The 128,817-nt window shown below is 47.6% G+C and overlaps 2 protein-coding genes across 3 annotated transcripts; both read left to right on the plus strand.

The window, feature by feature from the left end:
* The first annotated feature begins 16,004 nt into the window (after nucleotides 1-16,004).
* On the plus strand, nucleotides 16,005-104,623 carry PPP1R16B (protein phosphatase 1 regulatory subunit 16B). Of its 2 annotated transcripts, none has more exons than XM_084887990.1 (11): nucleotides 16,005-16,136; nucleotides 44,386-44,718; nucleotides 86,077-86,147; nucleotides 90,230-90,375; nucleotides 91,510-91,613; nucleotides 93,969-94,093; nucleotides 95,532-95,657; nucleotides 96,400-96,475; nucleotides 97,157-97,286; nucleotides 97,378-97,546; nucleotides 100,398-104,623. In XM_084887990.1, the coding sequence occupies exons 2-11, from the start codon at nucleotides 44,469-44,471 to the stop codon at nucleotides 100,905-100,907; spliced, it is 1,707 nt and encodes a 568-aa protein (XP_084744116.1). In that variant the 5' UTR covers nucleotides 16,005-16,136; nucleotides 44,386-44,468; the 3' UTR covers nucleotides 100,908-104,623. The 2 variants fall into 2 exon arrangements, with proteins under 2 accessions (XP_084744116.1, XP_084744115.1); XM_084887989.1 differs by lacking the exon at nucleotides 16,005-16,136 and adding an exon at nucleotides 16,452-16,577.
* A 2,408-nt stretch (nucleotides 104,624-107,031) lies between these two features.
* FAM83D (family with sequence similarity 83 member D) lies at nucleotides 107,032-128,012 on the plus strand. The gene is made up of 4 exons (XM_084887998.1): nucleotides 107,032-107,548; nucleotides 119,789-119,956; nucleotides 124,111-124,235; nucleotides 126,558-128,012. Exons 1-4 carry the CDS (start codon nucleotides 107,069-107,071, stop codon nucleotides 127,528-127,530), a joined length of 1,746 nt encoding a protein of 581 aa, XP_084744124.1. The 5' UTR covers nucleotides 107,032-107,068; the 3' UTR covers nucleotides 127,531-128,012.
* The last annotated feature ends 805 nt before the right edge of the window (nucleotides 128,013-128,817 follow it).

Below are 128,817 nucleotides of genomic sequence, written 5' to 3' on the forward strand. Positions count from 1 at the left end.
CCACTCACCTTCGCTGGCCAAAGTAAATCATTTAGCCATGTGTAACTTCTCAGTATTCCATTTTACCCCCTCTAATTATGCCTCTGTGTTTCGGTGTTTGCCTTATAGATTACAATATGATTCCTTAACTTATTACCATCTGCCTGGGATAATTCTTACCCTTCAAACACAGTGTAAGCATGTTACCACAACTTCATTTCCCACTTTGGCAATTTGTTATCGGTGTCACATGGTTCACTATTACTTAGTTTATAAACCCCATACATAATACATTGTGGTGGGTTTGTTGTTGTTGTTTAATAAATATTTTTTTTTACTTTAGAGAGGAAGAGAGGGAGAGAGAGATAGAAATATCAATGATAAGAGAGAATCATTGCTTGGCTGCCACGTGCACACCCCCTATTGGGGATCAAGCCTGCAACCTGGGCATGTGCCCTTAATCGGTATTGAACCCAGGACCCTCAGTCCACAAACTGATGCTCTATCCACTGAGCCAAACCAGCTAGGGCCATAATGTATTGTTATCATTAGTCAGCCGTCTTCTGGAGAAATATAAAAATGTGATCTTTTGTATTTACCTGTACATTCACTTTCTGGCACAGGAAAGGGGGGGCAGGAGAACACTTCCTTGGCACTAGTCTCAGCTGGCACATTCTTAGAAATGCTTAATAGGATGGCTTCTCCTGGCCTGGGCCTAGCTAGATGGTCTCTTGGAAATGTTCCAGAAGAAATGAAGTGGGATTCTCTTGGCAGTCATTCCTTAACCTGGACAAGAATGGGGAGATGATTTCAGCTGCTCGGCACTTTCCTGTCACACTTGGTCTGCATGACATTTTGATAAAACACCTGGCTGGGAGTGGGCATATCTTATCCTGCCAGCCCTTAACTAGCCTGAGCAACCGTCTGGAGACTGCATGGGAGTTGGGTTAATGGTGTCAACTGAATGTAAATGAAATAAGAGGCTTTGCCAAAATTGAAAATGACGAAGTTTTATTCAAGGGTCTTAGGGTTTACAAATTGGAAATACTATCAGGTAAGCACTCAGAGTGTTAGAGAGAGACAGGAAAGAGAGAGAAGAGAAAGGTTGAGAGTTCTTATAGTAAAAATTACATCTTTGAAAAGAATTCGTATTGCATTCTGAGTCTCTGAGTCTCTGGATTGGTCTTAGATGGTCATCTTCCAGATGTCTGGTGGTTTGGACACATGAACATTCTTTCCTTAGTTCTTTATTTTTTTTTTTTTTAAAGATTTTTTTTTTTTATTTTTTATTTCAGAGAAAGAGAGGGGGAATGAGAGAGAATGATGAGGGAGAATCATTGATCAGCTGTCTCCTGTACACTCTACACTGGAGAGTCTGAAACCTGCGTATGTACCCTGACAAGGAATCAAACCATGACTTCCTGGTTCATAGTTTGACACTCAACCACTCAGCAACACGGGCCAGGCTAAATAACAAATATCAGTATGAGCACATGATGTATCTTCTCTCTGAAAGTATTATTTTCTTAGCTGAAATACAATCTAGAAATAACAGACAACTCTGTATCCCAGAAACATGCCTACTGTGGCTTCTCAAGTACCATTTCTTATCAAAAGGAACCAGGGCTCCTTGGAGAAATAACTGATTCCAGTTCTGAGGCAGGAGACATAGAAGATAAGCCTGGAATATCTTGTTGCCTTAAAAAGCAAGGGAAGTATGAAAGACTCATGAAGACTCTTGGGACTGCATCTCAGGAACCAACTTGTAGTGGCTCTCACTGGGCAGGGAATGGGACAATTTGAGTGTCAGAAAGAATAAAAATGAACCGATAAAACATCAACTCTTAAAATCCATGACTTCATCATCGGTTACCTCTGGAGAAACCAGGCCATACTTTTGAAAACTGATAAAGAGGAAGAAGCAGGCATTGATCCTGCTTTTCCTGAACCAAATGTGCCCCAGGGTAACCAAATAAATGATAAGGAAAGTTTTCTTTGTAGGGGATTTCCAGCTAATCCATGAAGAAGAAATGATAGAATCCCACCATTATCATCGAACTCCTGATAACAGCAAGGGACAAGGATCTTCCACAACATCTAAACACCATTTGGTGAAGAGTTGATGGGATCATTATAATGGATGGATAGCATGTTCCTTCTGGTGTGATAACAATATGACATATTGAACATCATCCATAAAGTATTTTTTTGCACTTATGTAAAGGAATGCATATGTATACTTGATTTCAGAGAGGAAGGGAGAAGGAGAGAGATAGAAACATCAATGATAAGAGATAATCATTGATTGCCTTCTGCATGCCCCACACTAGGGATTGAACCCGCAACCGGGCATGTATCCTGACCAGGAATCAAACCCCAACATATGTATACTTGATTTCAGAGAGGAAGGGAGAAGGAGAGAGATAGAAACATCAATGATAAGAGATAATCATTGATTGCCTTCTGCATGCCCCACACTAGGGATTGAACCCGCAACCGGGCATGTATCCTGACCAGGAATCAAACCCCAACCTCCTGGTTCATAGGACAACACTCAATCACTGAGCCATGCCCACGGGGCCATCCATGAAGTATTTTTACAAAATAATTTAACCTGAATCTGATCAAGCTCTGAAATTTAACTGCCAGTTCACTGGAACTGCTAGGATATAGAAACATTGTATGTTAGGGTTCTACCAGGAAACAGATGGTGGACTCAGATAAGCACCATTAGAAGAGGGGGTATTTACAAAGGGAAGGCAGAGTGTAGTGAATAGTGCAGGGTCCTGGGATGAGCAGCGGAGAAGCCTTTACCAGTAGGAGGGAGAGATTACCAGAACCTGGAAGGGGAGAAAGTTGTGTAGAGCAACTGTCTTGAGTGAAATTGTCCCCTTCAGTCACGAAGCACAGACAAAGCAGGGAGGGAGCCAGGGAGATAAACTGTGACCTCACTCTCCCTCCCTCCCATTCCTACCAGAGCTCCCTGTTGGCCAAGCCCAAGGGAAGCCAGAGAGCCTGGCTGATGTTGTCCCCACAGGTCAGTCTCCTGGGGGCAAAGACCAGAGTGGAGAAGGCTGGAAGGGGACCTGAATGGAGCAAATGAGTAAAATCTGTCACCAGCATGACAAATAATGCCATGAGGATGCAATCAGCAAAATCCAGAATGCAGAAAATTCTCCTGGACTAATAACCTTTTCTCCTTCCCTCCATCAAATAAATCGCCAAGAGGAAAGAAAGAGGCAGGGGAAGCTATAAATTAAACAATTTTTTTTTTCTTCCCTAACAAATAAATTGCAAAAGGAATAAAAAGCAGGGGATGGCTATAAATTATAAGACATTTCCAACAACACAAAGTATAGATCTTCTTTGGACCTGATTCTAATAAATCACTGTTTAAAAAAAACTTCTGAAAAAAACGGAAATTTGAGCACAGTTTGGATATTTGAGTATATGAAAGAATTATTGATGGGTTTTTATTTGTAGAAGTAATGTGCTATGGAGAGAAGAGAGAGAGGGAGGGGAAGAGAATGAATGAATGAATGAATGAATGAGAATACGTATAGAGATACATTCAAAAGTGTCTGGGATTTACTCCAAAATAATCAAGTGGGATACAAGGGAATCGGAGGGGGCATGTATGAAATAAGAATTGCTTGACTGACCGGTGTGGCTCAGGGGTTGAGCTCCGACCTATGAACCAAGAGGTCATGGTTAGATTCCTGGTCAGGGCACATTGCAGGCTCGATCTCCAGTAGGGGGTGTGCAGAGGGCAGCCAATCTATGATTCTCTCTCATCATTTACATTTCTATGTCTCTCTTCCTCTCTGAGATCAATAAAAAATTATTTTTTTTAAAAAAAGAAGAAACAAGAATGGCCATGAGTTCATTATCATGAATATGGGGATAGCTACGTAAGGTGCATTATCTTTTTCTCTCTACTTTTGTATGTGTTTGAAGTTTTCCATTAAAAATATCAAAAAGTATTAGTACTTATACTTTCCTTGTTTTGCTTGTCCTATAGCAATATGTTTTGGATATCATTTATTTATTTATTTATTTATTTAAATATATTTTATTGATTTTATACAGAGAGGAAGGGAGAGAGATAGAGAGTTAGAAACATCGATGAGAGAGAGTCATCGATCAGCTGCCTCTTGCACACCCCCTACTGGAGATATGCCCGCAACCAAGGTACATGCCTTTGACCGGAATCGAACCCGGGACCCTTCAGTCCCCAAGTCGACGTTCTATCCATTGAGCCAAACCGGTCCCGGCTGTTTTGGATATCATTTAAATACCACTGCATATGGAGTTGCTTCTTTGGAATCTTTCAAAAGTGTATGTGCTTGTATATCTGTCACAAACATTATAGACAACACCATGAGGATGCAGTCAGCATATGCATGCAATGTACTTTTTACACAAATACACCAGTGGTCACCAATCTTTGGACCTCATGGGCCACCGGTTGGTGACCAACTGCTCCAGACATTTGCACAGTACATAATATATCTTGGAGATCACATCACATTGATACAAAGACAGCTTTCACATTATTTTCCCTTTTTTAAAAATAATACGTTTTTACTGGTTTTGGAGGGAGAGGAAGAGAAAGGGAGAGAGAATCATTGATTGGCTGCCTCCTGCATCCCCCCTACTGGGGATCAAGCCTGCAACCTGGGCATGTGCCCTGACCAGGAATCGAACTGGGGACCTCTAGCTGCATGAGACAATACTCAGCCAACTGAGCCACACTGGCCAGGGCTGTTTTTTATATTATGTTTAATGAGTAATGCATGGGGGAGGGAGGTTGGGGGAATGGAGAGAATCCTATGTTTTCTTCCCATATATTTAGTTACTTTAAACCTTTTTATGTAAAATGTAACATAACATGGCATAAAATATAAAGGTATGACTTAATATTGTAGCTTGTAAAATGAGCACCTGCATAATCATAATGGTCAAGAGACAGAACATTGCTACCCCCACAAAAGCCCCCAGTATGGTCTTTCCTGATCAAAATCTGCTCCTTTCCCTTGTTGGAAACCACTCTGTGGACTTCTGTAGTATTCGTTTCTGTGCCTTTTATGGTTTTTGCCACCTAATTATGCATTCCTAAACACTGTCTTTAGTATTCATCCATGTTGCAGGTAGCCGGGATTCATTCTCAGTGCTCGGTATTGTATGTATGTGCCACGATTCGTTTATCCAGGTGGAATTTATCTTGCCTTAGGTTTGTGGGAGGCCTCCAGTTGATTTTCTTTTCAGACGACCAGCAAATCGCGCTAACAATATTTGCTGAGCAATCCATCTTTTATCCGCTGATTTAGATGCCACTTTTATTGTTTATTAAATAACCTTAAATATTTTGGTCTACTTCCAGACTCACTCATCTGCTCCATTCATCTCTGTCTATTCCTGAGTTCATAATGAATTACTAATCTGACTTTGTAATATACTTTAAGTAAGAGGTGGCAGAGTTTGTCTCCCTAGATTTCTCTCTCTTTTTTTCCCCCCTGGAACTTTTCTTGAAGTCAGTTTGTTAAGTTCCAAGATAACCTTGTTAGAATATTTATTTGCATCCCACCGAAAGTATAGATTAGGAGATGAAAGATGGCATCTTTCCTTTATTGAGTCATCTAGCCAAAAATGGGAATGTGCCTTTTTCCTTTACATAGGTCCTTATGCCACAGAATTGACTTCAAAAGTTTTATTCATGTCTCCTGCACATTTTTTTGGTGAAGCAACTCATTCATTTAAACATTTGAATAGTATTCCAATAGTTTCCTGCCATGATTTATTTAATTATTCCACTTTTGAATGGCATTTGAATAAATATGTTTCTAAATTTATCCTATGACAAATAGTGACTGGTCCACAAAGATCCTGACTTATCCCTGCTACAAATATGCACAGATTGCGTTTTCTTAAAGATGGCCATAGGAATATCTCCAATCCCACATGTTCTGATAATGTGACTATTATGGGCTGACTTGTTGCTGCCACCTGGTGGCCAATAGAAACAATGCAAGACCAGCTGTTCTCTCTTTTTTTAGAGAAGCTTATTCTCATTCATTCTTTCCACAAACATTCACAATCCCTGATGGTGGGGGGTCAAATGTACCTAAAAAAGAAAGCATATTCTAATGTTACAACTTTTGTATACTTTCATCTATGGTCATGGCACATCACTTAGAAGAGAACAATCTCCTATGCTTTCTTCCAAAAATCAAAATTCTATAAAAATGGAGAGATTTTTCATTAGTTTACAAAAGCTGACTCAGTAGCAAAACCTAATCTGAACGGACATAAGGTTATATATATAATACTTATTACTACATTTTTATTCCTATGTAATAGGTATTTATTCCACAGGGAAAATGTGAATGTTTGATTATTGGGTGCTATTATAGACCCCTCTAGGGATGTGATGTAATAGACAGTAATTCTCCCTGAGGCCGGTGTTGCTCAGTGGATAGAGCGTCAGCCTGTGGACTGAAAGGTCCCAGGTCCGATTCCGGTCAAGAGCATGTACCTTGGTTGCGGGCACATCCCCAATAGGGGGTGTGCAGGAGGCAGCTGATCGATGTTTCTCTCTCATTGATGTTTCTAGCTCTCTATTCCTTTCCCTTCCTCTCTGTAAAAAAAATCAATAAATAAAAAAAATCAATAAAATATATTTTTAAAAAGTAGTCATTCTCAAAGTGTGGTGCCTCAGACCAGCAGCTTCAGCACCACTCGGAAACTTGTTAGAAATGGAAATTCTCAGGCCCCACCCAAGACCTATTCAATAAAACAACTCTGGGGTGGGGTCCAGCCGTCTGAGCTTTAAGGAGCCCTCCTGGTGATTCTGAGTCCTGCTCAAGTGCGAGAATCACTAATACAGAGCATGGGCACCGCTTTACATTTATAAAATTCTAAAGCCCTGAATTCCAAAGCACACCCGCCCACTACCTCTTGCCCCCATCTCAGAGAAAGGATTTCTCCTAGGTCTCTCTTTTGAAATTTCAGGTAACATTAAATGCATCCATGAGATTTTTTATGTTAAAAAAGGGGGCAGAGGTTCCTTGTAGAAAGGGAGAAAGGGTGGAAGAAGAAAAAAGTTCCATCATTAAGATACCTCCTAATTCATCATATCCATCCCCCTCTTGGTAAGCACTTAGAACGCTGCTCATCTTCTGCTCTAGCGGATAAATGCCATGATGCATTTCCTTTCCTGCCTGTCTTCTCCTACACAGGGTGAGGCCTTCTCCAGACAGGTATGCCTCACGGCGGAGCTGCTGAGTCACAGGACACACACATCTAACTTTCCTAAATAACGCCAGTCCTCTCCTCAGACCGGCAGTACCAGGCCTTGGGCCCCCACCCGAGGGGTTCCTGGCCTTCCCAGTATGGACAGAGCTGTGGGGATTTCCTTTTGGTCTTGCCTATCTGATAGCTGTCTCTCCTGGCTTTTTTATTTGCATTTCCCTAAACATTCAGAAGCTGAGCCTCTCTTCAGCCAATCTGTTGTTTGGGAATAAACATTTTGCCTCTCAGCCTGCCTCTCGATCTTCCAAGCATAGCTTTCTAGAACTCCATGAGACCTCTCTGGTCGGAGGCAGTGACACAGGCAAAGTGCTTTGGCTCCCCAGTCATTGTTACTTGGACCGGGGATATTTTAGACTCTCTTTTGCAACTCAGACTGAGCAGCCACGTTGGTTTGTTCCAGGTGGCATCTGGGCACCCCTGGAGGCAAGGGGTGACAAGATGGGTGCAGGGCCGAGGGCCATGGCGCCAGCAGCAACAAAACACACGTCGCGGGGAAGAAAGCCTGCACCTCAGCATGTAATTTCTCAAATGTTATCTTGCTGCATTTTCAAGTGCTGTTTACTGGAGCCCGACTCTGTGCCAGGACTGTCGTGCGTTCTCCCACTTCATGCGTCCCACAGAGCTGCCAGTGTGCACACAGCTTCTGTGCCAGGCTCGGCCTGGCCCCGGGAATCCAGATGTAAACAGAGCAGATCTGGCCCCTGGTCAGTGTCGCTCTCTCTCTGTGTTAGGCGGGGCATCATAACAAGCTGGGTGGCTTAGACAATAGGAACCTGTTTTCTCACAATTCTGGAGGTTAGACGTCTGAGACCACGATGTCAGCAGGGTTGTTTCCTTCTTGGCTTGTAGATAGAAGGCTGTCTTCCCCCAGTATCTCCAGGCGGTCTCTCCTCTGTCTCCAATTTCCTCTTCTCACACAGACACCAGTCGTCCTGGATGAGAGCCCACCTCGCCTCTATGAACTCATTTGACCCTACTCACCTCTCTAATGCCCCTCTTCCAAATGGAGTGATATTCTGAGGCACCGGGGTTAGGATTGCAGCCTATGAGTTGGGATTGGGCCAGGGAAGAGGGGGGAGGTGGGGAGAGACCCAGCTCAGTCATAACACTGTGTAATGGGAGAAGACATGAATCCAAAAATCACAACTCTATGGAAATGGCAGCTGTGGTCCCGGGGCTGTGAGAGCCAGTGGGGGAGGGGGTATTGGCTGAGGGGCTTGTGGGAAGCCCTCCCTGAAGAAGTGGCATTCAGGCTGAGATCTGGAAAAGGGCGGGTGAAGCAGAGGAGGGGACAGCAGAGCAGGCTGAGGGACCAGGATGTGCGGAGAGATGATGGTACCTGGCGTCTGAGAAACCGAAAGGCAGACAGCAGGACAGGTTGCTGATGGGACCTCGAGATGTAAGCCTTGAACCAGAGGAAATCCACCTGGTATTTCTTTAAAAATACAGATCCTTTGCCCCGGCCGGGTGGCTCAGTTGGTTGGCGCATTGTCCCGTACACCGTAAGGTTGCAGGTTTGGTTCCTGGTCAGGGCACATACCCAGGGTGTGAGATTGATTCCCGGTCAGGATGCATGTGGGAGGCAACTGATCAATGTTTCTCTCTCTCTCTCCTTCTCCTATCCTCTCTATCTAAAATTAATTTTAAAAAAGAGAGAGAGAAAATAAAAATACAGATCCCGGGCCTCATTCTAGGTCCACTGAATCAGAATCTCCAAGAGGAAGCTGCATTTTTATTTTGGAAAAATATCAAATCTCTGGAAGAATTGAAAACGAAGTACAAAGAACGCTTGGCCTTTTGGCAATTTATGCTTTTCTTTCTCCTTTCATTGCCCTCCCTTCAGCATGCATTCCTAAGAATAAGATAAGGAACTTTTCCTTCATAACCACATTACTATCGTCATGTCTCAGAATATTTTTTAAAATATATATATTTTATTGATTTTTTACAGAGAGGAAGAGAGAGGGAGAGACAGTTAGAAACATCAATGAGAGAGAAACATCAATCAGCTGCCTCCTGCACACCCCCTACTGGGGATGTGCCCACAGCCAAAGTACATGCCCTTGACCAGAATTGAACCAGGGACCCTTGAGTCCGCAGGGCGACGCTCTATCCACTGAGCCACACCGGTTAGGGCATGTCTCAGAATATTAACATTAATTCAATAATGTCACCCAGCATCCAAGCAACATTTACTTTCCAACTCAGGATCCAATCAAGGAAATATGTCCCTTTACTCCTTCTAATCTAGAATAACTCCTGCCTTAGGCTAGTGGAGTGCCCCACATTCTAGATCTGTCTAAATTTTCCTCATGATTAAAATCAGGGTAAGTATTTTTGGCAAGAACATGACATAGGAGATGTTGAGTCCATCGTACTGTGTCACATAGAGGCCACAGCGTCAGCTGGCGCCAGTCTTGGGGATGTGGGTTGGATCACTCGATTCCGGTGGAGACGGCTGGGTCTCTATTGTAAAGGTGTCTTTCTCCCTTTTCAGTTAGCAAATAATTGGTGTTGTGATGTTTTGAACCATGTGACTATTTGTTACTCCAAACCTCTCCCTCAGTGGCTTCAGCATCTGTTGAGGACTGTTCCTTCCTCAATTGATTATTATATTGGTGATTGCAAAATGGAATCTGCATTTATCAATAAATGCCCCTGGTGACTCTTCTACTTAAGGAATATGGGAAGCTCTGTTTAAGTCAGACCAAGGTATTGCTCTCAGGGCAGCTGGAGGCATTAACTAAGACTCATTAGAACCAGTTAAAATGCATATCCCTAGGCCCCATACCACACCAAGGAATGAGAAAGGAGTACTAAGAATAGGCCCAAGAAGCAGCATTTTTTGCAAAGTTCCCAAAGTTTGAGAAACACAGACCTAGTTTGTGATCCTCGGCCTTGCTGCTCATTGCATTTTTAACTCACCATGCAAGTGTTTCGTTTTTCTTCTGGAAAGTGTTTTATTATTATTATTACTAGAAGCCTGTTGTACGAAATTCATGCAAGAGTAGGCCTTCCTCCCTCCTCCCGCTGCCAGCCCCGGCTTCGCTCTGGGACTTGGGACCCGGGCTTCCCTGTGGCCTCCAGCAGGCACCCAGGACCCGGGCTTTCCTCCAGCCCCAGCTTCGTCCAGAATGACATTCGGTCTAATTAGCTTATTACTCTTTTATTATTATAGACTAGAGGCCTGATGCACAAAATTTGTGCAAGGGGCTCGGCCCTCACAGCCCCTGCTTCGTCGGAAAGGACATCTGGAAGGTCGTTTGGCTGTCCAGTCTAATTAGCATGCTATGCTTTTATTATTATCGATTCTTATTATCTCTGTGTGTGAGCATGTGTGTTTAAAAGTACAAGCCCCATGTCCAGAATTTGATTCATATATGGTCTGGGGTAGAGCTTGGGCATCCGCGCTTTTGAAAGGTCCCTTTGTGATGCCAACATTGAGAGCCACAGGGCGAGGAGGGTTCTTTCTACACCAAACATAAAAATGAAATTTCATCTGCCCCCACCTGGTTCCCATTAAACTCACAGCATCACAGGCCGGAGCTCACCTGCCAGCCAGGAACATCTGGTGCTCTCTCCGCACCACTGAGGGGCCCCCACTGTGTGCAAACAGCCCAGCCTATGCTCTTCAGGGAGCTGACAAAAGAGGTTGAAAGAGGTCACTTCCCTACAAAGTGCGGGGACGTGGGAAAAATGCGCACAAAAACACATGCAAGCATTGTACAATCGGAGTTTTATAGTCCAGGAAGCGGACTCTCTGGAAGGGGAAATGACTGGCCAGCGGGTTCATGGCAGAGCCAGGACTCTTACCCAGGGTCCTTCTCCGACTTGGCTCACTTTTACGTGGGCCCTCCAGGCCCCCCTGCGCTTCCTGCACCGCTGTTGGTTGGGCCTGGCCTGGAGCCAACATCTTCACCAGCAGAACCAGCCACCTATCAGGGCTTAGCCTTAGCCAGGCCTTGGGCTATTAGTTGAATGAATGAGTGCAGCCAGTCCAGCACTTGCCCACTGGCTGGTATTGAAACCAGTGGAATAAATAAATCCCTGTGAGATGGATTCGCTCCTTTTTTTTTTTTTTTTTTTTAAATACTATATTTTTATTGAATTTTTTACAGAGAGAAAGGGAGAGAGATAGAGAGCTAGAAACGTCGATGAGAGAGAAACATCGACCAGCTGCCTCCTGCACACCTCCTATCCGGGATGTGCCCGCAACCAATGTACATGCCCCTGACCAGAATCGAACCTAGGATCTTTCGGTCCGCAGACTGATGCTCTACCACTGAGCCAAACTGGTTTCGGCTAGCTCCTTTTTTTATTTTACAAACTCAGGAGTCTCTAGACCTTCCTTATTCTAGAGGCCTTGCCTTGCAGCATAGAAACCATATAGGTGACCTCCGAAATGTATATACATACTGTACAGCTGATAGCTCAATTGATGTTCCTTCTTTTCAGATTTAACCAATTGGCATTAATAATTATTCAAAGAGTGCATTCATTTTTTGGGACACCCTGTGTAATTCACCCAAATTCTACCCTCCATATACTTTATATGTAATTATGAATTGCAGTTGATTGGTTGACCTAAAGTTATGTAGATATTTAATTCTATAATTATAAATATCCATGTTCCAGATTTTATTTTATTTTAAAAAATTTATTTTTATTGATTTCAGAGAGGAAGGGAGGAGAGAGAGAAACATCAATATAAGAGAAAATCATTGATTGGCTGCTTCCTGCACACCCCACATTGGGAATCAAGCTCAAAACCTGGGCACATGCCTTAACCAGGAATTGAACCGTGACCTACTGGTTCATAGATTGGTGTTCATAGATTGAGTCATGCCAACTGGGCCCAGATTTTATTTTATTTTTATAAAAAAAAACATATTTTATTGATTTTTTTACAGACAGGAAGGGAGAGGGATAGAGAGTTAGAAAGATCAATGAGAGAGAAACATTGATCAACTGCCTCCTGCACACCCCCTCTTGGGGATGTGCCAGCAACCAAGGTACATGCCTTGACCAGAATCAAACCTGGGACCCTTCAGTCTGCAGGCCAACGCTCTATCCACTGAGCCAAACTGGTCAGGACTGGGCCCAGATTTTATATGTTGGAGTGAATCCATTTATTTTCACGTCCTCAAATACATTCATTAGCTTTGGACTGCCCCTTAATGTCTAACAGGTCATAGATGACCTCAAAATAAAGAGATTTGCTTTTCATTGATGGCCTAGGGACAAAAGAGAGAGTTGGAGGACATGGTCAGTGTTATTTTCAAGGACCAGAGAATAGTTTAACTTTTGGAGGTAAAAACTTTTTAAAAATATCATTCACACTCTGTGTAATTGACCCATATAAACTATACAACTCAATAATTTTTGGTATACTCATAGTTGTACAGCCATTATCACAATCAATTTGAGAACATTTCATCACCCCCAAAAGAAACTGGTGCCCTTGATCTGTCACTCTCCACTTGACCTCAAAACCCAACTCTAGACAACCACCAATCTACTTTCTGTCTCTATAGATTTGCCTATATGAACATTTCATATCAGTGGGATCATACAATATGTGGTCTTGTGTCTAGCTTCTTTCACTTAGCACCTGTTTTATTTTCTTTCTTTTTTGGGGGGTTTTGTTTTGTTAATCCTCACCCAAGGAAATTTTTCCATTGATTTTTTAGAGAGAGTGGAAGGGGGGGGAGGAGAGAGAGAGAGAGAGAGAGAGAGAGAGAGAGAGAGAGAGAGAGAGAGAGAGAAGCCTCCTGCACGCACCCCACCAAGGGCCAGGGATAGAGCCTGTAACCTTGGTAAGTGCCCTTGATCGGCATTGAACCCACGACCCTTCAGGTCATTGCTCTATCCACTGAGCAAAACCAGCTAGGGCTTAGCTCATGTTTTCAATGTTCATCCATGTTATGGCATATATCAGAACTTTATTCCTTCTGATTGCCAAATAATATTGCATTGTATGGATATACCAGATTTTATTTACCCATTTATCATTTGATGGTCATTTGGGTTGTTTCCACTATTATCATTAATGCTGCCATGAACGTTTGTGTACAAATTCATGTGGATGTTTGCTTTTATTTCTCTTGGGTATTTACGTAGGAATGGAATTTCTGAGTGATCTGGTAATGCTATATTTAACATTTTAAGGAACTCTCAGACTGTTTTTGAAAGCAGTGACACATTTTACATTCCCACCAGCAGTGTATGAGGACTTGTTCTTACCTGCCTTCTTTAGGATAGCCATTCTAGTGAGTTTGAAAGTATATCTGAACAGTGGTCTTAATGTGCATTTTTTGATGGTCAATGACATTGAGTATTTTCTCATGCAGTTGTTGGGCATTTGTATATTTTCTTTGGAGAAATATCTATTCAGATTCTTTACCCATTTTAAAGTTATTTGGCTTTTTATTATTGCATTGTAAGAGTCCCTCATGTATTCTAGATACAAGTCCCTTATCAGATACACAATTTGCAAATATTTTCTCCCATTCTGTGGGTTATTGTATTTGTTTGTGAAGGCTGTCATAACAAAATACCACAACTGGGATGGCTTAAACAGCATACATTTATTTCTTACAGTTCTGGAGGCTAGAAGTCCAAGATCAAAGAGTTTTCAGATTTGGTTTCTCCCGAGGTCTCCCTCCTTTAACTTGTAGATGGCCATTCTCTCCTGGTGTCTTCACAAGATCTGTTCTCTATGCGTGCACACCTGATGTCTCTTCCTCCTTACAAGGACTCTGTTCATATTGGATTAGATCCCACCTTATGGGTCTCAGCTTAATTTAATCACTCTTTAAAGACCTTTAAATATAGTTACATTCTGAGGTACTGGTGTTAGGGACTTCAAGATGTGAATTTTGGGGGACACACAATTCAGCCCATAACAGTTATATTTTCGCTTTCTTTTTTTTTTTTTTTTAAATGATGTCCCTTAAAACACAAAGTTTTTTTTCTTTATTTTAATGAAACCCAACTTATCTATTTTTTTTTTCTGTTGCACAATTAGTTAACCCAACATCATAATGTTTGCCTATGTTTTCTTCTGAAAGTTTTGCAGTTTGGGTTCTTACATTTCAGTCTGATCCATTTTGAGTTCATTTTTGTATATGGTGTGAGGGAGGGGGTCCAGTTCACTCTTTGCTTTCTATCTTTCTTTCTATCCACCTGAGGATATTTTTCCACTGATCTTTTAGAGAGAACGGAAGAGCGAGGGAAAGACAGAGAGAAACATTGATGTGAAAGAAACACATTGATTGGTTGCCTCCTGCAAGTTCCCGGATCAGGACCTGGGCTGGGGAGGAGCCTATAACCAAAGTACATGCCCTTGACCGGAATTGAAACCCGGGACCTTTTGGTCTGTGCTCTATCCACTGAGCCAAACCGGCTAGGGCCAACTCCACTCTTTTGTATGTGGGAATCTGGTTGTCCCAGTACCATTTGTTGAAAAGAGTGTTCTTTTCCCACTACATTGACTTGTCATTCCTGTTGTAAATGTTTGAGTATATACCCGGACTCTCAGTTTTATCCCGGGGATCTATGTGATCTATGTGTCTGTCCTTATAAGCGCATCATACTCGTTTAAGTTTTGAAACCAGAAAGTGCGAGTCCTTCACCTTATTCTGAGAACGGCTGAGCTTCTGGTATCAGACACTGTCAGCGGTGTGAACCAGCAGCACAGCCCAGGGACTTGGGCCCATGGTCAAAGGTTCATTTCAGGGACACGGACTCTAGGTTCTGCCTGGAAGAGATGGTTCCCGCTGTCAGCCCACAGCTCTTTGAGACAAATCGATGGAAACATCCTGTGGAGAGCCAGGATCCCCTCGAGTGAACATCACTTTAAGTCCTCCCTCCCTGCCCTGCTTTCTAATTGCTCCTACTGAAATGGTGTCATTCACAACTGGATTATTATTGAACTGAGAGGGGTGGGGGATGGGGGGAAGTGGGGGGCACTTTCAGAGGACTTGGGGCCCCCAGAATAAGCCCAATACCGAGGTTTTTCACTCCCCCCCATGAAAGGTTACTGAGTTTCCTTAGCAAAGAGGACATCACTAACCTCAGGTCACACCGTTAGCCTCCGAAGAACATTGCTCGTCAGTGATGACCCCGGGGTTGTTCTTCACACAGACTGCTGGGGTCTGAATTCACTGGGTACCATCCCCAAACCCCAAACTCAAACCTTGTCTGCACCAGGCTGGCTGGCCCTAGGCCTCTAGTCTGGAGGCTGAGCGAGCTCAGGAAACAAGGCCCTTTGTGGAGAAGAGAACGCTATTGTGGGAAAGCCAGTGTCCAGGGAGTGTGGATTCCAGAGAATGTTTTGGGATGGATTTTCTCTCTTCTCTCTCCCCCCCACCCCCCCCCGCTTTGTTTAACTTTCCCCTTCCTGAGGGGGTGGGAGTGATAGGACCCTCTATACAGCAGCCTTAAGGGAGTTACATCCTTTGTCTTGCAAAGAAAAGATGGCGCTCGGAGCTCTGGGCCCAGGCCAGAGGCTTGGATTCGATGACAGAAGCCACCAGGTGTTTTCCTTTTCGTGTTTAGCAGTACACCTCGGAGAGGCAGCCCCTTTCCAGGCCGTGGCAGACGTCAGCGGAGGCACGACCACTTCCTTCCTCCTGCGCTTCACCTCCTTTCTTCCCAGAAAGGGGAAATGATGCGAGCCCACATCGCAGCCCCGGCCTGCCGCGCTCCCCGGTCTCGCTTCTGCTCTCCGCCCCCCGTTGGGGGACCAGCCCCCGCAGACCGGTCCCCACGGTCCCCACGACCAGGCCTGGCCGGTCCCCTCGACGTCCTAGGAAGCCTCCGACTCCGGCGGCGCAGCCCTCTAGGTAGGAACTCGAACCCCGGCTCTGAGCTGGTTCCGGGTGACCTGGGGCTCCTCCCGGGGCTCCCCGGTGCCCCCCATCAAATGGGCGCAGGGACCCAGCCCTGGGCTCCCCTTCCCAGAGGGGGTGGCGGCGGCGGGAAGGGGGCGACCCTAAGGAGGACTCCCCCGGGGCCTGGCTGCGCCCCAGCCCCGTGCATCCCCAGCTGCGGGGAGGGCCCCCACCTTAGGGCGCCCGGACCCGCGCTCCCGGGCGGCCCGGCGGGCGGAGCGCCCCCACCTCCCCGGAGCTCAGGCCCCGCCTCGGGGCGGAGCGCGGGCGGCGCGGGCGCGGGGAGCGGCGGCTCCGGGCTCCAGTCGCCTCCCGGGCGGCAGCCGCGGCTCGGGACCCACGGGCTCGGGGTCCGACGCCGGAGCCGGGAGCCGCCGCGCAGGGCTGAGAGCGGTGAGTCCCGGGCCTCCGCGGGCTGCGGGCGGGCGGCGGGCGAGGCTGGGCGGGCGGCGGTCCGGTCCGGCCCTGACAGCCCTGCCGGGGGCCGAGGGGCGCTCTGGCCGGGCCGGCGGCTAAGATAATCGGGGGCCGGGAGTGGGGGAGAGGAAGGCGGTGAAGGCGGGGACGGGAGCGCCGGGCCGGGGCGGCCGGGGAGGAGGCGCCAGGACGAGGCCGGGGCTGGGGGAGGCGCTGGCAGGGTGTCGGCGGGGGTCGCCGTGCCCGATGGCGGGGCGGGCAGGGGGGTTAGGCTGGCTCCGGACTCTGTCGCTGTCAGTCCGCCGGGGAGCTCCATCCCGGCCATCGGGAGCCACCGCCGGCACCGGACAGCCCGGAGCCCGGGCTCGGGCCGGGCATGGGGGCGCCGCCCCCTCGCGTGGCGGCGTTGGGTCCCCGGGGCAGCGGCCGGGCGCGGCGGGGAGCCCTCTGGCTCCGGCGGGAACGGTCCCCGGGGCCAGGCGACCCCGCGTGCCGCCCCACCCGCCGCGGGGTCCCGCCGACCCGGCCCGCCGGCCCGGGGAGCCCCCGCGTGGATCTGCCCCGGAGCGGCGCGCCCGGCGTCTCCAAAGGCCCCCGGGTCCCGGCTGCGGGATCCCGGCGCTTCCACTCTGGGGAGGAGCGCCCCCGAGCGCCCGGGAGGGGCGGACCCTGTGCCCCCGCCTGGGAGAGGTCGCAGGGGGTCTCCCCAAGGTCACCGGAGCAGCGCCCAGGCGGAGCTGCCGGGCATCCCCACGCGGGGAGCAGGGAGGAGGGGAGGCGCTCGCTGCCGCCTCCTTCCCCGATGCAGCCTCCTTCCTCCCGCTCCTCCTCCCCCGCCCGGCCCGGCCACCCCGGAGATGCTGAGGATGCAGCTCCCAGCCCGGGGCGGATAACCGGGGCCGATCGCCGAGCCCGGGAGCTCCGAGTCCGGCCTCCCGAGCCTGGGACCGGCGCTCGCCCCCGGGCACCCGGGCGCGGAGGGAGGGAGGGAGGGAGGGAGAGACGCGGCGGCATCGGCGCTGCTCGGAACCCAGAGCCGAGCGGCGGCGCGCCATGTGATGGAGCCACATAAAGGGCCCCTGTTCTCCCTCCAGAAAAGCCCGGCTCCCCGGCTCCCCGCGGCCCGGGCGCAGGTGCCGCCGCTGAATCGCCCTCTGTGGAGGCCCCGGGCCCAGCGGAGCCCGGCGCCCTCTCCCCCGGCGCTTTCCCTCTCGGAAAGGGCCCTGCCCTTAGCCGCCGGGCCCGCCGGGGGACTTCCCCGTGTGCCCTGCCGTTTCCTGCGGCCCGTGCAGCAGCGAGAAAGCCCCTCCGGCCCGGAGACTCCCTCCTGGGCTGGCAATGAAGCTTTTGAACTCCGCTGGTGACCAGCTGTCTGCCCCAGGGCGAGGCCCTTGGCCTCGTGGGAGCCGCAGTTGCCTCTAGGAAACGGGGGTGAGGACCAGCCTTTGGGGGGATGGCGGAGAGGCCCCCATGGAAGTGCTTGGTGCAGCCGGGCATGGCCGGAGTGCCCCTAAGTCAATGCTGGCGCCCTCCCTCCCGGTTTGGCGTGGGGCGTGTCCCTCCTCTGAGGCAGGAGCAGAAGTGGAGCCTGCAGGGGCCGGGAGTTCCCACATCGCCCTCCCCTGCTTTGTCATCAAGAGGCGGCTTGCAGGCAGCTGGTGGGCGCTCCTGCGTCTTCAGCAGGCAGCCTGCATGGGGGGGCCTTCCCACACAAATCCCCAGCCTCTTCCCAGGCCCCCCCTCCCCCACAGGATGTTGGCAGTCAGAGGTCAACCAGGCCACTCTGGATGTTCAACTTTGCACCTTGCTGTCCAATGGAGTCTACCCAGCAGTGTCCCCCAACCCCGGAGCCTTCCTGGCCCCTCTCTGGTCCTGGCTCTTCCCAGCCGCTGGGACATTCCTGCAGGGAGACCACTCGATCCTTCCAAGCCCTCTTTGCGTTCCCCCCTCTGAGACATTCCTGTGACTCCTGTGCTCTCTGAATCCTCCCTGGCATGGAAGGCCATGGCGGGCGCAGCCTCCACGTCCCGGGTAATTGATGCTGGAGTGGAGTTAAACACTAACCTAGTTAAGTCTGTTTGGGAGCCGGAGCCACAGGGCTCAGAGGTTGCTGACACAGGAAGGTGGGTTTTCCCCCAAGGCCAGACCTCCCTGCAGAGCCTCTGAGGACTCTTTGGAAACTAGGGCCTCGGGTTCCTCCTAAAACCTGCTCCATCATCTGGAGGGAGTGTTCTCTGACCCCCCCAGAGGCTGCAGCCAGCCTGGTTTTGTAGGTCGAAGAAGGCCCGTACCTGGATTCATGTGCTGTTCTTGGACCCTCAGGACCCCTACCTGACCTCACTGTCCACCCCCAGCCCAGCACAGAGGACGTGGTGGATAGTGGGTCCCCGCTGGCATTCTTCCAGCAGAGACCAGGCGACCTTCTGTACCCCGAGCACATCTTAGGGATTGGGCTCCAGGGAGGGCGTGGACGAGCCTGCTGCCCACAGAAAGCTACGACATATGAAGAGCACAAGGGACCCGTCTGGGGTGGGGTTGTTCTCCGGGTCTTGTGTGCCAATAGGCACAAATTGCAGTTCAGTGCTTAAAAGCTCTCTGTGACTTTGGTAAATTATTTCCTCTCTCTCAGGCCTGACTTTCTCGTCTGTTAAATGGGAGTCATCGTAATGCTGACTTCATGGGCTGTGAGGATTCTGTGAGACCATCACACCCAGAAAGTGCTTAGTGCAGCGCCTGGTGTGGGCAGGAACGCAGGAAGTGCTTCCTGTCACCTCACCTCCGCTTCCTGCCATGCATCGGGCTCCCACTGCCTGCGTTCTGGGGCGGTGTGGCCTCCTCTGCCTCCGGCTGTCAGGATGGCACGGCCTGTCCCCAGGAATCCATGACGGAGCCTTTCTCACCTGGCTGCCATTTTTTTCAGGATTCATTGATGTTTTCAACAGATGTTTACTTCCTTCTAGATCTTGTGCGTAGCAAGGGATTTCAAGATGAATAAGGCAGCCCTCAGAGTTCTTTCTCGCTGAGGGAGAGGCAGGCCTGGAAAGAGATGGCGAGGCCACTGCCCCCCACAGAGAGCCAGGGAAAACAGTTCCACCGGCAGGAAGAGGACTGAGAAACAGAGCGATGGGGGAACAGGTGGGCTCAGGCCAGCCCACAGGGTTCATTCCTGACTCTGCCATCTTGTAGCTTGGTGGCGATGGACAGATGCCTGACCTCTCAAAAGATCAGCTGCCTACCTCAGGGTGGTGATGTGAGGAGAAAAGGGAGACCACAGGGGTGAGAGATGTAGCTCAGGGCCTTCGAGATGTTAACCCACGATTGCAAATGTTAGCTGCTGTTATGATTAGTCTGTGATGACCAGTAACAGGTGGGCAAAGTGTGCTGTGGGAACCCACTGGAGCCCTTCAGAGACAGTGTTCCCGGTGGCGGGCAGCCTGGGCGGAGAGCACAGCTTGGGCAGAGGCACGGAGGCTTGTTGTCTTTGCGAGCAGTGGGGAGTTGCCACCGGAGCACATGGAGGCTGGGGCAGCCGGCAGAGCCAGGGCGCAAGGCAGAGGCTGTCCTGCCAGCGGGTCCCGAATGATTAAACACTCGCTGACCCGAAGCAGGTACCCTGCGGCCCGAGGGAGTCCAGGATTAACTTCTGCCTGAGAGGAAGGGCTGTGCTGTGCTCCTTTGCTAATATATTAACTGTCCCTCCCTCTTCCTTCTACCCCGGAAGCACAGAGGTCCCCTCCTTCTTCCTGAGATGCTTCCTGAGATGAGATACTCCTGTGCCGGTTCCTGTCTTCCTGGGACTCAGTGTCTTATTTGAAGGAAGGGGCTGCGGGGAGAGAAAGTTTCCTGGTCCATCTTCTTTATTGATCAGAATATTGTACCATGCTTTTCTGGGTGGTGGTCGTTGTCTGGAATCTTGGCTTGCATTGTCGCTGAATCCTCGCACCAGCTCATTGTAGTGGACCCATTTATCACCATTACACAGAGGGGAAACTGAGGCACAAAGGATGAGGTGATTTGCAGAAGGCATGCAGCTTATACGTGGTAGGAATTCATATCTGGGGGGTCTCCAAAGTTGTTATGTGCTATCCTGAGCCACCTCAACTTACACACCTTGTAGATACCTAAAGCTGATTGTATAGCATGTCTGGGTTTTTCCACCTGTATGCATCCTTGGAGTGGGCAGTAGGCACCTCAGAGATGGGTCTCTGTGGGGTGTGTTCTGGTTATCTGGGGACGGGGAACTGCCCTATTCTCTCCCGGTGCTGCCTTTTGCGAAGGTCCTGTCGCAGGCCCTTGGCAAGGGGGAGGGGTTCTTGGGTGTCTCAGAGTTCAGGCCGCATTCCTCGGCCCAATCATGTCCCACACACACGCCTTGATGCAGGCAGTTTGCAGCTTGATTAATGTAGCAGGTGGCTGAGCACCACGGTGACCCCGGAAAGGAATGAGCCTGTTAGATGGCTGGTCAGAGTATCATGTAGCCACAGGCCGTTCTCCTTTTCCATCAGAGGCAGAGATGAAGGCCAAGGTCCAAACCCTGACCCTGCCTTCCACTGGGGTTTTGGCCTTGGACCATTTCTCCATCCCCTTGAGCCTCGGTTTCTTCATCTGGAATACAGGTCCTATAGACCGTATGTTATATAGAGATCATTCAGAGTTACCCTAAGGATTTATAATTACACCACACACACACACACACACACACACACACACACACACACAAAATGCCTGACTTCCAAGTTGTAGAATCAGGGGTCTTCAAACTACGGCCTGCGGGCCACATGCAGCCCCCAGGGGAGTCTGATCCGGCCCGCCAGGTTTTTTGGGCAGTGAGCGCAGCCAAGGTGTTACAGTAGGAATTAGTAGTTCATATAGTCCGGCCCTCCAGCTCTCTGAGGGACCGTGATCTGGCCCCCACTTTAAAAAGTTTGAGGACCCCTGTATGTAGATAATATTGGTGTAGTACCTGCATTCTCCTCCATGGTACTTATCAAAAATTGTGATTAGGTGGTCATTGCTCTTCTAGTCTGTCTCCACCCCCAGGCCAGTGGTTCTCACCGAGGGGCAGTTTGGCTCCCCAGGGGGAATGTGACAATATCTGGAGACACGTTTGGTTGTCACCACTGGGGAGGGGTGCTATGGCATCTAGTGGGGTGCGGCCAGAAATGCTGCTAATGTCCTCCAGTGCCTACGATAGCCCCCGCAACAAAGAGTTATATGATCCCAGATGCCAATAGTGCCGAGGCCGAGAAAGCTTAGATGGGACTATAAACCCTAAAAGGTCAGCGACTGTGTCTAATTCATTCATCTCCGTGTCCCTGGCTGCCCAGCATGCTGCCCGGCACACAGGAGATAATCAATATGCATTAAAGAGATGAATGAGGTCTTGGAACACCTTATGTCCCCTGGAGTCCCAGAGGTTTGGCTCGCAGGACGTTGTGAATGGGAAGAGGAGGTTTAGATGGATCTGAATGATGAGCAGCCAATTGGTAATTCAGGCCAAAGAAATTCACGCTGTTTTCCTTCCCGAGCAGGTGCTTGGGGGCCTGAATGATCTGAATGGCAGTCACCGCTGCCTTTTGCTCATGCAGACACAGGACCCACCTTTATCTGGACAAGCAGGCCGGGGCGGGGGAACATAGGTGCTGACAAGGAACGCCCTGTCAGCTGGGCCCTTGGGATCTGCCAAGTTGGGGCACAGCTGCTGTCAGCTTCCTGTTTTTTCTCTTTCTGGTGGAATGAAGGAAACCCACTGAATGGCTATTTTCCACTGACATTTACAGCACCGAGATAGGCCTTGGATTAATGAGATCGAGCTCCAGCGTAAAATCTGCCCGATCACTTAAAGCTTGGCCAACCGGAAGACACGGCTTGTTTTCTTTGGGCCATCCGATGTCTTTGGATGGCTTTGGCCAGGGAAGCAGGAGTCACGGCTCTGTGCAAAAGAAGGGAGTGTCTTACACCCCGGCATTGTAAAGGCCGCAGTTGTTGTCTCCCTTTCAATGTATTGAGAAGGCGTATTTTAATTGGGCCTTTGAAATTAATAACTGATTAAAGCAAAGGTTCACCGTGAGCCCCAGGCTGGCTGCTGAGATTGGAGCTGGGCTGTTGAAAGGATCAGGCGGTGTCATTCGTGGGCTCTCCGGGAGTTTGAAGGAAAAGATTATCCCCCAACGGCATTTGGACGGGTCAGAGGTGCACCTTGGTCAGAGTTTATTCTGATGGGGGAAGGGATCTCAGGTAGATGTCTCAGACTTGCTCATGAATCGTCTCGGGGCTCCTGACTCAGTAGGTTTGGGGACTGAGGGCCTGCATTTCTAACAGGCTCCCAGGGGAAGTCCTTTGGCTGGTCTGTCCACTGCACTTGGAGTAGCAGGGTCTGAGGATCCCAAAGTGAGGGGTCCTTGGTGCAACCCGCTCAAGCGCAAAAGGAAACCCAGCCTGTCATGCCTGCGTGCACAGCCACCTGCTCTGCTGGCTGGCTTGCAGAGTCACGTATTGACTGCGCGCCTTGTCCAGGGCCCAGGCCTGGGACCGAGTGTGAAGGGATGGCTGCCGGCTCTCAAGGAGCAACTGACCCAGCCAGAGGGAAGGGTGAGGGGCTTCTTGTGCTTCCAGAAATGTGTGTCCGGAACCCACCCTTTCTGGGTCACCTGGTTTTTTTAAAATTTGTTTTAATTAAATTAATTAATTAGTTAATTAATTTAAATTTATTTTTTTGGGGGGTGCTTTAGGGCCCTAGCCCAATCCACCTGGATTAGAACCAGCCAGGATGGGCCCTGGGAACCCACATTTTTAAAAAGTGTGCCGGGCTGGGAGAGAGGTAGCCAGGAGGAAGAACTGGCAGTGCATGGGAGGTAATTGCTCAGCAGGACTAGTGTAAGGTTGTAGAGTCATATACTCCCTGATGGCTCCTGACTGAGGGAGAGGCTGAAACCTAGTCTGCTCCACCTGCCAAACTCTACACCCTGCAGACTTGCATCTGCCTGGAAGAAAGGGCATCTTTAAAAATATATGAATAATAGTTGTTAGCATTTGGTGCTTATTATGAGCTGATCACTGTCTTTTTAGCTCGTTAGTTCTCCTAGCAACTCTTAGGGGCGGCATTATTACTGATTGTGCTGCAGAGAAAAGTGAGGCACAGAGAGGTTCAATGACTTTCCACAGGCCACACAGCCTGTAAGTGGCAGAGCAAGGATTTGAACCCAGATTATCTGGCTTCAAAGATGATGCAGGTGATCATTATAGTGTCTGGCTTTTCTCTGTGGCTCTCTGTGTCTGTACGCTGAGGGAGTGCCCTTTTTCAGTTCTTCCCCAAATGAGGGAAGGCTGGTAGTGACCTTGGCTGGCTCTGGAGTCAGACCTGGGTTTGATTTCTGCCTCCACCACTTATTACAACTTTGAGCAAGTTACTTGCCTAAGCCTCAGTTTCCCGCTGTGTAACAGGAATAATAGAAAGCATGAGATGATATGATTGACCATTTAGACTCTACTTGGCACATAGGATGTACATCTCAACTATTATTATTACATTAGTATCAGCGAACTTGGTCCCTGGGAGTCACAGATGGCTCCAGAGTAGAGGGGGTAGGTGCACAGAGCCCTGAGCTGCTGATGTCCCCGTTGGCCGGAGCCATTGTTTTGTTCACCCACATCACCTGTGTCATTACATACCTAGGCATCCCGAGCCTTCGCTTCTTGGCACAGGGTAGAGGCCCTAGTGTTTGGGCCACCCTGAGGAGTTCTCAGAATTTCTTGGCTCCTAGGATGGTTCAGAGTCTCAGTCAGAACTGGCTTCATTTCCTGTGGTCCAAGCGCAAATAGAAGGCACACATTCTCAAACCTGCTCTCTTCAGGGCTCGTGGTCCTTCACGGTGACTTGTCGCCATCTCCACGGCCCTTCTGGAACTGGGACAGTTGCCTCTGGATTTTCATTAGCTTTTTTTTTAACATATAAAATTCAGCTTTTGTTTTCTTATTGCTGTATTTTATGCTTTTTAATTATAAAAGAATACAAATGCATTATTAAAATTTAAACAATATGAACACGTGGACAATGGACAGTGATATTTCCCCATCCATTACCACCAGCCACTCGTCCCCCAACCCCCGGAAGAAATTCCTGAATGTTTTATGTATCTTTCCATAAATTTCTGGTGCATAGACAGACCCATATCCATTTACATGTTTATCCTTTTTTTTCTTCTTTTTAACACATCTATAGATCACTCTTCTGAAACTTCCCTTTTTTTCCCCCCCATCTAATTTATCTTAGCATATGTCAGCGCACAGAGAGATGCCTCAGTCTTTAAGGCTACATGATATTCCAGCAATAAAACTTTACCATAATTTATTTCTGCTTCCTTGCTGACAGTTGAGGTTGTTTCCAGCTTTTTCCTGCTACCAATGTAGGATGCTACAATACCCTTGCTTGTACAGTGTCTATTTTTGTACACTGGCATGGTTTTCTCTATAAGGAAAACTTCCTGCAATTAGAGCTATGACAGACGTTGTCAAATTGTCTTCCCAAGAGGCCAAACCAATTTCTATTCCATCAACAGTATGTGGGAATACATCCCCTTTTCCAAAGCTGAGTATTAAATAACTTTAAGTTTTGCCAGTCTGAAAGAATAAAATGGAAAACATGTTTCTGAGTCGGGTTCCACAGTAATTCAAATTTTGACTCTTTAGATTGGGCCTACATAAAGATTGTTACATATTTAAGAGCTACATTTTACCTGGCTTTATTCTTGAAATGAAAGACATAAAATTATGTTAAAGCAGTTGCTTCCCTCACACTGATCCCTGCCTCCTGGAGTAATCAAAGACTTGGGCAAATAAAAATAAGAGAAGCCCTATCCGATTTGGCCCAGTGGATAGAGCATCGGCCCACAGGACGGAAGGGTTCCATCAAGGGCAAGTACCTCGGTTTCAGGCTCCATGCCCGGCCCTGGTCGTGGGGTCTGTAGGAGGCAACCAATCAATGTGTCTCTCTCAGATGGATGTGTCTCTCTGTCCCTCACCATCCCTTCCACTCTCTAAAAACCAATAGAAAGATATCTTCAGGTGAGGATTAACAACAACAACAAAAAAGAGAAAGACAGTGTGGTTCAAGTGTGCTAAAGAAGAGCATAAAGAAGCTAACTTTTTGTCTGGTAAACTCTATCTTCATGAATATCGCATACAAATTCTTAAAATACAATGTGCATTATGATGGGGGTGAGATGGGACTTGAAATCCTCAAAAGAAAATGACTTGATTAGAAGCCAAAAAATCACGCAGCTAACCTCTCGTGGGGGCAGCAGAAGAGGGGGCAGTTAGGAAAGGGCAACTGATTTTGAAATAGTCTCTTTGGTGGCTCCCCTGTTTCCCAGAGGGGTTTGTTGGAAGGAGGCTGTGCAGAAACCCCCTGAGTTCGCAGCTGGGAGTGCTTATACCGATGACTCATACCTGGGCAAATGCATGTTAGTCCAGTAAGAGTGAGAGCAGAGGAGCAGCGACTGGCTTTAAAAATGGACAGCCTTGGAGCTCATAGAGTTGGGATGTTGGTGGCACGTACAGGCTGTTATCCCAGTTCCAGGGCGGAGTGCTCTGAACAGCACCTGGTGTAGACCAGGTACACTGAAAGGGTGCTCAGTGCGATGAGTGAGCACCAAAGACAGCTCTTTTCTTGTGAAGGGGCCTCCAACTAAAAAAGAATAGACCTATTTAGAAAGGGGTATGACCAGCTAATCTACTCACCTTTGGGGAGCCACACCTTAGCTATTCATTTTCTCTGGGCCACCTGTCCTGGAGATCTTCATTCACGGGGGTGTCTTAAGAGCAGGACAAGGCAAGGAGCAGTTGAGAATTTCTTAAACAGTGCTGTGGACTGAGCCTAACCATTGTTTTGTTACACACCATCTAAGCAGGGATGTGTGGAGCCAATGGAAAGGCATTCAGAGGTGAAGATTGCCCGTGCAGCCAGGGCCAATCCCATCTCATCCTTTCATGGAAGGCAAGGTGGGAGCCAGGCGAGGCGTGTCCTGGGACTGGCCCTCAGTGTGACCTCTTCTCCCAGAAGCCTGGTCTATTTTGTCTGTTTGATGCTACAGCTCTGGTTCCAAACCCAAGGACCACTCCCTGCGATAGAACTGATGGAAAAAAAAATCTGTGAATTTTCAGTTTCCCACCTTCTGACAACTCTCTCAGTTTTGAAATGCCTACCATATGCTGGATGGCTCTCTAGCAGGATGTACAGGTGAATAACATATATGCCTTGTCAATCAAAGGCATCTAGTCCAATGGAAGAGGCAGATTGGAAACTAACAATGACTGAAGAGTGCTGAGCGTCACAATAGAGATGTGGTCACATGCCTTGGAACTAGAGAGGAGAAAGAAACCCATTTGGCACAGGGCAGATAAAGAACAATTCAGAGGGAATAAAAAGAGCATTGAGACAAGGCAAGTGGAGTGCTGAGCATGGTGCCTGGAAAGCACTTAAGAGATGATAGATAGGATTATTACAGCACTTGCACCAGCTCTCGAAGAACAGAGAAGAGACTGCCAGGTGGAGAGAAAGAAGGGTATTGCCACTCCATGGAATAGCATGAATGAAGGTGAGGAGGTGGGTGTGCTGTAGTGAAACCTGCATGGGCTTTGAGGAGAGAAATCTAAATCTTGGTTCTGTCACTTCTGAGTTATGACATTGGGCATGTCAAGATGAGCCCCCACTTTCTAATCTATCCATTGGGGATAATGAGACCTGTTTAACATGGCTCACTGTGGAGAGTAAAGTTATGTGTAGACCCTGACACATAGCAGGGTCTCAGCAAATGGTGGGGACCATTGCGGGGATATGAACCCATCAGACTGTTCAGTGTAGCTGGGAAATTGAGAGTTTAGTGACTTTGGGACATTAGGATGGCCAGACATAAAGTTAAAATGTCAAAGCCACACACTAGATGGCCTGAACCATTAGGCTGAGGAGTTTAGACTTGACCCTATAGGCAACAGAGAGATTAAATGCTTCCCTACAATGGAAATACAGAATCACACTTGGTTTCATAATGGAAAAAAAAAAGTGCCAGTGGTGTGGATGGTGGGTTGGAAGGTAAGGGGTGGAGACGAAGAAACCACTTTGGGGAATGCTGTATAACCCACCACTCACCTGAGCCCAGTAAAAGCTGGGTTCAGTCCTACAGCCAAGTACTGCCCAGAGAGGCAGATGAGGACAGTGGTAACGAGCACGGGCTTCAGTGTCAAGGCCCATGTGGATGTGAAAAATCTGTGAATTACTGCTGTTTATTGGCTGTATGACCTTGGCAATCATCCCACTGTGTTTTGGTTTACCCTTCTGTAAAATAGAGATTAATAGCACCTTTATCGTAGGCTCATTGTGAGGATTAAATGAGATCGTGTCGATAAAGCACTTGGCTCCAGAAACGCAGTTGATAATTAGAATTTTTTAAAAATTAAACATTTGATGATGGACTTCTTTTTCCATGAAACGCCTATTAACCTTCCCTGGAGCTACCCGTGTTCCACAAAAAAAACATCTGCTTTAGTCTTTCTAGAGAAACAGCGGCACTTGCTGCTCCAAGAAATAGGAGGGAGGGTTGCCAAGTTCTAACACACTGGTTCTTGGATGCACGGTAGGCCCACCAGGGGAGCTTTCAAACATTTGATGCCTGGCTGCACCTCAGATCAATTAAACCAGACTCTCTGGAGGTGGGACCCAGGCATCAATATTTCACATTTTTTTAATGAGTTAACGTAAGACAAATAAAGGATGGATTTCTCACAAACTGAGCATGACTCTTTAACCCATATCCTGCTAAACACACACACACACACACACACACACACACACACACACACACATAACCAGTATCCTAGAAGTACCCCTTATGTCATTTCCAATCACTCTCACCCCAAAATCACTATCCTGATTAATAACATAGGTCAGTTTTGCTTGCTACTGAGTTTTACATAAACGGAATCATATATTATGTGTATTTGTATGTGTGTGTATTTGGCTTATTTTGGTTAACCTTGTGAGAGTTCAATTGTCTATTGCTCGTTCTCATTTCTCATTCACAATGTTCCCCTGTGTGAACGCACCATCATTCTTTTCTAGACTCCTATTGGTGGGCATTTTGGACAGTTTATACCTTGGGACTGTTATAAACAGTGCTATTAAATTCTTGTAAATGCCGTTGGAAAGTGTATATAGAAATTTCTGTTGGACACATTCCTAGGAATGAAATTGCTGGGATATAAGGTGTGTGTACGCTCAGCTTCACACGATATGCTGAGAAGTTCTAAAAGTGACTGTATCGTTATATTCCCAGTGTAGGAGAATCTTGCCAACAGTTGCCATTTTCTGATGCAAAAACATTTTTGGGGCCATTTTGGTGGATATATAGTAGTCTTGCTCTGTGATCCTAATATATGTCCCCAGCATCTCCAGTGTTTCCAACATGTAGCCAAGTTTGAGAATCTCTTTCTTCCCAGATTTTGAAAAAGCTAAACACCTGCTGATGAAACTGGATGAAAGAGATGTTACAGTGGCCAGTGCCTCCCCATGGACTCCCTTTTATTTCTGTACCTAGAGGTTTTTACAGAATTGGTCTGTCTAACCATCTAGTGGAGGAAGGAGAATGTGGGGTGTATTAAACCTGACAGCCTGCCCCTCTCCCTCACTCCTCTGTGCTTTTTGCGGGGCAAATGGCTCCATTAGGAGTGATCTGAGAGCTGGAAAGAGGCCATGGCAGGTCTTCAGTTTCTTCTTCTGATTTAAGACCTGAAAGAGAAGGTAGGACACGAGAAGTGCCGTGTGTATGTGTGTGTGTGTGTGTGTGTGTGTGACCTATAACTAATAGAGAGATGCTGTCAGATAAAAAGATGTTTTTTTGTGTGACCAGAACTTAAGATTTTGTATTGTATATTAGCTTTCCAAAACTTGCCCAATACCTTGTACTTGGAAAGTACCCCCCCCCCCCCCAAAAAAAAGCCATTGAAGTCAATGTTAGCACTGTGTAATTGTCCCTAGTGAAAAGCACAACTCACAGTGCAAAGGAAGGTGTTGGTGGGGATTTAGCTGATCTGATTAATAGTTTTTGTTCTTTTTTAGTTTCTATGCAGTGGCTGATATTTCCTGTTTGTTCATTTATTACAAGCATATTTTCCTTTATACCCTTGAGCAAAATTATAATAGCAACTTTAAGATTCTCATATGTTAACATCTTGGGTCCTCTTGGGGTACATCTCAATAGGTTATCTTCCTTCTTGAGTTTGGGCCACATTTTTGTTTGTTTAAAACATTTTTTTCCCCTAGTAATTTTGTATTACATACGAGTATTGTGAATGAGACTTGAAGAGACTCTTGAATCGATATTTCTCAAAAACAGTAATTATTTATTTATTACCAAACTCAAATTCTAAACTCAATTTCTCTTGAGTGGGCATTAACTGAAATCTGTCTTTACTTCTGTTAGCTTTAGTTTGGGTGTTTGAAACCTGCCCTATACATGCATCATTCATGGGAATTTGGGCAGAATATATATTCAGAATATGGGGCTACTGTTCTGTGACTCTTTTCTGGGATGTCTCTCCTTACTTTCCAGCTGTAGTTACCTGAACTCCGGCCTCTAATTCCTCAAAAATTAAGAATGAAGATTTCTATCCAAATTGTAGTCCATGTGCAACATTGACTTGGGTCTGTCCTCGGGTCAAAAGCCATAAAAATAGGGACATCACCTATTGCCGTTTCTTCCTTTCAAGGGTTAACTCCCTCAAGTTTATGTATGTTTGTTACTGAACAAATCAAATGCCTTTCAGTAATCTCTCTCTCTCTCTTTCCTTCTCTCTCTGTCTCACTGTCTCTCTCTCCAGAATTTATATGTGAGAGGGGACGTCTTCTAAGAGCTACTTTGCCATTACTAGAAGCAGAACCTTTCTGGCAAATAATTTTGCTCATTAAGATATTCTCGGCAATGGGGGGAAAAGGAAATATATGTAATAATTTAAACAATAAAGAATTTAAATTAAAAATGAATATATACTTGTAACATAGAAACCCACACATGAAACCTATGTTCATGTTGACTAATGTCACCCCAATCAATTAAAAAAAAAGAATATATAACTAAAGAAAAAGAGATCCTTGGAACTGCCAACCCCATTTTATTGCTTAGCATATAGTAGATGGCAATAAGTATCTAATGACTAAATGAGTGTGGCTTAAAATTGAAAATTAAAGTGTATTAGGGGATACAATTTTCTGAAACTAGTTAATTGGTAACACCAGGTATCAATTAGAGAGGATTTTCCGTAATTTGCTGGAGAAAATGATGAGATGATTGAAATAATATTAGGACCCCAACTATCTGAATGTAGACCAAAGTGGCTAACAAACTGAACCAAAGATTTCAACATGAGGAGATAAATTCAATTGTGATGGTAGCAGCGCTTTCATGGGATTGACTCTGTGGCTTACAAAGAATGTATCATGTCCAATGGAAATACAGCTGGTCAAAGGGGAAGCAGAGGTATGCTTGGAGTTCTTACATCCAAGAGGATCCAAGAGGAGGGAATCAAAGTGAAGGAACTCTGGCTGGAGATCAAAGCAGGGAGGAACCGAAGCAATGTAAAGGCAGTCCACTGCAGCTTGCTTTTCTCTTTGTGGTGACCTGGCAGGTCACAAATCAGCACTCAGAGACTTCAAAGACTGCATGAGGGGTGGAAAATTCATACCAAAATGCAGAGCATCTGGGAACTTTCTGACTTGTCTACTGACAATTGCATCACCCAGAGAGTAGAGCACAGAGGACAGTTGCTGTTATGAGGATGGTTGCTCTTATGAATCTGGTTTGGGTGAAGTAGAAAATGAGAAAGTGTTCACCAAGAAAATGGTGATAGGGGGCTGAGCCCACAGGGCTTTGGAAGGCAGATTTTAGGAAATTTAGGATGAGGTACAGATATTTCCTGCTTACGCCTCCAAAGGGTGATGGCAGCTCTAATAGTAGGGGAAGTTATGGCTTCACTATCATCCTCACTCTGCATAGATTTCATTTTTTCTCCTTCAAGGATTCCTCTTGTTGCTCTCATTTGTGCTCCTGTGGGCTATCTTCCTTGTCTGGCTTTTTGTTTGTTTGTTTGTTTGTTTGTTTTTAAGCAGGGGAGCTATTCAAAATATTTATCCATCATGGCTCAGGCACAGACCAATCAGAAGAGAGGCTAGCCACCAACTGGACCCTCGGCCCAAGTTACAAATCCTTTAACCCCTCTGAGCATCAGCTTTCTCCTCTTTGAAATGGTGACAGTGCCTACAATGCAGAGTTGGGGCAATGATTCCAAGAGATGTTACATGTGAAGAGCTTGACACGGGGAAGCTGTGCTGTGCATAGACGCTGCCATTATTACCCTGCCTTCTTTATCTCTGGGTTCATTTCAGTTACGTGTTTTATAGATTCTGTGATGCTTATCTTTAGTTTCATTAAGCACATGTTTTATTCTATACTGACTTCAACAAGTATTTGTTCAATTACAAATTGATCTGTCTGGTTTCTTAGTCAACACGTCCTCTTAGCTAGCCTGGTGTGGCTCCGTGGTTGAGTGTTGACCTATGAACCAGGAGATCATGGTTCGATTCCCAGTCAGGACATATGCCCAGGTTATGGGTTCAATTCCCAGTGTGGGGTGTGCAGGAGGCAGTTGATCAATGATTCTTTTTCATCATTGATGTTTCTATTTCTTTCTCCCTCTCACTTCCTCTCTGAAATCAATTAAAACATTTTTTAAAATGTCCTCTTATCTCCCTGATCATGAATACTATAGATTTTCTGAAATCTCCTTGCATTTCATAGGGCAGGTCTTTTAAAGCACTGATGTGTTTTTTGTGTGTGCTTCTTTACTATCTCCTCCTCCTCCTCCTCCTCCTCCTCCTCCTCCTCCTCCTCCTCCTCCTTCTTCTTCTTCTTCTTCTTCTTCTTCTTCTTCTTCTTCTTCTTCTTCTATGTACATAGGCTTTGGGATTAAGCAGAACTGGGTTCAAATCCCAGCTCCACCACTTACTGGCTGTGCAGTGTATTGGTATCCATTCTCTGCGTTGTTCTAATTCTTCCCCTCCTCATCCTTTCTTCCTCTAGTGGAGGACTCTCTCCTTTGACTCCAATTCTGTGATTTCTATTGTCCTTGTTCCATTGGAATTAATCTCTAAACATCAGTGAACAAACAATATGAAAAGCTTTTTAAAATTCCCATCCCAGCTATTTCCTGATTGGCTAAGAACACCCCTGGCTAAAAGGGAAGAGCTAGCTTGCTAGGGGTACCTTTATGTTGGTAATGGTGTGGGTCTAAGATGCTTGGAAAGGACAAGACAGTGATCCATAGCTGGTTGTAGTGCCTTTGTCCCTCCCCCTTCAAGAATGGACCCCATCCAAAATGCTTATCTCCCTGCTCTCCGGGGACAGAGTCGGGAGAGGTGGCAGCCAGCTGCAGGGGCTGCCTTCCATTGCTTGAGTTGGCTCAAGTAAAGATGGCAGCTTCTTAGAACTTGGATCTAATTAACTCAGGGGGATGGACTACAGTTCTTCATTCAACCCCCTAGTGCAAGTTACTGGAGAAATTCCTATTAGAACCTAAGCTATTCTTGCATCTATGTCTATCATTGGGGCCATGTCGATTTTGAGTTGTTGTCTGGCTGCTATACTAGGATTTGAGGGGCGCTTCCACTCACTCTAATAACTTTTTAGATATTTGTGTTTAAGACGAGAGGATTTTGAACAATGGGGCAAAGGCAAGTGTTGAAATCCAAGTTTAGGCAAGCGTGATATATAACTGAGTTGCACACTCAGTGTACACACAACCACTTCCCACTCCTTTATCTGTGGCAGGCATTACCAATCAATCAAACACTCATTCCTCCTGCTATCATACATGGCCTCATAACCCCTGCCCTCACAGTGCTCCAGGTAGCCAAAACAAAGAGCTGGCAGAGCACACCAAAGTTGGGCCAAGGGTGTCATGCTCAGAGAGGGAGACAGAGGAGACAGGCCACTCCAGGCTTAGCCTATGGGAGTGACTGTCCCGTTTGCTAAATGTGTCACCCAGGCGGGAGTGTAGCCTCCTTTGGAAAAACGATCCCTCCAGCTGGAAAGGGAGTATTTGTCTCCCTGCGAAGGGAGGGAGTGGACCACAGTCCCCCACGCCGGAGAAACAGTATATGTAATTCGACTCTCATTTCCCTGTGCTTAGCTATTACATAAGCTTCTTTAGAAGGCTGGCTGTTTGGTTTAGCACTGTCACTGTGACTGACTAATGCATTCGTAGCTATCGTGTCAGCCTCGTGTGTGCCCCATCCTTGGCACCTTCGTTCTGTCCCCTGCAGCCTCCCACACACTGGCATTCTTACCCACAAGTGTGTGGGCCTCTCTGTGGGTTCAGGTTCTCGGGGAGAAGCTCAGCGTGGAAGACTGATATGTTCATGGGTTTTCCTCCACCTGTTCGAGCTGTGGCTTCCTTTGAAGTTTTCCTGGAGCTGAGCCTGAGAAAGCTGTATCACCTTCACAGGCAGAGCGGATCCAAAACACCATCAATCAGTATCTACTTGGAATGGTTCTAACAGGCTGCCTAGCCTGGTGGATATCAAGTGCTGGACTGCAAATACACATGATCGAGTGCTTGCTGCCAGTGCAGATGATCTGTCTGCCAGGCCAGGATTGGGGCTCACTGGGCAAGTCCCACCTACACCCCTACACAGACCTTCTCCCTCAGTGATCTCCTTAGTGGCCATGGGGTGCTTGAGGGTGGGGACCCCTGCATGGTGCCATGGCTGGATTTTGTTGAATTGTTAACATGAGATAATTTCTTCATGTCAGGCTGATCCTAGGTCTTCATTTTGCCTGTCCCTGATCCCAACTCTGTTCTCTAGAGACTTGGAACAAAGGTAATCCTTTCCCTCATGGCTTTTGTTAAGGTTTAGTCCCTGTAATCACAGTATGGCCATCCCGTTCAGAGAGAGGCCAGCTGGGTTTTTAACCCCATGCTGGGCATGATTCTTTCCCTGACAGAGCTCACAATACACCCGTTACTTGATCACTCTTTGTTCTTGGTGATTTTTGAGTCCTGTTGCCCTCAGATCTTGCCAGATTGGGCCTTCAGAGGACAGTGACAAGGTGACAAGTCAGGGCCAAGCCTAGGGCCCCCATGAAGAAGCTCAGTGGGGAGAGATGGGGTTAAAGAGCAGACCCTTGGCAACCCACATCCCACAACAGATTGAAAGCAGGAAGTGTGTCTAGGATGACTACACCTGAAGTCGATAAGTTTCATCTCAGAAGGGACAGGACAGTCAGTCCACAACATTCCCTGAGAATGGGGTTGAGGGAGACAATTTCTAATTCAGATATTTGGAGCACCCAGGGCCCCAGAAGTCTCTTTGCTCCTGAGTAAAGCATCTTTATACTGGGATTTGGGGGGGGGGGGGGGGGAAAGGAGGGGCGGGGAGGCTGTTATTCAGATAAGTGTGCTATGGGAGGGCGGGACAGTGCATTCTTTAGGAGAGAAAGTGGGTTCCAAGGACCAAGGACGAGGGGAAGCCTGGGCTGTGCTTTGTTTTCCTCTCCCCCTTGTGCTCAGTGCGACAGGAAGCGCAGGGAGAACGCACTCACTGCCTTCCTCCAGGCGGCTGCCAATATTGTGTGAAGAAGAATAGCTTAAGAACAAGGGGAAAAAAATCTTTGTTTTTATAATTAATGACTTTAATTTTCTTTACAGTCTTTGTGCATTCCAAATCTCAATAAGTACACCACTTTTATGACAAAACAGTTATTATTTTAAAAGTAACCAACAATCTTCACAATCTCCCTGAGTGCATCCAATCGCGAGTGCTAAGGTGAAGTGAGAAAAACACGTACGTAGGACAAGAACATGTAAGAAAATAAGGAACAAAGATGATGCAGAGCCACAATCTGCATTCGATCAATGCTTACAAATAAATGCCGAGTAGAAAAGAGTGTAGGCTTTCATCTCAAACAGATATGAATTTAATCCCAACGCTCCCATTTGCCAGCTAAGCAGTAATGAGTGAGTCATTCTAAAGTTGTTGTTTTTTCCTCACTTGCAAAAATAGGATTTTAATTTCCATCTCACTGAGCTGTTACAAGAGTCATAGGAAAGCATTTTGTGAAGAGGCTAGCCCAGGTTAAGTACGTGTTTTTCAATGTTTTCAACATATTAATACATTTGTATACACAATATATGGATTTGACAAATGGATAACATAACGAACACTTAAAGGCTGAGACCTGGTCAGGTGATGAAGAGTAATAATAGCATGAGCAGTGTGAGGGAAGACTGTCAGTTTTCTGATCCACGAAAGTGAAGGATATCAGTACTTACTGGAAAGAGGAGTTACGTGACTGGATTGAACTGGGATTCTACAAGTTTGTCAACTTTCAGAAAAAGTGAGAGAAGCCCAGATAGTGGGTTATCCATGCTATGTGCCTTAGGATACTCAGATTTCAAGTAGCCAAAATGTGACTAAAATTGCCTTATGCAAAAAGGGAAAGATAATCTTTGATAATGAGAAGTTTGGGATCAGGGAAATTACAAGCTTGATGATGCCAACAAAAACCATGTTTCTTATTCCTTCCTGCTGTTACTGTACTCTCCTCAGTTCCAATACAGCTGTGAGCATCAGAAAGGGACTATGCCTTTCCAAATACCTCTTTTTAGAAGTTACAAAATCATTCCCCAGGAATTTTCCCACCTTGGAAATGTTCCCTTCCTACCTCACATGGGACTGCTTCTCCTGAGCACATGGAAGGCACATACCAAACAGCTCAGTTAGAAACAACCAGAAGAGAAGCAGAGAAGTGGGGGCAGGTGGCTACTAGAAAAGCTACTAACAGGGCCGGCCATATCTATCTAGGCACAGGACACAAAGGGAGTTGAATAAAGGATGAAGTTGGAGTCTGAGTAGATATACTGGTGTACTACAAAGGGTCACGATGTAAGAAGTGAAAGAACAGGGCTAGGAAAGCGATGTCCCTGGACTAGGATACAGACTGGGGGCGGGGTGCAGGTGGAGTAGGGTGGGTTCTTGAGTAGGGAAAAAATAACCTCATTTCCCACCAGTCCGTAGTGGCAAGACCAAAGATGCTAATGGGCTAAACAAAAACAGCCAGAGACACGAGACAAAAGACAAGAAAAAGTGTGTAGGGGGCCGAAACCGGTTTGGTTCAATGGATAGAGCGTCGGCTTGGGAACTGAAAAGTCCCAGGTTCAATTCCGGTCAAGGGCATGTACCTTGGTTGGGGGCACATCCCCTGTAGGGGGTGTGCAAGAGGCAGCTGATCAATGACTCTCTCTCATTGATGTTTCTAACTCTCTCTCTCTCTCCCTTCCTCTCTGTAAAAATCAATAAAATATATTAAAAAAAAAAAAAAAGTGTGTAGGGGCCCTCCACCCCCAGCACTGTAGAATGAGATGCCCTTAGTCCCATGATCAGGAAAACTCCTACCCGGTGAAGAGCTGGCTCTGGCCTGGTGGGACTTGATGATGGACCTCTTCAAGGAAGTGGGTATGTGATGGAGCTTTAATGTGTTCTCATTCTCCTTCTTCTTTGTCTCCTCTCCTTTGCTCACCCTCTGAAGAAACAGCCTCTCTTCTTCAGCCAGGAAGTGGTGTAGCTCTGCAACCTCTGCACTGAGTCTCAGTGTGATTTTCCGTCTTGTTCTTCCACTAGTAGCACCTTCACTTCCGTGTCCTGTAAATGCCTGGCTTTCTTCATCTTGGCCGTTAGATGACACTAAGTTTCCCCCATAGCTCTCGATGGGCGCCATGGAGTGGGACAGGTGCTCCTGGGACTCGCTACACACCAAGCACCCGCCCCTGGTTTTCCTCACACAAGAGGAGCAGAGGCTCCTATGGCAGCTGCCCAGGCCTTGGTGGTGGGGGTGGGGATGGGGGCACTGCATCTTCTCCATGAGCCAGGCCAGGGACAGTTGGGCCGCAGCGTGGTGGGAGACGAAGGCGGCTGGCACTCAGGGTGCCCAGCTGTGGCACAGGCCGCCACGGCAGACATTGTGACTGCACTCGCTGGACACCGAGGCAACAGGCCTCAAAAGCCACACATCCAGACAGATGGGCAGGTCAGCTCCTTGGCGGTCCTCAGATTCCATGACGCCTCAGGGGAAAGCTCAGCTCACTTCTGGGGCAGGTGGCTCAGAAGGGGCAGGAACTGTTCTCGCTGGGGCCCTCTCCTGCAGGGGTGTGGCGGGGCAGCAGCACGTGAGCTCGGGAGCAAAGGATTTCCTTCTGGGTGGCTGCCCAGGCCTGGACACCGGATGTGATGGGATGTGGGCTGTTAAAAAAAAAAAAAAAAATCATAACGTTTTCTTTTAGCAGCGTGAACTCTGAGACACTGTCTGACTCATATCTTAGTGCCGCCTCCATTTGAATTCACCTTCCTTCACGTTATTTTTCTCAAGGCAACGAGTCCAAAGATGTGTCTACAAGCTGCTCCCCTGGGAGTGGGGAGTCACAAAGCCTGGGCCCTCCTGTCCCATCTCAGGGTTCAGGACCCTGGTGTTGGCCTCCCCACCCTTCTTCAAGGCTGGCCCTGGCTTTGGGTCTGAATGGCCCAAAGTGGCCACCGTAGGGGGAAGTGAGGGTACCTGGTAGTATGTCCCAGCGAGGACACTGTCTTGCTTCAGCCCACAGTTCCTTCTGGGGTCCCCATTCCTGCATCCCTAAAAACCAAGTTTCTCTGTTAGGGGGCTCTTGGTTACAAGTAACAAAACTCAGTCCAACTGGTTTGAGTCATGAAGGGGGTTTCATTGGCTCGGAAAGTTGAAGTCCAGAGGCCCCTGAGCTAAAGGACCCTCACCCACCTCCCAAGTGCTGCCTTCATCCAAAGGCCAGTGTCCTGCATGGCTGACAGCAAGATCACTTCCAGCAGCTAGGAGAGTGGGGTGGAGGGGGGTGTCCATACTTCAGGTTTGCAGGCAGTGGGAAGAAAGAACTTATGATTGGTCAATTTAGGTCATGTGCCTATCCCAGCCAATCACTGGGCCTGGACTTAGCCGGCCAACCAGGACCTAGCGGGGAGTGATAACTGGGAAACTGCAAGGACCATCACCAAACTGACTTCCTCTTCTTGTTTCCCCAGAGGCACATTCATTCCCCAAACAATACTCTTCTAATAGTCTTCATTTTGGGGGGGAGGAGGAATTCTGTAGTGCATCCTGCCCATCCCATTCCTCTCCCCTCTGCTCTCCGCGCCCTCCCCTCCCCCTCCAAAGCCCCAGCACCTTCCTCTCCCTTTCCCCTCAAGGCTCAGCTCTGTGGGGTGTAGTTCTTACTTCCCCGATGTACACTGACTCAGTTTCTCTCTTCGGAGGCAGTGAGGGTTAGTGGATGCAGCAAGAGGAGTCAGTTCAGGCTGTGCCAGACAGCAACAGATGTTGAATCAAGGCCTGTTCTTGCTCCCTGAGGGTCAAATGCCTTGGCCTCAGACTTCCTGCTGCCCACAGCCAGGCTATTTTGACTCATCTATCCGACTTCACACAGCACACACACACACACACACACACACACACCTGCCTTGCTTCTGATTTCTCTTCTCATATCACACATCTCCCTGCCCCCACCACTACCACACACCACACACATGACCGGCCCTGCAGACCCCTTCCACATCTGCCTGGCCAGCCTGGCCTCTCCATTGACTTGTGGTTCCACATGCCCAATTCTCCACAGGATGATCCATCTGGATGTTTCCTTTCTTTTTAAAATATATTTTATTGATTTTTTACAGAGAGGAAGGGAGAGGGATAGAGAGTTAGAAACATTGATGAGAGAGAAACATGGACCAGCTGCCTCCTGCACAGCTCCTACTGGTGATTTGCCCACAACCAAGGTACATGCCCTTGTCTTGAATCGAACCTGGGACCTTTCAGTCTGCAGGTTGAAGCTCTATCCACTGAGCCAAACCGGTTTTGGCTCCATCTGGATGTTTCCCCAACACACTGGCTCCATGTCTTCAAGGAGCTGGTTATCCTCCAACTGAGATCTTCGGGGACCCCCTTGAAGGGTGGATGGTGCTGCTGCTCTCCCAAGTTCTGGCGCTTTGGGCTGTGTCCCCATCACCATCCGGGACTGGCTCTGGATGTACAAGACAGATGTGCCCAGGTTCCAGGAGGGGGCCAGCCGTCAGCCCTTTGGAGCCAGCACCTCTGTGGGCTACCCCAGCACCCAGGCCAGCACCTTGTCTTGGGAGTCGCCCCATTGCTGGGTTAGCTGTAGGGTGGCAAAATCTTTAATTAGACCAAGCAGGGTTTTCTCGGCCATGAGTGGGAGGAGGCGTGTGGGTCTATGGGGGAAAACTAGGTCACCTGAAAACCAGTAGCCAAGAGGGAGCTGTCCTGGAGCCCCAGCTCCAGGGAACCCAGAGGGGCGAGGTGGGAGGGGCTGGCAGGGGGAGCAGAGTCAGAGAAAATATGCTCTGGCCCCTTTTACTGGCCCTTGGGAGGCATTGTCCTCACCTTTCTCCAGGGGGCTGGGCAACTGCCCTTAATTCCTTCACCCTGAGCAAACTGCCCGAGCCAGGGACTCGCTGCAGTGAGTGTCTTTTTGGTCTGCCTGAGGCTTGGACCCAGGGAGGGAGCACTGCACTGGGAGTCAGGGTTGGAGGTACTGGCTCAGCCTCTATCCATGGAGCATGCCACCCACTCCCTTGTGCCTCTGTTGTGTCATCCACCCAATGGGCAGGGACTGTGCCCATCTTTGACCCTGCTGTATCCTTAGCCCTTAGCACCGTCCTGGCATGTGACACATGCCTAATAACCATTTCTCAGATGAAATGATGAATGCATACAAATGCTTCTCTATAAGATTGTCATCATTGAGGATGAGTGGCCAGGTGGCTTTTTCAAATGTCAATCATGCACAATCTTTGTCAACACTAAGTGTTGTCATCCTTTAATTTTTCGTTGCTAGCACGTTGCTAGCTTTCCCCTGAAGTAGATTTATGAAAAAAAGGGAAATTTTATGTCACGACTATAAAGGAACAAATCCACAGAAAACACAACGATGTCATTACATTCTATCTTGAACACAACCACTTGCCTGGGGCCTGCTTTCTCTTTGTTTGCAAGGGAGATTGGCATGGTTAAAAATGATGTTAAAGGTCTGTTAGTACTGAACTGATACTCTCTCCTGGAGACAACCTGATAGATTAAAAAAGAAATGAAAAGGATATACTTGTTTTCTCTGAGCCCATGCTATACGAAACCTTGCCCTATACTTTTGAAAATTCCTTCAGAATGGATTATCTTTCCAAACTTAGGGTTACACTTGGCTGAGACGATGGCCGGGCGAGTTCTTGCAAAGAAATTAAGTGCTTTAACAGTGTGAGTGATGGGTCTGGTTATTCTTATCTTCAGCCTTCGCATGCTTTTGGTGTCTCCCACTTGGCAAGTGATCAGTAAATAGTGCATAATGAAGAAATGAGGAGCTGTCTGGGTAAAGACTCTTAGGGCTGAAAGAAATCTTACAGAGCACTCAGTTCGATGACATAGTGGAAATGTACTGTCCGGTGAGTGATGAAGAACTGGCTACCTCCGGAGACAGCCAGTGGCACTGCTTGCTGGACAGCTCCGGAGGCTGGTGTGTGTTCTGTGGGTGCACGCAGCGACTCCCCCGGACCTGGGTCCTGCTCTGCACTGGGGAGGCTCACAGACTATCTTCTCTTTCTTGTGAAGATTGGGCCTGTGGGTATTTGGAGACTTTTGTCTCATTTTGCCCAAGACAGGGCTTGCAAACGCAAATGACCATAGGAGTGAGCAAGTGTTGCCATGTAGTGAAGGAGGACGGGTGAGAGTAATGGGGAGTAGGGGGAACCATGATAAATTAGAGGGTATGTGCCTGTATGAAGGACAGCCCCACTCCACACCTGCTGACTGTTGCCCCGTGAGCCCAGCACGGCCAGGTCCTGAGATGTTTAAGAATAGCTGGAAATTTGATTTTGACGATGACGTCTCCACATTTCCTATGCAGGCCCTGAATTACGATATTGTAAAACACCGCACAGGCCATGCTGTGGGCCACAGGGGGCTTTCAGGCTAGGTCTGGTCTATAGCCACAAGTTGTTCACCACTGCCCCCCGAGACTTCTGTTCCCTTTGAGTGCCATCCTCTTCAAGCCACGTTTGTGTGTGTTGTTTTCTGAACTCCCTCCAAGATGGTCAGCCCCTCTTCCTGCCTTTGAACATTGCCAAGCTCCCTCTCAGCCCATGTCTCTACCTCTGACCTGGTGAACTCCTTCATATTCACCCTTTGAGGTTATCAGTCGCCCTTTACTCTGGAGAACGTTTCCTGATGACCCCAGGCAGGCTGGCTTGTTCATTTTCTAGCCGTGTGCTGTTGGGCAAATTACATAATCTCTTTGTGCCTCACTTTCCTTGCCTATGAAATGGAATGATCATAGCACCTACCTCATTCGCTTGCCAGGAGGATTAAATGAATTTATAGATAGATTGGCAGACAGACAGACTGGCTGACTGGGACTTACTACGAGGCAGAGCTGGCCCCTCATCCCTCTCTGAACCAGAACTTGCCACAGAGCAGGCGTTCCCGGAATGCTCTTTTTACCCCAGGAAGGGGGCAAAGTAGACATGTGGTCCACTAGCTCCCAGTGAGGTCTGACATCATGATGACATGGTGTGGCTGTGAACGCAACTCTTCTGAGCTCGTTTTAAAAAGGCAACCAACATATTTATCTAAATCAGTGGTTGCCAACAGGTGATCTGCAGGACCACTGGTGGTCCGTGAGGTCCAAAAGATTGACAACCGCTGATCTAAATGGCTAAAATAAAAGCCAGTGACAGTACCAAATGCTGGCAAAGAAACTGGATCACTCATGTTGCTGGTGGGAATGAAAAATGGTACAACCCCTTTTGAAAACAGTTTTACAGTTTCTTATAAAACTAGTCATGGTTGCAGGTTCGATTCCCGGCAAAGTTGGGCCGCATGCAGGAGGCAACCAATCTCTCTCTCTCTCTCTCTCTCTCTCTCTCTCTCTCTCTCTCTCTCTCTCTCCTTCTCTTCCTTCCTCCCTCTCCCTCTCCCTTCCTCCCTTCTATGACAACCTCCCTTTTCACTCTCTCTAAAAATCAATGGAAAAAATATCCTTGGGTGAGGATTAAAAAAAAAAGATTGATAAATTACATCAATGTCAAGTTCCTGGTTGTTATATTATACTGTAGTTATATTATACTGTATAACATTTTGCAAGATGTTACCACTGGGATAAATTAGATAAAGGGTACATGGCATCTTTCGGTGTTACTTGTTACAATTGCATGTGTATTTACAATGGTCTCAAAATAAAAGCTTAATTAATTAATTAATTTAAAAGCATTGTAAGGCATTCCAAAAAGAAAAGAAAACAAAAGGCCAGTTAGCTGTTTCCTGCTGGGCCTTGCCTTTGGCTTATGTTTACTCAGACCCGCTGGACCTTTGTCCTGGGCGTATTGCCAAGCCAGCCCTTGCCCCATGACGCCTGCCCGACCTCCAGTCTCAGAGCTGGGGAGCCCTGAGCGTTCTGAGCCGACCTGAGCACGCGAGGGTCCAGGCTGAGGCGGAGCCCTGGTCTTTAGCCTCTGGAAGGCAGGCAGGACCCCGCCCCCTGCCATGGGAATGGAGCAGGGAAACCAGGAGATCACAATTACTTCCTGAAGCACAGGGCCAGCCGATGCCCTTTGTGACAACAGACGTTTCCACACTGTGCGATCGCAGAGCTGTGCCAGGTTCCCTGTCACCGACTGACCCCGGTTCTCCACCAGCCTTGCCCGAGGGTTCCCGGATGCACTGCGTTTACATGCCCCTGCTTTCTTCCTCCAAGCTGCTTCCTCTTTGCTGCTATGCTAGGTGTGTGACATTTTGATCAACTCTTAAAAAAAAAAAAAATACACACACACACACACACACACACACACACACACACACATATATATATATATATATATATATATATATATATAGAGAGAGAGAGAGAGAGAGAGAGAGAGAAACATCAATCAGCTGCCTGCTGCACCCCACCACTGGGGATGTGCCCCTAACCGAGGTACCTGCCCTTGACCGGAATCCAACCTGGTGCCCTTCAGTCCGCAGGCCGACGCTCTATCCACTGAGCCAAACCGGTTTCGGCGTAGAGTCACCAGAACCGGTTTCGGCTGGTCAACTCTTTTTATTCCTTGAGCATCCTATAAATGCTGGGCGTCGGGCACATTTTATAGGTGGAAAACAGGACTAGAGAGGTTCCAGTCGTTCCAAGACCCTTTCCCTCGTTGTCTGAGAGAGAGCCCATGGGTCTGAAGACAGAAACCAGTGGGCTTCCGACTCTGGAATATGGTTAACCTCAGGGAATGTTCATGAAACGGATTCCTGGAATATTGTCCAGTAATCAAATTCATTAACTATCAATCCTGTGTTATAACAATGTTAACAACCGTGCCTGTTGTAACAATGCACCCACCATCAATGGTATGAGGCGATGGAAGTGTTCCCTGATATAACACTGCAATGGATACCCACAGCAGTGTATACGTGTATCAAATCAACACTTTAAATTTACACAATTCACAGGGCAATTCTATCTGAATAAAAAAACAACAAGAAAAATATCCCCAATAAAGTAGGGGGAGGGGGAAAGTGTTTTGAACAGGGACCGGGTGACATGATCGGATCGGAGTGCTGAGCCTGACCAGCCTGCCCACCTGTCTGTCTGTCTGTCTCCCCCGCAGGCCGCACCATGAGGCCCCGGCGCCGCCGGAGCCGCGCTCCCCGGGCCGCGGGCGCCCCGTGCTAGCCCCGCCGGGAGGGCGCCATGGCCAGCCACGTGGACCTGCTGACGGAGCTGCAGCTGCTGGAGAAGGTGCCCACGCTGGAGCGCCTGCGGGCCGCGCAGAAGCGCCGCGCGCAGCAGCTGAAGAAGTGGGCGCAGTACGAGCAGGACCTGCAGCACCGCAAGCGCAAGCAGGAGCGGAGGCGCAGCGCCGGCGGCCGCAGGAAGAAGGTGACCTTCGAGGCCAGCGTGGCCCTGCTGGAGGCCTCGCTGAGGAACGACGCCGAGGAAGGTGGGCGCTCCGATCCGTGCCCGCTGGCGGCCCGGGCCTTCGTGCCTCCGGGCAGGGTCTGCCCCCTGCCCCCCATTCTGTGCAGTAGAGGTGTGAGCTGGGGTGGGGTGGGGAGGGCGGAGGGTCTGACCCTCTCCCGGGTTTGGCAGCCTCACACATCTTGGGAAGGCTCCAGGTTTACTTAGACTCTTTTGGGGGAAACAAAAACCCAGCCTTTGGCTAACGAACATCATCATTTTCCTTTCTTGCCAGAAATATTTACTGACAACCTACGTCTTGTACATTATTCTGCTAGACATTTGGTGAACAGGTTGGGCCGGGTTTCTCCTCTCAGAGCTCAATGCTCATAGGATCTTGGCATTTCTCAGGCGCCTCCTCAGCGCCTGGCCACCAGCGGGGGCTCAGTGTGCAGTCCCTGTCCTTCAGCTTTGGGGCTCAGTGTGCAGTCCCTGTCCTTCAGCTTTGGGGCTCAGTGTGCAGTCCCTGTCCTTCAGCTTTGGGGCTCAGTGTGCAGGTGCCTTTTCTGTAGCTCTCGCTGCGGAGGTAGACGGTGTAGGGTGGTTAATCGCAGAGGCTCTGAGGTTAGGCTGCAGGGGTCTAACACTGACTGTGTCAAGCATTCCCTCTGTGACCCTAGCAGTTCTCTTCCTGTACGTCAGTTTCCATCTCTGTAAAATGGGGATAATAATGGCATCAACCTCAAGGGCTTGCTATGAACATTAAATGCCTGTGAATTTCTGGAACATTTCATTATATACATATATTTATATATTATATAATAAGATAAAATAGAGTAATAATGTAATAAAAATATAACAAAATAAAATAATAGAGTGGTTACATTATGTAAAGTAGTATATAATATAAACATTATGATATAATTATAAATATATGTTATAATATATGTGTATAAAAATAATCATAGCTATGTTCATAAAGTCTGGAAACAAAAGAATATAGACAATGTTGTCTAGGCCATTTTCACTTTACAAAGTGAATGAGTAAATACATATAAACACATATACACACTGGTAAAATATGTTTCCACATTTTATGGATACTCTGTACTTGTTATATTCTTATTTAATTATATATATGTCTTTAAATATATTTTATTGATTTTTTTACAGAGAGGAATGGAGAGGGATAGAGAGTTAGAAACATCTATGAGAGAGAAACATCGATCAGCTGCCTCCTGCACAACCCCCTACTAGGGAGGTACCCGCAACCAATGTACATGCCCTTGACCAGAATCGAACCTGGGACCTTTCAGTCCACAGACCGACGTTCTATTCACTGAGCCAAACCAGTTTCGGCAATTTAATTATATTATTATGTGTCCTATGACCCAGATATCACCATACCCAAGAGGCAGGTATAAAACACCCATTCTAGAGGGGAGCTATGGGGGGGGGGGGGGGAGAAGAGGAACACCTGTAATAATCTGAACAATAAAGATTTGTTATATATATATATTTTTAAAAAAGACCCATTTTACAGATAGGGAAACTGAGACCCAGAGAGGTTCAGAACCTTGACCAAGATGGCAGACCAGGATCAGAACCCCTAGGATTCAAGCTGTTGCCACTGGCCCCATGGCCTTGTAGGTTTGCTTCCTGCCATAAGGATGAACTGGGGATCCATGCTTTAGCCAATGTGCTCTTCTCTGAGCATGCTCTGAGGGGACACGCCTGCTCATTGTGCATCTGAGATCTGTGCTTGTGTCCCGTGTTCACCCTCAGCAGCCTCTGGTTCCTCTTTGGATACAAATCCTTTCTGGCTGTCTCGGAAGAGGCCCAGCCATGTTTCCTGGGTCCCTTTGGGCTCCTGCCTCTGCACACCCAGATGCTGGGTGCTCAAGCAGTCATTGAAAGAACAGAGACGTGGCAGCATTTACTACACAAGAAGGTGCTGGGGTTTGTGCCTGTGTGAAGCACAATGCCGCTTGTGCCCTGTGAGCGCTCTGGGGAGAAGCAGGGAGTCATTCCTGGGAGCACTGAGCCCACAGCCTGGGCTGTGCAGCCCCCTGAGGAGCACGAAATCCCAGGCTCAGGGGACACGACCCCTCGGGGCTCCTGCCCACGTGCCATTTGCTGGGTGACGTGGCAGGCCCAGCCCACGCAGTGGGAGGCACATCATGATGTCTAATTTTTGTCGTGGGCGATAGTTCATCAGCTCCTCTGCACCCTTCTTCCCTGGCAAAGCCCACTCCCCCTCCCTTTGCTGAGGCTCAGTGAGCTGGCTGTGCCACTTCAGAGCCCGCTGCCCACCCCCCAACCCCCACCCCCCGTGTTCTGGTTAGAAAGAGCTCCAGGGCCCCTCAGCCCTGGGGTGACCTGGACAGCTGGCTTCACCTCTCTGGGTCCAGTTTCTTACTCTGCCAAATGGGGGTTTGAGCCGGGCCCTCAACGGGGAGTGGCAAGAATTAGACAAGATCCTTGATTGGCAGCTCTTTGAAAAGGGACCCTGAACCCTGCACCAACACGGTGACCATCTCAAAACACTTTTTCCGTTTGTTAGTTTTTTTTTTGTTTTGTTTTTTTTACCAGACTAATGTTTTTTAAAGGACCCAAACACACACACACAATCTTCTTGTAAAGAAATGAAACACAGAAGTTGCAGACTGAAACGTCTCTCTCTCCCTTCCTTCTGAAATCAATGCTGCTGATTGTTTGATGTGTATCTGTGGGCGTGGAGAAGTAGGAGCTAGTTGGGATTCTTTTGTTTTTATTTTTGTGTAAGTGATAATATTGATGGATACATTATTCCACCGTTTCCTTTTCTTCACCCAACAATATATCTTGGAGGTGCTTTCAAGCCAGGAAAACTATAGCGCAATAATCTGTTATTCTTTTTAACTGCTGTTATTCCGTAGTGTGGACTCACCAGGGTTTTTAAGCTGGTTCCTTATTGATGGAAGCTTTTCGGGGGTTTTGCTTTTGCTGAAAGGAACGTTTTGTGCACGCGTGCAAACGTTTATCTAGGATCGGCGTGGGGAGATTGAGGAAGTGCATCCAAGGGTACATTGATGCATGTATTACATTTGAAAGAAAAGTGCCAGGCCCCACAGGCTGGTCTCTTGGCTCTGGGACAGCCAGGAAGGATGGGGGCCAGAGCACTGGGCCCTGAGGCAGGCCGTGGGCGTGGTGCGAGGCGCCCTGGGGGGCCACAGCTGGCTGGGTCTTGGAGGAGGGACATGGAGCCGCCATCCATCAGCAGGCAATCTCTCCCAGCCACGCTGTTTCCTGCCAGCGCACCAGAGCCCGCTGCTCCCAGCTGGCCAGGCGGCTTCTGTGTGCAGGAGGCGTGGGGGCTGGTGTTGGGGAGGCTGGCGGGCGTAAGCTCCCAGCGGGGTGGATGGCAGCTCCCCCGCTCCCCTGAGCTCACAGCTGTGGCTGAGTCAGCCTCCTCCACCTGCCAGGGCAGTGTGAGGCCTTCAGAGAAAGGCAGCGCTGGGGAAACTTACCAGTTTCCTTCTCAACTCTGCTTGCCCTCCGGCTAATATCCGGGCACCAGGGACCCTTCTTGGCCTCAGACCTGCCTAAGCACCACCCTCCTGTTCCTATTGCCCATTTAAAAAAACAAAACAGCTTTATGGGGTCTAATTTACATATCATGAAATGTGCCCACTCAAAGCAGATCATTCAATAATTTTCAATAAATTTAAGGAGTTGTACATCCATCACCACAACCCAGTCTTAGAACATTTCATCACCCCAAAGGAAACCTGTGCCCTTCTCTAGTCACTCCTGGTTCCCACCCCCACCCCCAGCCTTAGGCAACCACTGATCGATTCTCTGCTCCCATTTCCCTGCTTTTCTAGACATTTCATTGCATGGACTCATGTGACATGTGATCTTTCATGATGACTTCTTCATTTAGAATAATGTTTACAAGGTACACCCAGGGTGTGGTGTCTATCAGGATGTCATCCCTCTTTATTGTCTTACTAGAGGCCCGATGCACAAAATTTGTGCAAGAGTAGGCCTTCCTTCCCCCGGCAGCCGGCACTGGCTTCCCTCGAAGCCCAGCTTTGTCCAGAAGGTCGTTTGGAGGGGCATCTGATCTCATTAGCATATCACACTTTTATTATTATAGATAGTATCCCGGGGTATGGAGAGACCTCATTTTGCTTATCCACTCACCAGGTGAAAAATATGGAGATTATTTCCATTTGATGAATGATGCTGCTAAGTAAATTTATGTGCAAGTCTTTGTGGACATGTTTTCATGTCTCTTGGGGGGTTACCTAGGAATGGCTTTGCTGGTTCATATGGTAAATTTATATTTAACTTTTCAAAACACTTGCCAGACTGTTTTCCAGAATGGCTGCATCCTTTCTTAAAAAAATATATTTTTATTGATTTTAGAGAGGAAGGGAGAGGGAGAGAGAGATAGAAACATCAATGATGAGAGAGAATCAATGATTGGCTGCCTCCTGCAATCCCCCAACTGGGGATCAAGCCCACAACCTGGGCATGTGACCTTTACCGGAGTTGAACCCCGGACCCTTCAGTCCACAGGACGACTCTCCATCCACTGAGCCAAACCAGCCAGGGCAGGCTGCATCCTTTTACATTCTCAAACCCCATGTTACTGCTCCTCATCTGAGAGGCAATGGCACTTGCTGAGACCTCACAGGTGTCACACATGTCAGACCCAGGACTTGAAAGCAGATCCATTGTCTCTGAGGGTAGATCAGTGGCCCGTGCTTCTAACAACCAGGTGCTCGCGGCACCTCCCTCATTTGGTTTTCCCTAGAAAACAAGAGAACCGCTCACTTGTGGTTCTGATCTGTGCCTCTTTGGGCCTTATGAACCCTGGTGTTTCTGCTGACCTCGGGCCCTTTGCATTCGGGGTGCCTGGGCAGGCTCGTCAGCCCTCGCTGAAACCTCTTTCCGCAGCTGCATGAGCCCCGCCTGCCTTGAAAAGAGTGAACATTTGTTAACGTATCAAGGCTTCTGTTCTCTCAGAATTTGTAGGGTTTTCTTTATGGAAATCCTATTCAAACTCAAACGTTTGAGCGATTTTTCTATAGCCTAAATTTAGCCCTTCAACTGTTATTCTCATGGTAAAGGTTTTCAAACTTCTTCTCACGCAGCAGTGGAAACTTTCCTTCACATAAAGTATTATGCAGAAACCCAATATGCAAAGCAGGGGAAAGAGCTATTCTGGTTGAGAACCTCATCCACCCCCACTGCTGCCCCACCTTGCCCCTGCGAACCTCTCCCCCACCCCTGGGTGCATCGGTGGACACCTGGGCTGCGCAGGGCACCCTGAGACCTTTGGCTTGTCTGAAGGAAGCACAGCTCTGGCTTTCACTTTAGATGGCTTTGGGAAGGGGGGTTTCTCTTCTCCTCATTACAAAAATAATGAATTATTGTTGAGAAAACCTTAAAAGTGAAGATAAAACACATTAAGAAGAAAATAAAATAACACATACTTCATATGGTACAGCAACTATTACTGATAACATTTTGGTGTTGTTATATCAGTCAGGGTCCTGGTAGGAAACAAATGGTGCTTTCTCATGGGATAATTTGAGGAAAGTTTAATAAAGAGGAAATTTGCAGAATTCAGGGTAATAATCCTCAATTTTTTTTTGGTCTCAGGGTCCTTTTTGATCTTTTTTTTAAAGCATGTTTTAATGATTTGAAAGAGAGAGAAAGAGAGAGAGAGAGAGAAACTTCCATGAGAGAGAAACATCAATCAGCCGCCTCCTGTACACCCTCTACTTGGGATCAAGCCCATAACCAGGGCATGTGCCCTGATGGGGAATCAAACCTGCGACCTCTTGGTATCTTGGTATGTGGGACAGATGCTCAACCAATTGAGCCACATCACCTTGGGGCCTCCTTTATATTCTTGAAAGCAGAATTCATAAGAACCTTTGTTTAATTGGTTCCTATCTATTGATATTTACCTTATTAGAAATAAAAACTGAGGAAATAAAATAAATATGAAAACATAACATAAAATCCATTATCTGTTGTACTATTTATCTGTTGCTGCATAGCAGATGAGCTTAATATTAAGTGACTTAAAACAGCAAACATATCTCACACAATTTCTATAGGAGCGGCTTAGCCGGATGGATCTATCTCAGGATCTCTAATAGGTTGAGCTGAGACTGAAGAAGTGCTTCCAAGATGGCTCCCTCACATGGCTCTTGGCAGGATTCCTCAGCTGCCTGCCAGGCGAGCCTCTCTATGGGGCTGCTTGAGCACCCTCTCAACAAGGCAGCTGGCTTCCTTCAGCATGAGCCATCTCCACTCACAAACACCGAGGAAACCGCAGTTCCTTCTATGACCTGGCCTTGGAAGTCACGTACCATCATCTCTGCCATAGGTTATTCATTAGAAAGTCCAGCACAGGCTCAGGAGAAGGGAGTTAGTCTCCACTTCTTGAAGGGAGGAGAATGTGTGAACCTCTTCTAAAGCCACCACATGTTAACCTAAATAATGATTTTCTTTTTTAAATAGCAAGGGGAGTCGTCATGTGTTATATTTTTGCAAATCTTTTAAAGGTCTGGTTTAAAAGAAGACAGCTGGATTCGTTTATCTGCTTCTGCTTTCAGTATGTTGTGATATGTTAGTTTGGGTAAAGTAAATGCGGAAAATTTTATCTCATACAGATGGGTAGTTGGAAAAGAAAGGAAGTATTTTAATTGCCTTTCCAGATTATTGTGGATATTCTTTGACACCAAAATCAACTCAACAGGTGGTAGTTTCTTGAAGTTGAATGGCGATGTGGAACTTTACACCATCTCAATTTTTAACTTTTCTTACTTTATTGTTACACTAGAGGCCCAGTGCACGAATTCATGCATGGGTGGGATCCCTCTACTTAACTGACGATCAGGCTGATTGGGGCCTGCCAGCTGGGGGGAGTGACCACAGGATGATGGCTGGCTTCGGGAGGTTGGCTGTAGGAGTGCACTGACCACCAGGGTTGCTTAGGCTTTTATATATATAGATTAAAATTAATTGGTTTGTTTTGCATTTGAATGGCTCTTTTACACATGCTTACTTTTTTTTTTTTTAAACAACATAATGTTTTGATCTGTTAGAGAATATTGGTTCACTTTTTTTTGGATATGGTACCAAAAGTATGAGCAACAAAAGCAAAGGTAAACAAATCCATATATCAGATAAGGAGTTAATATCCACATTATATTCTTACAAATCCAATTAAAAATGGACAGCAGACTTGAATAGACATTTTCCCCCCAATAAAATATACAAATGGCTAACAGTACATGAAAAGATGCTTATCATCACTAATATCAGGGAAATTAAAATAAAAACTGTAGAGAGATATCACCTCACACTGTGAGAGTGGTTATCATTAAAAAAGATAAAGGATGATAAATATTGGAGGGGATGTGGAAAAAAGGGAACCTGTGCACTGTTGATGGGAGTATAAATTGGCACAGCCACTATGGAAAACAGTATGGAGGTTCCTTTAAAAATAAAAAAAATAAAAATAGAACTATCATATGACCCAGCAATATAGTATATACTTCTGGGTATGTATTTCAATGTTCATTGCAGTATTATTCAACCAAGATGCAGAAGCAGTCTAAATGTCGATCAATGGGTAAATGGATAAAAAATGTGACCTATATCTATACTTTTATCTATATCTATATCATCTATATGAATATTATTCAGCCATAAAAAAGAAGGAAACACTATGTCATTTGTGACAACATGGATGAACCTTGAGGGCATTATGCTAAGTGAAATAAGTCAGAGAAAAGAAAGTACGGTATGATTTCACTTATACATGGAATCTAAAAACCCCAAACTCACAGAAACAGAGTTGCTAGGTGCTGGTGGTGGGGTGAGGGAACAGGGAGATGTTAGTCAAAGGGTGCCCACTTCCATTATGAGTAAGTTCTTGGAACCTAATGCACAGCATGGCGACGGTTGTTAACAGTACTGCATTATATACTTGAAAGTTACCAGGAGAATAGATCTAAAGTGCTCTCACCACACATGTGCAGGTAATAGAAGTGTTAACTAATCTTTTTGTGGCAACCTTTTCACAATAAATGTGTATCAAACCATCACCTTGTGCACCTTAAACTTTCAGTGTTCTATGTCAATTAAATCTCAGTAAAGCTGGGTAGGGAGAAAGTATTAGTTCACAGACTTGTGCAGATTTTCTACAGGTTGACGTTGTTTCATTATACAATATTTTTAAAAATTATAATTTCAACACCAATCTCACCAGAAAAGTCTTCAAGTCCTGGGACGTGGTAAGCTCATGATGGTGATACAGGTTTTCCAAAATTCTAATTTTCCCCTGAAAACTCAAATTCTGTCATTGGCAGCAAACATATCAGCTGCGAGGAACTCTCTGTTCACTTTGGAGAAGACCGGCAACCTTTGTTTGCTAGTCACACTTTAATGGAAATGGTGTTCCGTGAGAGGAGGGCTGGCTTAGCTCGCAGCTTACTCGCTCAACCATTGCCGATGGAGAGAATGATCACGCTTCATCTGTACTTCTCACTTCGTCTCAGAGTATTTAAAAGACATGTCCTCAAGGGTTGGGACTTAATAAGATTAATATGTTTTATTGCTTCATCAAGGACATGTTAAAGTGGAACTGGTATTGATGTTTTTTTCTGGTTATTGTGTATGTATTTTATATTCTTATTAAGATTTTATTTTTTAGAGCAGTTTTAGGTTCACAGCAAAATTGAGAGGCATGTACAGGGATTTCCCATATACCTACCCCTTAACCCCACACATGCACAGCCTTCCCCATTATTTACATTTACAACCGGAGTAGTACATTTGTTACAATTGACAAACACAAATTTACACATCATAATCCCCAAAAGTCCATAGTTTAATTAGAATTCACTCTTGGTGTTGTAACATTCTATGGTTTTGGACAAATGTATAATGACTGGTACCCATCGTTACGGTATTATGCAGTGTATCAGCGTATTTTCACTGCCCTACAAATCCTCTGTGTTCTGCCTAGTCATTCCCCTCCTCTCCAACTCCTGGCAACCACTGATCTCTTTACTGTCTCCATAGTTTTGCCTTTTCCAGAATGTCATATATTTAGTCATACAGTATGTAACCTTTTCAAAATGGCCTCTTTCACTTAGTCATATGCACTTAAGGTTTTTCCATGTCTTTTCATGGCTTTATAGCTCATGTCTTTTTTTTTTTCTTCAAATATATTTTATTGATTATTTACAGAGAGGAAGGGAGAGGGATAGAGAGTTAGAAACATTGATCAGCTGCCTCCTGCAAACCTCCTACTGGGGATGTGCCTGAAGCAAGGTACATGCCCTTGACCAGAATAGAACCTGGAACCCTTGAGTCCACAGGCTGATACTCTATCCTCTGAGTCACACCAGCTAGGGCATAGCTCATGTCTTTTTAGTTCTAAACAACATTCCATTGTCTGAATGTATCGCCATTTATCCATTTGCTGAAGGATATCATGGTTGCTTCTAAGAGGCAAATTATTCATAATTTTGGCAATTTTGAATAAAGCTGCTCTAAGCATCCGGTTGCAGGTTTTTGTGTGGACATAAGTTTTCCATCACTTTTAGTAAATACCAAGGAATGTGATTGTTGGATCATATGGTGAAAGTATGTTTAGTTTCATAAGAAACCACCAAACTGTTTTCTAAAGTGGCTGCGCCGGTTTGCACTCCCACCAGCAATGGATGGGAGTTCCTGTTGCTCCACACCCTCACCAGCATTTGGTGCTGTTGGGTTCTGTGTTTTGGTTATTCTAATGGGTGTGTAGCTGTATCTCACTGTTGTTTTAATTTGCATTTCCTAATGACATGTAAAGCGGAGCATCTTTTCTTATGCTCATTTGCCGTCTGTATATCTTCTTTGGTTTGATTCCCGCCCCCCCCCCCCCCCCCCCCCGGGTCCCCCCCGTTGTGCATCTGAAGCAGGGAATAAGGTGATTACTAGTACAGTTTAGTATCACTAAACTACTTGGGCTAAAGTGATAGTGGTTTTCCCCACCATTGCTTTTGCACCATCAATACAAATATCAACAGAGTGAAAAAGGCAAATAACATCTTTGTGCTATTATGAAAATAGCTTTGACCTTCTGAATATCCTGAAAGAGTCTTGGGGGCCACTTTGAGAATGACTGATTTACCTGAACCAACATAGGATGATGCAGTACTCTGGGGCTAGTAAAAGTAAGTAGCTGTCATCACACCCCATTTTGAAGGGAACCCTAAGGAGGGTCTATAGAGAGAGGTCCGCCTCACAGGAGCAATGGCTTCTTCCGGCTGTCTCTAGTCTTCTTGTCATGCTCCTTGCCATGCTCTCTGTTACCAGACCCAACCAGAAAGCAGAATGCAAGGAAGCCTTTGACATAGCTCAAGGGGTTAGGCTTCCCCAGGCATGAAGAGTGGATTTAGAGGGACAGATAGGGTATACCCAACCCAGTTGTCTTCAATTCGTTGTATCTACACACAGACACAGAATGAGTGTGTGTATGTTTTAAAAAGAGCGTTTGTTCTAACATTCATTTATCAATTCGATAAAATTAGGAATCTATTCTGTGCTTTGAAGAACCAAAACAAAATAAAGGCATAAATAAGGACTGGGTTGGGAAGCAATGTGTAAGTTATGGATTCTGAGATTGTTTACAATTTTTGCTACTATGTATATATTGTGCCATGGTGATTATATATATATAAAAGAGTAATATCCAAATGGATCACATGGCGGAACGACCAGAACAACTACTCGACCATTGTGCACTGACCACCTCTTGGTCCTTCCCCCAGCTGGCAGGCTCTGATCACCCAAGGGTGAATGGGGAACCAGGTGTGGTTGGTGGTGGGGGTGGGGCCAGCTGCCAGCAGCTGGGGGAGATAGCCCTGATCACAGACCAGACCTAGGGACAGTACCCGGGCATGAATTTTGTGTACCGGGCCTCTAGTTACTGTATAAAAATATTTGGCCATTGCTTTGATGATTTACTTAGGGTAGATTCCTAGAGGTTCAATATATTTGAGGATATAAACATCTGCAAAGGTTCAATATAAGTGGAGAGCATCCCTGAGGAGATGAGTTAGGCTGAGCTCAACTGTGGAGGTAGAGGCAGCCACCTGGGAATCTGTAGGAAATGTATAATGGGCTTTTGATGGGAATGAGCTTGATGTGTTTGAGGATAAAAGAACATAGATAGGTGGAGAGGTAATTGAGGGGGTGTTGATCATTGAAGACTGTGGTAGAAAGTGTACCTTTAATCAGATTGAAATGAAAGCCAGTCGTGAAAAGGAAATCATATGATGAGATGTGGACTGTAATGCTTTCCTGGAGAGTAGACTCTCTGAATATTTTGTCATGGGGGCAGGAGCGGGAGCATGGAGGCCTTGTCAGAAACTATCACAGTAGCTGGGTGAAAACCTTCAGTGGTGGCAGGAACCTAGGTAAATTGGAAAAATGAGAAGGTAGACATGACATGGCTGAGTGACACTTGACGAAAGGAGGGACAGTGATGATTCCTTTTGGCTTGAGCACCTTGGTGTATTATGGTGCTATCTTTTGAGGCTGGAAAGATTGGGGTTGGAGGGAGGTGGGGATTTGGAGAGAAGCAAAAGTTCTGTAGGACTGTTCAAGGTGACATGCCCTTTAAACATCCAAGTGGAGATCTTTAGGAGGCAGGTGAACAGGTGAGTCTGGAGCTCAAGGAGATTTCAGGGATGGATATAAAAATTGGGGAGTTATGCCGAAACTGGTTTGGCTCAGCAGTAGAGCGTCGGTCTGCGGACTGAAAGGTCCCAGGTTCGGTTCCGGTCAAGGGCATGTACATTGGTTGTGGGCACATCCCTGGTAGGGGGTGTGCAAGAGGCAGCTGGTCAATGTTTCTCTCTCATCGATGTTTCTAGCTCTCTCTCTCTCTCCCTGTAAAAATAAAATAAAATAAAATAAAAAATTGGGTAGTCATGGCTTATAAATGCAGTCTTTTTAAAAATCTTTTTTGTTATCTTCACCCGAGGATACTTTTTTATTGACTTTAGAGACAGAAGAAGGGGGAGTGAGGGAGGGAGGGAGGGAGGGAGGGAGGGAGAGAGAGAGAGAGAGAGAGAGAGAGAGAGAGAGAGAGAGAGAGAGAGAGAAGGAGAGGATAGGATTGATCAGTTGCCTTCTATACTTGCCCCTACTGGGGATTAAGCCTGCAACCTAGGTATGTGTCCTGACCAGGAATCAAACCAGCTACCTTTTGGATATAGGGCAGTGCTCCAACTAATGGAGCCACCCAGTTAGGGCTTTTTTCTTTCTTTTTTTTTTTTCTTTTTTCTTTTTCCATTTTTAAGTCACTTTTTAAAGCTGGGAGGCTGTATGGGACCATCTAAGAAGCAAGGTAGGAAGACCAAAGAAGGAACCCCAAGAGAAAGCCCTGGGACACCTCAAGAGCTACATGTTGGGCTCAGAAGAATAAGAGAACGGAGAGACCAAGATGTCTGGGAAGTAGAAAGAACGCTAGGATGGTGTGGCATTTGAGAAGCCTAAGGAAGGAGATGTTTTTAGAAGGAAAGACTGTCAGCTTGCATCAAATGTTCCTTAGAGGTTGACTATTTTATCTTGTCCTTACATAGTCTTTGGAAAAGAGATTTTTTAATGATGACTTCATGGGGACTCATGCCTGGATTTATGTAACCACTCTCCTATTATTGGATTTTGAGGTTGTTTTCAATTTTTGCTACTATAAATTATGCCATGGTGATTATAATTGTATAAAAGTATTTGATCATCACCTTGATTATATATTTAGGGAAGATTCCTAGAGATTTAATAGATTTGAGGATATAAACATCTGCAAAGCTCATTTGGTCAGTTTGCAATCTCATCACCAGGCCTGCCTCACCACTGCCTTCCTCATCAATATGATGATGACCCTGAAAACACACCTTTGCTCATGTATTCACACCTTTGCATATAGTTGAGAAGTTGAAGGTTGAATACCCTTCTATTCGTGAGCTTACTGGTCATTATTTTATTTCTCTGAGTTGTCCGTTTTCACTAGTGTGTTTATTTTTCTTATTAATTTTAATGATTGTATATGTTTGTGTGTGAAAGATGAATGGGGGGAGAAGGAGAGAAAGGGAAGAATGAAAATGGAGAAGGAGATGTCAACCCTTCATTCTCATGTTTGGTGCAAATATTTTCTTCAGTGTCAATCATAACACATTGGGGTTAGTTGTTCAACTGAAATAAACTTATACTGTTATTTGTAGTTGGTAAGTGGGGACAATAGCAAGGGTCTACACTACTTTAAAAGATATAAAAACTCCTCTTCCTATAAAAACTTGGAAGAGTTCTGAGTATTAAGTTATAGCAGAGATTCATGCACAGACATTCACGGAACACTGCCTGGACATCTGGACAGTTCAGTAGTGAATGAGAGACTGGGCCAGGCCATGTTGGAGCTCACAGACTAGCAAAATCACTTTGAAGAGAGCACAGTATCAACATCCTTCACGGTGGATAATGTTATTATAAAGAGAGGCTTGTACAGAACAGATGCCTAGAAAATGGAGGCTAGGAGACCGTTTATGAGCAATATTATCTAAATACTGTCCAGGGGGTAGAGGATAATATGACTAACAACTTTGAAGATTACCATTCTGTTGCTAAGGACGATGTTATTATGGAAACATGTCTTGACATAATGTCATTAAACACAATGATCATGTACCTCCATGCAACCCTCTGGTTATAATGATGTTTGTGAATGACATTCCAGCCAGGTCTGCTTGCTGATACAGAATGAGGGACCATGCTTAAATGAATTTTTGGTATACCAGTCCATTCTCTTTCTCAGGTGAAACTGCATTGTGGTTTTATTTGTCAGCCTCCTATTGCTTGGAACCTATGAGACTGCTCTTGGGAGAAATCACTTGTGGTAGACTTGTAAACTATGGTCCATTACCCAGGTGATGCCATCCTGGGGGATTCAGCCAATTGAAACGCTCCTGGAACTTCCTCAAGCCCCAAACCCCATGGCACTCAAGCAGCATTTCCCCAGGGAGTGATAAGGAGATGCAGGAGTTGCTGTCAAATGCTCACTGGAGTCTGGACATTCACTGTCTTTGACATTTCTCAGCCTAGTGACCCTGTTGAAGAGACAGATGAAATATATCTAGCATGATTTATTCTTGCTTGGCTTCTAGTGACATTGCTTTCTTTCTAATGGAGTGAGAAAATGGTCATTTGTCAAAGAAACTCAGAGGCTCTTTCAATACATAAAACTTAAATCTTTCAACAGTCTCCAAACAACCATGTGGAGGAAAGCTGGGGTTGGACAAATAGAAAAATATTTCAGAATCTTCTCAGAGTATTATATTGTCCAGCACATTTACCCCATGTTTACGCCAATAAAACAGAACTGGCCTCATGGCCCCATCTTATGTGTACCATAGTTGATGGAGGAAATGTGTCCAGACCAGAAATGAAGACCAAGAAGGGAGAAATATGAAAACTGCTAAGTTGGGAAGAGGGAAATAGTACCTTTGTCACTTACACAGGAAAAGCTAAATGAAGCCCACATTTTGATAAAGGAGTCCAGGGTTTCTGGTCCTTCAAGAGAGAAATCCTCTGACACTGGCATTTGGGCTTAAAGACTCCAATCCCCTGGGCACCACAGCGGGAGTGATGACAATTCTCCAAGTGAGTCATGATCAAGAGCTGTGCTGTGTCCGTTGCCTATTGTTGTGTAACAAACCACCATGAAACCCTTAAAACAACAACTTATTTCTCTATAATTCTTTGGATTGACAGCAGTTCTGCTGGTCTTGCCTGGGCTCATTCATGAGGCTGCAGTTAGCTTCTGGGTCAGCCAGTGTCTGTTCTCATCTGGGATTCTCTCTCCATGTGTTCTTTCATCCTTGGCTTCATCCAGCATGGTGGTCTCAGGGTCCTAAGAAGGCAGGTTCTAATGCACAAGTATTTATTAAGTGCTTGCCTGCATAATGTTAGCTGGTGTCTCATTGGCCAAAGTAAGTCACATGGTCAAGCTAAGAGTTGGTGTGGGAGGAGCCTATATAAGCCCATGGGTACTGAGGGCATGATTGATTGGCAACCATTGTTATTACAATCCATCACACACACTACACTTTGCTTTGAGCTAGACCAGAATTCTAGCAACCCAGTGTGGTAACCTTGGGCATGTTCCATTGAGCAAATGCTGTGATTGGCTGTTGATATACCATGTGGATCCAACACTGTTACCAGAGTTCTCTATCTGGTAATCCTGGAGTCTGGGTTGAGCACGCCAGTATGTGGCTGGCATTGATGCTGAAACCATGGCAATCAGAATTCAGCACTAGGGAATGGTGCTTATGCTTATTTAATCTTATTGCCTAATAGCTGCATAACCATGACAGTGATTTATGTGATTTCATAATATTATGGTGAACCCTCAGTAATTGATGTTAAAGTCTGGATCAATGTTGAAACAGGAACAGAAAAATAATCAACTGCCAGATGGAACAAATTATTAGTTCATAAATGCAGTGTGCTCAATAGATAGAGCACCAATATATAGCACCGTTCTTTCAAAACGGATGGCATAGGGGAAATGGAATCGAAAGGGACCCTTGGTGGAAAGGTTGGGAAGCTTTGCAGAAAGATAGCAGACCTTGGAATCAGGAACGTGGAATCAGACAAAACTACATTTTAATGACTATTTTCTGACTTCAGGTGAGTTATTTAACCTCTTGGTGCTAATGAGAGGGCAGGCAGGGTGAGAGGGCTGGGTGGGGCGGGGCCAGCTCCCAGTAACTGGATGCTAGCCCTAACCCAACCAATCAGGTCAACCAACATGGTGGCACCATCCTCCCTATAAAACCCATTGATATGTTAAATTCTTTTTCTTTCTCGCCATGCCCTCGCTGGTGTAAGTGGGACTGAGCTCGGACTAGTCCGAAATAAATACAGGCTTTCTGCAATTGCATTGGATTCACTTGGGCATTACACTCAGATTTCTCATCAGTAAAGTGGAGCGAATGATGACTGTGAAAGTGGTGGCAGTGGAGATTCACAGAGATAAAGGCTGGACGTAAACATAGTCAAGTAACTATTATATGTCACTAGCTTGTGTTTCAGTGGGCCAGAGGCAGGGTTAATATCTCTTCCTTTTTCTTTCCAATCCTTCTGCTCACCCCCCATTGCCATAATTGCCCTTATTTTCTCTATCTTTGTTTACCTAGTGTCAGCCTCCTACCAGTCATTGCCATGAGTATTCTGATTGTAGTCATTTGCACTTCAGTATGAAACTGTTAAAACTATATATATTTTTAACAGCGGTTTTCATGGTAAGCCGGTGGGGAAGTGAAAGGCTTTGGCCATCCCGCCCCATGGAGCACTTAAAGCCTGTTTGCCATAGAGAGCCCCTTCAGAGTTCCTAAAATGAAAGAACTTGCTACTGAAGCACTGTGTCAGGCTATTACTGAGACCACACAACGCAAGGTTCCTGGGATTTCCTGGTTTCCTGTATCATTTTTTAAGGTAGTCACAAATATTCATTTTGCTTGGCTTGAGTTATTACAATGCTTTAAAACCCAGCTATTATTACAAAAGCTTTTTGGAGGGACCCTAGTTAGTTTCTATAAATAGCTTTCTCTTACCTTTCAGGGTTAAGATGACCTGTTCCTTTGTTATTTAAAAAAACAAACACACACACACACAAAAAAAACACTCTAGCTTATTTCACAAAACTTCTTCCAAGTTACTTGGCACCTAACATTTTGCCAAGGAGACATGGCGGCCAACCTTCCTCGGAATGGGCTGGGCTTCTGCATAGTCATTCCTTCCGCTCATGGCTTTCTTCTTCACTCGCTGCCCACGGATGCTGAAAATAACTTGTTTTCTGGCAAGCTTGGGATGAGATTCCTTACATTGAATCGGATCCACAAGGAAGCTCTCTCAGCTCTTAGGGGAGAGCATCCTGAACTGCGGGGATGGCTAGGAGCAGGGCCCTGGTGAGGGGAGGAGGCTCTTGTCTCCACATCACAGCTGGAGCAAGAGAGCTGCTGCAGGGCCGGGCTCACCACCCGCTCAGGTCCTGGCTGTGTGACTGAGACCTCTGGCTCTGCCTGGCAGTGTTCCCTGCCTAGTGTCATGTGGCCTCTGGCTTCCCACTCCCTGTCGCCTGGACCACAGGCCTCACAGGTAATGAGCAGGAAACATTCCATCTCTACATATCAGCTTCTTGGTTCAGGAAGTCATAATTTCAGTTGTGAGTACGTGAAACAATTTATTCTTGTATTGTTTATTAATTATTGTATTATTTTTCATATGAACAACTGGAAACTTACTTTTGCTCACCCCTGTATATGTGTATGTATGTGTATGTACATACATGTGTATATGCATACATACATATATATATATATACATATATATATATATATAAATATAAATACACACACACACACACACTTATATCAGGACATATTTTTTCCTACTAAAGCCAAGATTCATTTGATTGTTCCAAACTGGTGTTAAATTAGAAGATAATACCTCTGGATAGTATGAGGATGAGAGAGAAGCTGGGGAGTGCAGCATAGCTGGGTGATGAGTGATTATCTACCAGTAAATGGGTGATAAGGAGTTGGATAATGAAGGAGCTGCTAAGATAATGGGGGAGTAACTAGAGAAAGAGGGAGTAGCTGGAGAGAGGGTGAGTAGCCTGAGAGAGGGAGTAGCCCGAGAAAGGAAAAATGACGATAATGAAGGTAAAGCACAAAGTGGGAGTTACTAGGGTGGGACAGAAGAGCCCCAGACCTGTAGTAGGGGCTGTTCTGCCTTCTGATTGTGTCTATTTTGTTACTTTTTTAGGTCTTGCTGGTGTGAAACAAACTCAGTCTAAGTCTGAATTGGTTAGCTGGAATCTGGGCTGTTGTAAACAGTGGGAGGCACCAGCCACATTGCACCTACCCACTACAACCACTGCCTCAGCCTTAATCCTGTGGGATTAATCCTCCAGGATTAAGGCTGGGGCTGTGGTAGTAGTGGGTAGGTGCAATGTGGCTGGGTGAGTTTCTTCTTTTTAAGGATGGGCTCTCTCTTTTCTCAGTCCTTCAAAGGATGGGTGAAGTTGCCTGCCAGAGGTCCTAGCATAACCCACATCTGAGACCCCACTGCCCCATCATCACCTTCATCATTCTCTCTACCATTTTTCATTGACCCTAAGTGCCAGACACCATGCCAAAAGTCTTGTCTTGCATTATGTCATTGCATCCTTTTTATACCTCTGTGGAATAAGTACTATTGGTAGCCTTATTTTACAGATGGATAAACTAAGGCTGAGAAAGTTTTAGTAGCTTTCCTGGGTAAGAGACAGATCCCAGACTGTCTGACTTCAGAACCTGTACTCTAAGCCTTCTGCCACAGCCATGGATTACTGTGGAGCATTTACCTTTTCAAAAGCCCAATCCTGCCCAGGCAGTGTGGCTCAGTGGTTGAGCATCAACCTATGAACCAGGTGGTCATGGTTGGATTCCCAGGCATGGCACATGCCCAGGTTACACCAGATCCCCAGTGGGGGGTAGGGGGGTGGTGGTGGTGGTGCAGAAGTCAGCCAATTGGTAATTCTCATTATTGATGTTTCTATCTCTCTCCCTCTTCCGTCCTCTAGGAAACCAATAAAAAAGTACATTTAAAAAAAAATCCCAATCCTTCCATTCACAAGTTAACAGCATTTAGCAAGGTCTGGGCCAGAAGTGACAGCTCAGTAGGGTGTCCTACTTGCGGAAGGAGCCGCAGAAACAAGCCAAGTGCCCACGGCCCCCACCTGTGGGTGGGTGCAGCCACTGGCAGCCATGTTCCACACCCATTTTCAATGAGGTCTGTCAGATAAAGTCATAATTTAGAACCAGGTTTCCCAGCGTGCACCCACCACCAGCAATCAGACCTCATTTGCACTGAGACATTTATAGTCCACGGTGAATTTCCATCATCTGTACAGGATGAGACATGGCAAAAGCAATCTTTATCTTTGGGACGTTTTTCCTTCTCTCTTCTGTACTTTTTTGCATCCCTTAGACAGATGCCATGCCAAGGGTCATGACCTGCTTACATTATGATCAAAAGCATTTTCTGACATGAGTTGCTTGGAAAACATTATATAGCAATAATTTGGAGCTTTGGGATTTTTTTTTTAATTCAAAAAAGATTTACATTTGGGTCCTGTAGAGCTTGACTTCTCTTTATGTTATGACAGCAAGGCAATCACGTTGCCATAGGCCATGAGGTGCCTTGTTTCATAAGCTGCTGGATCCAAGAAAAGCCATTCATTCGGGGAGGATCATAGTTAGGGAAATTGTTTTTTTCACTGAAGGAAATGTAAGCTTAAACTCTAATTAATGAAGGGGGTTGGCAATTACACAGATCGATTGGTAGGTATGGGGAACTGCCAAATATGCCATCTTTATATCTGCAGTTGAAAATATATTCATAAAGCCCACACAACTCTAGATTTCTTATAACTCCATTTTTGGCAAGCATATTCTGGTCTTGGTGTGCTCTGACTATTAAATGGCTTCCACCTCATGACACTCAGTGACTGTCATTGCATTGACCCAGGTGTCAATCAGGGCATAGTTGATGGTGGCCAAAATCTCTCAAGTCATGTGAGACCAAATATATTTTCTGGTGGCCCTGGCTTAGGGGACCTCAGCCAGTCTACTAGGGCACATTCTTAGTTATGTTGGGTTACAAGAGCAAAATACTATGCGGTTTCAACAACAATAACTTATTTTCTTATAGTTCTAGAGTTAAAAGTCCAAGCAGGGTATAAGCATGGTCAGAACTCTCCTTTTGGCTGCCTTCTCTCTGGGTCTTTACATGAAATGGAGAAAAGGAAACAGAGAGAACCATTTCTCTGGTTTCTCTTCCTATAAGGGCAGTAATTCCATCTTGAAGGCCCTCCCTTCATGACTCATCTAAATCTAACTGTCTCCTAAAGGCACAATCTCTAAATACTGTCACATTGGGGGTTAGGGCTTCAACATAGGAAACTGAGGGGGACACAGTTCGGTCCATAGCAGGCACTTTTTGTTGTCAGGGCAGAGGGATGGCTTATTTCATGCCTCTGGGGTTCTCGGCAATGCTGGAGAAGCTGGTAAGGGCTCTTTAAGGGGGAATACAAAGGTTGCCTAAGACTAGAGGATTATTCCAGAGGGCTGGACACATTGAAGGAAAGTACACGATGACTGGAAGAACTTTGGAGAAAAGGCCTCCAGGTAGCCCACACTGTGTAGGGCCCCCCACTTCATTGCCTCCCACACCTGGCCTCTCGCCATCTCTGATGGAGAAGCCATGCTGGGCTGGTGCTGAGGCACCCACAGAAGTTGTGGGAAGGGGAAAGTGAATGTCAAGCAACCTGAGCCAAAGTCCCGATTCCTTGTGTTCATTGGAGACAGAGCAGTGTTAGCTTTTGGATGTTGAGCTGGCCTAGGAGCAGTGGAGATAGAACCTGGAAGGCGGAGCATGTACACCCATTTTACGGACGAGGAGCCTGAAGCTCAGAGCAGTTCCGAGACTTGCTCAGGTCTCCTAGCACCGAAGTGGTGAGCTGGATTTTGATTCCCGGTTAAAGGAATGCTGAAGTCGGAGTTCCTAGCTTCTGTACAGCCCCTACCACCTGAAAAATGAAAAGAGAGATACGGAAGCAACTATATGGTGACTGCAGCTGGTACCTAGAGGTAAAGTGAGGAGCCTCTGTGAGCCAGAAATAAAATCCTGCCTGACCCTTTGTCTTCCAGAAAACTCCCTAGTTAGTGTAATGGATGGGACGGGTTACCCTGAGAAGCCCCGAAGGACTGCCGGGTCAGGGCAGCGATAAGCAGCTGTTTGAGTAGTGATGATGGGTTTGATGGAGAAGGGAGCTCAGGAGGGTGGGACCGGCCACAAGGGCAGCTTTGGTCCACCCACAGCTGGCGAGGCAGAGCTCAGGGTCTGGGAGCTCTTGGCGTCTCCTCCCCACCCTCCCCTCCTCCAGATCCCATCAGACGTGGCCTTTGGAGCCTGTCTGAGTCTCTGCCGTGCTTCTTGGCTCGCCCAGCCCCCTGCCCGTCGCCAGCTCAGCCTCACAGGTGTCCCGATGTTCAAAAGCGGGGGTGCAGGTGGTGGCTGTGAGCGTCTGGTGGCTGGGAAGGAGCTGGCTTCAGTGTCAACAGATACAGTGTGCTGCCGTCAGCGCCCTGGGGCTTGGAAATGGCCGTGACTCTGGGCCATGAAGCAGCGAGCGTTTCTGGGTTCTCCTGGCTGAGGACTGAGCCTCCTAACCCCCAAAAGGCACGCTGCCGGCAAGGAGTCCGGTGGATGTGAGCTGCCTCGTCCTTACAGACCACAGCACTGAATACAAAAGGCGGGGAAATGCAGAAGTTCCCAGAGACAAGTTCCTGGTACTGAGATAACCCCGGTCTGACCGCAGAGACAGGTACACCTCTCACTTCCCCTCCTGTCTGTAAGGCACAGACGTGGCTGGTTTCATTCTGGCTGAGCCCAGAGGCCCTTGGACAGGTTGACCTCCCTGCAGGAGATGACCTCACCGCACTGGGCCAGGGTGAGGGACACAGGTTCCCCTCCCCCGGCCTCCGCCCACATCCCTTGTCCCTTTGACGCTAGCGGAGATGATGGAAAGGCTCGGGCCCTTTCCAGGTTCGTGTCCTGACTGCTCTGACAGTAGCTGTGTGGCCCCCGGGCAAGATGCTTTTCCTGTCGTCTCCTGGGTTCTTACCTCTCGCTCGCAGCGGTAACAAAAAGAGCCACCTCAGATGGACTCGTGAGAACGGAGAGGAGCTGCGTGTGTGAGCACACCTAGAACAGGATCGGCACAGAGGAAGCTGCTCCAGAAAAGTTCATGCCTCATCTTTTCTGCCGGGTGGTACCAGATGAGAGGAGGATGTTTTATTTAACAAAAACTTCCTTCGAGAAGCAGCCATTCACTCATAGGCATTCCCCCAAGAGAACTGAAGACATATGTCCACACACATACTGGCGCATGAATGTTCACAGCCGCATTGTTTATAACTCCCCTCGCCCCCCAGGGAAAACAACCCAGATGTCCATCGGCTGACAAGTGGGTAAACAAAACGTGGCGTGTGCCCGCGGTGGAATATTCTGTCGTGAGAAGGAATGAAGTCCCGGTCCATGCTACAATGTGGATGACCCCTGGAAATATGCTAAGTGGAAGATGCCGGACACAAAAATGTCATGTATTGTCTGATCCCATTTGTTCGAAGTGTCCGAAATTGGAAACTCTATAGAGATAGAAAGTAAATTGATGGTTGCGAGGGCAGTGGTAGGCAAACTAGGGTTTAAGAGCCACGTGTGGCTCTTTGGCCCCTTGAGTGTGGCTCTTCCACAAAATACCACGGCCTGGGCGAGTCTATTTTGAAGAAGTGGTGTTAGAAGAAGTTTAAGTTTAAAAAATTTGGCTCTCCAAAGAAATTTCAAGGCTCAGTCTGAGCCTTCTAGCTGGGATTCTTTAGCCCCCAAGATGCCACTTTCACCTTCTCTTTGGACTTTGTTTTCGGCTGGTTCCTTCCGTTCTCATTGGTTAAACTCAGTAGGTTCTGCTGGGCCCTGCCCCAGAGGCCTTGACCCAGACCCACTTGCCACCCCCACCAGGTGTGACTTTAAGCTCACCTGGACCCTGAGCCTGACACGTGGGGTAGCTGGGGGACCAGTGTCTCCGAAGAGGAGTGCAGTGCCTACCGGGGTGGGCTGGCAGTTGGAGAGAAAGACCTTGGTCAGTGGCCAGAACTCAGGCATCAGGTTGGGGCAGGTGTGGGGCCTGGATGGACCAGCAGAGAGCCTAGCTCTGAGATGAAGATAAGAAGTGGGTGTTTCCAGGTGACTCCGAGGGCCTCACAGTCGCTGACCTAGTTTGGGAGCTCCTGGCCCCTCTCAGAGTTGGAGCTGCGGAAATCAGTTTGCAGCCCGGTACATTCCATTTAATTAGCGTGGCCTCCTTCTGGCTGGGAAAACACCGTTAAATGGGTTGGGTTGGCCTGAAATCCTGATGGTGACCTCAGCCCCAGCCCCACGGGGCTTTCTGCCCCTTGGGCTCTGTCCTCTTAGCCATGCTAGAATTCAGAATGGCCCGAGTTTCTGATTTGGAGCATGAGACAAGCCCTACCCTTGTCTCCTCCCCAGGAAACACCTGGCTCGAGCATGGCAAGTGTGAGGCAGCCCTGGGGCCTGGGCTGTGAGGGGGCGGGTAGGAGGGGGTGGGCAGGAGGGGGAGCAGAGGGTTCTCTGCAGTGCAATCTGCATCTCTGAGCTCCTCAGCCTGACCCTGCCTGGCCCAGCTGGGAGCTCTGACACAGACCTTCCTCGCACCCTGCACACTGCTTCATGTTTTGCATGTGTCACCCTCTATCGGAGCCCTGCAGCATGGGCTCAGCTTCACAGATGAGGAGACCGAGGCCCAGGCAGACGGTCACTTTCTCACAGTTCACACAGCCAGCACACCGTGTCTGGATTCTCACCTCCGCCTCCTGGCTTCTGGTGCACCTCAGTCAGCCCCTGCAGGGCCTGGCTCTGTGTCGAAGGCAGGACTCATCATCTGTGTTTCAAAAGCTTGGGTGGGGGAGAGGGGAGGTTTGAGTCCTGCTCATGGTGTTGGAGGGACCGTGGTCCACAGGCTGTGGGCCCTGGGGAACAGAGGGACTCCCAGATCCTCTGTCCGCTGTGTGTGTGCAGCAGGAAGAGGCGCACCTGTGGGTTCTACCACTTCCTTACTAGAACTTGATCTCTCTCAGCCTCTGTCCCCGTCTGTAAACTGGGGGTTCAGCAGCACGCACCCCGGGGTTGGTGAAGATGAAACAGGATGACATGCAAAGCGCTTCGCACTTAGCAAGTGTCCCACGAGGGCTGGCAGTGTCTCAGCCGTACTTCTGTGCGGCTAGCTTCTCAGACAGGGCCTGGCACAGAGGGCCCCTTGCTTCCCCTCACTCTGTGGACATCTGGGGTGGGAGGCAAAGCATGTGTTTTTCCCAGAGAGGATATGCCAGGCCTGCAGGGGGCAGCCTGGGTGGAGGGTGGGCCTCCCAACATGGGCATTTCAGGAATCTGGGCATATGCTGTGGAGTCCTGCGGTCTGGAACCTTTGTTTTTTGTTTTGTTTTGTTTGTTTGTTTTTTAATTGAAATGAAATCCACCTAACATAAAATCAACTGTTTTAAAGCAAGTAATTTGGTGGCATTTAGTACATTCAGAATGTTGTGTAACTGTCACTTCTACCTAGTTCTGGCACATTTTCATCACCCCAAAAGGAATCTCAATCCCCATTAGCAGTCCCTCCCCAGTTTCTTCTGCCCCCATACTCCAGAAAATACATCTCTGTCTCTAAGGGATTGGCCTATTCTGGACTTTTCATGTAAATGGATCATATAATATTTGACCTTTTGCATTTGACAACATTTGCTTGCTATAAGATGTTCAAGTTCATCCATGTAGCACCAACACTTCATTTATTTTATGTTTAGACTAGTGACCCAGTGCACAAAATTTGTGCACATTAAAAGGGGATTAATTAGAGGAAATAATTTAATATTGTTATTTGCCCTTTCTCTATAATAGAAGTGTCAGAGATGAAAGAAAATTAGTAAAATATATATATATATATGAAAACCTTCCTCCTATCAGAGTTTAGGGAACACCACAGTACCCACCCATCCACATGCACCCACATGCACCCTGGCTGTCTCCCCCCTCCCCACCCCTCACTTAGACTAGATCCAGACCTGGCCAGTCCCCCCTTGTCAAGCCCTGCTGGGCAGGGGGCATGGCCTCAGGTCGTTTGACCAGGCACTGGGGCATGGGATGCAGTCTGAGGTCCCCTGTCAAGCCCACAGGGGCAGAGGAGGGCATAGCCTCAGGTCCCTGCTGATTGCTTGTTAAAGCTCCTTATGGGATGTTGGCCTCAGCTGTGGGTGCAGCCATCTTTGTGATGGAGTGATGGCCAATTAGCATATTCCCCCTTTATTAGATAGGATAATAATCATTGAATGGATTTACCACATTTTGTTTATCTGTTCGTCAGTTGATGGAGAAACTGCTGTTTTTAAGAGACTTGAAAGAGGATGAGGCTGGGCCCAGACACACACACACACACACACACACACACACACACACACAGGCTGCAGCCTACCCTCAGGCCCATCCCTGCAGTGATGGTCAGAGGGCACTGTGCTCACAGCTCCTTTGCCCTCGTCAGCACATGCACGCTCAAACTTCAACCAGGAGCGGATGGTGGCAGCAGGGGGAGTGGAGATGGTTAAAGATCCACCAGGCACAACTCTGTGGTCCAGCCCAGGTTCACCAGAGGGCATGGGTCAGACCCAAAGCTCTGGAGCGAGACATCTGGGCTCAGCTCTTGGCTTCACTGCTCCTGGGAGACCTTGGACAAATCACTCAACCTCTTTGGTGCCTCAGTTTGTCAAATAAAACACTGACTTAAAAGTGTTGTACAGAGCACTTAATGTGCACAGAGGAAGCTTCCAAAAATGTGTGCTCTCAGCTATCTTTATTCTTTCATTATATCAGTTGACATTCAGCCTAATGTTGCAGTTTTGGGGTTGTGTGAAGTCCCTGGCTGGGCCAGGTCCCTTGGGTGTGTCCTCATGGCAGGGTCCCGTCCATTTGAGTGGTTATCGAGGGCTGCTCAGGTTTGGCTCAGTCCAGTATATATGTATATATGTCTGGCACCTCCATATAAATGGCCACACATCCACACCCACACCTGCCTTTTTCTCAGGGATCCAAGGGCCTATCCCAGTGAGTGAAGCTCATGCCTTTATATTTTGACATAAATGCAGATTCACATGCAGATTTTATAGAGAGACCTCTTCTGCCTTTAGTCCAGTATACCCTGATGGTAAACTGTAATAAATGATCACAAACAGGAAATTGACATTGCTACGCTTCACCAACCTTTGTCAGACGTTGCCTCTTTTCGTGCATTTGTATATGTGTATTTAATTCTAAGCAATTTTTTAAAATCACAAAAGTGGGTTTATGTGATCACCATCACAGTCAAGATATATAATTTAAAAATATCAATGATGTATTGAAATGTTTTTTATATAGTGGATTAAATAAGATATGTTATTAAAATTTCACCTGTTTTGGACATCGTTAGCACTGTCGCAGAGATTTCCAGCTGAGCAGTGCTCCCCCTGTGGGAGATGCTCCCGAGTTGAGTGTCTGCCCCCTGGTGGTCAGTGCACATCATAGTGAGTGGTTGAGTGGCCTTAGCATATCATTAGCATATTGCACTTTAGTTGAATGGATGACCAGATGACCAGACACTTAGCATATTAGACTTTTATTATATAGGATTACACATATGGCCCAGATTATATTTTTCCTGCACAGCTCTGGTCTAGAACATTATCATCATTCCAGAAAGTTCCCTCATGCTCCTTTCCAGTCAACCCTCTACCACCGGGCAAGAACTGTTCTGATATGTGGTTTTTAACCACTATAGATTAGTGTGTTTTTTTTGTTTTTTTGGGTGTTTTTTTTTTGGTGAAATTCACATAACATAAAATTAACCATTTTAAAGTACATAAGCAGTGGCATTAAGTACAAGCACTCTATCTAGATTCAGAAGATTTTTATCACCCTGAAAGGAAACTTTTTACCCATTAGCAGTCACTCCTTCCTCCAGCCCCCGCAACCACCAATCTGCTTTCTGTCTCAATGGGCTTCCCTATTTGGGGCATTTTATAGAAATGGAGACATATAAAATATAATCTTTCCAGTCTGGCTTCTTTCACTTAGCATAATGTTTTCATGGTTCATCCCATATTGTAGCATGTTTCAGTACTTCATTTCTTTTTAAAAAAATATATTTTATTGATTTTTTACAGAGAGGAAGCGAGAGAGATAGAGAGCTAGAGACATTGATGAGATAGAAACATCAATCAGCTGCCTCCTGCAACCCCCCCACCCCACCCCCACTGGGGATGTGCCTGCAACCAAGGTACATGCCCTTGACCGGAATCAGACCTGGGATCCTTGAGTCCTCAGGCCGACACTCTATCCACTGAGCCAAATCGGTTTCGGCTTCATTTCTTGTTATGACCAAATGTATGTACATGCTTGTTTACGCCCTTTGGCTGTTTTTCAGCTGTTGTGCCCAGTGCTATTGTGAACCTGAGTGTACATACATTTGTTTGAGCTCCTGTTTCCAATTCTTTATAGGAGTAAAGGCAGAGAGTGGAATTGCTGGGTCATATTGTGATTCTATGTTTAATTTTGGGGGAATTGACAGACTGTTTTTCACAACAGCTGTACCATTTTCCAGTGTACAAAGGTTCTAATTTCTCTTTGTTATCCTCTGGATTTTTTATTCTAGCCACCCTAGAGGATGTGTGAAGTTTACAGTTAGTTTTGCTTGATCTAGAAAGTCCTACACAGCAGGGCTTCTTGTGTGAGGCTTCTTTTATTCGACCTATAAATGAGGACGTTTGAAGTGTGTGGTTTGAGGGGGTAAAAAGTAGTGTCATGGCCCACGAAGTATATGAAAGGGGAAGATAAGATTCCTTAAGGTGACCACTTGCCCCCGCATCCCTGTCCCCGAATCCCTTGCTACGAAGGAGCACAACAGGTCTGTGATGTGTGGAGGGAGGTCAGTCCGGGAGGTTCCCTATGAGGAGGTGGCCTCAGGAGACCTGAAGGGTGAGAAGGAGCCAGCCATGCAGACAGATAGAGGAGGTGGGGCTAGCGGAGAGCATTCTAGGCAGAAATGATAGCATAAGCAAGGGCCCTGGGGCAGGGAAAGCCTCCAGTAGTTTAGTGCTAAGCCTGGAAGGGTGAGAAACCAGTGGAAAGGGATGAAGCATGTTATTGTTGATGGACAGTGGTACAGGGGCCACAGTCTTGTGTCAGCTTTTAGTGGGCACGGGACAGGAGAGGCCACACACCATACCAACCTTCTTGCTGCTTCCCAGCTCCAAGGGGCAGCTCATCTGAGATACTGGGACTCATTCCAGTGTCCTGCAGCCTCTCACACTGAAGGGCTGGGGTGGGGAGAGATGCAGTCCGGCACAGCTGAGTCTGATATTCCAGGACACAGTCCTCTTACATCCGCAGTGACTCTTGTCCAGGCCCTGCAGGCTCGGAAGCCTGAGCCTCACCCACCTGCACCCTCACCCTCTCAGGCCCACGGGGGATGGGAAGAGGGCAGGGCATGGCTCAGCCCGGTGCCCTCCCCTCCCTGGAGAACTTGGCACTAACGCTCCAAGCCCAGATCCACGCTATGGTCGGCCTCCTGGAGCTTCGAGAACAAGCTGTCCTGCATACGGAGTTCTGGCCCCGGGATCTGTGTGCACCTGAGCCCCATGTGCAAGAGGAACACTGACCGCAGCCCTGCGTTACATAAGGACATCTCTGGCTCCTTTTGAAATGAAATGGGAAATGTACACCCACACAAACAGGTTCGGGAGATTAGATGGGAGGGAAACTTCCTCCGGTCACCTCTGGGTCAGTCTGCATCTGAGGGATGGTTTATTCATTCAGCAAACAGGATTGGCACCTACACTTTGCCAAGCCTCATGGAGGGGGGTTGGTACAAGAGCAGATATCCAATTAATGTTTATGGGAAAGAGAGAGGAGGGGGAAAAGATCTGGGAAGGAAGGAAGGAAGGAAGGAAGGAAGGAAGGAAGGAAGGAAGGAAGGAAAGAAGGAAGGAAGGAAGGAAGGAGGGAAGAAGATGGATTGAAATGCCCCCACAGAACTCACAGCTGTGCCCACTGTCACGTGACTAATATTTACAATCTAGCTCAGCGTTGGTCAATAGAAATATAACGCGAGCCACATATTTAATTGAAAATGTTGTAGTAGCCATAGTAAAGTAGAAAAGAAACAGGTGAAATTAATTTGTGTAATATATTTTCTTTAACCCAATAGATCCTTGCAACATGTCATCAAGTGCAAAAAAAAAAAAAAAAGAACCATGTTCAAATTTTTATTTATTTATTTATTTATTTTTTGGTGCTGTTTTCCAAGTATACTCACAGCACATCTCAAGCCAGATTGTGCCCATTTCGAGGGCTCTAGCGCCCCAGGTGGCTCAAGGGCACAGTGAGGGTGACAGGTGCTCTGGCTGAGGTGCTCACTGCCTGCTGAGGCCAACTTAATTCAGGGTCCAGGGAGACTTCACTGAGGTGGTGCTTTTAGTCACGTGGTCCTTTGCTCCTTGAATGTTCAACTCATAGCTATTGACTGACTCCTGCACTGGTGTGAAGGCTGGGCAGGGATTTGGCTTCTGGGATCAAAGGAAGAATATTCCAGACTGAGGGGAGGGCAGATTGCAGGCTCAAGGAGGGCAGAGCGGGCGTCTGTCTCATTCACTGCTGCGTGCCCTCACCTGGTAATGAACACTGGCGGAGGAGGGATAGGAGGGACAGAGGAGTTGGGTGTTTCCAGAGCCCTGGAGATGCAGGAAGGAATGGGGAGTTAGAGGCTGGAGCATCAGAATCACCGGGAAGCTTTGTTAAAGCCCAAATTGTGGGGCCTACCCCCTGATTCAACAGGTCCAGGGCGGAGCCACAGGACTTGCATTTCCAACAAGTTCTCAGTGTACTGCTGGGACCGCCCTCTGAGGACCCCTGGGTGAGCTCATGGACAGTGTGAAGGCAATGGGGAGCCAGAGAGGCTTCGGAGCAGGAGAGAAGCACAGCTAGGTTTGTGATTTAGGTGGCTGCTGAGGGGGGGTGGGGGAGCAGTCTTCTCCCCACCTCTCTCCAGCCAGGCCAGGCGGTACACTTAGCTCAGGAGGATGACTCAAGACGAGCCCCGTCCTCACCCAGAAGGGAAGCTTGGGTGGTGTCCCTAGAACAAGAAAGAGACCCAGATGATAACTGATGTGTATTCAGCACTGCGGGTGGAAATAGAAACCCTTACTCAGCTGTCGGAGTCCGTGAAGAATTTCCCTGGTTAATGGAAATTTGACTGACTGTGGTGGGGGAAGCTTCTTATACCCTCCCTCCTCAGATCGTCTTATGAGTTTGCAACTCCTCTTCAACAGATAAGGGAAACTGGGGCTCAGATAGAGGAGACAACATACCTGAGATCAAATTGCCAGGCAATGGTGGGGCCTGAATTCTTAGCCATCACACCTGCGTTTTCATGCTGGGGCAATATGTAGGCAGACCACCTCTCCTGTCAGAGGGACGTTTTGGTGGCCTCTCTCCGGGGTGAGAGAGTTTGTAGCCCAGGTCAGAGCAGCCCTTACATCCCGCTGGCTGAGAGCCTGGGCTGGGCGTGCTGGTGGCACAGGACCCGGGGAGTCTCCAGGCTGTGCATCCTCAGCTCGTACAGGTGGGCTCGGGTTTAGCTCCAAGACATGCATCGAAACCATCATGGCGGAGCAAGCATAGAGTTCAAGTGTGGGCTTCCTGGAGCCTCTTCCGAGCGTGGTTTGGGGCAAGTTCATTAAACTGGTCATGCCTCAGTCTCCCCATTTGTAAAATGAGAGGAATCAAAGAGGCTGCCTCCCTCCTGTGTGGGCCAGTTATGGGAATGAGACAGGTCCTGCATCCTGCTGGGCACACAGTATGTGCTCTCTGAATGTGAGCTTGTTAGACGTGGAGGCAGCTGCTCCTGTGCCCACATCGGGCTGTGAGTCCTGGGGACAGAGGGTGAGGACAGTCCATTTCCATCTATTGCTGAGAGCATCAGCAAAGGATGCCCAGACCCCAGCGCTGAGGACATTCCCAGCAAAGGACTCCCAAGTCCTGCACTGAATGAACTCTGTCCTCAGCCGTTGCCCCGGTCCCTCCCAGCCAGGCCTTGCTGGGAACAGCGGGTCCAGAGCTCTGCAACCTGCTCCCTCCCAGCTCAGCCAGCTTCTCTACCAGAGTGGTTTTTTCCATTCCCTGCAGTAGACATGCTCCGTTTCCTCTCTGCCCACCCGGCCTCCCCGGTTTCTGCTCCTGAGCAGGCAGGAAATGTGCATCTCCATGTCACAGGAGGTGGTGCAGTAGGAGGGGAGGGTGGGAGGAGGGCCCTGGGGCGGGTGGCTGGTGGCAGCAGCCTACCCTTTGAGGGGACAGTTATCTCTTCTGGTGCAACAAGGGAGCCGCACATGAATCAGAAATGACAAAGTGAAATACCAGTAAATAAAAGCCCCCAGCCAATAAACAGGAAGCAGGAGCTGAGATAAAAATACCCTCCTGTTTGCAGCTGCGGCCTCCACCGTACAGGTTGCAGAAGGTCACGCTCTTGGCAGGAAATGTGACCGCTTTTGGAAGGAAGAGGTGGCTAAGTTGGGGGGTTGTGGTGACACAATAGGGAGTAAGGTTAACGACAGAAGGCTCTTGGGGTGGGGGTTGTGCCCTCTTCAGCCTTGGCTGGTGAAGAAATTGAGCCGATCTGCTCGTGCCCCTCCTGGCCATGAGCTCAAGGTCCACCTGGGACACACATGTATCTCTTCCTCTGCTACCTGGGCCCATTCAACTCTTTTTTAAAAAAAATAAATATATTTTATTCATTTTTTACAGAGAGGAAGCAAGAGGGATAGAGAGCTAGAAACATCGATGAGAGAGAAACATTGATCAGCTGCCTCCTGCACACCCCCCACTGGGGATGTGCCCGCAACTAAGGTACATGCCCTTGACCGGAATCGAACCTGGGACCCTTGAGTCCTCAGGCTGACGCTCTATCCACCAAGCCAAACTGGTTTCGGCCCATTCAACTCTTAATGTAAGAGTGAAACGATGGTGGTTTTCAACATCCTTTGTTAGCCAAAACGTGCTGCAACCAGGGATCAGTAAGCTGTTTCTGTGAAGGCCAGGTAAGAAATACCGAAGGCCGTGGGACATGCATTCCCTGTGAGGAAGGAGAAAGCAACCACGGGCACATGTGAACAAATGTGTGTGTGTCCCAATTAAACTCCACTTATGGATGCTGATACTTGACTTTCAAATCATTTCCAGGTGTCATGAAATATTCTTCTTCTGTGATTCTCCCCCTCTTACTCCCAACCATTAAAAAAAAAAAAATATATATATATATATATATATATATATATATATATATATATATATACATACAATACACACACACACACACACACACACACACACACACCTTGGAAGCAGTTTAAAATCGCAAGATTCAGCCATTAGACTATATATTAGTAGTTTGCCAGCCCCTGCACAGTACAAACAAAGGGGTTGCTATTGTTGTCATTTAACTCCCTACCCAACACAGGAATCCCAGCCTCAGTGTTTCCTTCATGGTCTCAGCCAGCGTGAGAACTCATTTCCGCCCAAGAAACTCTTAGCAGAAACATGGTTCTTACCCCTGGGCTGTCATTCTGTGGGTTTTTTTGTTGTGTGTGTGTGTGTGTGTGTGTGTGTGTGTGTTTAAGTGAAAACAGAAAATTGTGATTATAAAAGCAATACATACATACTTTCAAATGTGTGGAAAATTCTAGCAACTAAACAAATTTAAAAAAATCACTGGTAACCACAGTTAATATCTTAACTTTTTTTTTTTTCCAATGAGAAGTGTGTGTATGTGTGGAATGTATAGTTCCTTTCCAGCGGACATTGCGTTGAAAGCCTAGTTTGATCTCTTGTTTTTCCATTCTATAATACATTATCTATCGAGCATTTCCCCACATCGTTTAAATTCTCTCCACAGCTCCATTATTCAGCTGTTCCACAATTTGCTTAATCAGTGCCCCGTTGTTTAGACACATGGGCTGCTTCTAGTGTTTCTTGATTATAAACAATGTACATAAACCATGCTGCTGTGAACATCTTTGTTCGTAAATCTTTGTCTCTCATCTGATCTTTTCTTTAGAGTGTATATGAGTTAAAGATTACTAGGGGAAAATGTGTTTTTGACTTATATGCTAATTTTTGTTTTTCCTGAATTTTCCTTTACTGGTGCTGCAATTCATAAGGTTTCCTAATTGATAGTGACTTCATTCTCCCCACCCCACCGCCAGGACCTCGCAACCACAGATTTGCTTTCTGTTTATGATTCCATTTTGTAGGATCTTTTTAAAAACAGCTAAAGTAACTTGCCTCCTCTTTTGTTCTGAATTCTATTCTGCATCATAGTAATAATGTTGCTACCTCTGGTAATTTATGTGTGCCTGTTTGCATTTGCTGTTTTCCATTTGAGCATTCTTCTATTTTTTATTTTATTTATTTATTGTTGACAGTATTACAGATGCCCCCATCCACCCCCCCCCCACCCCAAACCAGGCCTTCCCCACACTATTGTCTGTGTCCGTGAGTTATGCATACATGCATATATGTACTTTGGTTAACCTCTTTCCGTCCCCTCCATTCCACTCACCTCTGACATCTGTCATCTGTCCCAAGCATCTATGCCTCTGGATTTTGTTCATCAGTTTATTTTGTTCATTAGATTCCGCACACAAGTGAGATCAGGTGATATTTATCTTTCTATAACTGGCTTATTTTGATTACCATAACAGTCTCCAGGTCCCTCCATGAAAGGGTACAGCTGCATAGCATTCCATTGTATAAATGTATTGCAACTTTTTATCCACTCATCTACTGATGGGCTGTTTCCAGATTTTAGCTATCTGTAATAATTAAAGCGTAATATGGTAATTAGATTAACAGAAACTAAAAAAGAATAATAAAATTTTCAAATCTTGTTTGACTTGATTAGACAAGCAGAGCGCAGAGTGGGATTTGTCCTGTCTCAGGGAGCGCAGTGCCGTGGGACAGGAGCGGGGCACAGCATCTGTGGGCTGAAACGGAGAACTAGGCCGACAGGCAGGGGAGTGAGTGGAGGAAGCGGTTATGAAACAGCAGAACGGGACCAGGGAAACCAGGCAGAAGGTTCAAAGTGGGCAGGTGAGAGCAGGAGGAATCCCCGCCCCCCACCCCCTTATAGGCAACTTGTTTTTTTTCTGCCTAAATATCGATAGGAACGGATTTTATTCTTGGTTATATTGGAGTGAGAATCTCTTGTCACTATTTGTGTCTAAAACACATTATGCATGGAATCAACTAGACTACAACTGAGTCTCAAACACTTATTAGCTAAGGGAGCTGGAGTAAATTATGGAAGTTCTCTGTGGAATGAGTTCATAATAGCGGCTAAGTCATGAGGGTTGTTGTGGGCATTACCGGGGATGAGACATGCAACGTGTTAGGCAGAGTGCCTCATGCTTGGAAAATACTCAGTAAATGCTAGATGTTATGATGATGGCTGTGATGCCGATTTAGTGTTTATGTGTATGCAACTCCTGCCTGGCGGACTGGGAATATTTTTATCTATGACTTGCCTGAAGACATGAAATAATTGGGCTATTTTTAAAAATGGAGGCGAGAAATAAGGTGAGAGAGGAGGTTAGGGGAGCAACAGAAATGAAAGGAGTGCAGGGCATTTGGGGAGAGAGAGAGGAATTAGGATAAGTGCAGATATCTTGGAGAGTTCCCCGGGCGCTCAGGCTCTGTGGGTGGAAGGGAGATCAGGTTCCTGGGCCTGTGCAGAAGCTGCAGGGGAGGCTCTGGGAGAATTCTGGAAGCAGAATTCCTGAAGAACAGGGGCCTGGCACCATTGAAGTCCAATGTGTTCATAAACAGAATGGGGAAGGTCCAAGCTCATATTTATGGACCAGCAGCACCATTGCTTTGAGACCCGAGATAAAGTGCTGTAGGACAGAGGTGGGTGGCGGGGGGGAGGGGGGTGGTGGTGGTGGTGGTGGTGGTGGTGGTGGTGGTGGCAGCCTTTCAAAGGGGAAGGGGCACAGCCAAGGGGAAAGAGGGAGGGGGTGAGAGGGAAGGGGGAAGTGCACACAGACATAGTCTTTGCAGCTTTGGTGGAGAAACCATACAGACTCACCTGTTCTCCACATTCCAGGAGTTAAATGCAGTTCCCTCCCCTTTGAGAAAATCTAGTACCTGAATGTTTAATCCTCACGAGGAAGTGATTCCTCCCTCACCCCATGTTTTAGAAAGACCCCGCATTTCTCGAGAAGATTCACTGAAGCTTGCTTTGTACATAGGCTTCCCTGGTTTCTTTCTGTTGGTTTAGAACCGCTATAAGTTCACAACAAAAGTCAGGGAAGGTACAGAGATTTTTCTATACACCCCCTGGCCTCACATATGCACAGCCTCCCCCATTATCAACAAACCCCATTAGACTGTGGGTACCGTGATGAATGGGTCAGATTCTGTACTGATGTCACAGAACTCCTGGCTGCCAGAGTAAAGAAATACCAGCAAGATGCTTAAGGCTCCTGCCTCTTCTTTCAAAGTCAAGATATAATTCACACACCACAAAATTCTCCTTTTAAAGTGTAGAATTTGTGGTCTTTAGTGTATTCACAAGGTTGTATAACAATTACTAATAAGTCCAGAAAATTGTTATCACCCCCAAAGGAAACCTGTACCCATTAATAGTCTCTTCCATTCTCCTCCCCATTCCTCTCCTAGCAACCACTAATCTACTTTCTATCTTTATGGATTTGTCTATTCTGAACATTTCATATCAATGAAATCATACAATCTGTGACCTTTTGTGTGTGGCTTCTTTCACTTAGCATCTTTTCAAGGTTCATTTATGTTGTAGCATGTATTTCATTCCTTTTTGTGGCCCCATAATATTCCACTGTATGAAAAGAGCATATTCTATATATTCATTATTTATCGATGGATGTTTGGGTGGTTTCTACTTTGGGGCTATTATAAATAATGCTGCTATTAACATTTGTGTACAAGTTTTTGTGTGGACATATGCCTTCATTCTTCTTGCAAAAAGAACGGAATTGCCGGGGCATATGGTCACTCTGCATTTACTTTTTCCTGGAGGAACCACCAGACTGTTTTCCAACGCAGCTGCACCATTTTACAGTCCCACCAGCAGTGAATGATGGTTCCAATGTCCCCACATCTTCGCCAGCACTTGTTAGCGTCTGGCCCTTCTCCTTGAATGGGCCCTGGAGAGAGGCACCCTTGGGAAGGGCAAGGCCTGGATCCCTGACCTGGACATGTGACTTAGAGGGAAAAGGAGGTCTTCCTTGCCCACCCTCCACCATGGCTGAGTCATCCCCTGGGGTGAACTGCTTGGGCTGCACCAGCCACTGCAGAAGCCATCACTAGACTTGACTGAGTCCCCACCCCCGGCCCCAGGCAGCTAGGCTTCCCTGGAAGCAGCTATTTCTGGCTGTTTCTGCTCCAGGGAGGAGCAGTAGTGGGTGGAAAATTTGAAATTGCTCAGTGAGGTGATTTTGAAGTGCAGTGCATTAAGGACTCGGGACAACCTTGACTTGAGAGGAGAATAAAAGGGCTGCTTTTTGAGAGTGCTGGGGAGGGGGAAAGGGGACCGGTGGGCATGAGAGCTAGTTTGACCAGGCTACAGGTGCTAGACCCCACAAAATGCTGGGCAAAGCAGCCGTGGTGCATGAGGAAGGGGAAGAAGTGGGATGTATGTGGTCAGGATTTTCCGTGGAGGAGGTGCTGCCCAGTGGATGGATGTGGCAGCTGGAAGCAGGTCACCAGGGTCCTTGGAATCAGGGGAAGGACGAATGCAGGCTGCCTGGAACGGAGAAGCAGCAGGAAGAAACAGAGAAGTGCTGGAGCTCGGGCTCCACTGGAAGCCCCAGAGCTGCCACTCCTTTGCCACAGGACCTCAGACCAAGTGTTGACCTCAGCATCCCCTTCTGCAAAAGACGGACGAGGTGGTTGCAATGGTGTTAGCGATTATTATCTTTATTGTCATGTAATGGTCTAGAACAGTGGTCGCCAACCGGTGGTCTGTGAGATCTGAAAGGTTGGCGACCGCTGGTCTAGAACACTGAACTACAGGCAAAGATCTTGGCCTTTCCTTTAGCTTTTTGCCATGTCTGTGCCTCTCTTCGCACGGACATCTGCATCTCATTCTGCTCTTCTCATTGCTGCCCGTCCTTTGCTAAGATTCAGCCTTTGCAGGCAGCCAGGTCTGGGTTCAAATCCCAGCATCGCCATTCTCAGCCTCTTGCCCTTGGGCAAGTCATTCCCATGTTCAAACCTGAGCCTCAGTATTTCCTAAAATTGGAGCAGGAATAGCAGGCAGTTAGTTAATAATAGCAGGTGATGGATCCTCATACCTGGATTAGGAGGACTCCTGGGTTTGATGGCTGTAAAGCATGTAGCACCATGCCTGGCACACAGTGAGTGGCTGGTGGTAGAAAGAACAGCCGAGGGAACAGGGCAGGGAGAGTGAGGACTGGGACCTGGGCAAGAAGGAATGACAGGTGCCTGGGCCTGGGAGTGGGACGGAAGGGCTCCTCCGATCAGCTGCCGGGTCTGGCTGCATCGACAATGCAGGTGCAGGGAGGGGTGTTTGCTGCTCATTTGTGTACGAAATCCATTCTTGTTCCTTTTCCGTCTTTGAGGCTTCATGGCGGGCACTGGTCACACCGGTCAATGAGATGGACATGCCCCTGCCCTCATGGAGCCCCCAAAACTAAACAAATAGTTATGTAATTCTTATATCCTGATAATCACCCTGTTAGTACAAACCGTGAGAGGTACTGCTGTGGAGCAGAAATGCAGGTACCGTGGGAGAGACTAACTCGGGCAACCCAACCGAGATTGGGGTGGTCAGAGAAGGCCTCTGAGGAGGTGCCATTGTGGCTGGAATCTGAAGGGTGAAGAGCTGACTGCTGGCTTAAGGATGGAAGGGAGTGTGTGTGGAAAGGCCCTGAGGAGGTCAGTTTTGTTTCCAGAATTAAATTGTAACTGAATCAGTGAGGGACTGGGGAGAGAGATGGGAAGATGGGACGAGGTGGGGCTGGGGAGAGGCAGGGACCTGCAGCGTCTCGGAGGCCATTGCTGGGAGCCAGGAGCCTGGTGGGAGGGGAAGGGAGAAGGGCTTGGTGAGTGGGTACCCCATGAACATATGTGCAAGTCACATGGCCCGGAGGCAGCAGCTCCCCCCCAGGGCGCCCCCGGAAGGTGTAGATTGCCCAAGGTCCACCTCCAGGGGCGGGCATCTCTTTCTTGCTGTCCCCACTCCCCCAAGGCAGGAGCAGGAACTACACTTGTGGCTGCCCCGACCAGCTGGAGGTCAGGCTGTCTACTCTGTGGGGCAGAGTGGGTCTGGTTGCAAAGAAAACACAAGCTTGTCAGCAGTGATTTCTCCCAGCCGAGGCAGCCACCATCAGCTTCCTGCAGAGCTGGGCCTGCTCAGCCTCACTCTCTACAGCTGGAGATGGAGGGGAGCAGATGGCCCTGCTTGGCCCAGATTCCAGCCAGATTGCCAGGGAGGTGTGGGCAGAGTGACGGGTTGGCGCCGGGAGCTGGAATGCACAGGAGGAGAGCGGGAGCCGCCTCTTTGCCGTTGCCGTGGGGTCTTGCCTTTATGAGGGGGCGAGTGGAGACATTGACCATGGCTCACTGTGGTCCTTGAATCAGCAGCTGCTCAGAGTCCCCTGGAGAGAGGTGGCCTCTGTCATTTCCAACCACACGGAGAGCTCTTGGGAAATGCAAGGTGTCAGTGGTTATATTCCCAGCTCCCAACACAGGGTGGGGCCAGGCAGGAGCTCAGTGGATGTGTTTTGTGTTTATTTATAGAAGAAATGATAGTAATAGCTCTCAGGTGTTGTGTTACTTAATCCTCATAGCAACCCCACAAAGGAGGTGCTGTGTGACCCCCTTTTACAGATGAGGACACTGAGGCACAGAGAGGAGGAATAACTTGCCTGATGCCAAAACCAAACAAATGCATGAGAACATATTGGGTCACTCTGCCAAACTGATGGTCAAGCCCGGGAGCTGGGGCTCTGGGGGCAGGGAGCAGCCCTGAGGATGGACAGCGAGAAGACGTGGTAGATGATCCTGTCTGAGGGGCAGAGCATGCCCCCGCTTTGTGTTCCCTGAGCCTCAGTCCACACCTGAGACCCTGCCAAGCCAGCTCCTTCCACTGTGTAAGGTGCTCAGCGAGCAAGCCGTGAGCCTGGAGCGGTAGGGAGACAGGCTGGCTGGGCCGGGCTGAGCAGGCTGTACACTGCACAGCTCCAGAGCAGGCGGTCCACATGCAGATTGCATAATTCCCCTGGAGTTATGCAAGGTGGTGGCCCTGTGAGTGGGACCACACCATGCAGGACCCAGAAGCAAGCCTTGACCAGCGTCTGTAACGGCCAGAGAGCAAGCATTTCAGGCTGTGTGGGCCATAGGTCTCTGTGGCCACTCAGCTCTGCTGTTGTGGGAAGAAAACGGTCCTAGGCAATACGTAAATGAGTGCGTGCAGATGGGTTCCAATAAAACTTAATTTACAGGACCAGGCTGCTTGCCAGATTCGGTGCATGGGCCATAGTTTGATGACCCCAGTGAAGGCCAGAGAAGGATTCTGACTAAACTTCATCCTAAGAACCACTTGAAGCCACAAGAGGTTTTTGAGCAGAGAGTGAGAGGAAACAAATTTACAATTAATATGGCCCTGCAAGCCCAGGGCAATGTTTCTTTTATCCTCTTCTGGATCCCTGAGCCCTCCAGTCTACAAGGAGAGGGACCTGGGGACCCGAGGGCCTCGGAGGCTTAAGAAGGAGAGGCCATTGCTGTCCATTCTCCAGCCACCCTCCTCCCCACACCAGCTCTCAGCGCAGGTCTGGCCGCTCAGCGGGGCTCCAGCGATGCTGCTTCCCGTTCCCGGCCTCAGGGGCAGAGCGGGGCGGCCCTGTGCTCACCAGCCTGGGCTCTGAGATCAGAAGGTTGGATTTCCTCCTCTTGGCTGCGTTCGGCTGTGAGCTGCCCTTTCCTGACCCCCTGTCTCCTCCTCTTCTCCGTAAGGGGAACAGTGAGATGTGAATCCAGGAAAGAGAGGGTCTGCAGAGCCCTGGGCATCGGAAGGGCTCGAGAAGAAGACACTGTTGATAGAATAACCCTAGAGGCACCAGAGCCTGGGTGGTGGGGTCTTGGCTCCAGGAGCTGTGTCCAGAGCAGAAGTGGAACCATGGAGGGGACCTTGGTTCATGAGTAGTAAGGGCTCCTTAGAGATGGGTGAGTAGTCCCACCTCTTGGGCTGAAATTAACTGCCTGACGGAGTAATTGCATGTCTTGGGCTCCCACACAGCACGGAGAACACCCCGATAATTACCGCGTTGTCCACAGGCTACTTTTGGCAGCTGAACCTTAATTTCTGCCTCAAAGAGTGTCTCTTTGGGGCAGAAATTAAGGTTCTGGACAGGCAGCCTGGCCCACCCCCAACTCCATGGGGTGTGAATCCGTGCTTGGTGTGAACAGGACCTTCTTGGGCAGGGACATAGCAGCTACCTCTCCAAAGGGCATCGCCCGGCCCAGGCCACCCTCACTGGCGCATGGACAGGCTGGGCCTTAGTGATCAGTGGCTTTGCCATCATCTCCTCTCAGGACCCATAGGCTGGGACCAGCGACCAGGTCATCCATGACTTGCAGGAGGGCCTCACGGGCCGCTTATTACAGACACAAGCCACCTGGGGCCAGCACCAGAGGGTGGCCTGGTGCTCAGAGATAGAGTCCGTGTCCTTGGACTGAGCTAGGGGGCTGCTGATTAGGCCTGGGTCCTGGGAGGGCTGTTGAGGATTTCCTGTGTCAGGCCTGAGGGAAAGAGCAGTCAGTACTGTCGCCGCCCTGCCCTCTCGGGGCTTAGTGTCCTGTGGCAGACAGAGCCGAAGCCCATAATTAGTTATGTGATTGTCATTGTGATAAGGTTATACATGGGACACATAGGAGCGGTGGGTGTATATAATGGGGGAGTGCCCCCATCTGGGGAATTTGAACTGAGACCTAAAGGATGAGGAGTGTGTGCAGGTATGTATGTGTGTGTGCTTGTGTGTGTGTGTGTGTGTGTACACGCGCGCACATGTGCTAAAAATGGATGCATGGATGACGGTGGATGGATGGATGCTTGAGTCCTCCAGGCAGTGGAAACAGGCTGTGCAAAGGCTCAGAGGCCAGAGGAAGTACGGTGACTCTGTAGCTGACGAAAGACCGCTGTGGAAGGTGTTTGGAGCCTGGAGAGGCGAGGAGGTAGGAGCACTGTGTACAGCTGAGTGTGCTGAGTGCTGCCCTGCTCCAGGGGGCCAGTCTTGTAGACCAGGCTGTGAGGGGTGCCCGCTGGAACTTGTGCAAGAGGGAGGCTGCAGGCAGGGAAAAACCAACGTGAGGGCTTTTGACTTTGTTCCTAGAGCAATGGGGAGCTGTGGAAGGGCTTCAGCAGTTGGTGATGGGACTAAGGCCCACTTATCATGCCCCAAAGCAGTGTGAACAAACACGGCCCTTTGTGTCAGGGAGCGTGGGTCTTCCGCGGGCCCCGCTGCCTACTCCACACCCAGCGTGCGGCGGACGCTCACTCCTGTCCCCTCTGTTGCAGTGCGCTACTTCCTGAAGAACAAAGTCAGCCCGGATTTGTGCAACGAGGACGGACTCACAGCCCTGCACCAGGTAAGGCAGGGCTGGCAGGGGTCCCCAGCTCCCTGCTTCCCAACTGGACAGGCACCCTGTCTCCCTGCTTTTTCCTGCCCAGAACCCGCAGGAGGGAGGGAGGGAGGGAGTGCCACAGCTGCCCCGTTTGAAAGGCTTTTGTCTGCTTCCGAGACGTGTGTGTCTGTCACGGACATGCCCATAGAGCCCCCGTGCACGCTCACGCAGTGTACGCACGGACTCCGAGGACAGGGAGCCTTTGTGCACTGCGTCCTCACTTCCCAGCAAAGGGGTTGGCAAAACAAAGCCAATCTGTTTGGAGGGTGACGGTTTACGAAGCATGTTTGTGCACACCCACCGTGGCATGCACCCGTCCTGCTGACAGAGGTGGTTGGCAGAGGGCTTGTGTGATCTGCTTGAGAGCGATAGCCTTGGAGCATCTTTTCCAGGGCGGAGTGACGGGCTCAGTCCCTCTGGCTGGGGAAGGGCTGCCGGCGATCGGTCATCTCTTGCCTGGATGCCGCATCGGCCTCCTCACTGACCCCCAGCCTTTCGCTGGTCCTTCCATGATTCGTTTTCACAGCGGCCATGGGAATGCCGAAGCCAAACATCTCCTGGTGTTACTCAGAGCGCTCAGGGGTCTTCCTGCAAGGCCCCAGGAGGCCTGGCCCCAAATGGCCTTTTGGTTCTTTTGCAACACACAGTGCTGATCCGTCCACACTTTGCCACATGCGCTGGACACCCCCCAGTGGACACAGGAGCCTGAGAGCTGTGTTGCTCTGTACACATTCTTTTCTCCTGGGCACCCCTTTTATGTATCATTTTAGCCGTTAGTGTGATCATTTGATATTGGTCCCTCCCCACCCCCACCCAATCCAGGCTCTGAGCTGCACAAGGGCAGAGCCCATGGCACTTGCTCAGTGGCGTATCCCAGCATCTTTCCCCATGCTGGCATTCAGTAGGCGCTCAATATGTGCATGCCAACATAATGAGCGAACACACGGATGCCTTCCTGTGCCCTGGCCCACGTTTCTGAGCAGGGGGGAAGCCAGGCTGCTAGAAGCTGGGGTTGGTGAGAGCCTTCCTTCTCCCTATGAGGGCAGGAAGAAGTGGGCAGACACTGACCACTGCCCTGCCCATCAGCCCCAGGGGCAAGTCTCCACATTCATCCTTCAGCCCAGTGGCCTCCAGGCTGCTCCTCGTGTCCCTCCCGGGTGCCTCACTTTCCTCATCTGTAAAAGAGGAGTCACAAGTACCCATCTCATTGGGTTGTTATAAGGGTTACATAAAAACCCCATGGACATCACTTGGTACTGGATAAATATTAGATATTATTGTTATTATTAGAATTTGCCACTAATGTTCATTGGAATTTGCCACTCATGTTCATTTCTCTGTAAGGGCACTTCCCTTATGTGATGTGTGGGCTGATTCTCACAGTGAACTTCTGAAATATTATCCCATTTCACAGCTCAGGAAACTGAGGCTCAGGCACAGCACTGTGTCACAGAATTTCCCACGATGATGGGATCTTCTGCGTATCTTCCATGTTCAGTGTGGTGGCCAGCAGCAACCGTGGGTATTGAATCCTCAAAATGTTGCTCTGAGGATGAGACTAGGCAAGGCGTGGCCGGGGGTTAGCAGGGTGCATGGCCCCAGTACCTCCTCAGAAACATCAGCCCTTATGGATGCCTGTGGCCTGTGGTTCTTGCTGCTGTTTCCCGGGCTGTCGTTATTGTTGTCATTGTTATTGTCCCTGTTGCTCCGGTGCAGCAAAGGAGCACATTAGGGAAAGCTTCCGGGGCCTGCAGAGGAGTGCGCATTTGCTTCGCTTGGCAACCGGGAGCCTTCACTTGGCAACTGAGAGCAACCTGCCTGGATTGATGAGGAACCTCTCTCCCGGGGAGGCTGTATGGAAGGGGAGCGGCAGCTAGGCGAGGAGAGGTGGTGGGGCCTCGGGGGCCGGGACAATGGGATGGGGCATCAATGATGAGATGGTGTCCACACCCGGTGGAAGACTGGACATGGGCAGTGAGAGGGCAGAAGGTCATCTAGCTGCCAGGTGCCCTTTTCCACCATGGAGAATGCAGGAGGGGAGGCCTGCCGGCTCTTCTCTCCCCCCCTCCCGCCCCCCTCCGCCATTGCATCCCTGTGCCCAGCCCCCAACCCCAACCCCAACTTTAACCCAGCGCTAGCTCAGACTAGTCTCCCAGGTTCAGGCTGCTCTAGCACCTAGACTGCAATTCTGAGTGTACAATCTTCCTCTTCAACTTGAGGCTCCCTCCCCCCATCCTCATGTTGTCTGCAGTCCCTAAGGGTGGGATCTCTGGCTCTCCTATTCCCCAACCCCAGGGACCAGGCTGCTGCTCCTCTTAAGGTTGGGGAGGGCGCTCCCCTGATACATCATCCGGTGACAGCCTGGGGCTCCTTGCCCTCCCCACCACCACCACCTCACTCCGGGGCCTCTGGCGCCCTCTGCCGGCCGCACCGCACCACTGCATGCTTCTCACCACCTGAGGATCTCCCCGCCTCACGGGGCTCCCTGGGCCCCTCTGTTAGGACAGATGTCCCAGACCCCGCCAACCCCACACTGGCTGGCGCAAAAGGAGAACATGGGTCTCTAGCACCACCTGTTGCCAATGACTGTTCCTTTCCCACACGTTTTGGCGCTGAGCCTTGGTTCCGTGAGGTGTGTGTGTGTGGCGGCGCTGTGGAGCTGACCCATCTCCATCCCCTTTCCCACACCCACCTGGGGCCATGGCTCCCGCAAGTGCCCCTCTCATTCTGCTGGCATCCAGGCACTTTGCCCCGTGTGGGCCAGGCCACCACCCTCTCTTAACGGGGAGATTTCAACATACCTCCTAACATCCTTCCTCTCCCCAGAGAAGCTGCACTTGCATTCTGTTCTCCACGTGCAACCAGAGGAGGGATTTAAAAAGCAAGTCGGCTGTGCTTTACCTCCGAGTATACCCCTGCAGCGCTGCCCATTGCGCTGAAGGCCACGCCCTTACCTGGATGGGCATCACTGAGCACAGGCCTCCCCCCCCCCCCCAGACTTCTCCTGCAGCCTGTCTTCCTCCTCTGGCCTCGCCTCTCCTGCCAATCCCCTGGCTTGAGGCCTCTCTGTCCCCTTGGACACTCACTCTCTGCCTTTGGAGTTAGGGGCTCCAATGACTGCTGGACCCCTGAGTCTAGGTGAGGGGCTGCAGGGTCCTGCCCTTCCCTCTCTCGGATGCCGACCCACGTGAGAACAGGCAGGAGCACACACATGGCTGTCTCCTCGCCAGGACTACCTCAGGACCGCCCCCACCCTCCGGCCTTTGAGCTGAGCTGGGTTCTTTTAGGGAGAGGGTTGGTTATTGGGGGTTTCCCCACAAATGGAGCTCCTGAGTCAGAAATTCCTAAGTCAGAAGTTTCAAATTATGATGGATCCTTGGGAGGACACTGCTGGGAAGGGGAACCCCCAAACCCTCCAGCTTCCTCCCCTCTCCCTGTAGCCTGCTTGAATCTGTTGGTTACCTAAGTTAGTGTTCTCCATTCAATTTAGTTGAAAGAAAGGCTTCTGGAATTAAAAAGAAAAGTTTTTTTTTTAAATATATATATATATATATTTTATTGATTAATGGGGAGATTTATTGATTGGCTGAGAATCATTGATTGGCTGCCTCCTGCATGCCCCCTACTAACGATGGAGCCTGCAACCCAGGCATATGCCCTTGACCAGAATTGAACCTGGGACCCTTCGGTCTGCAAGCTGACACTCCATCTGAGCCAAACCAGCTAGGACTAAAAAGAAAAGGGTTTAAAGCCTCATTCAAAAATGTGTCTCATTCCACCAGCACTCTCAAAGTTTTTTATCGTTGACTTTATAAAAAATATTATCTTCATATTATTATCCTGTATGTTATTCACTTACAAAGAAGCGGGCTCAGAAAGGCTAAGTGGCTTGCCCAAGTCCACACAGCATATAACACTGAAGCTGGATTCACTCCTAGGCAGTTTGACTCCTCTGTCCTTCTCGTGGCCACTTGAGGGGAACTGGGGTGTCCCCACCAGGGCCTGGGGCCTCCCGGGAGCTGACCCCGCCTGTGTCCCCTTCACAGTGCTGCATCGACAACTTCGAGGAAATTGTCAAGCTGCTCCTTTCCCACGGTGCAAACGTGAACGCCAAGGACAACGAGCTGTGGACGCCCCTGCATGCCGCGGCCACGTGCGGCCACATCAACCTGGTGAAGATCCTCGTTCAGTAGTACGTGCCCCTCTCTTCCCCGAGAACAGCCTCCCCTCTGCCTTTGGTTTTTTCCAAGTTCTTTTTACCCCCATCTCTTTCCTTTTCCCTCGTTTTTTGTTGTTGTTGTTGTTGTTTCTCTCTCTCTCTCTCTCTCTCTCTCTCTCTCTCTCTCTCTCTCTCTCTCTCTCTGCCTCCGTCTCTCAGTGCCTGCCACTTTCTCTTTCTCCCTAATCCTGTTTTCATCTCTGTCTCTTCCTCTCTTTGTTTCTGCCTCTCTCCTCCTCTTCTCCCAATTCCCATTTTTCTCTCCATCTCTGTGTGCCTTTGTTTTTCCCTTCTCGATGCCCGTCTCTCCTTCACTCTTGGTCTCACTCTGTCTTTTCCATTCTGTCCCTCTTCGTTATCTCTCTCTCCCCCTTCATTCTCTCCCCACCCCTAGATTTTATTGCAGTAAAAATACACGTGACATAGAATTTATCATTGTAACTATTTTTAAAAAATATATTTTTATTGATTTTTCTTACAGAGAGGAAGGGAGAGAGATAGAGAGCTAGAAACGTCGATGAGAGAGAAACATCGACCAGCTGCCTCCTGCACACCCCCCACCCGGGATGTGCCCGCAACCAAGGTACATGCCCTTGACCAGAATCGAACCTGGGACCTTTCAGTCCGCAGACCGACACTCTACCACTGAGTCAAACTGGTTTCGGCTCATCGTAACTATTTTGAAGTGTACAGTTTAGTGGCACTAGGTACATTTGCGTTCTTGTGCAACCATCACCACCATCCATTTCTAGAACCCATTTTCCCAAACTGAATAGCTCATCTTCCCATGAACCATAGCAGTAACCACCATCTCACTTCCTGTTCCTATTGTTTTGACTACCCTATGTACCCCATCTAAGTGGAACTGTATAGTATTTGTCTGGCTTACCAGAGCAGGAAGCTGGGGGGGAGAGGGTCTGTTAGGACAACTCTCCTAGGGTTTTGGCCTCTTTGCATCTGGAGTTCCCAGGATGCCGAGTCCCTGTCCTTGCCAGGGTACACATTGGTGGGATGCACTGCGGGGTAGTGGATGTGAGGCCGGAGGGCAGAGGCAGACAGACCAACCTTCACACCCACCTGGCCCTCAGCCTGGCCCTCTCTTCGCAGTGGGGCTGACCTGCTCGCTGTCAACTCGGATGGGAACATGCCGTATGACCTCTGCGAGGACGAGCCCACTCTGGATGTCATCGAGACGTGCATGGCGTACCAGGGTAAGAGCGTGGCGCGTGCTATCAAGTGGGCTCAGGGTAGCGTTGCTGCGAGCATCTCTGACTTAAACCAACACAAGCGAACACGTTAGCAAGCTGTGTTCCTGCCTGCTCCTGCCCTGTGCTCAGGAAGTGGGATGGGCCCCCGTTATTATTATTATTACCATGTGATTAACGAGAGGAGGACACACGCTGTGCAGAAGGAGGCATTGTTCTCCTCTGTGTCACCCCCACACGCGGGCGGCCTCAGCTGGCCTCGTCTCCTCTTCGTCAGCTGTGATAATTCAATAAACATCGACAATAAAGATATATTCCCACTTGGGAAAATAATAAAAAGTCAGGAACATTCGCAGGTGCCTGCCAGGCACTGTGCTGGCTGCCAGGGGCCAGGTAAACAAGATGTGGGCTGTTCTCAGTCACAAACGACCTTCAGAGAGGAAACAAATGGAGCAACCGGAGAGACCTGCCCCTGTCCCCATACAGACTCGGAGCTCCTTCCCTGGAAGGAATCTCAAACCAGGCCCTGGGCTGCAGCCCCGGGGCCTGACCAGGCCCTGCCTGGTGTTTCTTCCCTGGTCCCAGCAATAACCGCTGATCTGCTGTGTCCATTCCCTGGCACCCAGGCTTTCACCATTCATCTTCCGCAGAGGCTCTCAACAGTTTTTGTGCCAATCTTGTGAATCTATGGATCCCTTCTCAGAATGATATCTTTATTTTTTTTAATGTATTTTATTTTATTTTATTTTATTTTTTACAGAGAGGAAGGGAGAGGGATAGAAAGTTAGAAATATCGATGAGATGGGAACATTGATCAGCTGCCTCCTGCACCCCCCTACTGGGGATGTGCCCACAACCCAGGTACATGCCCTTGACCAGAATCGAACCTGGGACCCTTCAGTCCATAAGCAGAAGCTCTATCTGCTGAGCCAAACCGGTTAGGGCAGAAGGATATCTTTACATTCAGTTATCAGAATCATCTATAATAATAAAAGCACAATATGCTAATTAGACTGGACATCCTTCTATCCTTCTGGACAAAACTGGGACCACGAGGGAAATCTGGGTCCCGGGTGCCTGCCAGCAGCTGGGGGAAGGAAGGCCTACTCTTGCACGGATTATAAAGGAAGCCTACTATATTAAAATAAAACAGACAACATATTTAAAAATATGTTATCAACAACTTTATTGGTTCATGAAACAATCAGATAACATGACACGCAAATACCTACTGTTTCTGTTGGTGAGAATGTCACAGGCACCGCTCATGCTACTGTGGGTTTTGCCTATGTCCTAATAAAAGGAAACATTCTATTTCATTTAAAGTTTAATAAAAATAATCATGTATATTTTTCTCCTTTCCAGTGTACAGATCTCCCCTGAATTCTATCCAAGAATGTTTGATCTAATGGACCTTTTTATAGAGCATGTCACTCTCTCACTAAATACCGTTCATAGCTGCCAGTAGCACTTGAGCATTTTAGCGTGAGGTTCAGGCTTTAAAATGTCTTTCCGGGTCCCTCCGCCTCAATTTATTTAATTCTCCATTTAAATGTTATATGTGGGTGGGCAACAGTAGGTTTACGGTTGTGAGTATGTGAAAAGCAGAGTTTATTCTTATGTTATTTGTTATTTTTAATAATATTTTAATAATAAATAACATAAGAATAAACTGTTTTTAAAGAAAGTATTATGAGAGAGAATTATTGATTAGCTGCCTTCTGCACACTTCCTACTGGGGATTGAATCCACAACCTGGATATGTGCCCTTGACCAGAATCGAACCAAAGACCCTTCAGTCCGCAGGCCAACACTCTATCCACTGAGCCAGGGCTTACTATACTGCTTTTCATACGAACAACTGTAAACTTATTTTTTCCCACCCTTGTGTCATTCCCATAATAAAAACTCATTGAGCCTTGTGCCAGGAGCTACAAACACAACTGTGCACGAGATGAAGAGAAACTAACAAACCCTGGTCAGACAGGGTGGTCAGCGGGGGGCTTCTGGGGGTGTGTGTGATCTGGGCTGGACCCACAGAATAAGACAGAGCCTGCCATTTAGTCAGTTGGAGGTGGGTATGTGGATGGTAGGGGTTTCCAGGAAGAAGGGCAGCATATAGATTAGTAACCGATATCATTACAGTACCTCCTGGGTGCCAGGCAAGAGCGGCCTTTGTTTTATGAGCCAGCACATGTTTGTGTTCATTGAGCCTGGAACACAATGATCTATGGACATGTCTGTTTACCTTCTTGACTGGCAGACCCTGGGGCGCAGACACTTTGCCCTTCCTTATCTGCCTCTCCTCCCCATTTTGAAGCCTAAGCCTGGGGTGCTGACCAAATCTCCCTCCCCCTGTAGGCATCACTCAAGAGAAAATCAACGAGATGCGGGCAGCTCCCGAGCAGCAGATGATTGCAGACATCCACTGTATGATCGCCGCGGGCCAGGACCTTGACTGGATTGATGCCCATGGCGCCACACTGGTGAGGACATGGGCCAAAGCCAAAACCAGCAAGGACAGAAAGTGGGCCAGCACGTGGTGGAACCCACGCCTCTACTGTTGGGGCCTCTGTTTCCTCCCAGCCAGTCTTTTTCTGGCTTCCTTTCACCCTAGTTGGCTGGGAAGTTCATTTCTCTCTGCCTCTTCTCCTTCCCTGTCCTTCATCCATCCCCATGGTGTGCTTTGTGATCACTCAGGGCTCCCTAAGAATATTACTCAGTTCCTGAGTGTTCATCATTGCTAAGTAGTTTATGTATTTTCTTGGAGATTGAACAAAAGGGTTAACTAAGGTGACGTCCACCATCGGAGGCCTTGAATGGTGCCGGGTAGAAGAGTTGGGGCCTTAGCATGAAGCTTTCCCTTATTGGATGTATTGGTTACTTTGGCTACATAACAAACTACCCCAAAATCAGCATCTTAAAACCACATGACATATGTATCATCTTACATAGTTTTGGGAACAGTTTGGATGTGTGGCTTTGGTTTGGGGTCTTTTATGAGGCTGCAGTGAAGATGTCATTCAGGGCTGCTGTCATCTGAAGGTTTGAATGGGGCTGGAAGATCCACTCCTAAGATGGCTGGCAAGTAGTGCTGGCTCCTGGCAGTAGGCCCCAGTTTCTCACCTCCTAGGGACTTCTCTTTAAGGCTACTTGAGTGACCTTACAACATGATGGCTGCCTCCTCTAGAGTGATTGATCCAAGAGAGTATAAGGTAGAAACAGTAACGTCTTCTATGACCTAGTCTCATATCACACACTGCCCCTTCAAAAGATCCTATTTGTTAGAAGCGAGTCACTCAATCTGTGACTCCACATTCAAGGGGAGAGAGAGAAATTAAGCTCCATCCTTTAGCAGGGTGGGGAATGTCCAGCCCATGGGACATATAAGGCCCACGAAATCATTTGGTCTGGGCCTGCCAATGCATGAGGGGTGAGTTAATTAAAATTAGCCTGCTGTTTGACCCAATACAGCAGGCTAATTTTAAGGCAATAATTTTGTGAGGCCCTTGAATGATATTATAGATATCCAAATGATCCTTGGTAGAAAAAAGGTTCCCCATCCCTGCTTTGGGAGATGTGTCAGAGGATTTATAAGCATATTTTAAAACCACCATATTGGACCCCTGAGACCTCTTCCACAGGGCTCAGCATGTAGTAGGGACTCAGTAAATGCTGTTGCCTTAACCACAGGAGCTCTGAGACCAACCACAGGGGAGGAGAGCTCACCTCTCTGCCTTACCTTCCAGGTCCATATTGCAGCTGTAATCATTCTCTGCAATGTGGCTGGTATTTCTACCTCATTCTGTTCCATTCTCCTGGCCCCAAGAATGATCTCAGGCTTGGGTTAGGGAGAAGGCTATTCCACCTCCAAATGTGGGACTGCCCCCCTTAGGGAATGCTCACTTCTTTCCTCTCCTTCAGCTGCACATAGCTGGCGCCAATGGATACCTACGAGCAGCTGAGCTCCTCCTGGACCATGGAGTGCGCGTGGATGTGAAGGACTGGGATGGCTGGGAGCCCCTGCATGCGGCTGCCTTCTGGGGACAGGTAGTTTACACCGGAGGGCTGTGAGCAAGGCCTGCACGGGATGAGCCTGCTGTTCTTGATCTAGCAGTTGGTTCAAAAGAATACACGTCCTGCTTAAGGTGTTGACTACAGCTAGTGTATGGGCTATGAAAAGACCTAGGGAGTTTGCAAAAACATTTGACAAGCTGTAGTCTAATCCTATATAATAAAGAGCTAACATGCTAATGATCATTACACTGTGAGGCATAACGACTGATCACCGGGAGAGCGGGGCAGCAAGCTATGAGCTGGGGAGAGATACAGGAGGGCGAGCGGAGAGCTACTAGCTGCAGTGGGTCTGCCGGCCAGCTGAGGCAAGGGGCAGCCAGCTACTTGCACAGACTCGTGTGCAGGGCTTCTAGTGGGATGATGGCTAAATTTGCCAAATTAGAAAACCCCAGCATTTCTGCTTTGAGTGGTTTCTCCATTTGTTTCCCAGATATAAAACCCTGATTGCAGTTTTTGCAGTCCCTCCCTAGGTACCTGGCATCTCTAGAGTTACAGCTACTCCGTTTTCTTCTGTTCCTTGGTCCAGGCACATTGGAGGTGGTGTCAGTCCATTGCACCCAGGATTCCTGGCCCCAGGGTTCAAAGCCTTCCCTGGGAGTCAACTTTGCCCCATCGTTCTTAGGGTCACATCCCAAGAAGTGTTGGGCACTTTTTCCACCTCCTAGGCATTTTGGGCCCTGGGCAGTGGGAACATGAGCTTCTTCCTGTGTTTCAGATGCAGATGGCAGAGCTATTGGTGTCACATGGGGCCAGTCTCAGTGCTAGGACATCCATGGATGAAATGCCAATAGGTAAGGCCAGCACAACACCTGGCACACATATAGGCTCTCATCAACTTTTTGATAGGATGAATATTTGGTTAGACAGATGCTGGATTGGTGTGTGGATGGAGAAATTAATAAAGCCATGAATGATAGATTAATGGATGAATGAACAGAGAGATGGATGGATGGATGGATAGATAGATGGATAAATGTATAGCAAAGTGATGAATGTATGGATGAAGTAGGAAATATAGATGGATGGATAAGAGGATGGATAGATAGAGGACAAACCTGTGGATGGATGACTGGGACACTGAAAAGGTAAATAGATGAGGGAAAGAATTAGGCAGTGGGGATATATGATTTCAGCTTCTTTGCATAACGTCTTCCTTGGGCTACATAGTACCTGCTTGTTTCTATTGATACTTCTTGTGTCAGTAGAGAGCTGATAAAGCCTAGTGGAAACTATCACAGGTGTATGACTCCGTCAGTCATAGCTGGGAACCTCAGGAGTTGTGACAGTGTATGGAACCTGGGTTTCCCATTCATAGTCTTCTCTTAAGGATTGGGTTGTAGCCAGGAAATAAGGGTGGCCTTGTTTTCTTTCCTCCCTGCATGCCCCAGAGGATGCTGGGAGTTTTCATTCGGTTGGGAGGGCTCCCAGGGGCCACAGGCTGCCTCCCATCACAGACGCCTCTGCTCTTTCAGACCTGTGTGAGGAAGAGGAGTTCAAGGTCCTGTTGCTGGAGCTAAAACACAAGCACGACGTGATCATGAAGTCACAGCTGAGGCACAAGTCGTCCTTGAGCCGGAGAACATCCAGCACCGGCAGCCGTGGGTGAGTCAGGGGCCAGGCAGCCAGGGGTCCCCATGCCTCTCCTGCCCGTGGTGCCTCGATGCAGCCTCCAACACCCCCTCTCTCCCTTCAGGAAGGTGGTGCGTCGAGCCAGCCTGTCGGACAGGACGAACCTGTACAGGAAGGAGTATGAGGGCGAGGCCATCCTGTGGCAGCAGCGGAGTGTGGCAGAGGATCAGCGTACCTCAACCTACAACGGGGACATCAGGGAGACCAGGACAGACCAGGAGAATAAGGACCCAGTGAGTGGCCTCATCCCCTGCCCCAGTGTCAGCCACTGCCTTGGGAGGAGCACCAGGCCCCTCCCTGGTCTGGCCTCTTCCTCTGAGCACCTTCAGGAGGAGGTTAGCTGGGCAGGCCCTTAGACCAGCTAGATCCAGTCTGATGGTGGTGGCTACTATGGTTCGTGAGGCAAGCCTACGGTGTGTTTGAGTCAGAGCTGGGAGCTTTGGCACCCATCAGGTTCTCATAATCCACAGGGAGTGAGTGTGACCCCCATGTACCTGCTCGTGCTCCGGCAGATCTAATCTGCGCTTCCCAGAAAAGAGGTTCAGTAGGGCAGCCACCCTCGGAGCTGAGGACACTGAAACTTCCGGGGTGGAGGGGATATAACAGGAAGTTGAGAACCGTGTTTACCAGAACACATCTGACCAGAAGACATTTTTTGAAAAGCGGAGTAGGGTACTGGTAGGACCTCTAAGCAGCCTGCCCCAGTGGTAGCCAACTGGGCTTGAGAGGTTGGCGTACTAGCAGCGGCTTTCCTGAGAAGATGCTCTGTGGGTGTCTAGGATTGCTGTGACAAACTGCTGCAAACCCGGAGCTTACAACAGCAGACCTTTCTTTCCTCACAGCGCTGGAGGCTAGAGGTCTAAATAGCAAGGTGTCCTCTCCATGTCCCTCTCCCAGCTTCTGGTGGCTCAGGCATTCCTTGGTTTTGCCAGCATGGCTCCAAACTCCGCCTCGGTCTTCACATGGCCTTCCTCATGTGTGTGTGTCTGTGTCTCTGTTTTCTCTTATTAGGAAGATACTAGTCATTGGATTGGGGCCCACCCTAATCCAGTGGGACCTCATCTTAATCTAACTGATTCCTTCTGCAAAGATCCTACTTTCAAATAAGGTCACATTCAGAGATGTAAAATTGGCATGAATTTGGGGGAACCCTTTTCAACTCAGTATTGATACACTCAGGTCCATGCCTGGCTGAGGCTGCCCAGTGGGGCCAAGGGTTGGGGCCAGAGCAGAATTGCTGGGGACAGGAAGGGAGAGGTTGGCGTACTAGAAGCGGTCTGCCTTTTTGGTTCCACCACCACACATGGAGCAACTGGAAGCATTTCTAGAGAGTAGTGCACACACTACGCAACTCAGTGGGACCCCGCTTCCCCAGTGAGCGGGGAGGTCCCCTGTGGGCTGGTCTCACCAGCAGGAGTGATGGCATCTGTGTAAGGGAATCCCCATCAAAGAGGGGGGCTGGGATGGAGAGGGCAGCACGGAGGCTTTGTTCCATCCAGTCCCCAAGCTTGTGGGTTGGGGAGAAAAGAGTTGTAGACAGAAATCAAATCACATTTCGGATGCCTTATTTTTATTTATACATTTCTTGGGAGATCCCTAGAATCCTAAGCCAGTACAGGGGGACTGCGTCCATTCTTAGCTGCAGAATATTCCAGAACAAGGACATGCCATAATTCTCCACCTGCCTAATGATGACTGTCAGGCTTTGCTCTCCTGGGGAGTGTATCTGCAAAACAAAGTCCTGGAAATGGGCTTCCTGCAAAGTATTCATTCTTCTTTAAAAACAAAATTTTTTTTTAGATGATGTGATTGACATTGACCTCCAAACAGACTGTGGCAGTTTACATGCCTAGCTATTTGCCCACACCCTTGCCAGCACTGAGTAAGAACAAGCTTTAAAGACACTTGTCAATGTGATTGGTAAAGCCTTTGTTGTTTTAATTTTATGTCATTAATTATTAGTGAGATTGCATATTTTTATTTTTTCCTGTATTTACAGGCTATATTTTGCTGTGAACTGTATATTAGTGTCCCTTGTTGATTTTTTTTCTTTTATGCAGTAGAACCTTTATAAGTAAACTTGAAGAGCTTTTTATTTATTTGGGAAATTAGTCCCTTTTTGGTCATATATGTTGCAAATATCATTTCACTTTTGTCATGCATCTTTTTTTAAGTTTTGCTTTCTTCTTTTTAAAATTTTTAAAATTGATTTCAGAGAGAGAAGGGAGAGGGAGAAAGAGACAGACACACCAATGATGAGAGAGAATCATTGATTGGCTGCCTCCTGCATAGCCCCTACCAGGATTACCTGGTCCATGGCTCAACACTCAACCACTGAGCAACACCAGCAGGGCTATTTATAATGATTTTTTGCTAGGCTTTACATTTTCATTATTGTCAAATATATCAACCTTTTCATTTATAGTTTCTAGGCAGCTGTAGTTATGCAGGGATTTCTGTGTGTAAAAGACCTCTGGGTAGGAATCTATGCTGTTTTGAGTGGAGATATGCTGGGAATACAGAAGAAGTATTGCAAGTGACCAAAAACCCAATAGAAGTCCACTCACACGAAAAGGAATTTACAGGCTCATGTAACTGGAAAGTCTCGGCCCAGCTGGATCCAGGGGCTAAAACACATCAGGATAAATGCTCGCTCTCTCTCTCTCTCTCCTTCAGTCTTCCTTCACATCAGCCCTTTGACATGGCGTCTCCCCAGCCCCCACCTTGTATCATTCTCACCACCCACAATTCCTGTAAAAACAGAACTTCTCTTTCCCCATCATTCTAGCAAAAGTCCCGGGGTTGAGTTTCATTAAATCAGTTTCAGTCAAGAACCCATCCCTGAACCAATGCCTGTAGTGAATGTGTTGACCATCCGGGCCTGGGGGTCAAGGATGGAGGTTAGTCAGCTCCCCTAAAACACAGTGACTGGCGAGTTCCCCAAAGCAAAAAGGACGTCCTGTTACCCAGGTAGGGAAAATGGACGGGGGACAGGTCCAGACAGTAATGCCCTCAGCAGAGGTGCAGGTGGGTTGTGGGTTCAGAGCCTCCTGCCAGCTGGTCACCTGTCCTTTCCCCCCTCAGAACCCCCGGCTGGAGAAGCCAGTGCTGCTCTCAGAGTTCTCCACCAAGATCCCACGAAGCGAAATGGACATGCCTGTTGAGAACGGCCTCCGGGCTCCTGTCAGCGCCTACCAGTATGCACTGTCCAACGGGGATGTCTGGAAAGTGCACGAGGTGCCCGACTATACCATGGTCTACAGCAGCCCCGGCATGGCTGATGCCACCCCACCCTGGAGTGGCTACAAGGAGCAGAGCCCCCAGACGCTTCTGGAGCTAAAGCGGCATCGGGCTGCAGCCAAGCTGCTCAGCCACCCCTTCCTGAGCACCCATCTGGGCAGCAGCATGGCCAGGACGGGCGAGAGCAGCAGTGAAGGCAAGGCCCCCTTGATTGGAGGCAGAACTTCACCATACAGCAGCAATGGGACCTCGGTGTATTACACGGTCACCAGCGGAGACCCCCCGCTCTTAAAGTTCAAAGCCCCCATTGAGGAGATGGAAGAGAAGGTCCATGGCTGCTGCCGCATCTCCTAGTCACCCTGTGACAGAGGAGAGAGATGCTTTGGGGAGGGGTCCCTGGAATCCGGGCCCGCCCGCCCTGGCTGGGAGGCTTCAGAGGGCAGCCGGGGGGAGATGGGCTCTGCTTTCCAGAGGAATGCTGACCCCACCTCCCAGCCAGCTGCCCATAGCATCGCCCCTTCCCACAGTCTGCTTCCTGCTGCATTGTCTGCCATCAGAAACAAGGCCCCTAGGGCCTTCCCGACTCACCCTGCTGTCTGATTTGGGGGAGGGAGGGCTGGGATTCCAGTTCTGTTATTGATAAAGGCTTCTTTGGACCAGTATTCGCATGTCACATATCAACACACACACACACAGACACACACACACACACACACACACACACACACACTTCATCAACGTGTATACAAATGACAGCTGGATTCATGGGAAGCAGGTGGAACAGAGCATTTGTGAGCTATTTCTGAGAGAATGATTGAGGTAAAGACTCAGAGTTTTATCACCACTGCCAATGTGGCTTTAGCAGGGGAGGGGGCCTGCTAAGCTGAGACCCATAGTCCTGCCCAGAGTCCTAATGGGGTCTGGGCCACCATCCACATCTGACAGGAGCAGAAAGTGCTCTCTGTGCCCAGAGGAAGCCATGAACCCACATGAGTAGATGAAATGGACGCAGATCTGCTCCCCACATCCTTGCTCATGCCAGGAACTAGTTGTGTGAACGCCCAAGGGCCAAGGTGGAAAGCCAGGCTAATCTATTCCCGGAATATTCCAGATCACATTTTGTTTTTGTATGAAAGCATCCAAAAATGGAGGAGGTAACAAAGGCAGTATTTCCAAAAGTGAGTTTCATAAAAGGAATATTTAAGGCTGAAAAACTCTAGGCAGGAGGCAACTGAATTTGGTTGCTTTAATGGAGAATGTTATGATCATTAGGTTGTCCTGGCTCATGTTGGAAAAATGAATTTAGGAGCTTCAGCTGGAAGGGCTTTTCCAAGGAGAGGGGTGCGTTCATGTTGGCATTTTCTCAGCCAGCCCCTTTCAGACTGAGCCATCAGAGTGAGCAGCGGGGGGCTGCTGCCTGCCTCCCCCTCCCCATTCCTAGAGTGAATGCTCAGGATCCCAGGCCCTGCTTTGCCAGGTGGCCATTGTGAGTTCCTGCCTGGCCTGTCACTGCTGGAGTGGTGACACCCCAGGGCTGCACACCCACGGTGCCCACGGCCAACACCCTGACCTGCATTCAGGAGAGTGTTAGTAGGGAGATTGGTCACAAGCCTGTTCCGTGCCAGGAGCCAGCTGTGTGACCACCAATTCAACTCCCTGGTGGGGCAGGCTGCCCATCACCTGCCCACTGCATTCTCTCATGAGCCCCTTTGAAGTTGTCGCCCGTGAGCTGGGCGCTATCCACTGGCTCAGCTAAAACCCATTGGTGTAACTAATGAGCAGGATTGTTCCCTGCTCTGGGCACCTTTTATTTGCCCTCAAACTACCTCCTTGGAGCTCTGAAGGTGCCCCCTAGGTCCAGATTCTGCAATTTGGGGGACAAATCTGGGTTCCCTTTAGCCCTCTTCTTTCTGAGCCTATGAAAACTCTCTGGGGCACCTGGGCCAGGGGACTGCGGCTGGAGAAGATCCCTTTGTGCCACAGCGTTAGCAATGGGTCTGCTCTTTGTAAGCGCCACTGTGGTCCCCACACACGCCCCTGACCCAGAGAGGGAGCTGGCTCCCAGGGGGCCTGGCTGACGCTTTTCCAGGAGCAGGGCAGCTGGGCAGGAGAGCACAGGGCTCAAGAGAGTCCTTATACCTCTGGTGGCTCTTGTATGCAGGGAGGGTTACAGCACCAGGCCCGCCCTGCCCCCTTCCCCCCCAACTCCAGGACAGTTCAGTCTTGGGTGGAGGGGCAGGTCAGGAGACTCCAGACGTGTATGTGATGCCTCCCATGTCCCTGGGGCCTGGAGTGGTCTCTCCATCATCTCAGCCAATGGCCAGAGCAGGGCAGGGATATACTTAAAACAGTGTTCAGATCAGACTAACACCGAAATTCCTTTTGAGCCAACTTAAGCTGTAAGCTGGGGAGTGCCAAGGGAAGCCACACACTCCTCCAGAGAGAGCCGGGCAGGTTTTTGGATATGTTTGCTCGGGACCCAGAGACTGGAGGCATTTATTGCCCACTCTAAGCCCTCTGGCCATCCCCTCCTCCCCTCTTGCTTCCCGCCTCCTGGGCTGTTCCTCTCTACCCAGAAGGCTGGCAATCCCACTGATTCCCCAACAGGAGACAACTCAAGACTCTTGAGCACAAGCTCATATTTTCAATCAGGGATAAACCAGTCCCTGTTGGGGCTTCAAGTACCTGGGGTACTTTTCCCATAGGTCTCTTGGGTGTTGAAGGACAAGCTGGGGCCAAGGTCATCCATTTATTCACTCATGTAGTTTATTGAGTAGTTGTGACATACCAGGCACTATGTTAGGTTCTGGGGATAAGGAAGGACACGGTAGTATGAGGAGACTGCTCTTATGGTTTTCATCCCTCGAGGACTATGGGACAGCCGCAGCCCATTCAATTAATCTGAGATAGGGTGACTGCATCCTGGTCCAATATCCCTAGGTCACATTTGCCACTAAATGCAGACTCTGGATCTTGGGTTCCAGGCCGACACCATCCCAAGTCTATATGGAGCTCTCAGGGTTCCTACCTGCCTTCAGGCCAACATCTTTGAGGCACTATATAATAGCAGTTTGAGGTCAGTGTCTAGAAGAATAAGGATTCTGGAATTTGCTGCCAAATGCATCTCAGGTTCTAAAACTCATGGTCTCTTACTCCTTTTTGCTATTTATTATGTAATCTTCCTGCTCCACGAATGGATAATGGGAAGAAAAAGAGCTTCTTTAACATCGAAGCCTTCCCTCATGAATTGCCTCGCTTTTGGGCAGGTGTGGGCCAAGGAGCTGGAAGAACTCTGGCAAGGTTGACCAGATGCCAAGCTCTTGCTGAGACCCAGGTCTGGTGGCAGCTCCTGGCCGATTGAAGGAAGCTACTTCCAAACAGGTGCCATGTGGCTCACTGTGAGCTCTGGCCCTTGCTCTCACTTGCCCTAAGCCCCAGACTATTGAAAATTGGTGAGTTTCTGGCCAGTAACTCAGGGAAGCTGAATGAACCCTAGACTCAAGTCTACTAAGGACTTGAGGATGTAGTTCTCCATCAGATATGCAGCATCAATGAAACTGCTCTGCACTGTTCGATCAACTTAAATGGGTTTAGAAAGTTAACAAGGCTATGCCCCCTGTTCTATCTCACCGCAGTGTGTTGGCTTTGTAGTAACTTAAGACTATTTGGATTCTTGGGGTCAGACACTTTTTGATCTTGAGCTCTCTCTTCCACCTGCTTTCCCAGAAGGCGCTCCCTATAAGATGCTCAGAAGGACTATATTTAACTCTTGCTATTGTAGCCTGGGGACAACCTCCCCACCCCCAGGGCACAGAAGAGCAAAGGATCCTGTGGTCAGTGGATAACTCCGTAGAAGTGATCCCTTTGCTAAGAGCTATAGCCCTCTCCTTGATAAGAGTCTCTCGCTGGCCAGTGGGCCAGAGTACCTGCTTCCCACGGGCATGCAAGTGCCATAGTGCGGGGCCTGGCTCTGCACACCCAGGAACTGTCTGCAGATCCCCAGCCCTCCGCAATAACTCACCAGACCAGAAGCCACCGATGTACAGAGAACAATTAAGAAAAATGTATTTTATGTGAAAAAAAAGTTAAAACTCTGTATACTGTATCAGCAGCTTTGTGTAAAAAATGGCAATCAAGAGAGTCTAATATATTTAAAACTTTTTTAAAAAAAATATCCTCAAGGATCTTTGATATTGTATTGAAGTAACTTTCAGGTAGCTTCTCACCACCCGGCAGTGGTGAGCCTCGTGTCCAAGACCGTGGCCCAACCACATCCCAGAGGGGCATGCCCCTGGAGTTGCTTCCAGCTGCCAAGGCCTGTGACGGAATTCGCTGTTGAGTTTTTAATTAAGATTATTAAAATTCCTTTTAATAACATCTGTCAGTGTGGCTGTGGTCATTGTTGTGAGCTCTCTTAAACTGCTGAGTTGAATTCACAAAGAGGTGATGCCTGGGATAGAGATTAAGGAATCCCTCTCCCCCCTCCCACCTCCCAGAGCACTCTGCCAGGAGGCCCCGAAAGCAGAGGGAGCTCTGAGGCCTTAGACATGGAGATGTCTTTCTAGACTGGGAGATGGTGAATTCTGGTGAATTCAAGAAAAGGTAGATGATTGGGAATTACCTTCACTCTGTCAATGCTCCCCTTGGAATGAGCATTGGTTACACTTTCAAAGGTTTGTCTGATGACATATTTATAGGTACCAGGGCTGCCCTCTGTTCTGTTCGGTTCTTGGAAATGCACTATCCTCTTCCCCACCTCCCACACCAATCCTTTCCCTCATATAGCTGGTAGTGAGGAGGTAAAATGCTATGTACTACCTCACATTACAACAACACAGCAGGTGAAACCCTGATTATTCTTACCTTTCCCTCAGGCGATAGAGGCATTGACAAGTTATGTGGTTGCTCAGTGCCAGGCCGTGGACCTTATCTTTGTCATTTGCAGACATTTGTTGGCATCTGAGAAGAAGATGGAAAGAGTACTTTCTTAGACCCTTCTGTACGTGGGGTGCTAGAGCAGGGACGCATGGAAGGCCCCACACCTGGGCTTGGAAAGCTTCAAAAAACGGGTTGGGATGTGGAGAGGATGGGCAGAACAGAAGTCTCTTTGCCACAATGGACATTCATCCAGTTTAAAGTTCATTGGTATCTAAATAATAATGGTAATCTGTGACACTTAGGAAGCACTTTGCAGTTGTACATATATGGTCTCTCATTTACACATGGAAAATGAGGCCTAAAAATTGACTATTGGATTTAGCACTGTGGAGTTCATGATGACCTAGACAAGACGTAAAGGAGGCATAAGCTTGATTGAACAGGGATCAAGAAAGAATGGCAGGAAAACTGGAGACAGTGAATATGCCCAATGCTTTTGAGGTTTTAATGTTATCAAAATGAGCAGAGGAATGGGGAGGAAGAAATGTCGTAGGGTTGAGAAAGGGTTGTTTTAAGATGAAAAATATTTCAGCATGTTTGAATGCTGATAGGAATGAACCAGTAAAGAAAGGAATGGGATGATTCCAGAGAGAGGAGAGAACTGCTGAAGAGATATAGGTGAGTAGTTGAGGGGCTGGCAACTAGAACCCAAATGGAGGAGACTGCTGATCAATAGCAGCAGAAGGCCCAGTATGTAGGCAGAGACGAGGATATGATTAGAGCATGTGGAAGTTCTATTTTCCCAGCGAAATAGGAAGCAAACTTTAAGAGTAAGAGAGAGGAAAAGGTAAAATGAATGAAGGGAATGTAGGCTAGCAGGCACGGGAGATAATAAAATTTAAAGCACAATTAGTCAACCTGCACAACTAGGTGCAGGTGGAAAGTAGGTGGTGCGTGGGTTGGAGTTTTGCCAGGCAAACGCACAATGAAGTGAGAGGGGAGAAAGCTACCTAAGGGTGAATGCATGATTCAATGCAGGAGACATGGCTGGTGACGCCCAAGCTCTGAGAATCCAGAGCACCACTGTGGTCATTGTACCTGGGGAGCAGGCGCCTGCCTCTCCAAGTGCCTAGGTCTGATCGCCGGCAGGGGGCGCGCTAGGATGGCAGGGGCTGGGCTCTCCGGCTTCAGTTCGGGCTCGGCTGCCTGGTCCACCAACCCGGGCCACGAGGCCATCAGGGCTGCCCCTGCTTTAGCTGACAGTGAAGAGATCCGTGCTCCGCGGGGCCCGCGCAGGAGCGACTACCCTGGAGCAGGACATAGTCGCCCACATTAAGTTCCATGAAGCAGCCCCAGAACCAGAGCAGAGCTGGACATCTGCAAGGAGCGGAGACTTGGACGGGGCGGGGCGAGGCCGGGAGGGGCGGGGCCGGGCCGCGGGGCAGCCAATGAACGTCCAGGGGCGGGCCGTAGCGGCGTGCCCTGCGTCCGCACTCCGCCGTTAGGAGCAAACAGCCAATGGGCAGGCCGGGGCGGGGCGGCGCGGCCAATGGCGCGGGCCGGTTTGATTCAAAGGGGCTATAAAAGCGCCTGACCCGTGCTCCGTCTCCCGAGCGCCGCAGGGTCCGAGCGCCGCCATGGCTCTGCTGCCCGAGGGACTGGACGAGCTGCCCGCCGCCTGCCTGTCGCCGTGCGGGCCGGCCAACCTGGCCGAGCTGTACAGCGAGGCGCAGCGCCTGGCGCTGGAGGAGCTGGTGGCGGGCGGCCCCGACGCCTTCGCGGCCTTCCTGCGGCGGGAGCGCCTGGGCCGCTTCCTCAACCCCGACGAGGTGCGGGGCATCCTGCGCTCGGCCGAGCGGCCCCGCGAGGAGGGCGCGGCGGCGGCCGAGGCCGAGGACTCGTTCGGCTCGTCGCACGACTGCTCGTCCGGCACCTACTTCCCCGAGCAGTCGGACCTGGAGCCGCCGCCGCTGGAGCTCGGCTGGCCGGCCTTCTACCAGGGCGCCTACCGCGGCGCCACGCGCGTCGAGGCGCACTTCCAGCCCCGCGGCGCGGCCGCCGGCGGCCCCCACGGCTGCAAGGACGCGCTGCGCCAGCAGCTCCGCTCGGCGCGGGAGGTGAGTGGCCCGGCCGGCGCCCCCCGGGGCGGACCGGACACCCTCCTCAGGAACGGACCGCCGAGGCCTCCTGGGAGCGCACGGCCCCACCCCGAGGATCACCCCTCCAATTCCCGATCTCCAGGTCCCTCCTGATGGCTGGGGAGAGTGGCAGGAGTCCCGGTCGCCGAGAACCGAATTGTGCCCGAGTTCCAGCTCCTGCTCGCCACATCTCCTGGGAAAGGGGACCATGCATACCCCCATTTTCAAATCTTTAGTTAAACCAAACCAGATGGCCCCCTTTCCTGGCCGCCAGCCAGCACTAGATCCCGCTTGCTTCCGGGGCTGCTCAGGAGTTGCTTCACCAAGGGAGAAGTTCCCGAAGGATCGCCCCCAGGGACAGCCGCGGGCCAGTAGGAATCTGTTGTTGCCGGGCACCTCCACCTGTCTCACTGCAGACAGCACACACAGGGGCGGCGGCACATGCAGAGTGGGGGAAAGTTCTCCCTCTGGGAATGGGTGGGGCAGGGAGTTGCCTTTTCCCAGGCCGGATGAAGCCCCAGTTTGCAGTGGCTTCCGAAAATGCAGCCCCTGCACCAGGCCGACTCCACTCACGGCGGTTTTGGTGCGGTTGTCGGGCTCTTAGTGTGTGACATGGTGCGGGGTGCAGGGGGAGGGAGGTCTGCTCTCACCGGCCAGGATGGGACTGCGGCAGGTGCCTGGTACCCGGCAGTCAGGGAGGAAGAAGGCAGCACGCAAGGTGGATAGTCTCAGCCAGGAGCATGGCAGTAAAGCACGAGGCCTTAGTAAGACTAGCCCGGGGGTGGCAGAGTGTGAGTGAGTTACCATATCTGTGCATGGAGTCTAGTTGAGGTAGCCAACTCCAGGAGCAAGCCCCAAGTCTCCCGATGTTCCTGACACTGGCTGCTTTTTTTTTTTTTTTTTTTTGCCTGATAATGGGGTTGTGGTGGGTAGGAGATACAAGAGGCCTTTGGGGGAGTAGATGGGAAAGGGGACCATCCAGCGAGGCCAGTACCAGCTCTGTAGTGCTTCCGGTGGGCTGAGGGTCCTTCTGATGCTGCAGACACGGGGTTCAATGAGAGATTAAGAAGATCGAAAGAGGCTCCATGGTGGGGTTGGTGTGCATTCCCAAAGCTCACCTCCAGGATGAGAACCTGGGTGGGCACTTGGAACTTGAGAAAATGAACGAACAGGTCTCCATACAAGAGAGAGATTGCCCTGGCCCCGTGGTTGGCAAACCACATGCGGCTCTTTGGCCCCTTTGAGGGTGGCTCTTCCACAAAATACCACGGCCTGGGCGAGTCTATTTTGAAGGAGTGGCGTTAGAAGAAGTTTAAGTTTAAAAAATGTGGCTCTCCAAAGAAATTTCAATCGTTGTCCTGTTGATGTTTGGCTCTGTTGACTAATGAGTTTGCCGACCACTGCCCTAGCCTATTGCCCAGCTTTAATTGTTAGTGGTAGTGAGCGAATGCCCGAGGGAAAACTGTCTATAGACTCTCAGGCTGGCGCTCAGGCGCTGCTGTGCCCGGGGCATTCTGTAATGCTGCCATTCCTGGCGAGAACCTCCTGTTCCATGCTGTGCCCCAACCCAGCCACACACTAACATCTTTACGAGTCTGTATTTGGAACCTGGGTGATTTTTAACTGATAACTGGTACATTGCCTTTAAGTTTGGTAAGTATTTTCAGTGTCTCTCCCATGTGCCCAGTACTTGCTTTTTCAGTGTCTGCGGTATGTCAGACACTGTCAGGGGCTGGGGCCACAGGTGGAGGGCATGATCCTTGCCTGTGCTTGAGAATTGACAGTCTGCTGGTGGGAAGCAGTGAGGTGGCAGCAGGGAGTTGGGGAGGGGCTGAAGAAAGAAAGCCTCGCAGGAGTGTGGTGACCTTGGAGCTGCCTCCCAGAGGATGGGTGGTGGGGCTTGCCAGGCCAGAGGGCGGGGGCTGGCCCAGAAGTGTGAAAGGACCTGTCTGTTTGGGAGGCAGCCAAGTTCCTTACGGCTGGAGCAGAAAGTGTGTGAGGGTTAGTGGGAGGAGAGGAGGCTGGAGGGCCTGGGCCAGGCAGTCGGGCTTTGCACATTACTTGAAGGGGCATTGGAGCCCTTGAAGGTTTAGAGGGAGGAGAGCAGCATGATCAGTTTGGTGTTCCTGCAGTAGGTGGGTGCGTTAGAGACTGGTATCCAGGGTGGCTGTAAGGAGGGGACCAGAGGGATCTGTGTGTTAGAAGAAGGTGTGTGCTAATGAGGCAGGGCTGGGGCAGGGAGGTGAATTTTAGGTAGAATTGATAGGATTTGGTCATTAGATGGCCGGGAAGGATGGTGAGGGAGAGGGGCAGTAGAGTAGGCAAAAATAAGAAGGTATAGGAAGAGTTGAGGATAGAGATTTTTTTTTCTTTAGCTTGATGCTACCAAATTAGAATACAGGAGAATAAGGCTGGAGGTATGGATGGGGAGATGAGTTGGATTTGAGACTTGCTAAATGTGATGTCTCAGAAACCATCTCTTTTATTTAAACACACACACACACACACACACACACACACACACAGACACACCAATGTTTTCTTGTAAGGCACTGTTCCATGTAATCCCATTTTGCAGGTAATTACTGAGATTTCACAACTGGTGAAGGACAGAGCCAGGACTCAGACTAAGGCACAGCATCTGTTAACCATTGTCAGCCACCTCACTCTGCCTGTGCCATGTGGAGATAAGGGGCCATTTTTGTCCTCAGGTGGACAGAGGCTTATGAGGGAGACAGGGGGATCAAACCTGTAACCCAGGCATATGCCCAGAAGGGGAATTGAATTGTGACCTCCTGGTTCATAGGTCTGTGTTCAGCCACTGAGCCACACTGGCTGGGCTGCTTCGGACTTTTGGAAAGCAGAGATGTTTGCTTCCTAAGGAATTTTCAGGGTGATTTTGAACTATATAGAATTATCCCCTTACACTAAGGTGACGAGATCGTCCTGCTTTTGGTGGGACAGTCCTGATTTTCAACAATTTTTCCCGCGTCCCACGGCGTTTTAAAAAAGTCCCGATTTTTGGAAAGAATCTTTCCAATCTTTCCAAAAATTGGGACTTTTTTTTTTAAAACGCCGTGGGACGCGGGAAAAATTGTTGAAAATTGAGACTGTCCCGCCAAAAGCGGGAAGATCTGGTTACCTTACCTTATACACCTACTTCGAAATCTATTCCTGTACTAGTGTATTTTTAATCAGCTTAACAATAACCCACAACCTTACTAGGACCAACTGTACTAGTGTATTTTTTAAATGTTTGTTGGTTGGTTATTTATTTCAGAGGGAGAGGGACAGAGAGATATGAGAGAGAAACATCAATCGGTTGCCTCCCATATGCACCCCGACTGGGGATCAAACCCTCAGCCTGGGTATGTGCCTTGACCAGGAATAGAATTTGCTGACCTTTTGGTGCATGGGATGGCACTCAACCAATTGAGCCACACTGGCCAGTGCTATTGTATGTTTCAAAATATCTATTTTTACTGACTTTTGAGGAGGAGGAGGAGAGAGAAACGTTGATTGGCTGCCTCCAGGGGCATGCCCTCATTTGGCCACGTGCTTCTGCCCTGGCTGTGGGGCTGGACCTGCTTTCTGCATGGGCAAAGCCCACCTTCCCAGGAGTCTCCTCACTCCTCAGAGCCATCGTTCTTAACAGCTGCCTATTCCTTTTTTGCTTTTGCTTCAAAGAGGCACTTTGCTGTGACTACACCCTTGGGTATCCTTCTGATAACCTGAGCATTAGTAGGTGCTGTCATTGTGTTGACCAAGAGTCCTGCCAGGACAAGTGGCAGCTGAGGAATCTGTCAGAGGCCCCTGGTGTGCACGAGGTTGTATCTGAATTAAGGCTTTCCTGATGTTGCTCAACTCTCCTCCGAGTTACAATAGAACCAGTTTCTGTTCCAGATGCTCAGATCAACATAGGGCAGGCTTTTTCAACTTTGCCACTGTGGATATTTTGGGCCAGATAATTCTGCGTGCCAAGGGGCTGGCCTGTTCATGGTAGAGTGCTGAGCAGCATTTCTTCTTAATTGTGGTCAAATATACATCACAAATTTTAAAAAAATATATATTTTATTGATTTTGTACAGAGAGGAAGGGAGAGAGATAGAGAGTTAGAAACATCGATGAGAGAGTCATCGATCAGCTGCCTCTTGCACACCCCCTACTGGGGATATGCCTGCAACCAAGGTACATGCCCATGCCCGGGACCCTTCAGTCCCCAAGCTGACACTCTATCCATTGAGCCAAACCGGTCCCGGCCTACATCACAAATTTACCATTTGTTTGGTTTTTTTTAATGTTTATTTTCCACCCAGAGAGGAACATAGAGTGAGAGATAGAAACATCAGTGAGAGAGAATCATTGATCAGCTGCCTTCTGCACAACCCCTACTGGGAATTGAGCTGTAACTCTGGCATGTGCCCTGACCAGGAATCGAACAGAGATGTCCTGGTTCAGATGTTGATGCTCAACCATTGAGCCACACTGACCAGGCAAACATCTCTTTTTAAGTGTACATTCAATAAATTACATTGCTGTGCAACCATTACCACCACATATCTCCAGAACATTTTCTCCTTACGAAATGGAAACTCCATATCCTATTGAAGTCCCTATTCTGTCCTCCCAGCCCCTGGCAACCACTATTTTATTTTCCGCTTGCCATTTCATTTCTTTATTTTTATTTTTCTCTTTAAACCCATCAGAGAAGCTGTGGATTATTTTGTGGGTAAAGAATAAGTTATCTAAAGAAAAAGAAGTAGTGTTATAAAGATTGATTTAAAAAAAAAAAAAGAAGAAGTAGTGTGTATGTGTTGGCTTTCTAAAACTTCTGATGCAAATGATAGAACCTCTGCACTGGAATTTTGTGGCAAAAATATGATTAAATATATGCAGTAGGTTATTTGTTGTAGCATTAACAACAAATAACCTACTGCATATATTTAATCTAGGACAATGTGTATCATACCTACAGCCTTTTATCTACAGAAGGATATGAACACATTCACACATGTATAAACATCATACTCATACTTGCTTATATTAAGTATGTTTAAGCATGCATACACATACACATTTTTATTTTAAAAAGTGGAAGAATAAACTGAAAACTAATTATTAAAACTAATAAACTGAAATTATTATCTTAATGGGGAGGGAGGAAAGGAAAGGAAACAGGAGGGAAGGAGTAAGGATGTAATTCAGGGTTTCTGAATGTACCTTGTTTTGTAGATTGGATTTTGGAACCAAGCAAATGTTTTCTGTAATTATAAAATAATAACTCAGAATGATTGACCGACAAGCCCTTCCCTCTCCCTACAGCCCTTCCCTCTGCAAAAACAAAAACAAAAACACAAAAAACCATTTCTTGATGCTATTCCTTCCCTTTCTAAAAACCCAGCCCACCTGTATCCTTCAGGCTGGAACAGGACAGAGGAAATGCGGCTGTGTGTGTGGTCAGTCCCTCCACAGTGACAACCTGGCTCCCTCCCCCTACCTTCCTGGAGAGGCACTGTGCCCCTCTCTGCAGGTGGAGGCTCTCCAACACTCCAATCTGACACTTGAATTGTTAATTTTATAACTACAGCCTATGAAATCTAGAGAGAAAATACACACAGGCAAAATTAGGTTTTGCTATGGAAATTTGTTTTCTTTTTATTAAACCCTGGAGATGATATCATGATAGTTTAAAAGAAATTTCAAGGAGAGAATTTCTGTTGTATTAAAAGCTGTAAGAAATTGAGGGAAAATATGTCTTTTGTGTATGTGTGTGTATATATGTGTATACATACATATATATATATATATATATATATATATATATATATATATATATATATAGTTAATCCTCGCCCGAGGACATTTTTACATTGATCTTTTTAGAGAGAGTGGAAGAGAGATGGAAAGACAAACATTGATGTGAGAGAAACACATCTATTGATTGCTCTCATGCAGGCACCCTGATCAGGGTAAAAGGCCTGGGAGAAGCCTGCAACCTAGGTACATGCCCTTGTTAGGAATCAGACCCTGGATCCTTTGGTCTGCAGGCCAACGCTGTATCTACTGAGCCAAACCGGCTAAGACTATCTTTTGTTTTTTTAGCAAGAGTATTTTCAGAAGATGTGGCTGGTGTCCTAGGCTAGGGAGTTGAAGGAAATTGACTTTGGGTGTCATGTGGTCAGGATGAGGAACTCATCGGCCAGGCTATGTTGACCACTGGATAGGTTGACGCATCTTTGTGCGCAGAATTTTGGTAGGATTCCAAGCATGTTGCACACGTGTCCTTGCTTTATGACTATGGGTGGGAAGGGAGGGAAACTGAGATGCAGTAGGAAGGGGTGATTGACACAAACATCCTGCTTCACGCAGAGGAAGAACTGGAATGAGAACTGGAATGACTGAGTGGCCCCTTGAGGCTGCTCGTGTGCTGGGTCAGTTCCCAGCCCAACCCATCGAGGGCGTATGAATCAGACTTTAGAGCTGGAAGGGGACGTGTTTGAGGAGGCAGCTCGCGTGTAATGACTTGGCCAGAAATAGTGGCAGAATTGGGACTAACTATTAGCTGCCATAGGAGGGCTTTCTTTATGCCAGTAACTGTCAAATGTTGACATGAATTCTCATTGACTGAACCCTCAAACACTATAACATATAGGCAGTATTATTTGCACCTTCAGTAACTTGCTAGAGGGTACATAGTACTTGAAAGTGGAAGATCCAGGATCCATGTCCAGGTCTAAATCTATAGCCTGTTCACATAATATCTTTGTTTCTCAAGACATCCTGATTTAGTCCATTTGGAATTAGCAGTAGCACCTTCAGAGAAAAGGTGCCCACTGTCTAGGGCAGTGGTTGGCAAACTCATTAGTCCACAGAGCCAAATATTAACAGTACAACGATTGAAATTTCTTTTGAGAGCCAAATTTTTTAAACTTAAACTTCTTCTAATGCCTTCTTCAAAATAGACTTGCCCAGGCCATCGTATTTTGTGGAAGAGCCACACTCAAGGGGCCAAAGAGCCGCATGTGGGAATTTCCAAGTTTCCTTAGTATTTGCTCTGATTTATTGCATGTTATTTGTAATCATCCTCTGTGGTGGGCTTGATTTCAGGTATTTTACTGATCCTTTCAGGATTTAGCCTGGGCTCTCAGTCATTTGCAGACTGAACATTACTAGACTTGTTTGGAGTAATCTTTAATTTAACACTTTACCACATAGCTCTGGAGTTACACAGACCTGAGCTGAAATTCAAGCTCCTGCATTTGCTTAAGTGTGTCACTTTGAACAAGTTACATAACTTCTCCAAGCTTTATTTTTCTCATTTGTAAATTGGGGATAACAATTAATGGAGTTTTGAAATACCTAGATATCTCTTTAGAGCTTTTGTGCAAGAAGACATGTAGAAAAGATTCCAGTTCTATGTGGAAAGTAGCATAAACAGGTTTTGTGCCCTTCCTAAAGACCAAGAATACCTGAGACTGTTACTCTAACTGCAAGGACCACCAAGTCCCTTGGTATAAATCAGCAAGGGATAGTTGATAGGGTGGAGTAAGGCTTGGGGCTTTGTCACTTGTGATGATGATGTGGGATTGACAGGTGTAGCTGCTCCAGATGTGGCTGACCAAGTGTAGAACAGCAGTATGGGGTACCAGGCATGACTAATTTGCACTGAGTTTCAGATGGGTGTTGACACTGGAATAGACTCTCAAAAGTCACCAGTTAACAGTTTCTAGTCCTAAGAAAGTGGGCAGGCTCTATGAAGCAGAGGCTGGGACAGGGCAGGGTCCACAGTGACCACACAGGCACTTGATGGCCGTGGGACACCCGCCTTCCTGATGTCTCTCCTTTGTCCATCCCCGATTCATTCCTTGGGGAGGGAGCCGTGACTGGCTCTATGCCTCTGTCAAGTCCAGATGTACTTCTGGGGCCCTGCAGCATGAACACCAGCACCTAGGAGAAGTGTCCGGCCTTGGAAAGCTGGCACTAGGCTGGCTCGTGAATGAGTCCAGGTCATTGATTTGCTCACTGAAGAGACTGTTCGCTCAGAGATTTGAGAAGACCCAGGTCTAGTTCTACTCTGCAGAGCTTGGTTGCATGGAGACTGGTGGGGCTGAGGAGGGATTGCCTACTGATTGCTTAAATGTAGCAGGCTGTTCCTTCTACAGAAGTCTTGAATCCTGCTCTAGCCCAGCTGGCATGGCTCAGTGGATTGAGCGTTGTCCCATGCACCATAGAGGTCTCTGGTTCGATTCTCTGTCAGGGCATATGCCCAGGTTGTGGGCTTGATCCACAGTAGAGCATGTGCAGGAGGCAGCTGATCTATGTTTCTATCTTTTCTCCCTCTTTCTATAAAAAATCAATTAAAACATACTTTAAAAAAGAGTTCTGGTATAGTAAGGGTACAGGGGAGCCAGGAAGAAATGCCTCTATCTATCCTCTAAATACCCTGTGGGTGCTGGGGACCAACATTCAAACCAGCTATTTTCAGTACACACAGGAAGGGTTGAGGCTTTAAAAGCAAACGGTGAAACATAACAAAGCTGTCGTTTGTACAATTGTTTTATGGAGTTGTGAATCTACGTTCTGTTTGGCAGGTGATTTATGCTAATGGCTGGCCCTGCTCCTGAGTCCCCGCCTCCAGCAGTTCTCATGGCCAGTGGGGCTGGCTTCCTTGGTGCCTGTGCATTGGCCCCATCACACTGTCTTCTCCCTGGCCCATCTCCTGTGCCCCTCAGTAGTAGGGTTTCTTGAGGACATTGATTGACCCTAGGTCCTCAAAGCCCAGCGCCATGCCAGGCTGATGGCCAGCTCACTGGATGTTTGAAGGAATAGTGGGATATAAGAGAAGCAAGCAGGATCTGTGTTCCTCTAGCTTTCTCTTGTGAACTTTACTCTCATTCTTACACCTGTATAGAATCCCCCCCACCCCCCATGAAGGTTTTACTGCTAGTTTTGAAGCTTCTCTCTCTAGCTTCTATCTTTTTCTGTTTGCTATTTATGTAAACCTGAATCTTCCTCTGCCTCTTCCTACCCTTCCCTCCCTCTTTTTTCCTCCTCCAGTCCATGCAGTCCATTGCTTGGCTCTCCCATGGCCCCTTTCCTCTTTAATCCTCATGGCTTCCATCATCGAAACCTCTGTCACATTTAAAAAATAAAGTGTTTCTAAATGCTTGCCGAACCTAAAAGTATCTGAGTGCCTGCTGTGTTTTGGGCACTTGGGTACATGGACCTGTGTTGGAGGAGGTGGGGCAGATCTCCAGCCTACCCCTTCCTTTCTTCCGGCATCAGCTTCTTCAGTCTGTTGTGGTCTTCACTTTAGACTCATTACTCTTCTTAAACCCTTTCGCTCCATTGCCTGTGTAATACTGATTGCTTGGTTGGCGTTCAAGGCCTTCTGTGATCTTGCTCTTAGATCTATCTCTCAGTCATGTCCTGTTGCTCCCTTTTGTGCATACTCCACGTGCCAGCCAAACGTACATACCCCAATATTTCCTACTTCTTCCTCTGTCATCACGTGGCTTCCTGCCAGAGTGTCCTCCCCTTCGTTTTTCCCCTGTTCAAACCTTGTCCTTGTTTGTGATTCAGCTCAGATGCCCTCTCCTCCAGAAATCTCTGCTCTTACTTGGTTAACAGTGAGTGCTGTGGTGTGTCCTCCACTGCAGGGCAGATGCTCTCCTGTCCCTGCTCTCCATAGTGTCCCCTACTCCATTGCCTCTAACAGTACCTATCGTTTCTCTTCCCCGCGTCCCATGTCCTCTCTTGGCACATAAGTGTGTCTAGGTCAAATTCTTTACAGCCGCCTTTCTGCCTAGCACAAAGATTCTGCTCGCAGTAGACTCTGAAGGGGTGCTGGCTGCAAAATTGAACACCAGTTTCAAGCCTGAGCCCTTTCATTTAATCCTCACAACAGCCCTTTGACGTAGATGCTGATATTATCCACATCTTCCAGAGGAGGAAAACGAGGCTCAGAGACATGGGGCAGTTTGCCCAGGATCACACCGAGTGGGCATTTGTGTGCCCAGGCTTTTTCTGCCTTTTAACTATTGCTATGTGTCCTCAATGCATGGGGTGGATACAACTCCAGTTAGGACGAATAGAAACCCATCAGAGGATATAGACTTCTGAAGATGCCACCAATTCAGAGAGAACTCTTTATTTTGTAAATTACTGTGCCCAGTGAGTTTCCCTGTACCCTTTACCAAGAATAGCTTACAGCCGGGGTTTCAGCCAGATCAGGGGAGATTCGGGGGCTGCATGAAGATGCACAAAGGGTGGGAAACAGGTACATCTGTAATAGTGTCAGCAATAAAAATAAAGTTAAAAACAAAAAATGGGGAGGGGAGGAAAGGGGAGAAACAGCCAGAGAGATAAATTGATCTTTCCAGATTTTCTCATTTCAAGGTCCCTCCTCCTGTAGATGAGACTTGGGTGTCAGAGAAAGACAGCATAATTGTCTTTCTGTCTCTGCACTTCTTTAACCTCTTCCCCTATCCCCCAGATACTTAAGGGGTAAATACTGTTAGGTACTATCCTGAGTCCTCTCAGGCCAGACATTGAATCAGCCCCGTTCAAATGCCTCTGCTCCCATAGACATAAGACCTGTAAATACTTTAACGTTCAAAACAAACAGTTAACGTGATTATACAATAAAAGATATTTTTACTGCTGAGGTTGGGAAGAGAGAGAGGCCTCACAGCCGCAGACTGTAAAAGGCTCCAAGCCTTGGCTTCGGGGAACAGTTTTGTCAGCTTACACCCCCACTTATGACTCCATTTGCAGGGACTTGTTTCTAAGCCTGGATGTTTTACACCCCCAGGGCCCTGCCAGGAGTGAGCTGAGGGCCATGGTTTAAACCTGCAAAGGGTGTGATTAGAGGCTTTGTGTCTGGAGCAGTCCCTCTTTAGCAAGGAAAGCTGGGAGCTGGCGGGTGCCTCCCTGTGTTGAACTGTCTGGACAGCTCAAACTCTGGACTGGGAAAGTGATTCAATGAGCAGATATTTAAGAGATCTTTTATGCCTTGCATTTCATGTAACATAATAATTTAGTTCTCACTAACAAACATTTTGCAGCTAAGGATCCAGACATTGGAAACAGCTGTAATTTCCCCAAAGATACCTGACTGAGGCATCTCTTAACTGTAGTCTAATGGAGAGAAAAAAGGACTGGTCAAGCTTCAGGACAGAATCCTTAGGATATATTTCCACATTCCTGTTCTTGTGCCTTATACTGTGGGCAGATATAATCAAGAACTAGAGACCACTTTTTATAGAGGGGAGACTGGTGCTGTGGGAGCCATTTGGTTGGATCCTGACTAGTGGAGGGAGTAGAACCTTAGGAATATTTGTATCAGTGTTAGAGGCACACGTGGAAGGATCTGCTTGCCTGGCATGGTCATTTCCAAGCTCTGAGTTAGTGGTGGACGCGGTGAATCTGTCTAACAAAAACTCAGAGCTTATGATCCAAAATCAGACAGTACTCAAAACCACAGACTTAGAGAATGCTCCACCCAGAGGGGCCTCAGAGAATCTAAGGTTTTGTTTACTTTTACAGTCAGGAAACTGAAGCCAGTGTGGAAGCAACAGGCCTAAGAGAATGGTGTGTTAGCCACAGACCGCTTGCTGGTCTGAGCTGAGCCTGTAGGACGGGAAGGGGGTTTAGTAAAAGAAGAGAAGTTGAATGGAACAGGATCATAGGAGGGCAGGGCAGTGGATTAATGTATGTTTCTGAGAAATTAGCCAGTGTGGAGGGGAGTGGCTGGGAGGCAGTTGGGAGGGTTAGCTAGGCCAGTGGTCAGCAAACTCATTAGTCAACAGAGCCAAATATCAACAGTACAACGATTGAAATTTCTTTTGAGAGCCGAAAACCAACTTCTGCACATGGGCCATGAAGTTTCAGTCGCACGGTACGTGTTCGCCTGCACGTGGTGTTTTGTGGAAGAGCTTCACTCAAGGGCCAAAAAGCCACATTTGGTGTGGCTCACGAGCCATGGTTTGTTGACCACTGAGCTAGGCCAACTCCAGTAGGATACAGTGACCACAGTGTCTTTGGAGGTGGAAGGGAGTCCACAGTGAGGGGAAAGGCAATAGTGCAGGAGGAGAAGGAAGGATATCATAGGATGGGGATCCTTTCCCAGCTATGAGAGAGGGTCCAGAGTCCGGACAAGGGGCTGCAGATGGTGGTGGTACGAGCTGACAGCTTGCCCTTCTCACCCTGACCCTGCAGGTGATTGCCGTGGTGATGGATGTATTCACAGACATCGACATCTTCAGAGACCTGCAGGAAATATGTCGGAAACGGGGAGTTGCTGTGTACATCCTTCTGGACCAGGCTCTGCTCTCTCAGTTTTTGGATATGTGTGTGGATCTGAAAGTTCATCCCGAACAAGAAAAGGTTTGTGGTACACTGTGACTGATTTCACCAAATAAAAAATAGGACCTATCTACATAGCATAGGTGGTATCCCCATTATAAGAGAGGAAACTGAGGCCATGAGCGAGGTGATTTATTTGTCTGAAGTCTCACAGAAAAAGAAACGGCAGTCAGGATTCAAATCTTGGTCCCTCCCTCACATCATGCTGCTTCCTAACTAGGAGCCTGACCACGTCGAGAGGCTGCTGCTTTTGACCGTAGTGCTGGTAGGTTCTCACTTAATCATAATGACCACCATTTATGGTGTCCTTCGCGCTGGCCTAGGCTCTTGACAAATATTATTCAATTTAATCCCCACAGAAGCCTTATCGAGTAAGTGGCAGGAAGGGGTGACACAGAGAACCCAGTGTCTACAACAGGAAAGTTAGTGGGACTGGAGTCTGATTCCCCATCTGCCATCACTGTTCCATGATGTCTCTCATGTCTCTATAAAATTAGGCTTTTCATGTCCTTTGCTCTGAGTGTGACTGTATGTAAATCTAAGGTTAGTCCTGGCTGGTTTGGATCAGTGGATAGAGCGTCGGCCTGCAGACTAAAGGGTCCCATATTCAACTCCTGTCAAGAGCACATACCCGGGTTGTGGGCTCGATCCCCAGTAAGGGGCCTGTAGGATGCAGCCCATCCATGATTCTCTCTCATCATTGATATTTCTCTCTCTCTCCTTCTCCATTCCATTATGAAATAAAAAAAAAATATTTTTTAAAAATTTAAGGTTGTACAACTTAACTAGCTTGCTCTCTTTAGTGGAAAGAGGCAAGAAAAATAGTCATACTTATTACACCATTCTTTTTTTTTAATCAACCTGTGAGCTTCAGAATTTAATCAACTTAGTTCATCGCCTATTAGCACCTACTCTGAGCTATTCTAGGTACTGGAAATAAGACAGTCAGCAAAATGAACAAGAAATATGAGTTACTGCATATGGAACATACAGTTACTGCCTTGTTATTATCAAGCAATTTTGGGTTTGCAAAATTTTAGCTATTTAACTTCTCCCACAGAGTTCTTGTTGGTTGTTTTCCCTAATGATGAAACTAAGGATTGAGTTTAATTAGGTAATTTTCAACTTGTTGCTAATGCTACAAAGCAAATCGTGGTGGAGGTAGGATTGTAGTATGGAGACCCAAAGAAATGAACCAGCCATGTGACCCAAAAATCAAATAAAAGATGAGATCAGGTCAACCCAAGGAATACGCAAATCAGGCATGGAAAAGTACATTGTCCTGTAGCCAAATGTTGACCTATGATGCTCACAGAGAGCCAGGTGAGGAAATTGAAGGCATCAGTGTTGAATTTCAAGGCACTCATTCTGTAATTAAGGTGGTATGTTATCAGCAGGAAAATCACAGATCACTTCTAGCCACCACTTTGGTCAAGTGATTGTCTGTGATTCATCTACTTGGCAGAAATCTAGGAGTACCGTCTGCCTACTCAGTTGCCCAGTGCTGGTTGGTGTCTTTATGGTTGTCTTTTATGTCTGCAGGAGGAGTTGAAGGGAGGTCTGTACCTCTGGCCTCACCAATTTTCCTCATGTCTTAACTCCTTCGTAGGGAAGCACCATCTTTGCTGGCTGCTTCTCACACCCGGTGTCTATGCTGGTGAACATGCGCCTCACCGAGCCGGGGCTGACTCCCTCCCCCAGCCCTGGCTCTGCAACTGGTTCAGATACTGGGCGCCCTGTCTGTAGGAACTTGGTCACACATTTGTGTATAGGCCTCAAGAGTGCTTTGGCCACAATCACAGAGGCCTTTGACATATTCTGATATAAGGGCCAGAGAGAAAGAAGCAAAAATCAGGCCTAACTCTGCCCATAGTGGTATTTTTTATGCTTTTTATTATATGTTGATCCTTTGAAGCTCTGCTTAGGAATGATTACCTTCTCCAGGAAGCCCTCCCCTGCCAGCTCCATATGTACCTCTGTGGAAGTTATTAACTTTTAAAAAAAATTTCTATTTTAAAATACTTTATGATTTACAAAGGAGTTACAAAAACAATATAAGAAATTCATGAATATTTTTTGCCCAAGTTCTCAGTTAACATCTTACAAATCTCAGGACAAATTTGAAAATCAAGAAATAAACTTGACATAATATTATTATTATCTGAGCTAAAGACCTCATAAATTTCACTAATCATTCCATGGAAGACCTTTTTGTTGTCCAGGATTCAATCCAGGACCGTAGCTGGTAGATAGCTGTTATGTCTCCTTTGCTTCCTCTCATCCTGAACTGTTCCTCCTTTGTCTTTTAGGGTCTTGACACTTTTGAAGAACACTAGCCAGTTTTCTGTAGAATTTAGGTTTCTGATGCTTTCTCGTGATTAAATTCAGATCATGCGTTTTGGCAAGAATACCATTGAAGTGATGTTATGCGTTGCCATAGTTTTCTTTGGTTTGCCTTTTGTTTTTACTTTTGAAGTGATAGATTCATAGGAATTGCAGATAATACAGCTGTTTTCATGGATCCTTCACCCAGTTTCCCTCAATGATTATGTTCTGTGCCATTTTGTCACATGTACATATGAGTAACAACCACCACCATCAAGATACAGAGCTATTCTGTGCCATTGAGATCTCCCTCATGCTGCACCTTTATAGTCACACCTACTCCACTCTCGACCCTCCTCCTACCATCTTTAACCCTGGAAATCACTAACTTGTTCCCCATCTCTATAATTTTGTCATTTAGGGAATGTTACATAAACGGAACCATATAATATCTGACCTTTTGATATTGGCTTTTTTCCCTCAGCATAAAGCCCTTGAGATCCATCCAAATTGTTGTGTGTTTGTTCCTTTTAATTGCTGAGTAGTATCATGTTATGGTTGTTTAACTGTTCATCCATTGAAAAACAGAACAATTTCCAGTTTTTTATTGTTATGAATGGATACTATGAATACTTGCGTACAGGTTTTTTTTGTGTAGACATAGATTTTCACTTCTTTAGATGATTTAATCTTGCTATAGTTTTTTTGTGTTTTTATTTTATTTTATATTTTATTGATTTTTTACAGAGAGGAAGAGAGAGGGATAGAGAGTTAGAAACATCGATGAGAGAGAATTATCCATTAGCTGCCTCTTGCACACCCCCTACTGGGGATGTGTCCGCAACCAAGGTACATGCCCTTCACCGGAATTGAACTTGGGACCTTTCAGTCCGCAGGCGGACGCTCTATCCATTGAACCAAACCGGTTTCGGCTTGCTATAGTTTTTAATCATTCACTACTTTTCTCTCTCCTGTCCAGTCCTTGCAGGTCAGGAGCATGCCTTTTCCTTATCACAAGAAACATGCCTTATATCTCTATAATTTCAAGGGCCAGCACATAGGGGCTTTCTTTGTTTGTAGAATGAATGAGAGAGTCAAACAAAAACCTTAAACATTTAATTTGAATGTGTAAGATTTCTAAAAATATTTAGCTACCCATCTGCCCCAAAGATGCAGATTGTCTTAGTATTTTGCATACCATTGTATATGCATTTATGCGTGTCATTTTACAAAGATAATTATGCATGTACATGCAGTATATAACCCCAGTATGATTCCATTGTACTTTTCTGGTTAATACATATTGTAGAAAATATGACATTGCTAATTAAGCCACATGTGATATGAATGTTTGCTGCCTCAAGTCCTGTATTAGAAAAGGCTCATTGTATGTTCTCTAAACCCATTGCTGTGTGGGGGTGAGGATGGTCTGTTATTACTGGTGAGTCTATTAGACAAAGAAGTAGGAGAAATATCAACTTAGCTTCTTTAAACCTTTGTTAAGATGATACCTATTACTAGTATGTTTTTTGTGATAATTTAATCCCCCATGTTTTATTTAAAAAATTATTTCTTAGATTCTATTTTTAGTATCATAAAAAAGTGAGTCTTCTTTTAGAGTACATGTACACAGGAACTAAGGATCTCAAAAATAAATACAAGATATGGGCATATGAGAAGCTGGACTAAATGTGAAGCAACATTACTTGAGCTCCTGAATGATGCTGTGAACTATTCATTGGCCAATAAATTTGTCTGTTTGGGAATTCTAAACTAAGCCCTCATGTCTTGTCTTAATCATTTGTTCATTAGATTGTTCATTTCTTTTTTCCACACTCTCCTGCCAACAGCTGATGACAGTTCGGACTATTACAGGAAATATCTACTATGCAAGGTCAGGAACTAAAATTGTTGGGAAGGTTCATGAAAAGTTCACATTGATTGATGGCATTCGAGTGGCTACAGGCTCCTACAGGTAAGTTTCTCCCCTGTCCATGCTTATTAATCTAAATCTTTTAGGAGAAGCATGCTATGTAAAGGCAAAAGCTTCCCACCCTCCCACCCCCTAAAGCCAGGCTTTATGGCCAGGCATTCTGAGATGTGTGCATCTGTGTGTGAGTAGGTTAATCATTGCTTCCTCCTACAGAAGGTAGTTGAGGTTGGGGTCATCTCCCCTATACCCTGTGGTCCACAGAACTGAAGTGCAGAGGTCGAAATTTGTCTGGAGACTCCATGGTGAGCAAGTCCTTGATTCAAGCTGCAGCTAGGCCCACAGTGGATGAATTAGGAATAACAGTGACAGGACCAGTCTTAAGTCTGGTTCCTGGGTACTTTGAACGCCTTGTCCCTGCTCACTTGGTGGTAAGGGCAGTCTCAGCCATGGGCATCAGAGTAGAGGGCAGAGCTGAAGCTGTCAGCGTACACGTAACTCTTGCACCTTGCTTCAAGCCTTGTAATCTAGTGCTTTAGAAAGTACTGATCCATCTTCTGACTCCACCTTTGAAGTCTCACGTTGGCAACGGCATCTTAAGGGAGAATGCAGAGAAGTTGAATAGAGGGTGGAGGTAATGAGTGGTTAACACTAATCTCCAGAAGTTGAGACATGCCATTTTTTCTCCTGCGGCTTCGATGTTTGGCCAGCTCTGCATTTGATCGTCTGATGTGGTGGGGTGCATGAGGTGTGTCTGTAGAGTTTAAAAATGAAAAACTCATTTTTAAAGAAACACACATTCCTGAGTGATAATTATGTGTCAGCCCTGGGTAAAGGTGGGCATGGAAAGATTTGTGGACGATGCAGACAGTGAGATGAAGAAAGCCTTGATGTTTTCTTCTCAAACAGTACCTTCAATGCTGGGGGAAAATTCACACTTTTCTTTGAAACTTCCTTTCATAAGAAATTTTATTTTATTTATTTTTTAATATATTTTATTGATTTTTACAGAGAGGAAGGGAGAGGGAGAGAGAGTTAGAAACATCAATGAGAAACATTGATCAGCTGCTTCCTGCATACCTCCTACTGGAAATGTGCCCACAACCAAGGTACATGCCCTTGACCAGAATCGAACCTGGGACCCTTTAGTCCGCAGGCGGATGCTCTATTCACTGAGCCAAACCGGTTAGGGCCATAAGAAATTTTAAATAACTGGAGAAATCTAGATTTTTCACCTTAAGTAGGATTCATCTGTATTAGCCAAACTTAGCTTAACTGGCTTTGGCTATTCTAAAATATAAAAACCACCCTCTACAAATGCAGTATACTACCATTGAGGATGAAGATGATGAAAGCTTTCATTTGTTGTGGACATTTTTATAATCCTGATATTAGACAGGTGTCTTATTTATGTGATCCCATTGAGGGTTTTCAAAAGACTCTTCTCTCTCAGCATGGTGATTGCAAGTGCAGAAAGCTAACTCAAACTATGCAGATGGAGTTTTTTTGACTCTTGTGACTTAGAAGTGTCGAAAGGTTTTCAGCTCTTCTTGACCTAGAGGCCATCCATTTATCTGAACACTGTCTTCTGGTTCTGCTTTTCTCCAGTTGGTCTTTATTCTCAGTCAGTTCTCCATTTGAAGGCATAGATCCAGGCTTCATAGCTTGTGGCCTTTCATAGTTGTCTCCCAAAGAGAGACTTTATTTCTCTCAGCACTGCTTTAATCCTTGAAAAATTACTTGGCCTGAAGTGGGACACATGCCCACCTTGGGTACCTCCCCGTATCCAAGGGGATAGGATAGTCTGGCCATCTTGGTAATATGCTCTTGTAATTGGAGAGGTGCATAAATGAAGACCTCCTTAGCTAGGGTGGGCATGGGTTCTGTCACCAGCGGAAGGAGGAGGGATGCTGGACAGTCAGAGGCACTTGGCCTACTCAGCTCTGAATGTGCTTCCAGCAGCAGCGTCACGGTTAGAATAACGGCGGGGCACTGGTCGTACTGAAGAACTGGGCCTGGGCTGGGGTCCCCCACAATTTCCTGCTATGAACCCACTAGCTGTTTCCTCACTTTGAAAATGGCACTGGCCAAATATTTTCGAAATCCTTTCTAGTTTTTAAAAACTAAGGCTGAAGATGTGTAGGTTTTTGTGTGTTAGTTAAACAGTTGGTCTTTTAACTTTTATGTTAACCTATATATGTCATATGCCTATGTTAAGGCTGAATTTACACTATATGATAGGTATCCTGTCATCATAGTTATGAATCGTATGTAGTAGGAGATCTGGGCTTTATTACTCAGATTGACATAAGAAAAGACTAAAAGTTGCTTATTCTTACCAGCATCTGTTTGTTTTTAATCCTCAAGCTTTACATGGACAGATGGCAAATTAAATAGCAGTAATTTGGTCATTCTGTCCGGCCAAGTGGTTGAACACTTTGATCTGGAGTTCCGAATCCTGTATGCGCAATCGAAGCCCATCAGCTCCAAGCTCCTGTCCAGCTTCCAGAGCAACGGCAAATTTGACCATCTGGCTGACCGGAAACCACTGCCTAAGGAGCTCACGTTGGGCAATCTGCTGCGGCAGCGGCTGGCCAGGCTCTCAAGCACCCCCAAGAAGGCCGAGCTGTTGTGTGGGGCACCCACCAAGGACAGGGCAGAGGCCAGGCGCCACGACTCTGAGTCTTCCACCATCAGCGAGGAAGACTACCTGAACAGCCACAAGGAAGAACCAGAAGGTGGGAAGGTGGCTGATGCCGCCACTCAGACAGAGCCAGGAGAGGAGATGCCGGGGGTGAGCGTGAGTGACTCGGGAACACAAACCAGCACCGCCATAACCAGTGCCGGGACCCAAACCGCAGTTGCCACCAGGGCAGCGAGCTCCCAAACCATGGTTCGGTTCATGTCGGCCACCACCCAGACTGATGTGGACGAGAATGCTGTCTTTTCTCAGGGAGCCCAGTCTAAGGAAGGGTCGCCTGTATCAAAGATGTCTGTCTCGAGGTCTTCCAGTTTGAATTCGTACTCCTCGCTGTCTTCCCAAGGCTCTGTGGCAAGCTCCATCGGCTCCCAGACTTCCATCAGAACCACTGAACTCGTCCTTCCTGGACATTCCCAGTTCTGGGGCGCCCCCCACTTTGACTCTTTTAGAAACTTGAATAAAGAGCGGCAGTTTCACTGTTCTGCCGTCAGGTCCCGGCTCCACCACATGCTGGCCATGTTGTCAGGGAGAACGGTTCTTACTGAGAACTATATTGGCTTTAATCCTGGCAATTTTACCAGAGCACCAGTTAATTTACTGGCTGTTCGAGATATTACAGTCTATCCCTCCTTTCAGTGACTGCTCGGTGTTCAGAGCCCCCTGGGTTCCTCCAGGCTTGCAATGGACATCCTCAGAGCATCCTGCTCTGCAGATGTCTCCTGTCCCTAGTAGTTTTCCTTTGGCCTGACTTTCAGTCACCCTGACTTTCTTTGAATTCTATAAAGTGCACACTGTTTTACATGCTTTAATTTTGTTTTTGTCATATATAAACTATTGGTTTTATTATTTAAACACTATGGGTACGAAAAAACAAATAAACACTATGGGTATGGTTTCTTTGCACATTTTTAACATTGATATCTTTTAAAGAGGTAAATTCTGGTAAGAGATAAAATATGTTTTGCATTTTCCTGTATTTGTGTGTTCTGTTTTAGAGCTTTGAATCACTAGTTTTTATGGTCAAAATCCTGTGTAGAATAAATGGTTTCTTAAATTGTCTCTTCTTTAGGATATCTGTGTTCTTAGTATTAACTAAATATAAACAACTTTTATTTGCTGATTGCTTGAGTACTTTTTTTTTTCTTTCAGGCATTTTTTTCTTTAACTCTGGGAGTATGTCACAAGTAATGCACCTACTAGCTATTTTTTTGTGGAGGAAAAGTACATGATCCAAATTGTGAAGGAAAATATTCACTTAAAAGTTAGAAGACATAAAAAAGCAAGCATCAGGGTCACCCCTTCCTTAGCATTATGAATATTGATGTTACTCTCCCTATACTTTGAATGAGGACACTTGTCAGAAATCGCAGGTCTTTTTATGTCACTCTAGCTGTCTCTTTTCAAAGAAAAAGCTTGAGGTATTTAGACAGTGACCTTGGTTCTCTGCTTCTCTGCCAAAGAAGGCCTTAGTTGCATTTTTGGATCCATCCCTAATATTAACTCTAATGACCCCATGGGTTTAATTTCATCAGGTGGGTGTATTGACAATGATTTAGCAACCTAATATCCTGGAGTAGGGGCAAAGAAGACACTGATAATTATCCCAGATTCCTAGTTCATTGGCAGGCAATGCAACTGGTTTCTACACCCTGCTAATCAGGGTTAGTCTGATTGCGGAATCCTGTTTTTGTGTCGTCTCATTTGCATGGACAGACTAAAGGAAGAGGGTTAAATGATGGCTTCCTTTGTCTGATCTGGCTAGAGCAAAAGAGGTCTTAATAGGAGAGAGTGTTGTCCGCCATGTAGACATTTGCTAATGCACCCAGATCATGAGTACACCTGCAGTGCTTTGTCTGTTTGTTTGTTTGGTTTTACTGGAAGCATTTATTATGACAAGAAGTGAGAGCTACACAACAGTGGATTTGC

This window comes from Pipistrellus hanaki (genome assembly GCF_964339955.1).
Source record: "Pipistrellus hanaki genome assembly, chromosome: 6".
Lineage (NCBI taxonomy): Eukaryota > Metazoa > Chordata > Mammalia > Chiroptera > Vespertilionidae > Pipistrellus > Pipistrellus hanaki.

What these genes read in the sequence shown, in the direction of transcription:
- PPP1R16B (XM_084887990.1), top strand. Translation starts at nt 44,469, where the DNA reads ATGGCCAGCCACGTGGACCTGCTGACGGAGCTGCAGCTGCTGGAGAAG. An exon ending in GTGAAGATCCTCGTTCAGTA is followed by an intron (nt 90,376 to 91,509) that starts GTACGTGCCCCT and finishes CTCTCTTCGCAG; the next exon opens with TGGGGCTGACCTGCTCGCTG. An exon ending in GACGTGCATGGCGTACCAGG is followed by an intron (nt 91,614 to 93,968) that starts GTAAGAGCGTGG and finishes CTCCCCCTGTAG; the next exon opens with GCATCACTCAAGAGAAAATC.
- FAM83D (XM_084887998.1), top strand. Translation starts at nt 107,069, where the DNA reads ATGGCTCTGCTGCCCGAGGGACTGGACGAGCTGCCCGCCGCCTGCCTG. An exon ending in TTCATCCCGAACAAGAAAAG is followed by an intron (nt 119,957 to 124,110) that starts GTTTGTGGTACA and finishes TCCTGCCAACAG; the next exon opens with CTGATGACAGTTCGGACTAT. An exon ending in GTGGCTACAGGCTCCTACAG is followed by an intron (nt 124,236 to 126,557) that starts GTAAGTTTCTCC and finishes TTAATCCTCAAG; the next exon opens with CTTTACATGGACAGATGGCA.